General features: G+C 37.9%; 3 protein-coding genes across 7 annotated transcripts; 1 reads left to right on the top strand and 2 right to left on the bottom strand.

Moving 5' to 3' along the window:
• Positions 1 to 3,113: 3,113 nt before the first annotated feature.
• ddx28 (DEAD (Asp-Glu-Ala-Asp) box polypeptide 28) lies at positions 3,114 to 5,423 on the bottom strand. The gene has a single exon (XM_038280968.1). It carries the CDS (start codon positions 5,241 to 5,243, stop codon positions 3,579 to 3,581), a length of 1,665 nt encoding a protein of 554 aa, XP_038136896.1. The 5' UTR covers positions 5,244 to 5,423; the 3' UTR covers positions 3,114 to 3,578.
• A 13,340-nt stretch (positions 5,424 to 18,763) lies between these two features.
• On the top strand, positions 18,764 to 95,057 carry nfatc3a (nuclear factor of activated T cells 3a). 2 transcript variants are annotated; one of them, XM_038280980.1, is made up of 10 exons: positions 18,764 to 19,334; positions 45,454 to 46,633; positions 56,067 to 56,229; positions 68,313 to 68,512; positions 69,039 to 69,211; positions 72,254 to 72,394; positions 76,133 to 76,188; positions 76,672 to 76,798; positions 79,741 to 80,817; positions 92,874 to 95,057. In XM_038280980.1, exons 1-10 carry the CDS (start codon positions 19,244 to 19,246, stop codon positions 92,948 to 92,950), a joined length of 3,285 nt encoding a protein of 1,094 aa, XP_038136908.1. In that variant the 5' UTR covers positions 18,764 to 19,243; the 3' UTR covers positions 92,951 to 95,057. The 2 variants fall into 2 exon arrangements, with proteins under 2 accessions (XP_038136908.1, XP_038136918.1); XM_038280990.1 differs by lacking the exon at positions 18,764 to 19,334 and adding an exon at positions 26,449 to 26,595.
• Positions 95,058 to 98,149: 3,092 nt separating this feature from the next.
• On the bottom strand, positions 98,150 to 121,894 carry esrp2 (epithelial splicing regulatory protein 2). Of its 4 annotated transcripts, none has more exons than XM_038281020.1 (17): positions 121,817 to 121,894; positions 121,411 to 121,563; positions 119,781 to 119,909; positions 111,649 to 111,762; positions 111,162 to 111,276; positions 110,943 to 111,038; positions 110,628 to 110,682; positions 109,712 to 109,822; positions 109,139 to 109,271; positions 108,905 to 108,947; positions 107,101 to 107,402; positions 105,796 to 106,029; positions 105,460 to 105,658; positions 103,453 to 103,654; positions 103,172 to 103,370; positions 102,175 to 102,275; positions 98,150 to 99,453 (listed from the first exon to the last, which is right to left on the bottom strand). In XM_038281020.1, exons 2-16 carry the CDS (start codon positions 121,540 to 121,542, stop codon positions 102,189 to 102,191), a joined length of 2,151 nt encoding a protein of 716 aa, XP_038136948.1. In that variant the 5' UTR covers positions 121,543 to 121,563; positions 121,817 to 121,894; the 3' UTR covers positions 98,150 to 99,453; positions 102,175 to 102,188. The 4 variants fall into 4 exon arrangements, with proteins under 4 accessions (XP_038136948.1, XP_038136933.1, XP_038136942.1 ...); XM_038281005.1 differs by having other exon boundaries at positions 121,742 to 121,888; XM_038281014.1 differs by lacking the exon at positions 121,817 to 121,894 and adding an exon at positions 121,700 to 121,720.
• Positions 121,895 to 126,315: the final 4,421 nt, after the last annotated feature.

A 126,315-nucleotide genomic window follows, 5' to 3' on the forward strand; every position in this document is an offset into this window, starting at 1 on the left:
CTGGATGTGCTCTCTTCACCCTCTGATATGGGAGCTGGCCACGAGCTCGTCTGCCTGGCTGTTTGTTTCCTGGACAGGGTGGCATTTTACAGCTGATTTTTGTATCTCTGCTTCTCTCTCGTTAAACCCCAGTCGGCCTCGGCAGATGGCCGCTCACACTGAGCCTGGTTCTGCTGGAGGTTTCTTCCTGTTAAAAGGGAGGTTTTCCTCTCCATTGTCGCTACAAGCATTCTTAGTGTGAGGGATTGCATCCGAGTCAATGAGTCGATGCAATCAACTGGTTTTCCTTAGATAGAAAACTTTGAATCAATTTTACTGCATGATCTGGTGAACTGTAAAGTGCCTTGAGTTGACGTGTTGTGAAATGGTGCTATATAAATAAACTGAATTGAATCGACCGATTGCTAAAAGAATCAACAGATTAGTCAATTAGCAAAAAGTCTTTAGTGGCACTCCTATATAAGAATATTATATAAAACAAAATTTAAAAAATGATCTTCGCAGGAAATGTTATGGTGGAAGCAGATGACAGCCTCTGAGTCGTATTTTTAAATGAAAGTAGATCACAGTTGGTTATTTCTAAAGAGGCTGGCTGCTCACAGTGGGCTTTCTCCAAATGGAAAGTTAGGTGGAAAGTAAAAGGTAATACAACAGTGGACCATCCACATAGGTTATGGGAAGTTGGGGAGGCCTTTAAATCTAAAGACTATTGAAGGGTAAGGAGCATTAATTAGGCGTGGACTGTCCCTACCCGCTATCCCTTTTACTTTCGGTTGTCAGGAGTAAGAACTCTATCCAAGGTAGAGAAAGGACTCTGCTTTGCCCCATGCCACACTGTACTGATACAGCAATAATAAAAGTGCACACACTGCATGCTGTATGGATGTACTTTACACTAAGCTGATTTCTGTTTCAATTTTTTTTTAGCTGTTTTCATGAACCTTCTTGGCTTTAAGAGCTGAATAGTGGATTGATATTAGCTATAAGCCATAATTAAAATCACAATTGTGTTTGCAATAATTTAATATATGATTTCTACTATTTGCAGCCAGTAACAGTTATTTTTTTTTAATCATAATCATCTAATTTTGAAGGTTTAACACCCTAATGCAATAATTTCTGTTTATTCTCTTTTAAAATGGAAATACTTATTTATTCCTTTTAAGGCTGTCATTTTCTGATTTTTCTTTTTGTGTTTTTTATGTGATGGATGCACTCATTTTGGTTCAGCTTGCAAATATTAAAATAAGCATTCTAAATAAAAATTATTGACAATTGTGGGTGTATTCAAACATCAAAGAGGTGAAAAGAAACTAAATCCGAAGCAGCGCTGAAAAGTTATATTTTACATTGTTTTGTATTTTAGATCTAATATGGTCTAAAACTTTCCTGGTCTGCAGATTATAATACCACAATATAGGCTGTTATTTTAAAATGGCACATGCAATAAAGTATGCAATTACTCTAAATTAGTTTTTCTTTTATTCCAAGGTTCCAAGGGGGATCAATGAAGGTCCAATAAAAGCGCTTCGTGAGTTTAACTTATTTTTGAGAGTTAACAATTCTTTTCTGGTGAGCCCTAATAATCAATTTAAAATAAAGTCCAAAAATCCTGGTTTATACTCCTTTACTGGCTGATCAGCTTCTCAGCCATGTTTTTTTCTTTATAATAGATGTTTTAAACACTTATTATATATTATGTGACGTTATTTTTAATGTATCTAATCTCCCATAGCCATAAAGTGGGCTTTACTTAATTTGATAATGTCTTTTTCAGCTGCCTCTATTCAGTAATCAATGCTCAGAGGGTGACTGTAAGTGTGCATTATGTTTCCCAATACTTTGCTGGGCTCAGTTAAAAATATAAGTTGATGGATTGGTAGCAGTTGCTCCACATGCTATAATTGGAGACTAGGTCTGTGTTGTCAGGGTACAGATGAATAAAAACATGATTCTAAATGGGGAGGGGTCAAAGCCAGAGGATGTTGACCCCGAGCTGGAGGAGGAGAACCAAAGCTAAATACCAGACATTCTGATACCAGCCTGTTACTAAAAAAATAAAACACCATTTCTAACACTGTGGTGTATTTTTTTCTACTGTTATAATCTCTAAAAATGACTGGCATGGAGGAACTCGACTGTCATTTGTTTTTTCTAATACCCACTCAATTATACTAAGAGGGTCACAATTTTGATTGTTTAATCTTATAATGATCTGCCTAAAAATGTGAGATCAATTATAAATTTTATACAGAATGTGTAATAAATCAATAAAATCAGTGAGCACCCTTAACACTGAAATGCGTGGAAAATTTCCCTAAAACTGGATTTTGGTTCAATTCAGAACCAGAATAAAATGCACCACTACTGCTCTGATAACAGGGTAAGAAAAGCAGACCAGTGTCGCCCCCATGTGGGTAAAGTCACACGCTACAAGCTACATGCAGCTACTTGGTGCTAATAAGGAAAGCTAAAACATGGTCATGCCAGGTGCATAAAATTGTATCTTTATATTTTATTAAGGCAGGCATTGTCTTGTTTCATTCCCATTTATTTTTTAAAAATTTAACAAAATAAAAAAATGTAGGGCACCAAATGTAAAAATAGTTTCTAACATTCATAAAATACATATTTAAATAGTTCTTACACATTTTTTGCTGCAAATGTCATTAATCCTCCAGAGCCAAACCTCCACAATTCTCAATAGTTCTTAACTTAAAGAAAGAAAAGAGGTCACAGTTCCCCTTAAATCACATTTTCTACCGCTGGCAGGTCAGCACGTGAAGAAAAAAGGAACAGACCAATAAATGGAGGCTCTACAGATTAATGGATAGAAGATTGCGATAGGAAACCTGGGAGGTGAAATGAAAGCATTTTATATACTTTAAAAACTAAAATTACTTTTAATTAATGTAAGGATCGTTAGAATATGTATGTGAATTTTATTTTAAAGGTGAATACTTTAAACCCCACAAAATATCTGATCACTTCATCAATTGCTTTTATTAAAAAAGTAAAGTTTTTATTGTTTTATTAATGTTCACTCAGCACCTCTTCTTTGCAGAAACTTCTGCAAATTTATCCAAAATAGACACTGAAGCAACCACATGGTCATAAGTGTCCAGACTCTTTATTGTAACACTCACATGCTTCATGACCCTCCTTATAGATGGTTCTACAAAAAATAAATAAATAAAAATAAATAAAGGAGCCCAGACTATGAGAAATAATTTTCTGTTCTAATGAGGAAACATGAAAATGGCCTATTACCAACATTCAGTCACTGTGCTCAATACTGAGCAAAGGGTCTGAATACTTGTGACCATGTGAGATTTCAGATTTTTTTGTATTAACAAATTTGATGAATTTTCTATATTCCTGGAATTATTTTCTCTCAGGATGTGCTGCTGACTGAATATCAAAGCAAAACAAAATGGGCTTCCTTCATTTTTAGCAAATGGATGCAATGAAACAAAGAATGCAAAAGGGGGTCTCAATACCTTCGGAACCCACTTTAATCTTTCTTATTTCGACCCACTTTACATTACAATCATTAAATAACTACTAACAGAAGTTATTTATTCCACGTTTAATACTTTAGCTTTTGGTTCTTGGATTTCAGACTTCATCCCTGGCAAACTGGTCCTCCTGCGAGCTGCTGTCTCAATGTTCTGCACCAGCTCCACATCCCAAGGGTGAGTGACAAAGCTGAGCACCTCCCCGTCCTCCACCCCCCCAGCTCTCCCCACCCTCCCTGCTCGGTGGATGTAGTCAGTGTGGGATTCTGGGCAGTCATAGTTGACGACCAAGCGCACCTTGGAGGTGTCCAGGCCACGTGAAGCTATGTCCGTGCATATTAGCACATTCGCGGTGCCCTTCTGGAAGGACCGGAAGATACCCGCCCTCACCTCAGCGGGCATCTCCCCCTGCAGACGAGCGTGCTGGACCCCCATCTCTTCCAGAGAATAGCCCAGCCAGTTGACGGTGGAAGACTTGTTGCAGAACACTACAGCAGCTCCTCCTCCTCTTTCATGCTGGAGCTTTTTCAGAGCTTGGTAGAGCTCCAGGACTTTATCAGCACCCTTTACCTTCAGGAACGTCTGCTTGACATGTGGCATGAGACAGTGCAGCATCTTGCTCTTAATTGTAACAATTCTGCCCAGGTCTGTCACCTTGCTAAGAACTTCTCCAACGCCATCAGGGAAGGTCGCCCCAATCAGGAGCAGCTGGGCTTTATGACCCAGGCCCCGTGTCTCCCTGGGATCGCTCGCAATGTTTGCCTGAGTTAAAATCTCCTCCAGTAATTCACAGAAGCTGGGGTCAAACATGGTGTCGGCCTCGTCTACCACAAAGAAGGTCAGCTCGCTTAAATCCAAGCAGTTTCTACGCAAGGCTTTGACAAGGGCGCCTGGCGTGGCCACTAAGATATCTGGAGGATTATTTTTAAAGACCATCTTAATGTGACCCACGCCTCTCCCACCACCCACAGTCCGTGTACATAAACCAAACGGAGCGCACAGAGTCCTGGACACAGCCGCCACCTGCTCGGCCAGCTCCCTGGAGGGAACCAGGACCAAAGCTCGGGTGATGTTGCTCTCTGATTGGACATCGGCCTGCAGCCTGTGGATGACAGGCAGCAGGTAGCTGAAGGTCTTCCCACTGCCCGTCTCTGCAGCACACAGAATGTTGTGACCTCTCATGACCTTTGGGATGGTCTGCAGCTGAACTACAGTGGGGTGCGTAATCCCGTTTCTCTCCAAAGTTTCCACCAGCTCCTTGGAGATGTGAAGGTCCTTAAATGTTGGGGATGGAGCGTGTTCAGTGTCCTTCTGAGCGCCTGCAATAAAAGGAGCCACTTCCTTGGTGCTGTTGATGGTGAAGTAGTCACCAAAGGACTTGTTGTGTTTCCATCCCTTTGAGCAGAGGACGGGCTGCTCGAACTTCCCCACGGCGTACCCCGCAGACTGGTTTAGGGAAGGATTCCTGCTCTGGATCAGCAGTTTGCCCGCTTTCACGGTGCTGATCTTCGGTTTTCCTCGAGCTTGTTTCACGTTTTCCACGCGCTTCAGCAAGTAGCGAGGGACGCGGATAACCGGAGTGTCCTCTGGGTTCGGCCCGGGCTGACCGAAGAGAGTCTGTCTCACAGAGAAATGACGGCTTAAAGGCGGCAGGACGAATAGCCTGCCCGATCCGAGAGCTTGGAATGATGCCGAAGCTAACCTGCCGACCTTTAAGGTCTGCATTCTGATGTTGAAATATCTCCGAACTTCCAGATGAAACTTCCAGGAAAATAAAAACACGAACCCGAAAAAAGCTAACAGAAATGACCTAAGCGCTGAGGATCGATGAAAGTCTCCAGAAACTCTTTAAAACACACAGCAGCTCTGTTAGCTTGCCATCCAACCAGTGAGGGCCGCCATGTTTTCTGCGCGAATATGATGACGTTATTGTCGCAGAGAGATGACCGTTCAGAAAACGTTTATAAAAAAAGCAGATGAAATAATAGGATTAACTTGATATATATATATATATATATATATATATATATATATATATATATATATATATATATATATATATATATATATATATATATCTCTTTAGGGTGGCCAGATGTCCGGCTTTAGGGCGGACAGTCCGGATTTTCATTGCACTGTCCGGCGTCCGGCGCCGCATCCAGCCGGACGTGTATTTGCCCTCCTTTACCCACAGATTCCACATACTCCGTCAGTGCTCCGCTCCGCTCAAGTACGTCGTGCGGAGTACTTGTCTGTCATGTAAATCAATTAGAGCTGTTCCACATCCTCCACTACTCATCCGCACGTCTCTGCCCACGTACGTCTTCTCCGTCCTTCACCGTCAAAATACGGAACTGAGCTCTTTTTGGCTCCGCTCCCGTCAGTCCAGATCAAGACCCGCAATTGCAATCGCACCAAACAGGATAAAGAATGTAGAGAGGACCCGGTTTGTCAAATTAAATTATAGTAAAAACAGGTCGGTTACTAGAAATTAGAGCATAGTTCGTATATATTCCCAAAATCAAGAGCAATTAATTAAATAACTGGATGCAGACTATTGGTGCTTCAACAGACCAAAAAATTCTTATTGCAGGAATGGATGAAGAGATGATGAGTTTGGAAGCGGAGAACAAACATAGTTCATACAAACTATGGATAATTCTGTTTATTCCTGTTACAAAAATCCACAACAGAAAGAAAATATTTGGGCAGAAACTGAACATCTGCTGGATGATGATGGGGATTTTTTTTAATTTTTCATATTAAATTAAACGTTCACAGGGTTTATACCGGAATGAGGAACTCTAATTTAATGCTATTTTAATGCTATTAGAAACATGATGTACATGATACTTGTTGATGAAATTAAAATTATTTCAATTTCATCAACAAGTATCATGTACACAAGTTATTAGTATACATGAAATAAGGAGCTATAAGCACAGTTCCATGACTCAAGTTTGTGTATATAAAGAGATATATATATAGATAGATAGATAACATGGTGAAATCATCTTTACTCTCGACAGGCTGCAGCCATGTCACGAATTCCTCTTTTCCAGCCATTCCAGTATTTTCCTATTCTCTAGCTCTCTCTCCGCCTCAAGCTTATTTTCCAAACAACTGCTTTATGATCAATTGCAGCAGTTCTGCTCAAGTTAATCGTGTCAAAAAATAGTCACTTTTTAAACACCACAATGTATTAAATAAATACAATTGCTGGGAACCAATTCTTTTTTTACATCTCTTTAATATTTTGTTCTATTCCACTACACCAGCATCATCTTTAAACTACTAAGAATTGTACTATAAATGTGACTTTACCCGATTCTTATGTACACCGTAGTAATTTATTTATATGCCGCACAATGTCCTCCTTTTTGGTGCTATAGAAATGGCCACCCTAATATATATATATATATATATGTGTATATATACCAAGACTGCCAAGGCTAAGTGACAGAGTACCCTTTGAAAGTCTTCTAGAAGATATAAATGCAGCACTACATACTATCCCTACTAAAGATATAACTGAGACCAATGAGCTGACCTACGCCACAGCTACAGTGATCCTAGAGATGCTTGGCTATAAGATAAACACCACAGGCCAAAAAGCAGAGCCCCCATGGAGAAGAAGGCTGGAAGCCAAGATCAAGGCAACACGAAGAGAGGTTAGTCAGCTCTCAGAACTGCAGAAAGGTGTAGGGAAGAGGTTACCTAAGTACAACAAGATGTCGATTCCTGAGGCTCTGGAAACTGCCAAACAAAGACTCGCCGCCCTGGCCACCCACATAAAGAGATACAAGGGAGAAGCAGAAGCCAGGAGAATAAACCAGGTGTTCTCCACCAACCCATCCAAAGTGTACTCACAGTGGCAGGGTAATTCAAGATCAGATCCACCCAGGGCTGAGACTGAACAGTACTGGAGAAACATATGGGAGAAGGAGGCATCCCACAACACCAATGCTCAGTGGCTAGAAGATCTAAGAACAGATCACAGCAATCTCCCAGAACAAGAACCAGTAACCGTTACAACGGCAGATGTCCAAGAAAGAGCGGCAGGTATGAAGAGCACCAGGCCCTGACATGATCCACACCTACTGGCTGAAAAAACTAACCGCACTCCATGCACGCCTCGCAGCACAAATGAACCAACTGCTGATGGATGGGACCCACCCAGAATGGTTAACCCAAGGACGGACAATCCTGATCATGAAGGATCCGCAGAAGGGAACAACCCCATCCAACTACCGGCAAATAACTTGCCTATGTACAACATGGAAGCTCCTGTCAGGCATCATAGCAGCTAAGATGAATAGGCGCATGGCTCAATACATGCACCCTTCCCAGAAGGGAATAGGCAGCAACACCAGAGGAGTTAAACACCAGCTACTAGTGGATAGAGCAGTCACCCGAGACTGTAAGACCAGGCAGACAAATCTGTGCACTGCCTGGATTGACTATAAGAAAGCCTATGACTCAATGCCACATACATGGATACTGGAATGCCTGGAAATGTACAAGATCAACAGGACTCTAATAGCCTTCATCAAGAACTCAATGAAGCTGTGGAAAACAAGTCTGGAAGCCAATGCAAAGCCAATAGCACAAGTCACCATCAAGTGCGGCATATACCAGGGTGATGCACTATCCCCGCTGCTGTTCTGCATAGGCCTGAACCCCCTCAGCCAGATCATCACAAAGACTGGCTACGGATACCAATTCCGAAGCGGAACAATCATCAGTCACCTCCTCTACATGGATGACATCAAGCTGTATGCCAGGAGTGAGCGAGACATCGACTCCCTGATCCACACTACCAGGATCTACAGCAACGACATTGGGATGTCATTCGGACTGGACAAGTGCGGTCGCATGGCCTCAAAGAGAGGGAAGATGATCAGAACCGAGGGGGTTGAACTACCAGAAGGCCTCATAACAGATGTTCAGGACAGCTACAAATACCTTGGGGTACCACAGGCTAACGGAAACCACGAGGAGATGGCAAGAAAGACTGCCACAGCTAAATACCTACAAAGAGTAAGGCAGGTCCTGAAAAGTCAGCTGAATGGGAAAAACAAGATCCAAGCCATCAACACAAATGCCCTACCAGTCATCAGATACCCCGCTGGTATAATAAACTGGCCAAAGGAGGAGATAGAGGCTACTGACATCAAGACGAGAAAGCTCCTCACAATGCATGGAGGGTTCCACCCCAAATCCAGCACTCTGAGACTGTACACCAAGCGTAGTGAGGGAGGTCGAGGGCTAGTGAGTATCAAGACCACTGTCCAGGATGAAACAACTAAGATCCAGGAGTACATCAGAAAGATGGCCCCCAAAGACAAATGGCTCGGTGAGTACCTCAGGCAGGAGAAAACCGAAAGTGAGAACAAGAAAGAGGAAGGAGAACCATCATGGAAGGACAAGCCACTGCACGGCGTATACCACAGACAAATAGAAGAAGTGGCTGATATAAAAAAATCCTACCAGTGGCTGGAAAAGGCTGGACTGAAGGACAGCACAGAGGCACTAATCATGGCAGCACAAGAACAGGCACTCAGTACAAGATCAATAGAGGCCAGGGTCTACCACACCAGGCAGGACCCCCGATGCAGACTGTGTAAAGATGCCTCTGAAACAATACAGCACATAACAGCAGGGTGTAAAATGCAGGCAGGAAGTGCATACATGGAACGCCACAACCAGGTAGCTGTCATAGTGTACAGGAACATCTGCCATGAGTATGGGCTGGAAGTCCCAAGGTCAAAATGGAAGACACCTCCTAAGGTAGTTGAGAATGACCGAGCTAAGATCCTATGGGACTTCAAGATCCAGACTGACAAACAGGTGATGGCTAACCAACCAGACATCGTGTTGATGGACAAGCAGCAGAAGAAGGCAGTAGTGATAGATGTGGTAATCCCAAGCGACAGCAACATCAAGAAGAAAGAACACGAGAAGCTTGAGAAATACCAAGGACTGAAGGAGGAGCTAGAAAAGATGTGGAAAGTGAGAGCAGCAGTGGTGCCAGTGGTAATTGGAGCACTGGGGGCTGTGACCCCCAAACTGGGAGAGTGGCTACAGCAGATTCCAGGTAAAACATCAGAGGTCTCTGTCCAGAAGAGCGCAGTCCTAAGAACAGCTAAGATACTGCGCAGAACCCTCAAACTCCCAGGCCTCTGGTAGAGGACCCGAGCTTGAGGATGACACATACCACCCCACGAGGGGTGAGAAAACAGTTTTTTTTTATATATATATATATATATATATATATATATATATATATATATATATATATATATATATATATATATATATGTGTATATATGTATGTATACTTCCTGAAAGTAATTTATGTGTATGTGCAATATGTTTCTCTTTAGCTGCATGCATAAAAAACATTTAAAAAAAATTTTAATTACTTAATTGACAAAGTTAACCTTGTTTTTTGTATTTATGCTCACAATGTTCATGAACTTTGGTGTGGATGTTCTAGACCAAATTTACCAGGGAGGGGGGCTGGAAAATTGAATTTTATTAATCAATTTATTTAATGGATAACACAGAACATAAGCATAGAAAACAGGCACACAGAAAAACCCCAATGAAAAACAGAGGAAGAGAGCATTGTTTAGTGTATTAAGTGAGCCACAAAGCCAAGGATGCAGAAACCTGATCCAACAGAGGAAAGCTGTAATTCTATTTTAACATTCAGGTGAATCTTAAAGCTCATTCTAATTTCTAAATTCCTGTTTAGGTAAAGTGTAAAGGCATAAATTATAACTGGCCTAAAAGATAATTCGGTTATATATGCACTCTTTTTATACCATTGGAAAAGCCCGATCAAAATATAGGTGAACATCTCTTAAAATCAGTTTATTTCCCCTTGATTTGAGCCAGTGAATATGATGATTCTTCAAAAAGACTGGGTATTTTTGCTAATAAAAAAAACATCATAACAAGTTAAACATTTGAAATAAGACAATGTAGCTGTTTTTGTTTTTAGATGTTAAACTTATTTCATATTATTCAATTTGAAAATTGTCTTTACTACCTGCTCAAATCAAGGTAAAATACCCTTATTACAAAAAATATACTTACTTATGTTTAAAAGTGGGGAGTGGCAGTCTAGTGGTTAGGGCATCGAGCTTGGAATCCAGAGGCCACCAAAGACCCTTAACCCCACACTGCTCCCTGGGTGCCACACGATGGCAGCCCACTGCTCCCCAAGGGGATTGGGTTAAATGCAGAGGTAAATTTCTCCAATGTGAAATCAATAAAGTTCAATTATTATTATTACATTTTTGTAGAGTATGTTTTCAGAGCAGGGGCCAAACATCTTCACACATATAAAGTTAAATGCCAGCCAATTTTAATTTCACAGGGTTTAATATAATCTATCATTGCACCCAAAAACAGCTTCAATATCTTTAACTTTTAGGCAAAATGTTTTTTGGTTTATGGTCTGGTGAAATACTTAAATGTTGTATTTCATCAGCTGTAAAGGAAAAATGCTTATGATTTAATCAAAATAAAGACTAGAAAACAATGACTAATAAATCGAGATCATTTGTTATTAAATATTTCATCCAGATTCAAGCGTCCCATTTAACATGAAGTCTGATAGTTGGTAGGCTACACTAATGATGAATCAATCAGCCGATCATCACCCAAGTGAGTCAGCACTGTAATGTCACTGACTGTGATAGATTAGACATGGGAGAGGGAAAGGACTGTCACTGATTCAACTGTGGTGGTCAATAAAAGTCCACATGACTTTGAGTCATGCTTTATCAAAGCTCGAGCATCAATAAAATAAAGTAGATTCAAATGTTTCTCTCTTGCTGTTTTCACATATATATGTGTATATATATATATATAGATATATATTTCTATTCAAAATTGTGTCAAAAGTGTCATATTTAATCTTCACAGATACATAAGTAGAGGAAAACAAAGTCTAAACTTTTTTTAGCACCACTGTGTTGGAGTCCTTAAGGGGATAATCCTGCTTTTTTTGCTTTGCTTGTGGTGTGTAAGCTAATAAAAGAGAAGACTAATATCCCCAAGCATGTGTCAACAGAGCTTCCAAAGAGAACAACAAATCTCTTCTCTTTTCTTGTTTCAATCTCTCCATACATAAGAGTGTTCATTTTTTTTCTTTTGGGATATCTTCCCATCATGTTGTTTTCTAAAAAATCCATAGAGGGCATGCAACATAACCATTTTAAACCTTTTTGTGCATTTGTGATGCAGCAACATTTGTAGCATTGATTGTGCATTGACAGCAGCTAACATGTGCTGAATGGATTGATTTGATGAAGCTTTAGGGAACATCACTTGTGCTTTTGGCCACAGAGTTGCTCTCACATGTTTTCCAGTACAAATATCTCAAAGACCATAGTTCCTACAAAGGTGTAAGCTTCCTTCTAAGAAACAATGAAAATCCTGAGTCTAGGTCTTGTATGGTAAATGAAGGTTTTAAACATCATACACTACAGTATGTTGTTTTAAAGTCAGGGGGATTCAAACAATACAACTGAGACATAATACATTTTATGTAAACAATATATATATTTTTTTAATTTTCAAAATTAATTTCTATAGCAATAAAGCATGTCACTCATATGCAATATTCTACTCTCTCACTGTGCCAACTAGTGTGTAGCCTGTGCAGAAATCCAAGTCAACCACTGTGTAGTCTTTCCTTATGTCTCTACTGTGCAGATTTTTATATCTAAAATAAACATATTCCAATACATTACAACTTTTCTTTATGCTTTTTTTGTACTATATACACTCTTTTTTTTTTTTTTTTTTTTTTTTTTTTTTTTTTTTACATATTTTTACCTTTAATGGCATCCTGTTTTAACTCTGCCCTTTGTATTCTATATAACCTACTGGAACCAGAATTTCCCTGATGGAGTTTTCCCAAGGGATAAATAAAGTTGAGTCTTAGTCTAAGTCTGAATACTCTGATATAAATATAGTTGTAGATAAATGATTAATGAGTTCAGTGCATGGTCGTATGCAGATAATTTGAGAAACAATTCAACCTACTTACTTCCCACTACTTATTAGTTGAACCTTTTTAAATCATTCATTATCACAAAAAAAAAAAAACAGAAAATCAGCCAATCACACAGCAGCACACAACTTTCCACATGTTACTATAATTACTTGCTGAAGTTCAAATCTAGGGAAATAAACAAGGTGGATTTACATTTAAACAGGGGATGCTTGTTGGTGGTGTGTGGTGAGTGTATAAGAAGAACATTTTCAGATTCCATCAAAAGGATAGTAGGCATGTGCAGTAAATGAATAAACACAAGTTGTATGGCAGGTATGCAGAATACTGTGTACCTTGCTTGGTTAACGCTGCACACATAGAATGTAGAATCTTGAAGCAGAGGGGTTACTGCAGCAGAGAGCCCGGTGTCAGTAGGTATTCATCGCTTCCTTTCACTAAAGAGCAGAAAACTTAGGGAAAAATCTACATGTACTCACCTGGATTGAACAATAACAGATAATAACGTTAGAAAAAAAGAAAAGCTGAACATTTTTGATGCTATTATGTCAGTATAAACTAATGTGTCTGAAGAATATCTACAATAACTTGTAGAATAAAAGAAATTAAGAAATAAGGTTTTTCTGAAATGGGATGGCATCCAAGCCAACACTAGCTATGTGTACCTAATAAAGGGATTAGCGAGATTAATGTGCATCAATTTAAGGCAGTTTAATCATATCTTCTCTTCAATTTAAAGATTTTTTTAAATTATAATATATATTTTTTAATATACGGTAGTCAAACCTAGGTACATCTTATGTCAGTGGAATGCAGTTCTTCACACTGTTGGAATAAACTATTTCATTTTAACACAAAGTGTTTTGATAGTTATGAAAGAATTTGGTTTTCTGTTCTGAAAAAATTTATTTAAAGTGTGAGATGAAATCCGATGTTTTTCTTTTCGTCACTAAGGTGATTTTGTGCTTAATCCATGATGAATTGGTTGACTTGGTGCCTCAGCACACATGCAGTACCCCATACCGACCAAAGGAGGGCAGCATAAATCATAAAAATCCTCATAGTAATGACAGCCGGATTTCCAAACCTAATCCTTTTTTATTTATTTTATTCATTACTGAATAAACAACGAATAAGAGAAAATATGTTTTAAAATTATTCAGTCCAAAAGCAAAACCCTAGGCTGCTTTTGGATGATAGATAAATCAGATTATTAACTATAAACTTTTAAGAACTCTTTTTTCCCCCCCACTAGGAATTGATGGAGACTCTTTTCTATTCTTTGCTAAATGCTTATATTTTTCCTCAGAACCACACAGCCTGATATTCTGACATTTATGTGTAAAGTTGCATCAGACTGCCAGAGCGCAGAGCTGCATTTCTGCACTGGGTGCAAGCAATCCTTGAAAGAGTGACACCTCTGAAACAGGACCTGTGTGGGGGCAGACAGTGTGTGCTTCTTCTGCTTTTTTAACAAGAGAAAAAATATTGAAAACCACATCTACAGCCTCCTACACGATTTGTTTTGTTTATCTCCTCCTTTCAAAGGTCATCAATGGAGATAAGAGATGCGGGTAACTTGAATTAGACTGGGTTGGGTCTGGAGACTTCAGCACAGGAGAGAGTTCATTCCCCTCTCAGACACACAATCACACTTATATACAAACAGTCATTTACTTAGGAGGAAAGTTTAAAATGCAAAATCTTTTTTTTTTGTGTAGGATGATTGTAAAAATAAAAAGTAATTTGGATTATAAACGCATTCAGAATCTTGCAATTTAAATGAAAAACAAGATGAAATTTTCTTAGAATTTTTGTCTTTTGGTGGTATAAAGTAAGTTTGCTATTTAAGATTTACTTTATTTAACATTTTACAAAAAGCTGGGGAAAAAAGGAAAGACAAGGAAAGGAAAAAAAGAAACAAACTCATGATAGACTCAGTCAAATATTCCCCTCTCATTTGTTTAGATCATTGTTTCTTTGCATATGTAAATCAGGCTCAGGATGTATAAGGTGACTTGGATGGGTAGTATAAATGAACAAAAATGAAACAGCACAAAAATTTATTACATATTCCAATAGGTTGCAGCAAACAATACAGATTCGGTAGGGATTCCTCTTGCAGGTCATATTGAGAAGAAGTGGAATCTAGCTGTAACCCGGCTCATGCTTAGAACAAAGAGACAAATCATCTAAGTGGAGATAATTGTTCTACACAAATGCGTGTAACTTGAAAAGGAAAAGTTAAACTTTGTACTTTTGCTTGGAAATAAAGACCACAGGAAATGTGATATTGATGCTTTGAGCTGCAATTGTGAGCTGAGTGCTTGTCTGTACGCCCACATGCATCGAGCATACGTACATGCAGAGTGTCTGTGTAAGAAAAATAAGAGTCTGCAGAACCTTTAAAAACAATGACAGAAAATCTATGCTTGCCAACATAACTTAAAAAAATAAATAAAAACGATCTCTTAAAATTTGAGACTGGCACTGCCCTAAGTTCACTGTGTTAAAAACCTGACAAAGAACTAAACATAAATAGTATATCTTAATGGTTGCTTTTACAACAGGGCGATCATAAAAAAAACAAAAAAGTAATTGATTTGTAGCAAATGAAATGAACAGCAGCATTTATGAGTATATGCATAACAGTTTATAACTGTTTATCAGTGTTGCAAAAACCTTTGGTAAAACATTACACACTTCCTTGACAAAGAGAGCTATTTCTTGTATACCACTATTTATGTGCAATTGTACAGTTGGCATCAGTACATTAGGATTTTTAATAATGTATACAGTAACTACGTGTGTTTCTAAAGGGTCGATGAGTACATAAGTTATTTGTTGGGACTGCAGTCAGGAAATAACTGTTCAATAACACAACTGCTGTCAACAAAGATGACAACCAAAGCAAGCAACCTATTATGACCTTAATGAGGATCACCCCCTGTGCTGTTTACCCAATAAAGATTAGCCTGAGGAGATTGATGGGTTTGAGAGAGACGCAGCATTTAAAGGGAGGGAAACGCCCAACCTACAGACAGGTTTACTGTTGCTTTATTCTTGCTGCACATGTGCTCTTTGTTTCACAGAAGATTAAATCATTAATGACTTACAATAGCTGCCATTCATTATTTACTGCATATTGTACATGTGCAATTTGGGAGCTAAATATAGTCAAACGTTATATTACCCAACTGTATTATGATTACAGTATCCACTGCAACTAAACATAAGCGCACATAGTTCACAGTTTGTGGTAATAAAAAGGTTAATCAATAAACTTTATAGTGATATTAGAGAGGAGACTCAGTTTCAGTAGAACCTTCCTGAGTCTTTCTGATTTTCTATTTTTTATTTATGCTTCTTTGAAAAAAGATGGTGATGGAAAATCTTAAGGACTTTTGGTGCTGACAGAGTGGAGGGCTATAAAGGTAAAAAGTGGAGCTTCTCATTATACCTGCCTGTCCTGGCCTGGATTAGACAGAGAGGTTGGGTTGAGGGTCAAACATAATCAGACATAATCTATTGGTGGATGGCTTCACCCAATAGGAGGAGCAATCCAATTAAATGGAGCAAATAAGCTTGGAGACATAGATGTCAGATTGGAGCAAGTTTTTTTGTTTTTGTTTTTCTAATCAGAGGACTAGCAGTAAAAACAAAATGTTTTGATTTGAATTTTGTTTTAAAATACAGAATTTAAACAGAAAATAGTGATTTTTTTCATGATTAAAAACAGATAAGCAGATATTCAATTTTGGTTGATGTTTTTTTTTATTCTTTGAATGATAAAAAGCTCAAAATCAGTGTCAAAGGGAAAGAAATTAAAAAGGGTTTAGCTTGGGCTAGCAAAATATGCTTCAGTCCATGACATCACTGCCCATACATGGGAGGAGAATGTTCATATTGAAAAGAGATTAAATAAACACATGAAAGCAGATTTCCCCTCTTCTCAATGGAAATAAAATGCATTCTTTGATAATTATGCAGGTCAAAACCTACTTTAATTTGTGTACTCATTTTTATGTTCACGTTACTCTATACTTGTTCTGTGGTTCTTTAAGGCTTATAGAGAAAACATCTCCAATAAGGTCCTTTTTCTTTTTTGGTTGACAAAAATTGATAAAAATGAATTTCTGTTTTAAAGTACCAAAGAAAAACATAAAAAATAACACTTGCAAAGAGACACTAGAATACGAAATCCTGTATGTCTAGAAGGCATTTTTTTCCTGGTGTATCTCTAAGGTGTTGTCCCAATAATTTCTTCACCAAAGAGCAAATCGATTTTTTATTACCCACGGTGTCACACCTAAAGGTGTTGATTATTCAGCCTCTTCACCATACCTTTGTAGTTTTTGATCGTATAGTAAATAACTTTTTTGTGATCGTGTATAACTTTTTCGCTATCCTAAATGCATTTCCATTCCTGCGCTTTGGACATGTAACGAAAAAGATGGACTTCTGCCTACTGAAAAATTCACATATGGTACATTTAGAACTCTAATGAAATAATTTTGTTATTTTGAATATAAATTGGGTTAAAAATTTAAATCACTCTTTCTCTACAGTTGTCTATAATTTCAGTCTCCTCACCTAAAAAAAAAGATAAAAACTGCTAAAGATTAGCCTTTAAAGAAAAATTGCTTTAAATGCACCAAATGTCCAAGCTACAAGATCAAAAGTAATCCATATAGTGTAGCCTAAATGTATGAATTAAACGGCAGAAATGTGGGAATTAATTGGTTTTTGTTTTATTGTATACAAAATGCTGGTATGAAGGATGAAAATGCAGCTTGGACAGAGGGCTACACATTGTCCTGATAAAGACACCTATGTCATGGGATGAAGCAAAGCTGAGGAAAAATCTGGCAATTTTGTATTTCTTTGTGACCTGGTCTTTAATATTTTAAACATAAGAAGAAAATCGGAATAAATGTTAATTTCTGATAGTGACCACATGTGCTTCAAAACAAAACTAAAACAACTCAGTGCTGGTAATTCACCTTTTTGCCATGTTATACAGTACCTGCCCACTTTTGATGCTGAACTGTTCACCAACTAATGGTGTCATCCTCTGTGGTAAAATTTGTTCTGCAAAATAGTCAGGTTTGCTGTTTAGGGCACTTTGTATCCAATTTGATAACTGAAGATTGAGAGTATTTCCAATTATCCTCCTAGCTTACAGCATGAATATATTGTGTGTTACTGTAGTAAAAAATCTCTAACAAGAAGTTGCTTAAAGTTAAACTTGGTAAGATGTGATAATCTGTCATGATTAATGAGAGCCAACAGCTCCGATTGGGACACAGAACCAATTTGAATATAAACATAGTTTTACTCCCTATTTATTATAATGATGTGTGATTGATCTAAATCATATATAGGATTTAGTTATTTGTAAGCATTTATCCACATCATTCATGTAAAGCCAAGATTAAAAAATAAAGCTTGCATGTCATGGTTCAAAGCCACTGCAGTACAGTAAGACAACAATGGATAGAGGATTTTCATCGGAAAAAAATGTTAATATGAAATGGGATCTGTTTTCTCTCCTTTTTGTTATCAAAGATGGATAGATAGGACTTTAATTTCAAAATAATTTTCCTTATCATATTCATAATAGTAATAACAAAAAATACAATCACCAAAAAAGAGAGAAGAAATAATTATTGAAATGACTCAGACTGTGGATAAAAGGTTACATTTAATTTATTTAATTGCCTTCAATCCCCTTGTTGATAATTAACTAAAACAATTACATCCTGTGCGAAATCTTTGCGAGGATTTGTTATTTTCAGTACAGATATGAAATGAATAACTGATGAAAATTCTGCTCAACAAAAGGTCTTTGGGTTCTATACAATGTATTCTAAAAAATAAGCAATATTATTATTTTTTTCCCATTTTGCATTATTTCTAGCTAATTAGTTAAAACATGTGCCTAATACAGCTTCAATTAATTTTTGTATTCCAACTTTCTAGCTTAATTATAACTTAATACCAACTTTTTAGGAAACTATTAAAGGTTTGACGTAATTCATGTATATTAAGCATGTATTGCATATGCAAGTTGCTTTATTGCATCATTTAAGCAAAACAACAAATTGAAGTATGTTGAATTTGTATTTTAGCTGTTTATTAAGGCCGCTGAAGCGAGCGCGTGTGCGTGCCCTGTGTTGTGTTGTATCTGCTGACGTCACCGCGGGAACTGCCTTGTCACGCGGGGTTAGTAAAAGTTGGGATCGGAGCCCTTTGGAGAGAGAGAAACAGACAGGAGGAGGCAGAGGGAAGCGGGCATTTCTGCGGCTTTACAGCGAGCGTTAAACAGAAGGGAAACTCAGCTTTATTGTTAGGGTTTTATGCCACAGATAGAAGAAAAGAAAAACAGTCAAGAAGAGACAAGAGGGGGCTGGCGGCGGCTCTCTCTCAAAGTTCAAGCCAGAAATTCGCTTGTTAACTGCAGGAGGAGTAGAGAGATAACTGCGAGCTGCTTGACTTTTGGATTTCCGTTTAAAAAAAAAAAAAAGAGCGCGTGAGGTTTAGAGGAAAACCCGAGTTTTAAATGAACAGTTGTTGAAAGTTTTGGCGCCGCTGCAGTCGGTAAATGTTGTGACATTTTCGGAAGGCTGCAAATTGCTCCCAGCGGTCGACGGTCGAGAGGCGGAGGGGCTGAGAACCCGAGCTGTCAAACCCGATGACTACTGCAAACTGCCACGGGAATGAGGAGCTGGACTTCAGACTGATTTTCGGAGAAGACGGGCAGCAGCAGCCTTTAGGCCCCACAGGTCAGTGCTTTTATCACTTTGCACTCACTAAACTAAGGGCGAAATACATCCTAACATCATATGTTTGTGGCCTTAGATTCATCCTGGTTTTTGATATACATTTTAATTTTTTAAAATAAAAACTGAAGCTACTGTTTCCATTCCAGTTGTATTGAGTTAGGAGGTTAGCGAAAATGCAGAAAATGCTACTCAATGACAAAAGTTTGATGTTAGCTTCACAGAGTGTTGAGGAAAGCGTGGGAGGTATATCCCCTTTAGCAGCCTATAAACACATGCAGACATGTCTTACATTGCACATTAATTAATCCATGCATATTATGCTTTATTAACACAGGGTGGAAACTTTTAAAGTTTATTAAAACTACAAAAAATTGTCTGAAAAATTTGTTACTGTAAGTTTTATATCTTTAAATATTAGTAGGCTATGGAGTGAAGTTTTTTTTAAAGAATATAAAACACGAGAGTTCTGATTTTTGGGATACTTTGGCTTCCTACATGCATGATTTATTTATTTTGTTATTCTGCAAACAAAAGAGTCACAGTTATGCTCCTCTTGTTTGTGTTTATTGACTTTGCAGGTGTGTAAACCAACATGCAGACAGTATAGAATACCAGGCATCTTTGTGGCCTTATGTTCAGTTTTATTCTCATCTGCTGAACATCCTGCTGGTTTCTTTGCATTCTGTTGGATTTGAAGTCAAACGCTGTGTTTTGGTTTGGTTGATGTGGCATATGTGAGGTAGGCCTGAGCGGGAATAGCCTGAATGTCATTGTGGCACATTTCTGCTTGGTAAGAGAGGCTCATGTTGTCAAAACTTTTATTAACCCTATTTACAAAATAAGTCAGGGTGTTTGCAGAAATTGAGTTGCAGTGTTTTAAAAACAATTGTGACTGGAGCGAATAACCGTATGTGTGTTTTTTTTTTTATGTGTTTAAAAACAGGAATTCAGTGTGGCTCTTGTAATAAAGAGTATGAAGTGTTAAAGAAATGGCCTACTGATTCCAAAGGGAACAAAATTGCACATTTTGCAGTGCTGGATTTTTTTTAGGTAGGGTTTTGCAGATTGTTGCCAGACTGGATCTTACCAATCTAAAAACAAATTATTCATGTAGTTTAATTGAATAACCTATTTATTAAAAAAATGATTAAGGACCGCTCTGATAAGTTTATATCTTTTGAAAAGTTTTTAATTTTTATTGTGAATGTCCCATTTGTAAATCTAAACCATGAATTTTGAAGTCCACATCGAACCATATGCAACACAAACTATTTGTACTTATTAAAACCACAAATGCACACTTGTAACATAATGCTGTTAAAAATAACAGTGGTTGTTAGAGTTATAAATGTGTTATTATTGTTATAATCAGGAAGCTGTGGCATTTTGTTTATTAAAGACCTTCTTTTGATCGGCATAAGGGGTTATCTCACGATGGAGTATTTGTTTTTAGAGATATTTCTTTATAGGAAAGTTTTTCTTTTTTGTGAGCAAGAGAAAAAGGTTTGTGCTGGTGCACAGCAACAGGTGGGGGAGAGGAAGCACTAGAGTGCTCTGCAGTCCATGCATCCATAGAAAAATAAAATAAACTTCTGTACTCTCTCTGGCATCTTATAACAGGGACTAAAGCATAGGAATTATTTTGCAGAAATTGATTGTGGTTTTGAACCTATAACCTGCTGTATGCCGCACCCCCTCATCTTAAAACAAATGCTTTACATTAGGTGGAGAGTTAGTGAATTGAGGAAGCCCAAAGTAATATACTGTGATGAATAAAAGTAATCAGTGTTCTTGTAACACTTAACACCTCCTTTTATTTATTACTTGTCAAATTTGGATGACGGAAATTTTATTTTGAAACAATCTGTATGTTATCCATGAGAACATAAAAAAATAAAATTAAATCAACTTGATTCATTTTTTTTTACTATTGCTGAATATCTTTAAAATGTTATTGATTAAGATTCATATTTTCCCTTGCTTTTTATGTCCATTTCTACCTCAGCACCTTAAGATACATGGCAATAATATCACTGGCATCCAGATTTGCATGCAAACCGATCAATTCATGTAATTTTGTAAGTTATATAAACAATAATTTGGAGGGGGAAAAAAAGGATAAACTTAATGTTTCCAAACTAATTCAGTAATTACGATAAGTAATTCTGAATTACAGTTTTGAAAAACAGAAATTTGATTCTTTTTTTCTCTCTAACTAAGCAGCCAAACAGTGAATAAGCAATATCAAAAAACCCTTGATCATAAAGATCAAAGATACACCTTAGGCAACTGCATTATACAAAAAAAATATATATATTTTACATACTCTATGTTTCACATCTATACACAGATAGGATATAATCTGAAATGGTTCCTGTTAATTGTGACCTTTTTACATTTAAAATTTTTCTCTAACTGCCCTTTTTTTGCTCGTTTATTGCCCTACAGTTCACAAAGAATTTGCCCTTGTTACGTTATTGTCAACTTTGACCTTCTCTCTGCATCTATACCTTTTCAAACAGAATGATCAGGGTACAATGAAGGCAAAACATCACTGCTCTTGCTGTACATTGTAGTGAGCTTGTCATACCAAACATGTCTCCGATGTCACAGGTGTTCCATGCTAGAAGATATGCTTTGGAATCAACATCAAGGTAAAACTGCCCTTAAAAGGGGAGCTTATGAACTAGGTTAAAACTCAGCCGATAAGGTTGTTTTGTGGGGCTATGATTGCCGAGGCATGCAGTCACCTCTATACAGTTACCTACAAACGACTTCAGAGAATTAAAACAAGTGTTTTATTGTCTGTGTTATTGTTGACACAACGGTACCACAAAATATTGTAATGACATTTTAAGGCCATATCACAGGGGCTAAGTGTGCGGAGGGGCGGCGGGGGTTTAACGAAGTCCAGTCAGGATTGGGGAAATTAGTATGCTAGAGTAATTTGGCATATTGAAGTAAGAAGAGTGAGGAGGACACTGTTAATTGCGACACTTATTGGTCTTTCAAGGTGGAGAACTTTTCATAATTAGGGAGGCTTTGTGGAGTCAAGTGGGATAGAGCCTTATCAGTTTGGTGCTGCCAAGGAATTGGAGAACAGAATGCCTCACATTTTAAGGTGAGTTACACTTTAAGATTTATGACCTAAGAATTACTAAGTTGCGTGTTTAAAAAAATTTGTTGAAAAATCATTTCTCATTTTATGCCAAATTATTTGTTGTGTAGAAACATTTCTTGTAAGGGTTTTTACCAGGGTTAGTCAAATATAATAAGTAGTTCATAAAATTTTTATTTCAACATCATTTCAATTGCTATCCCAATATAAATGCAAACAAACAACAAAAATGCTGATGTCACAGATTTCATTTCCACTTTTTGCTTGAAGAGTGGAAGTGAAGGAGTAGATTACATACTCAGTCTGCATACATAAAAAATTACGCAGAAGCACATATTTACTGAGAGAAGAGACTGCTCAACTGCAGGTTCTCAGCAAATTATGAAAATGTAAATAAATATGAATCCTGTCAAGTCTAAAAAAAAAAAAAAAAAAGATGTCTATTTAGTCTAATTGATTCAGTGAAGATTTTATAATGCCCTCAAATATTAAATTTGTTGTATGTGGCCACTATTTGGACTCTGTCAGTTTATAAATCCAGTAATAAATTCATGATATCTTTGGTGTTGCAGTCTCTTTTTTCTGTTAATTAATTTTTTTTTTAAATTGGCATGATTTGCATGTTTAAATTAGATGATTGGGAATAAAATCATCATTTGGAATATGCATTGGAGTAGAAACTCTTCTATGTAAATCTTTTTTGTCTGGTTTTGTTTGTAGCCCAGCAGAAAATGGGAGTCCGGGCCATTAGGGGTGTCTGGGTGAATTAATAACAGAATAACCCGTTCAGCTTAAAGGTGAAGTTGCTCATTTCTGATTGAATCCCCTTTTGTGAAGGAAAATTCTCATTTCCATAGAAACCGAGTGGGGAAATCTTATGAGAATAACTGAAGTTTCTATTTCCTTGAGTCACCCCTAATCAGTTGTTGCTCAAGAAAGTCCAGTCCAATTTTAATTCACAATACATCATTTGTTGTATTCTATTTTTTTAAATGAATCTTGTTCTTCTATTCTCGGTCTAAGCTTTTGCCAACTCAGTGTTTCCCTGTACATTTCTAGGAATTTAAAAGAAAAAAATTGTAATGGTAGAATACAGTATACTGCACCTACCTGTTTATCTTTCATGGGTTTTTTTTCACTGTGTGCTTGTATTCGTGTCTCGCTCTTTGTTTCCTTGTTGTTTAGGAAACTGTTTGTTCTTTGAGCTGAAATATTCCACTGCTCTGCTTGCAAGCATCAAATTTACTGTCAAGGATTTCCCCTGATATTGTAAGGCCAACCAAAGGAACCAGCTGTCTATTTATGTCTTTTTTTTCCCTTTGCTTTACTTACTTTAAAACGTTAAGCAGTGCAAAGCTGTGCTGCAAAGACATCGTACAGAAACAGAACTCATCTTCATATTATGGAAGGTCAGCACAAACTGAATCTTCCAAGATTGTCTTTAAGTCTAGAATCTGGTTGAATCATACCACGGCCAATAAAGAGATAAATATCCTACAGTCTTTTTTTTTAGATGCGTCAATCTGGCATTTCCTGACTGATACCAGTTTCTAAAATATTCTCTTTCTTCTTTTGACTGTTTTCATTGAGGACTATAACACATAAAAAGGGGAATACAGGGCTTTCATTCATTTACTTTAGTATTCATTTTAAATGGCATAAATTCACCAACAAATTTTGTCTCAAGACATTTGATTAAAAACTGAATTTTTGACATCAGAAAGTGAAGGAACTACAAGACCGTCATTAGTAAGTCATGAAAACTTGTGTAACTTAATTTGACTTTAGGAAATTCAGAAACTGCTTTTGGTTGATAAGTTCACTAACTGAAAACGGTTGGTTTGTCCTAATTAATTACCAGGTATTAAGAGTTAACTAACCAATAATATTTTTATTACTCTACCAGTGCAGAGCAGAGAAAAATTTATTGATTTTACATCGTCATATATTGGAACTGATACACTGCAGAATTTTCTAAGCCCTACCGAATATCCACATTGAGTCTATTTCAGTTTTGCCAAACTGTTACTAATTGAAAAAATGCACAAATTCTAAAATAGAAATTTGTTTATACCTTGCTGAATAAAGATGCTTTTTGTCAACTTTAAATGAGAGGTTCATTATAATTGGCAATTTAAAGACTATGTCTCTTATTTGAAATATGCAAACACCATAAATTTCTTTATAATATTGTCTCAGCATTAGACTTCAGTAGATTTCACATATGCCTCGTACTGAACAGAAATTCATCATGAATACGCATTATAAACTTAGGAATGGTAATTCCATTAAGTCACGGGGAAATTTGTCTCCCTTGTTATTTTTAAACTCTGACTTAATTTTTCCACACTTTTTAGGTTTTATTCATTTTTTTAAAGAGACATTTACTGCTGAAAGGTATAGCCAATCTGCTTGTGTCCCCTTTGCATAAATAAACACGAACACTTACCAGGAATTTAATCTGCTTCTCTGCGTTTAGGTGACAGGACATGCAACTTTGCTCAGTTATGGAACAGATGAATACATAAATCCACAAACATATGAGTTCAGAACAGAGATTGTGCAATAGAGTTTAATGTTAACAAATTATCATATAGTTTGATCTTAAGGGCCTACGTTTAGAAGTAACATCAGGAGTAGCCAGGCTTTTTTGTTTTATGTGGAAACATTTTTTGGCCGAGAAAAAAACTTCATTGTAGGCCATTGTGCACAGTTGCACAATCATCATGGGCGGTGCTTGTTTTTTTGCAGTTGAACTAGAAGACAATGACAGTAGAACAATCCAAGTAAACATCCTGAAGAATAGTAAAAGTTTAGCTGTTTGATGTTTATGAAAATCTCCTTTTAAACCTAAAATTCCTTAAAACTGAATCAGAACACAGGTAAATTACCCTGTGTCGTCTAGCTTGATGAATTAAAGCACGCGTTATTATTAGATATTTGAGTCATTTTATGATAGATGACTATGTAAAAATCAGTGTCACTTGAGGGCTCTTCACTTTGTAATGTTCTGCCCTCTGTCATTGTGAAACAAATGCGACTGAAAGTGGCGGCTCTGACAACTAATGAGTGACATTTTTACGGCTTCAAAGTTGCTTTCTTTTCCTCAACATTATCTGGCAGGTAATCTAAAGGTGCCCTCTAGGTTACAAAAAATATTTTTGAAGTCTTGTTTTTTAATTCTATTGTTGATGCTTATTTAGACTTCTTGTTCTTCTTTTGTCATGGAAGATAAAATATAAGCATTTCAGGGCTTAAGTAGACAAACGTGGAAAAAGCAGAACAGGTTTTTGTGGTGGCATAATTGGGGGTTAGAAATAAATAAAGGAGGTGCCCAGCAGTGCCGTTTATAGGTGTCAGGGTAGTAGATCCGGTGTAGAGGTGTCTGGCTTTCTGGCTGTTTATACCATGTGGGATTCAGATGGTAGGGTGGAGTGATATTAAAAAGGGGGCACAGCATGTCTAGCTGCTGATAAGTAGACAGACTGCGTTTTTTTGTTCTTCTTGAATAGTTGAATCTGTCTTTCTTCTGATTTTTCGCAATAACATTTGTTGCTTACATACTAGAAGAATTCTTAATGAATTAATTTTTTCGATACCAAGCTGTTACAGACCGGCTACCAGGACGCCTCAGGCTTTTTCCTCATACGGCTCTCTCAGGACATGAAAGAAACCACCAGTGACATCAGAGAGACTGATCTAAGCTAATGAAATATCCAGATGCCAGAAGTCACCACAACCCCTTAGTGTCTAGTCAGGTTTGATTCGCCATGGTTATTGAGCTGTGCGACTTTTTTTTTTTAAACCTCCTCAGTATTTGCAGTATTTGCAATGAATTGCTTAAACTGAGTGCAAGCGGTGGGCAAAGCACTTTTGCCCTTGTGCCTGTTATTGTCATTGCTCTACTCCTGTGAGCCAAGAGCACGATCCCTCTAGTCCTTGTCGTGGGAAAGACTGAAATTACATCGCTCTCATGGTGGACTATTTTGAGCTCCCAAAGAGAGTGGCAGAGGGCAGACGGCAGGTTCTAGTGACTACTTTGTACTTGAAGCAGGAGAATCCTTTTTTTCCCATCAAGTTTTTACTCCTTGCTGTTTTGTTGTGAGGAGAATAGTGGAAGTATGCTTTGTGCTACATCACCAGGTGAGTGTGAAGGCATGACTGTATCGCAGCCCAGTATTAGTTTTGTGAATGGGAGAGAGATTGGAGAGTCTTCTTTCTCTCTACAGCTGTTATTACAGTGTAAGATGTTGAATCATCTGTAATCACATTGGAACTTAACAGCAATAAAAGAGACATTTTTCCTTTTCTCAACTTTAAATTATAAAGGTTTCTATTCTTATTTTTAGTCAGATCTCTTCTGGCTAACTGATGAAGTACAAATGTCTCATGTTTTGCTTGGCTTATAGGTCTAAAACAATTTAGTGTTGTGTTTAGACAAATGTATTGTTTAAGAAGAAAATGCAGTGAAATGTTAAAGTAGGAGATAGGTACATTTTAGTGGAACAGTTCACTTTTATCCTTGAATTTAAAACAATCCTGATATATCCATTAAAATGTAAACTTTTGGGGTCAAAGGTTGGACAGTATATGCTCTACATCTAAGATCATCATGTGGGTGCCCCCTAACCCTGCTGAAATGAGGGGGTCCTGGCACCCAGCGGGATGAATGAGACGTTTGTTTCCTAGGGTGAGGCATGAGTAACTATGCAAGGCATCTGTCTAGTTTAAATTTAGTGTAACTCAAGCTACTGTTGGCTGCGCTGCATCAACATGTCAGAGTTTGTATTACAGCAGAGTGAAATCTGTAAAACGTCTGCATCTAGAGACTTTTTTCATTTTGTCTTCTATCCGTTTTGTAAAGAGAGGAAATAACTGTGACATTTTGGATTTACCAAACCTCTTTTTAGCTCAGTGGTTTACAAAAATTACAGCTCTCATTCTAGTGTCAATTTAAAAAACAATTTTTTTGGGCTGTAGCTTTCTAACCTGTAAACAAATTGGTGAAAATGGTGCAAATGGCCATTTTTTTCCCATATATGCGTTTAGGACAGGACATTTAGCGCACACCTCTACACTCTAAAACCCATTTATTTCAATGACGTGCAATGCGGATGAGCTAGAAAAGGGTAAAAGTAGCATGAGGGAGCTTAGGTACAATCTGCAGGTACAGGTTCAGCTATGCTGCTAATCTGAACTTTAACCAATGTGCAGTAGCTAGTATTTTGTACGTCCAATTTATAATTGTCTGACTCTCGCTAGAAAACTCTCCAACTGTTCCACATTGAGCTGACAATAAACCTGGAAATAGTTGCTCTTTTACAAGCCTGAACTCAACAAGCTGCACCCTGGATCCGAAGATTTCATGCACCCAGACAGGACGGAACAGATGCATATTTGCTACTGATTAAAGAATATGTGACCGCCAACCCAGTAAGCGACATCCCGGCAAGCGCATTGCAGACTGCATCCTGTCTACTGGCTCATTAGATCATTTTAAAACACCCAGTGTTTTACATTAAGGTTCGCTTCCAACCCTGGGAATCACTGTTTAATATATATGTTATTTATATTTCAGTCTTATAAAACTGAATATTTACATCAAAATATTCTGCTAATTGTCCATTTTGCCTTTTTGCAGCAATGTTGGTTCCCTTTTGTCAGCTTTATATATTTTCTGAGCAGAGTTTTATTAAAGCTGAACAAATATGTAACTTCCAAAAGATAGAGGATAACATGATTTATGTTGTAAAACAAAAGTCCAAGCATTGAACATCTCACATTGTATTGTTTAATCTGTCATACAAAATAGACATAAGACCCATTTACACTACCCTCTGAAAACCGATCTGTGCCGAGTCTGTGCCGAGCTTGGATCAGTTAATCGTGGCGAGCTCGGCTCCTTATGACTGTTTACACATCATGCTAGCACGGTTCTTCACCTCTTAGTGACAATCTACGGTATTACTGCTCTCTAGAGTAAACAAGCAAATCAACATGGCGGCGACTGTAACATTCAGGAAGTTTGTTTATAATTGTGATATTGCTTGTGGAGAGTCAGGCGAAGAAGGCAGCCTTTGGTGAATTTACTTGACAGAGTCAGCTTTTGGGAATTGGATACGACAAACAATATTCTAATAAAGGCTTACAGTTGCAGGAAACAATGACAGACACTGAGGTTCATCACACTTCCAAGCAGAATCATCACTGGAAATCATGTGGCATGGTAGGGGAAGCTAGTATTTTTATGAATGTCTGAAGTTTCATGATTATCAAGGCTGACATTGTTATCAGAAAACTAAGCCAGAACTGAACCGCGCCGAGCCTTACTGATGAACTAGTACCATGTTAGCGTGGTTTGGTTGTGTCTGTTATGGTCCGGTTCAGTGTGGCATGCCATTTACACCCAATAGTTATCTCGGTTACCGTGCTCAGACCGATCCCGGCACGGTTTCAAAAGTGTATTGTAAATGGGGCTATAGTGTGCTAGAACACTAAACCTACCAAGAACTGGCCATTGACCTTAACTAGCAGGAGTATAAGGAGTGCATTGATCAGCGAGCAGCATAGAGCACTTTATTAACTCCGGAGAAGCTACAGGGGTTCAAACATTTAGTGGAACAACTGTTAGTGATGCAATTGAGAAATCTGGCCCTTATAGAAGAGTAGCAAGAACATATACCGAACTGAAAACCGTGACCACGAAACCGTGAACCAAACCGAACCTTGGATTTGTTTAACCGTTCCACCCCTAGTAGAAAACAATTATTAATCCTCATTATCCTGAAAGCTTGATCACAAACTTGAAACACCTTGGTGGATCATGCTGAGGGTACAGTTTCCTAATGGGTGCTGCTAAATACAAAGAAAGTCTGGAAAATACCTACATCCTGTTGAGAATGTGTTGCTTGAAAGTATATGTATAATAAGCAATGTTTATAGATGCTGTCCAATCTGACAAAGAGGATACAAGCAAAAAGTGTTTTCTTCAGATTCAAGGCAACAGAGACATAGGTGGAAGCTGCATTCCGATTTGACACTAAGTGTCATTATTATAACATATTGCTCCTTTAGCATTTTTCGCATTTTAAGCAGTGCTTGTGCCTTTTTAAATAGTTTTCATGCTGTGTGATACTCTTAAACTATGTGCAGACAAATGCATCTCAAATACAATCCTCTCCCCCCATATACAACTCCTATCCCTCTTTTTATGGGCAGTCCTAACGGCCCAAATCCGATATTTTCACTCCGCTAGAAAAAATCTGATTTGAGCCACTTCCATATGCTGAAATAAAACAAAAGTATTGACAGGCAGAATTGTCATGCTGCATTTTATCCGCTTTTTACATCATTGCCAGAGCTCCCCCTACATGTCCGCTGAGACTTCTCAGCAGCAGCACTGACTGATCGCTTTGCAAATGGCCGTTGTTAATAGTAGTAGTGACAGTCACATTCATCATTGCTTCTGTAAACAGTATGTGACTTCTACATTCTTCTTCTGTGCTTACAGGCTGCTTTGATGTACTGAATAGTCTGATAGCGGCCACATTAAACTAGTATACAAGACAATGCCGAAAAGATTGAATTTCAGTAAAAAAAATTGGAATTGACCATCAATACCTGCTTGAAAGTATAGTGGGAAAACCCACTTTAAACCTATTAATTATCTGTTGCTTGATTTTACAGGTGCATTAGTTAGCATGTCAGTTAGCATGACCTATGAAAATTGTGTTTGCAAGTGATAAGAGAAAACCTGATGTGGAACACCTTATTCAAAAAAGAGATAATACAGGGTTCTTGCAGGGATTTTTTTTAATGAGCATAGCGGGGAATTTATTTTGCAGTTTTGGTTCATAAGGAAAAAGAAGGCAGAAAACACAGAAAGAAACATAATGGCAAAGCAGAAGACAAAACTTCAAGAGAAAAATTACTTTGGGAGATGCTACTAACTGTGATGTAGCGCTGGAAGGATATATCCACACAAAAGAAAATGCAGTATTGGAAAGCAAGTGTTTTCCTCCAAAATATCATAATTTGATAGATGATGTGTCTCTGCTATTTTAATCCTTAAGTCCAAAGATGTTGACACGTGCATGGAGGATTCCAATTCTGTCCTCTGTTATTGTACCTATACCTCTTCGCCATAATGACTTTTTTGCACGCCTATTTACACCCAACTTTCATATGTGCTGAATACAGATGAAGAAACTGCAGCTGAATCAGGCTTAATAAGTCCCATTTTGGGTGGTAAGCAACTTATATTTGCATATCCTTCTCCCAGTATTTTGTATATTCGGATGATTGATATATGTTCTGCATATTCTTAAAGAAAACAAGCTAAATGAACAGTACCTACTATATTGTACATTCCATCTCTGAATCGTCCATGTACTCCTGGTTAGGTGATCAGCTTTTCATGTTTTGTCAAGTTTACATGTGTTTCTATATTTGCCAACTTGAGTAGATTAGGTCCATAAACATTAGAGGTTGACCAATCTAGGTTTTCTATGGCTGTTGCCATACAGATGCATTTTGTACATATTTTGATTTGTTTTTGAGCTGGAATTTCAATGTCTCTAGTTTCTATAACTGTTAGCATTTAAACATTCAACATGGTCCCACTTGGACATATATATGTATATATATAATCTACATTTAAATGTAGATTTTTTATAGGTTATTGTTGGTTAATGGTGGCCAAATGATTGCCAAGATATTGCTGATGATTAAAAAAAAAAGAAAACGACCCAGAATCCTCAGACCACCTTTGACAGACAAAATGAAGTTTAAATGAGTGTCCCCAGTTCTTTGTAGGCTCATGATACACTATATTGCCAAAAGTATTTGCTCACCCATCCAAATGATTGGAATCAGGTGTTCCAATCACTTCCATGGCCACAGGTGTATAAATTCAAGCACCTAGGCATGCAGACTGTTTTTACAAACATTTGTGAAAGAATGGGTCGCTCTCAGGAGCTCAGTGAATTCCAGCGTGGAACTGTGATAGGATGCCACCTGTGCAACAAATCCAGTCGTGAAATTTCCTCGCTCCTAAATATTCCACAGTCAACTGTCAGCTGTATTATAAGAAAATGGAAGTGTTTGGGAACGACAGCAACTCAGCCACGAAGTGGTAGGCCACGTAAACTGACGGAGCGGGGTCAGCGGATGCTGACGCGCATAGTGCGAAGAGGTCGCCAACTTTCTGCAGAGTCAATCACTACAGACCTCCAAACTTCATGTGGCCTTCAGATTAGCTCAAGAACAGTGCGCAGAGAGCTTCACGGAATGGGTTTCCATGGTCGAGCAGCTGCATCCAAGCCATACATCACCAAGTGCAATGCAAAGCGTCGGATGCGGTGGTGTAAAGCACGCCGCCACTGGACTCTAGAGCAGTGGAGACGCGTTCTCTGGAGTGACGAATCGCGCTTCTCCATCTGGCAATCTGATGGACGGGTCTGGGTTTGGCGGTTGCCAGGAGAACGGTACTTGTCTGACTGCATTGTGCCAAGTGTAAAGTTTGTTGGAGGGGGGATTATGGTGTGGGGTTGTTTTTCAGGAGCTGGGCTTGGCCCCTTAGTTCCAGTGAAAGGAACTCTGAATGCTTCAGCATCCCAAGACATTTTGGACAATTCCATGCTCCCAACTTTGTGGGAACAGTTTGGAGCTGGCCCCTTCCTCTTCCAACATGACTGTGCACCAGTGCACAAAGCAAGGTCCATAAAGACATGGATGACAGAGTCTGGTGTGGATGAACTTGACTGGCCTGCACAGAGTCCTGACCTCAACCCGATAGAACACCTTTGGGATGAATTAGAGCGGAGACTGAGAGCCAGGCCTTCTCGTCCAACATCAGTGTGCAACCTCACAAATGCGCTTCTGGAAGAATGGTCAAAAATTCCCATAAACACACTCCTAAACCTTGTGAACAGCCTTCCCAGAAGAGTTGAAGCTGTTCTAGCTGCAAAGGGTGGACCGACGTCATATTGAACCCTATGGATTAGGAACGGGATGTCACTTAAGCTCATATGTGAGTCAAGGCAGGTGAGCAAATACTTTTGGCAATATAGTGTATCTTTTTTTTAGAAGTCTTGCTCTGACTCTTCTCTACATGTCAACAGACCGTCACATAGCTTTCTACTCACTCTGAAGTAAACATGGACAAGTGCAGCTCCTGAAGGAGTTATAACTGTCCTACTGATAGATACCGTGAGCCTTTGTGTTGCTGCTGCTCACTCTTCCTCCTCATCAGTTATGGTGATCCCAGGCCTTTCTTTTGACAATCTAATGGATACACACCACATTTAAGTCGCAGCCTGAGAAGCAAGGTACTTCCCTTGGTCTCCCAGCAACCAGTGCCAAACTTAGGCACAGTGCATACGTGAGTGCCCTTTTCCCCTGCTCTGCACTCAGCCTCCCACATTGAGCACCATATATCCCTTCCAAGGGATGTTAAACTCCTGAAATTAAGTTTTACAAATGATTAAATGGCAATAATTAGTTTTTTTCATTGATATTGTTTTATATCCTGGACCTCATTTTTTGACAAAGCCTGATAAAATGAAATCATAAATGAAGCCGAAACGTATTGTAGAGGGATAAAAATGTTGAGCGGTTATAAATGATCTTAGAGGCCCTGTGTGTCTGTTATACAGCTTCCAGCTGTATTTTCTTTGTCAAGTTCTGGAAACTACAGCCTTCCTGTTTGCGCCATAATTATTTCCTGCTTGTTTTTCTTGTCTTTTCATGGTCTGACTACCAACTGAATGGGAAGTGCTTCTGTTACTTAAATGTTAATAATCTTTTGAAATTGGTGTTCTTGGCCAACATGATATAACGGATACAGGGGTTGACCTAAAAAAATTGAGCTGTAATGTAAAATGTAACCATGCTAAAGCATTTATCGGTGGCCCGTTGTGTAACCTGAAATTTCCCTCCTTTCTCCAAGTCTTGTCATGTTTAACTACTCTGTCTCACTTTCTCTGTATTCTACATTTCTCCTGACACCTGTGCACTCTTGCATTCTCTCTCACACACAAACACTAGCTCTGTTTCTTTGTATGGCCCTCTTCCTTGCTCTCTGTGTCACCTTCTTCCTCTTCCAGACTGACTTCTTCAGACACGTGCACCAGAATGTTTAAATGTCAGTCCTGTTGGCAGTGACCTCTGATGTTATGCTTACCTCGCCTCACTTGCTTTCTTCCAAAGTGCAGTTGCTTTTTTTTTCTACTTTTCAACAAACTGATGGACACATTTAGTAAGTCTTTTGTCTAAAGTCTTTGGACCATTGGAAGTTGGGCTATTTGAATAGTTTCTCAAGTGTAAATGTCTTAACAGCAGAAGATAAGTTTGCTAAGAGTTTTTTTTAGCTTTTTACCAGAAGCACTAGTGCTCCCAAAAGAAAAATCAATAAATAATGGGAACAAAAAAATATTTTAGGGGCACTCAAAATTTTCTTAAATATTGGCATTTGATCATCAAATTAGAAAAAAATTAACATTAATTAATAATTCATGTTTTGTAACGCTGTATTTTTTTCCAGTCAGAAACTTTGCTATATGTACAGAACAAAAGGTAGTCCTCAAACTCAAGCCAAGGAAAGAGTGAAAATATGTAAACTAGGGCTGCAACTAACGATTATTTTAAAAATCAATCAATCTGTTGATTATTTTTTGATTAATAATCGGATAGCCAAAGGTTCCTTAAAGAAGATTTCTTTTTCACAAAAGGAAACCAGGTGACACTAAAACTATTTTTTTCTTATTAAATGCAAAATATTTATACATATATTTTTTTTTTTTACAATTTTGGATATTTCATTGATTACTAAATTAATTGATGATTATTTTAATAATTCATTAATGACGATTAATCCGGTTAATTGTTTCAGCCCTTATATAAACCTCGTTAGCAGTGCTGCTTAAAATAATCATCAAAACACTAAATGCTGAAGGCGCTGTCACCAAAGTATCCAACGTCACAGGAACGTTTTTAGGAAAGAAAAGTCGGTAAATATAGCAACAAAGTTGCTGAGTTGGCAACACGGCAGTCCAACATAGGGTTCCCATTTTCACAGAGTTTCCCTCACGTTTATGTGCCAGTGAGGACATAAATAGTTTCTGCTGCCATTACGTTTATTGATATAGGATATATGGAAATATGTCAGGAAATTGACATATTTCCATAGAGGTTTTAAAAGCAGTTTGATCATCATAACCAACATCAAGAGGGGAGCTTTTTTTTTGTTGAAGCTTGCTCCTGCTGTTGGAGCTGCATCGTGTGCACCGCCTGTCTTTGTCAGGTGATTGGAGTCTGAACGGCTCGGTGTTCACGTTCTCACAAGGCTTTCCATGGCCGTTATGCTGATTAAAAGCAAGGGTACCCACATATTTCAGGTTTGTTTCTCTCTGCTTCCTGTCATGACAAATGTGGACAGTGAGAGAGAGCGGAAGGCTCAGGAGGACAGAGTTCGGTGCTTTTATGAATTGTTGCAGAAGTCTCCATTAACACAGAAAAAAGGGCGCTAGGAAAAATGACCTTCGAGAGGTCTGAAAATTTGCTAACTACAGCAACAGGAGCACTATGTTGGAAACTGTGCTGCATTCGGTGTCACTGCTGGTAATCTATAAGGTAACAGTGACATCTTGAAGTATTTTGCCCATACAAATATACCATTTTACTTTTTAGAAATTTAAAATGATAACATTTCATAACTTCTTCCGGGATTCCACACCATGAAGAAAAACCCTGTGCTATCCCCTTTAACTTTAATTATGCATTATTTATTATATCTTTAGAATTGAGCTGGCATTCCAAACACTTCTGTTACTTTTATGTTCTACCAAGGAGTAAAGGCTCTTTGGTTTATTTGTTTCTTTTCTTCTCTGGGTGTCACTTGTTGCGTGGGTGCTCTTAACTTGAGACATGATGCGGTTCACCTTTGAAAGCAGACTTACAAAGGTCAGGCACTTTATTTCTTTTTCTCTCAGATAAAGGTTTTTGACATATTTTCCTGTTTGCCCCTGCATTTTAAACATAGTTACACAGATATAAGAATGCACAACAAGAATTGTCCAGATTGTTAATGATAGCACAACTTGCTATAGCAATAACAAATGAGTTTGCTACTGTAACCATTTTGCAATTGTTAAAGATTTCAAGAATCAACCACTTTTTTAGGATAGGATATCAAATGAATGTTTATTAAATGACTTATTCTGTATTCTTGAAGAATCTTAATCTGTTAGTAAGTATCTGTTTTAGGTAGGCGCTTGGCACTCTGTTTATCCCATAATGTTATCTCGGCATGAGATTGTTAATTAGGAGCCTAATTTAGCTGCTGGCATATGTTGACATTGGCTTTGCCTGCCATTATTACGCCTCTATTCGCTACTGAATGTTCTTAAATGGCATTAAAAGATGTTTTAATAGAACCATAACATTACATGACAGATTAAAACTCCTTCTCCTCGTTTTGTCAGATTAACTGACAATGCATATTTGACAAATCTGTGATATTTCATGAGTGTGGATATTTCCTTCTTCATCTTTCAAAGAAAATGTACAGTATTCTGCCCAATTTTACAAATTTTCTTATTTTTATTCCAGTTCCAGCTACTTTTACTTCTGGGGATCAGCAGTGAGTTTGGCCCAGACCCAATCAGCAAGGATTAGAGACACAGGTGTAGGCCAAGCCTTACAATACGTGTGTGCAAGTGCGTCACTAGGTCTGTGTTTAGAAATGCAGGGCACCGGCCAGACGCAGAGTTCTTGGAAAACTCTGGGTGAGGGAATTAAATTTACCTCTGTGAGCTCTGCTGGTAATCGCCGTATCTGTGGAAATTCATAGTGTAGATTTGAAATGTTCTTATTTCCCCAACAAAAAAATAAAAAATATTGGCAATTTATTGTTCATCATTTTTTTATATAAGTAAAAAGACTGTGTTTCGCTGTGTTTCGCTTGTATTAGTTAACACTGATGGGTTAGTCAGTTTTAGCAGATATTTATCTACTGTGCCATTTTGTTCAGAGAAATACAATTCAGATGAAGATGATTTCAGTGAAGTTCAGACAGAGAGATACATAGAGTTGCTAAGAGGTTAAATTTTTGTTCGACCCAGAGTTTGTCATGATCCCCTTAAAGGGTAATTGTGCTAGTCTAAAGATTCCTTTGTTTTACCCATGCATGTCCTTACATTTGCCCCAAGTGTAAAATTAGTTTTCCTCTGTTTATATGCCTCTATAGGCTCCATTAGTCAGTTCATAACAGACAGATCTGGGTCATGCTCTCTGAGCTTGGGTGCGTTCTTTCACCTGGCTACTTTGAGGAGACTGCCGCCATTGACACATTAGCGAAAGAACCAGGTTACTGTCTTTGATAATGTATTTAAAAAACAGCCACAACTGCACCTCAAACCCCATCAAAGAGTCTACAGACAAGTAAGAAAATAAAATGTTTGCGAAAAGTAATAAAAAGGGTCATAACTGGAGTCTGATCAGCAACAGAAAAAGGCGAGAGTAACTAGCACAGATAATGGCGAATATGTACTCTAGACTGGACTGGGGAAATAAAAGGTTACCTTGGACTTTCTTACAGACTGGCCCACCTTCAACTGCTGGATAGAAATCTTAATGAAAAATAAAGGTATATAAATTGTGCTAATATGATTATTTTTAATATTATATGGCCAGCATAACAATCCCAAACAGCATACACTATATAGCCTATAAGGTGAACTACAGGGTCACACTGTTTCTGCCTTGCAGCAAAAATAACTCCCAACCTAACAACTTGAACCTGTCAAAATAAAGAGCAACTGGAATGCTACTGTAATTGTAAATCTACTTTGCTTACTGTATGAGTAAACGCAGCAGAAATGGGCTCTTTTCTCCTACACCATTTATCATTTTATCACTCTCCAGGATCGTTATTTCTCCTTATTTGAGTCAGAGTCAGAAATGTGTTCAAGGGGTTGCTGCATTGTAATCAAGGGATTTCTGTTTTGAAAACATGGACGTAAATTATTTATTGTTGCTCATAGCGTCAGTGATTGACGGGTAACGTTTCATGGAGGAATACCATGACCGACAGTAGCCACAGTGCTTTGCAACTACAAGCACTACTGAAGCTTTTTGTTTTCCTTGGCCTGGCTTTTTGGTAAATGTTTTTCAGATCTCTGCAGCTCACAGTCTACTGACAGACCTGTAGCATGAACAGGTTCACTTCTGCAGCTGTAGTGTAGTACAGTCATTTACTTTTACTTTTGTGTCATCCACCTTTCTTTAGTAGTACTTCTACTTGGTTGTGTGGGTCTGCCCGCTTTCTGCAATTCTGCAACTCAGCAAACCTGGTTTTAGTGTTTTACTATCCCCTAAAAGGCTGAAATGAAGAACTCAGTGTCTTACTTGTGTCAAATGAAACCTTGGTTTTGTTAAACTGTGATTGTTTACCTAGTAATTGAATGATCATCCTAAATCTGTCAAACAGGCAACATTTCACAGTGGAGTGAAAGATTTAGTGGCTCTCCAGATTCGATTCTTGGGTTTTAGCTTACCACATTTATTATAACAAACCCACAAGACCTAATGTTTGTTTTGATGACTTAAATTAGCAGATTGATTGTCATTGAAGCATTGAAGTCTGTTGATTCAAGTCTGCTTTGGTATTTTTATTTTTTTTTTTAAGAGTCTGTGTTTTTTATTATTGCAACATGATGTAAATCATGTATCATAGGTTTGCTTTTTTTATTGGTTTTTTTTATTTGTCATATTATTTAATGGTTTCCTTTTTATTAGCATATTAATGATGAAAATTTTTATGTATTTCTTACTTCTAATATAAGTTCTAGAGACATATACATTTGCAGAAAGATTAAAAATCCTTGTGAAATTTCAAAAAATAATATTCCGTCATTTGCCAGACACATAACTGCTGTTTCTGTTTGTTGTTTTTTTTTTACCACGATGCTGTTGGTGCATTTATTACTGGTACATTTTTTTCTGCTCTCTGTTGACCAGCAGTTCTTGATGAGCGCTGAAAGAGGAGACTGACCAAAACAACAAAGCCTTCTGTACAGAGGATGTAATCAGAGCCTTTGCTAATCAACCTGCCTGCCCACAAGAAAGGGAACCCTGGCTTAGATTACCATTCTGCTCCACCACCACATGGCGTTTGGGCATGTTGGTAACCTTAGACAGTCATATGTTAAGAGCAGATGCACATACGCATAAGCACACCGAAACAATTCATTGCAAACTGACACATAAAAAGATGTAAGGGTGGAAGTGTAGTAGGAGATCACTGTAAAAACAATAGGTAAAGATAGCTCTATCCATTCCAAAACCCAATATTAAAATCTGTCTGGTATCTGAATGGATACGCTGAAACTGCGTAGTTCTGCATTTGTAGATGAAGAATTTGTAGATGAAAAAATTTACTCTGTAGTGACCCCTTATGTATAGAAGTGCAGCGACTGATTTATATTTCAAACGTCTATTGAAAAGGTTTCCATCCTCTGTAGCCTAAAGTCTATAACCTAAATGTTGAAGGACTTTGGTTAAGTATGGTATACAGATCTTTTGAAACAAGAGCAATGTATTATCTACACATATAAATCTTTCACAATAGGGCAGCAGGAATGAAAACTGAGGTTAAAGAATAGAAAAATGAAAGTAGATGCAAAAGCATAAAGCAGTAACGTTAGTTGAGCAAACAGTGCAGTGAACCAGTGAACTAAAAAAATCATGATAGTCTTTCCTAAATGAAATCTAACAACTGCTCTTCCTGTGTGTGGGCTGCAGTCAAACAACTGGATTGGATCTGATATGCCTTGGGAGAAAACTAATGGAAAGCACCTGAGGGATGCCGTGTCGATTCTGTTTTTTGCCTGATCTTTTTCCTACTTATCCTTTTCATGCATCAACTCATCCATTGGTCCTCTATACCTTCCTAATCCTTCTGGGTTGTGGGGCAGGATACTCGACAGGTTTCTAGTAGATCATGGGGTAACAAGACACACAAGACAAACAGATGTTAGGGCACTGAAGAAAACAGGGTTGGTGAACTTGAAATAACCCAAGCATACATGGGAAGAACATGAAAATATTGGCGAAAGGCCCTGGCCAAGATTTAATCTGAATTTATTTTTAAATGTAATTTGGTGACATTAGCTGTAAAAACAAATTTTTTGTGTGTGTGTGTGTGCGGTGTGTAGACTTTTCTATATAAAGAATAGGCCTCCTTAATGAAGTGCACATTATCTTCTTTTGAGAGAAATCCCTCTTTCTGTTTGTAGTAATGCAGGTTTTGTCAGTATGTGGGCCTGTATGTCATTGCCGGTCACAACTTCCTGACACACTTGGTGTGCAGAGAGAATAAAAGGAGGGAGAAAGAGATTATCCCCCAAATGAGAATCATCTGGCAGTGCGGCGTTCAGCCAGGGACCTGTTGAGCTTTATGTCAAGGAGCTACAGTAAATGCCTTCATCAGCAGCGGATCAGGCTGTTCCCTGTGGTTACGGTGAGAACACAATGGTCTTGGTGGTGTGTCACAAACATCCACCAATCCTTCCTTCACTGAAACATCTCCCAGTGAGGCGGAACTATTATTAGCTTAGGTACAGCAAAGCCTCTTAGAGATCTTTATTTAACCAGATTGGCTGTCTGATGTATGGACACTTGAGGAGTGTGTGACGCACAGGGCTTTCCGGAGCATAGGGTTTGCATCCACGGCCATTGATAAGGAAACGGCATTACATGGTCCTGTCTGACCTCCTCTCCTAAGGTGACTTTGGCTCTTACAGGGGGATTTCCCATCACCCGCCCCTTTCCTTACTGTGTGCAGTTTTAGGTAGCAAACTAAATTTAACTCCAAGCACTATGAGGGCTTTCAGCCAGGCAGCATGGTCACCCTTAGCATGACTCCCATTTGTTTACTTATTTCTAAATCTTTGCTATGAAATGGATGAAAAGTATAAACCAAAGGCTTTTTTATTTCCCCTTACCTATCTAATGTATTTTAATTCCTATTCTTTATCTAAGATAACTAAAAATGAAATTGCAATTTTAAGACTATCACAGGCTTCACTCACTAGTAAGAATTTCCCTGGCTGGCTAATTTATTAGGTCATTTTTGCTAGTATTAGCTTTGATCCCCCTTTTTGTCAGGACTGTTTAAACTCCCAATAGTTGCAGCAACACACATCTGCTGTGGAGAACTTTAGCATCTAGAACCTCTGTTCTACTACGTTTCAAAGACGCCCCACTAGATTGAGATCTGCTTGATGTTGAGGTCACTGGACTTTAGTGAACTAATTGGTTTTTTCAACAAACTAGTTTGAGATGGCTTTAGGCAAATTTATGCTTCTGATGCATAGCCTCTGCACCCGTCAAATCTGTCTCTGTTCACGACCACGCCCCCTGCACAGAGGTTCTGCAACTGTCCTTGCACACCTAAAAAAATCCTGACTACATGTCAGACGGTCGCAAACCCGCGCAGACCTCAAGCGGAAGTGTGAAGACAAAAAGCAGCTGTGATTGGTCCTTGGTATGTCTTTCCGTCTGTCTGTGTGGTCGTCCTTCTAGATTTGGTGCCGGGTTGCGCCATTTTCAAAAACTAAGGAATAACAACAATAGATAATCTAGATCTGTCTCTGTGACCATGATATCTTCCAGATGCACCATTGTTGTTTTGGAAAATAAACACTCCCACTGGCGCTGCCGAAGAAGTTCTCATGACCATCCGCCGAAGTTCTCGCGAGTTCTTGAATAGGCTTTCCCTAGCGCTTTGGCGGGAAACTGCTGTGCGTCCCTAGAAATTCCAGACCGACGGTGCAGAAGCATAACAGCAAAACTGGTTCCCGACCAGACGCAAGCGACATTTGATGTGTGTGGTTGCAGAAGTCTAATCCGCCCTTTAAACTCAAGTGCATTTTTCTGCTGGAACTTCCTTCAGAAGTTTGGCACACTACTGTGAAGAAGGTTAAGACATACTCAGCAACAATTATCAGGTAGGTTGTGGCATAAAAATTAAACTCAAGTGGTACTAAGGGGTAGGAAATGTTTCAGGAAAATATCCTACACACTATTACCCTCGTCTTGTATCAATGGAGCTGCAGCCTAACCAATATCACTAGACCGGATGAGTCTGCTGTTTTTACGTTTTTGACCTTACCATCTAAATCTTGGTGCTGAAATGGAGACTTGTAGGATTTTTAAATGTTTTTCCAATTAAATATGGTATAGTTTTAGGTCGCATGGGTTTTCTGTTTTTCCATAGGGTCACCTGTGGTTGTTGTCCATCTTCTTTATGGTTCCACTTTTTGTGCATTAGCATCCCAGACAGCATCCCACGTACCTTGGTTGTCGTTAATGGAATTTAAGCTGCCTTTGCTATTTTATCATCACAGACCTGTCAACTGGTTCTCTTCTGACATGTAGAGAGCATTTTTGCATAGTTGATGGTAAAACCATTCGGAACCAAACAAGCCAGTTGCAACATACCAGTGTCAAAGTATCCTAAAGTAGTATTGTTTATATATGGTTTGGACTTTAGCAACTTCACCTATATATATATATATATATATATATATATATATATATATATATATATATATAAAAAAAAATATATACATATATATATATATATATATAATCTTAACTACTGAGTTAAGATTATATAGTACTACTGAGTAGTAGTTTTATAGGTGTGGTTGGTTTTCTCAGTGTGTTTTTTATTTTTCCTCCAGAAATGTAAAACTGAATAATAATAATGATAAATCTGGTTGCCCTTAAGAAGGAGTCAATCCCTCGGCACAGAAGGTATTACTCAGGAATTGCATGAAATACCCTTTTTATGGCCCAATTTTATCACCCAGAGAGATGCTTCACAAGAAGTTTCACAATCAATGAATAAGGAATTCCTCCTTGAGGAAAGCAGATGACAACAGGCAGCTTTTTACAGAAGGGAATCTTGCTCAGAATCAAAATATTCATGTTTTCAATCATTCAGCTAATCTGTAATTACTTTCTTCAGATTTTGGAGATATTGGTCCAAAAGACAATTTTGGTGGACTATAAAGTCTTCTACTCTGAATTATTGTTTGTGCATCAAAACAGCAGTCAGCCATGGTGGATTTCTTCATCTTTAACTTGCCTTTTTTGGCTGGTTGTTTACAACAAACTATTTGTTTCCCTTTTCTGTCTGTTGTGTCTATTTTGCTCCCTGTCAGTTAGCCTAGATGCCATCAGAGGCTCCATTACTGTGCCTGGGGACCAACAAACAGGGCCAGTCAAAAATTGAGTAGCTATTAATATGCGTAACTTGCCCCTGCTGTTGCTACTGGACTGGATGGAGATGTTGGAAGGTACCAACGTCCTTTTCATAATTTCTGACATTTGCTTGCCTTTTTCTAAGCCAAGATATTATAGCCAGCCTTTGTCCAGTCTTATTAGTCATAGCTTACTTTCTGAAGTGAAAGGTTAAAATAGGTGGTTAAGTTGAAGGAATATATTGTGGAATACAAGTGTTGTGTAAGGATTTCATAACTGTATCCTGTCATGCTGGGTTGCGGTTTTAGCAAAACCAGATTTTTGTACACTAACTTAACCATTTTTATTCGGTCTCCAGGGCTTACTAGACACTAGAGTTTTAGTTCATGCCTTACACAAAGCTACTTTTTTTAATAGCTTGGTATTGCTCATTTTAATGCATGCACCTGATAACTTTTTGTAGCTTTTGGTTAATGCAAAGCATTTTTCATTATAAGATACTTTGTCCAATTAACATTTTGCATATGAAAAATGGAGAGCATGAGGAAGTGCATTCCAGTGGGAGCAGTGGAGCATAACTAGTGAAAGCATATCAATAAACTCACTGAATAGTGCCAATGAACACAAGTGACTCTTGTCTGTTTGAGTGCGCGTGTCTGTTTATACACATATATGCTGCCTGTGCTGGGTGACCTTTGGTATAAATAGCCTGCTAGCCCTAGCTGTGATGACAGCCGACGGCTCGCATTGTTGTGCGAATTTGTTTCCCAAGTAGTGTTGTTCTTTACTCATCCCTTCTGGAACAACACACAAATACCTTGGCCCCTTGGTTTTAGGAAACCCAAGGCATGATTTTTGATTTTTTAGGAAACCCAAGGCATGATTTTTGCCACAACTTTTACGTGAAATGCAATTCATCCTCTTTTACGTAAAAGTTTTGGTTGTAATAAAAAAGCAAACATAGCAACAGGAAATGATCATGGAAAAACATATCTTAGCTGAAATGCTTGTACTATTAGAACAGCACTTCTTAAAAGTACATAATTAGATAAAAAGAAAAGCTTTTGTTGTGGTTTGTTTGTGTTTCTGTGTCTCAAAGTCATAGTCCCAATTTTTTTACCATCAAGTTGCCATTTTATCCGTTATCACCTCCATTTTATATGTGTAAACAACCTATTTTTCATTCGAGGACGAAGTACTCAACAGTAGTTCTTGAGTAAAAGTATTGATACTCAGAGTCATTTCCCTCTCAACTACAAGTAAAAGTTAGTGAATTTCTCCAATGTGAAATCAATAAAGTCTATGTTATCTCTTATCGTATCTTACTCGGTCAAACATCTACTCAAGTTAAGGTACTGAAATACTCACTTTGTAAAATATGTAAGTTTTTAAAAGTACATGCATTGAAAAGTACTTGAGTATTCAAAACTACAAATAAAATGTTCTAATAACATTACATTTCTGTGTAATTTTCAGAGTAATTTTTAAGGACATTTCAGAAACCACTTGATGTATTGATGCGTAGAACCCTGCTACAAATTCTACACCACTTGTAAAGAACGTTGGCACAAAAAAATAGGGCAGCTGTTTGGATTATTATTTTTATTTAAAAAAACAAAACAAAAGACACTTTCACCATGGAATACAGGTTTAAGGTTGAATCGATTACCAAAAAGACACTAGAACTCTGATTTCAGAACTCATCCTTCTGAACAACTTGGCCACATGGTAACAACCAATGCCTTTATAAAAGGTATTACCTACAAATAATATCTACCCCGAGTTTCCATGCCATGTTGAAATTGTATTTCAAGAAAGAAAAACAGCACAGTGGATTTAAAAGATATGCTGAGCCAAAACAAACAAGTGACTAGCAGCTTCCTCGAAATGTAGTGGAGTAGAAAGTACAATATTTGGCTTTGAAATGAAGGGGAGTGAAAGTTATAAGTATCCCCTGAAAATTGCTCAAGTAAAGATACTCAAAAAAAGTACTTAAGTACAGTAATCAACTAAATGTACACAGTTACTTTCCCCCACTGCCATTGTTTTAAAAATGTGTTAAACCATTGAATATATAGCTTTTTTTGTTTGATCATGATTTTAGTTGCAATGTCAGGTATTTTCCGAAAGCTATGTAAACTATCATCAAATTGTATATTATTATTTTTCTTTTTTAAATGTGTAATTTTCCATAATTTAGCTTTAGATACCAGTTTGAACAGTTGAAATTTGAAATTTTATTAACAAAGGCCTCCTTATCCAAGGTATAAAATCTCTGAACAATCACTTGTTAATAGATATTATTTATTGGAGACACTCAGAAGGAGAGTGTCTCAGAAGGAGAATGTTCAGGAACCACTGAATCATATCTTTCTTTCTACATTTACAAGACAAACTTGATTAGTTAAGTCCCACGGGGCAAATGTGCAGAATTAGCACAATAGCTTTTAAAAAATAAGGGTACAAGAAGCTTTGTTGAGTTGGTCAGTGGAATAGTTTAATAAAGCTAAAGATACTTATGGTTATTTTATTTATCATTTAACCCTGGAAGATTGATTATTTATTTTCCTAGTTTGACTTCTTCTCAAAAATTGATTGTTCAGTTTTCCATGTGAATTCAGTATCAGACTAGCTACTTTGAATGAAGCTTGAGAAGCAATGACATGTAGTAAAACATTGTTTCTTCCAGTTTCCTCTATGGTTATAACTCCTTCTTCTATCTGCCTCTCTTAGATCTGGAGCCTGATGACAACACATCATTCTACATCCTAAATGTGGGCCAGCCCCAGTCTATGGTTACCAACCACCAGTCTATTGGCCTGCCTCGTCATGGCATGCACTCCCACCATCAGGTCATCAGCACTTCTCCACGCCTTCAATCGCACAAAACAGGATCTGAGCCTCTAAGCTATGAAGCACAAGGCTCCAAGTATGGCACCTCGCCGTTGCTGCCCTCTGCTCCTGTGGAGGCACCAAAAGCCTTTGAATGCCCCAGTATCCAGATCACCTCCATCTCCCCTAGTTGCCAGCAGGAGATAGATGCCAGTGAGGGGGATCTGACGGCTAATGGCCCTGATAGAGATTATCATGGCGACAGGCCCTTGTCCAGAGACCACCTGTACTTACCACTGGACCACTCATACAGGGACTCTTCCCTTAGTCCTAGCCCTTGCAGCAGCCTCTCCTCTAGGAGCTGGTTTTCTGATGCCTCGTCTTGCGAATCATTTTCACATGTCTACGATGATGTTGACTCAGAGCTGAATGAAGCAGCTGCAAGGTTCAGTTTGGGCTCCCCTCTGACCTCTCCAGTGTGTGCGTCCCCGCAGGCTGTTGGTGGGATTCTGGAGGAGCAGTCGGCATGGCAGCACCATCACCCACCCTTTGTGCATCATTCTCACTCCACCCTTTCTCCCCGACAGTCTCCCTGCCATTCACCACGCAACAGTGTCACTGATGAAAATTGGCTTAGCCCCCGGTCTCCTTCCAGGCCTTCATCAAGACCAACCTCACCCTGTGGCAAAAGGCGACACTCAAGTGCCGACATTTGCTATCCCGGTTCTCTTTCTCCTCATCACTCACCTACACCGACCCCAGGTCCTTCCCCAAGGGGGAGCGTGACAGAAGATACGTGGGCCGGGAGTCCCACTGTAGTCATGTCACCTTTTCAGTGCTGCTCATCTGAGACGGACATCCCATCAAAGACGAGGAAGACCTCACAGGATAGAACACCTCTGCAGACAGGGAAAGGAGAGCTGGCATTGGACGAGCAGGAAAATCTTTCTGCTAACCTGGATTCTCCTTCAGATGAGAACATGCACAGTCTGAAAAAAGATGGGCCTGTAGAACAGTTCCTCTCTGTACCCTCACACTTCTCATGGAATAAACCCAAACCTGGACATACGCCTATATTCAGGTAAGATATCAGATTTTTTGAAAGGTATAACAGAATGCAACCATGTCTTACAAACCATTAAACAAATTAAAGATTAAGACATTTCTGCACACATTATAAGACATTATCATTGAAGAAAGAATTGTAGTGGCCAGTTAACTTGGACATTTATAAAAGTGAGTTTGCAATTATAGCTTTAATTTTATTTTTTCATTTTTTTAATTAATTAAATCTTTTTTTATTTCTATTAGTGACATAATTAGACTTATGGCTCATTCATAAGGGATAATTAAAGCCTGATATTTTGCCGAAATTTACAGACATTCCCCCAATATGATGTTTAGGCTTTTCCTAACATCTGCTCCATGTTCACCGTGCACAGTGCATTACATGATGTGATCCACCATTTGCAACTGATATTGATCAGTCTTTTTCTTTTTGATGCTATACCTTTTGAGTCGATGAGATTTTGCTGGTGGAGACAAAAGCTTTTCTAAACACTCCAGTACAGCCTCAATTCTTCGCAAAAAGCAAATTAAAATAAGTACAGGAAATAAAAACAACAAAATCAAATATCGGATCCTTATCATTTTTTTTCAAATCTTGTAGATACTCATTTGCATCTTGTTGGTATTATCACAGGACCTCGGAGTTCAGCGAATTTTAACTTCACAAATTACTGACATGGCTAAACTATTTCCAAAAGTATTAAAAATCTCATGTGATTCCTCTGTAAAACTAATGCAGACAGAAAAGGACTTTAGACCACACCTCAGAAAATAAAGATAAGGGGAAGTTTTAGGCAGCATTTGATCAAAAAAGACTCAGAGATTCAGTTAATCATTCAATATCGGAGGAGTATAACATAGCAGACTCTGATGACATATTCTTCCACCTAACAACTCAGACTTATGAAGCCTGCACTCCACAAAGTCAACTTTTAGAAACACTCTAAATAGAAAATGCTGCTCCAACTTCAATGAATTGCTTCAACTGGTAACAAGTAATTGAATAAAGTTAATTTACTAATTTTCCATTAAGCTATAAACCTAAACAAATTAGGTTGGACGAACTTTATTTGATTAGTTGATTTGTTAGAATTGGTCCACAAGTTAGCATTTTGGCACAGATTTAAAATGCTAAAAAACGAACACTTAACATCATAGTAAGCACACCCTCCCAGCAGTAACACACATTAGTGTGTCAGCTAGGGGAGCTGGTGATCTGAAGATCTACACAGCTAAGTGTCACTGTAGGGTTTTTGTTTAAAGCATGTTCACATGTTAGAAAGTCATAGTCCAGACACAAATTTAATTGAGAATCTGAGGTCCAGTCTGACTGCACCCCAGCTAATTTAACAAAGAACAATATTTTCTATCTGTAAATGTGCAGAACAATGTGCTACTTTGTGTTTTTTCACATGAAATTCCCTCAAAATGTAATGAAATTATACTTTAATCTTACTGGAAGTCGAGGTGAAGCGTCATAGATTACATCATAGATTACAATTTAGTGGGTCTTTGAAAAGGATTACTAGGTCAAGGTTAAGAAATATTAGTAGTGTTGGATGTTTTTATGAGAATTTATGAAAATTGTGAGTTGCCATAAAGATAAAAATAGTCTTTTTAGAGAGTTAAAATTGTCTTCTAGTTAATGTTTATCAATTACATTGTTGGGTAACATGTCTGCTGGTTCTGTTTATTGTTCAGTTATGAGGGAACTTTGAGCTGTGTGTTATTATACAGGTTTATTAGCATGTGGAGAAAAATACACAGGCACACACATGCCAAATGTACTCACACACACCAACAGGAGCGGAGGAGGAGGAGTTGGCTCACTTCTCCAATGTGTCTGGCAGATGAAGATGAGGCCTTGTCTGAGTTCACTGGCCCCTAGCGCTATAAATCAGCACAGGGCACATATGGCACAGGGGCAACCGCATACACACAGACAGACAGACATGTCCATAGACATAACACAAATGCTTATTCACATAGACCTATCATCGTACAGACAAAAACAGGCTCCAATCTATGATGATTCACAATTTACACTCAATATTTTAACAATTGTAGGTAAGTGTATGTTTCAGAGGCAGATGTTACATACACAGAAGAAAGTCAGGTTGTCTAGAGCTCTGTTTGTGTTGAAATGGGATGTTGAGCTCTCTATGCCTGCATGTGAGTCTGTTGTGAGTAGAACAGATGGCTCAGGTTGAATGGGTGGGATCGGTTGTGATAGAGGGAACTAGGGAACAAGGTGGCCGGGATTGTTAGCTTCTTCCTTGGACACAAAAAGCTGTACTGAGAAAGAAAAAGAAATCTAAATTAAATCTAAGTCAGCTTTTCATAAAATAAGTTTATTTTTCAGCTGGTATATAAGGCGGTTTGTCAATGGAATAAGATGATTTATGTTAAAATAAGAAAAAAAAAATTGATTTATCTTATTTAAGGGCATAACTACTCATTCCATCAGGAGTTCATCTAATATACTCAAATTAAGGACAAATACACTTTTTTAAAGAAATCTTAATTTATTTTAGATCAGTTTTCTCACATCACTCCTCAATGTTTTGGCTCAGCAAATCAAATTATTAGAATAAACACAAAAAGTGGTTTAACTAAAGAAACCAGCCTGCCCTTATATGAAATTGTAATTGTTATTTAATTATAGATTAAATGTAATTGTCATGTAACAAACTATTATTTTTTAATCCATTATTCTGATGATTCATCAAGTAAATAGTCACATTTAAATTGTTCAATTAGTTACTGAAGGTTATTTTATGAGAAACAACAATGTATTAAAAAATGCAAACACTTATTTTGCTTTATTTAATAAGAAAATAAGAATGATGCATCTACAGAAAAAAAATCTCTATATTAATATATTAAACACTTGCCCCCTCCTGGTTGATTTAACATGAATGCAATGCATAATACCTCTACCTCTCTTTATTTACATTAAAAAAACATATTTATATTTAAACAAAATAGAATATTTTTAAATTGATTAAGGGCCAAATTACACTTTTTATCCATCCATTCATCAATTTTCACCAGTCTATCGCAGTGCAAAAGAGAAACAAACAGGAGAAAAAACCATTCATGCACACACTCATATCTCACACAAATTTAGAGAAGCCAATTAAAGCTACAGTGTGTAATAATTACAGGGATATACAGTCAGAAATGTAATATATTATACATAACTATGTCATTTTATCATCATCTACGAGCTCAGCCTCTTAACCTTAATATTTGTGTTGCCTTAGAATTCGTTATTTATAATTACATAGGAGCGGGTCTCGCAGCCATGGAGGCAGACATCTTTGCGCTACGGCAGCGCAGAGCCATTGCGAGATCGCCCATTACGCTCGAAAGTAACTACGGCAAGTTGAGAGAGATGAACTGAGACGGTACTGAACAATAGATGGCAGTATTAAAATTATCTATGTAGACATACCTCATCACTTGAGAAGGTAGGTGATGCGGACGTCGTGGAAGACATTTTGTCCCGTAACGCTCGCCGTACTGTTGGGGGGGAGAAGCGGTGGGGGGGAGATGTTCATGTTGCTGCGGTCTGCAGTCTGGACGTTAGATGTCGCTGAAAATTACACACTGTAGCTTTAATCTAACAGTTCTGCTTTTGGACTGTGGGAGGAAGCCAGAGTACCCAGAGAGAACCCATGCATGCTCAGGGAGAACATGCAAACTCCATGCAGAAAGACAGGCACAATAAAAATCTTTCCTCACAGCTTTACCAAAAAAACCATCCCTCTCTGCTAGGGATGGGACGATTTATGAAAACCGTCAGAATTGTTCGGTTCGACTGTCTCGGTTCGGTTCGCGTGTGTTTCGTTCGGTTCATGCGCTGCTCCTTTTTCTCATAGAGGAAGCGATTACACTCCAGAGCAGAAGGTGGCAGTGCTGCGACCAAAGCCAACCGCCAGTAGTAAACAAGAAGAAGAAGAAGAAGCGAAGCAGCTTAGCCGGGTGTAGCAGGGGAAAAAAAATCAGTTGTTGTGGAGAATTGTGTCGGACTGGCGACTGGGAAAGAACAGGAGTTGGAAGACGCGCCAGCAGCACTTTATAGGTCTGCTGTATGGGAGCGCTTTGCATTTAGAGTGACCTACGATGACAGCGGAAAGAAAGTTGTGGATAAAAGTGCAACAGTGTGCAAGCATTGTGCAACACGTTTTGTTTATGCTAACAGCAACATGTCTTGCTAACCCTGAAATCCCTCATACTCCGTCAGCAACCCCCGCTCCGCCCCGCTGCGCTCCAGACTGGCTGCTCAAAGCAAAGCCTACAGCCTCCACTGTGGCTTCGTCTGCTCCCCTCTGAGTCCCTTGGAGATGGTAGAGAGCATGCGCCAGATGATTAAATTCAAAGAAGCAAAACATACGGAAATGATCCAGGGTTTCGGCGGATCATTTAAAATAATTACAATCCATTATTTTTGGGGGGATTTTTTCATTCATTTCATAAATTTTTATGGGATTTCGGTGTAACAATCAACATGTATCGAACCGAACCGAAAACCGTGACCAGAAACCGTGAATCGAACCGAACCGTGGATTTTGTGAACCGTTCCACCCCTACTCTCTGCACATAATAGTATCATCCTTTATCCCCATGTGGGTTCTCCCATGCTAACAAATCAAAACAAAGTCCTACCGAATGCAAAGGTGGGGGCCGAGCATTGACGAGCTATGCTGCTGAGATCCATGCTAAGCTGATGCCAGAAGACTCACTGTGTAGTTTTTTTTTATTTTTTTATGTTTTAAAGTAAACTTACACCTTTAAAACTTAATCCTTTTCTCTTTTTTGCCCCCTCCTTTTCTCCATTGGTGAAAACTGTGTTTGGCATTCATGTATCAGCAGGACAGGCTATCATTAGCTGTAGTCACTGGTCCTGAGCACAGTACGTGTGATACGTGCCTTGAGGAAGATGATTTATCTTGATGATTTCATAATTATTACACTCCGAAGGGGGAAGCTCTCATTGTAAAAAGAAATGCCAAAGGACTTCTTTGATAATCCTGAACATCTTTGATATAAATCTTATCTAGATAACTGATGGAAAAGGTGAAACCTTTTGGAAGGTAAACATCCACTTACATCTGCTATCAAATGACCACAGTATTCCCAAAGAGAACGTCATTCCGATAGTTAAACCTGGCGAAGTAGTGCGATGCTGTTTTGCTTCCAAGAAACCGACTACTCTCCTTATCTCATAGAACTATTAGGTTCTTATTTCTAACCTAAAATCCAGTTGGATTTTGTCCAGCTATTAGTTCATGAGTAAAAGCTAAATCTCACTGGGGTTTTGAGGCGGAGATCTGATGCACACTATGGGTTCTCCGAAGTGCATTTCAGCATAATGGACCGTTAAGCTGAAAGTGGTCAACTCATGCTGAAATAGGCTGTTATGCTCAATTTGTACAAGTACAACAGCCAAAACTGTTTATACTTGTTTGCATATATATGTCAGAGACCTCTCTGTTTGAGGATCTCAAGTCACAGATTTTGACAGTTACAGCTGGGCTTGCCACTCCTTGCCACTCCTTCAATCAACTCGATCCTAATAATTCTAATTTTGGCTCATACATCCTCTACCTAGCTGCTATCTGTTCACCTTTTGGAGGGTCAACAATAGGAACACTGCTGTGCTGAATCCAGACAGCATTCAGCCTTATTTTCTCTGATTAAATTGGGACTCAACCTTCTGGAAAAGAACTACAAAAACAAAGGTTAAACAATTAGTAAACAGCTGAAGCTCTCTATTATAGGACCAAAAACATATAAAGTTGAGGACATTTACATGTGTCACGCACAGTATGTCATGAAGTCATATATTTTTATGATACTCTGTGAGGTGGGCTGTGCCTATATGGTCTGTCCCGCCACAGATTGCTGGCAACGGTAAACCTCATAGCAATGTTAGAGATTGCAGTAGGTCCCTATGCTAACTGCATTGGCGCTAGGAAGCATTCTTATTCCTGGTCCTTCCTAACTGCCAGCACTATCCAGATAGCACTCCTGGCAACCATGGATATACTTCCACCATGGCTAAAGTGTCCTTACCATTTTGCAAGTATTGGGATTAAGCCTTAGTTTGTCTTTTTTGATATACAGTACACACTAGCTTCAAATCCCTATTCCTTCTCCAGCCGAAGAGCTAAAGTGCTAAATTAATATCTTACTCAACATTAAATGGATGGATTTTAAAATTTGTATAACGCATGTGTAATAAAAAGGAAAAACTAAAAGGAATTGTTGAGTGGAATTATACTTTAATACAGTACTTTATGTCTAACCTTTATAGCTCTCAATGATGTTAGATTGCTTATATTCACTGTGCACCAAAAATGTTATTAAAACAATTGTAAATGTACGGATATACTGTAGGACTTGTGCTAGATTTTGGCAAAAAAGGGAATAACAGGAAGAAAAATGGAAACCGTGAATAAATCAGCCATTAGATTGAAAAATATGTCTCGATTTGAAAACAAGAGAAGTCAGTCATATCGCTTTGGTCCAAAGTTGTGCTCTAAAAGCCTAAGATTATAGTATGAGTTGAATCAAAATGATGTGTTGATTACTAGGGAACCGTTAATGTAGAACTACAACATAACAGAAATAATCTGCAGGCCTTTAACCTTGTTTTTTTTTATTTCACTAATTTATCAGTCTTGCATAATATATTGGATAACTACTTTTCAACATTCTGTGGAACAAAATGTGAACTATTTATACAACAGAGGACAGGATTTGATCACTTAGATGCAACTCAGGCCACAGAAAAACAAAGCTTTGTAAATTCAGTAGGATAGGGGGCATCATACATGTATTACAGACATTTGAGAAAGGTTACGCTTTCCCTCACAAGCTCATGTTTCCCCTGTCTTCTGTTTTTGTTGCCATGGAAGCCATTCAATCACATGCCTAATTGGTGGTTATGTCATGGTTTATGCCAAGAGTGGATGATTTTTATACCTTGTTAGTGTATTAGTTCTGATTTGTTACCTGCATTCAGAAAAAAAAATAACTGCCAGCAACATAGAAAATGTGACATTTACAAAAAATGTTGGGCCTTTTACATCATGTATACATTTGGCAATAGCTATAGGATGCTAGGATCTCCAGTGGCTTGTATACATTATTCTGACAACCAGTTTCAAAAATTAAATCAAATTCACGTTCTCTTAATATTGAGAGACTTCTGTCATCATTTTTTAAAGCTTTTTCTTTCAGTTATTTATTCAGGCCTGTAAGTTTGGATATTTATCATAATTTGCATTTTTTTCTGAGATAAAAAATATGTAAAATAGAGCAAATGCAAAAAGTTAGCACACGCAGCAGAGAACACACCTACTTTTTAAGAATTTCAGAAGAGTCTGGACTGCTATTCTTCTATAACACAATGGCAGCCCAAGACAAAAGTAGTCCTCAGCTGAAATGAACTTAACTGTTAAATGTGATAATATATGTCCTTTGCAGTGAAAGCTTGTGCTGTTAAATAGACTGGAATAGAAATAGCTATTAATGTCGCTGATAATTAGGGGTTACTAGCAATAAAGGGACAGGCAAATTGAACCATGGAGATTAACGTGCAAGTAAAAATGTAAGTTATAAGAGTAAGAATGAAGGACGGTAGGGTAAGGAATATTTACAGTATAAAAAAAGAAACGCTGAGCAGAAAGAACATAATCAGATATTAAGAAATGTGATATAACAAGGTTAATAAAGATAATGCACTTGTTGAGTTTGTTGGCAGCTGGGCTGGTTATAAAGCAGGGATAGGCAACGTCTGTCCTCGAGTGCCATTGAACTGCAAGTTTAGCATGCACCCCTGCTCCAACACACCCGAAACAACAGGTCAAATGACCACCTTAAGATGTTGGGAAGTTTCAGGTGTGTTGAAAAGGGATGCATGCAAAAGCTGCAGGAGAGAAGCACTTGCGGACTAACTTTATAAAGTCTAGCAACTGCCAGGAAGAGGGATTTGTGATAATGCACACTTGTGCTCCAAGGGTTTAGCAGTCTTTCACTGACAAAGCACTCTAGTTCTGCAACAACTTCATGGGTGCATTGGGCAACATCATTCAGCTGTTTTGTTATTTCTCCCACGGCCTGCACTGGGTTGAGGGGGCATTCAAGGATAGGAGCTGGTCTTTGTGATGAGCTGGTCTAAATGCTAACTCACAGCTATACATAAGCCACTGCTTCAACAAATTAAACCATAGAAGAAGGCCTATCCTAGCACAGAATTGAAAAGGTCTTAAGAGTTACCCTCTGCACTCCAACAGACCTAACTCTCTTCAGCAGTTAGAGTACAGTATGCTCTGACCTTTCATGGACATGGCATCAGTGTTGTGACTTTAGAGCAATTTATTGTTGAGTTATTCACCCTGGTTCTTATAAGACTTCATTACCTTACTGTCCGTTCCCTGAATGACGACAGTGTGGTGGGGGTACATGACAGTAAAAGTAAACCTATCACCAACAATTAAGGTTAATCAAGAGGTAAGCCATGAAAGTGAAGTTAATTAAAAGGTTAAGGATGTGTTCTTAGTTTGTTGATAAACTGATCCAATGCACTTAGATAGATGGACCCGGTTTCTGTGCGGAGACGGCTATTCAGCGTTTTATGTTTACATGCAGCTGTTCAAATATGATTGTGGCCTACTCAGATAACAAAAAGAGGCAGTGAGGAAAAACACACAATGCCACCCGCTGTGGTACGCTGGACATAAATTAGGCTCTAGTACAGTATGCACACAGACCCGGACAGTCATTTATGTACTGTCTAATGCACACCCTTGTCCTTACGCCTTTTCTTTGACCCACACATTAAAATGATAAAGACTCATAAAAAAAAGTCCCCCTTGGGAAAAGATTCACACTCAGAGTCTTTGCATGACATATTACAAGTTTTATGCTTAAGAGCAACGCGAGCACATGTGGGCATTCCAGTGATTCACTGTCTGATGGGAGAAAGAACAATGCATTTTAAAACGCAGTTTGTCACCTATTGCACCATATCAGTCCTGACAGGGGAATACCCATTTTCTTTTAGACATTTATGGTTCAGATAAGCTTAAAAGAGGCGGCCACTAGCAAGGGAAAGGTCTTCATTTGTATTTTTTTCCTATCCAGTAATGGTTCAAAGAGGATTTTTTTGTATATTATTTAATTCAAAAGAACTGCATTTATGTTTTTCTATGTGCAGCAATGTTTTTTGCTGCAGCATTGACAAGATTTTCTGCTCTCTTATTGTTTGAAGTTGTATAAACTCATGACAGTCCTGACCTTTTTTCAAGGTATGCGTTAGATACCCTTTTGACCACATCTTTGACACACTTGCAGCTTGTAGAGTTTGTTTCCAGAACTCTAATTTCCTCTCTGTGTGGGTGTTAATGTGCATGCTTATGATTGTGCCTCTTCAGGACAACCTCGCTCCCTCCTTTAGACTGGCCATTGCCAAGCCAATTTGGCCAGTATGAGCTGAAGATAGAGGTGCAACCCAAAGCTCACCACCGTGCACACTATGAGACTGAAGGCAGCAGAGGAGCTGTCAAAGCAGCATCTGGTGGCCATCCAATCGTCAAGGTAACATTTTTTCTCTCATGTCTGGGACTTTTACATGTACTGTTCATACTTGACATTGTTTTCCTCTTTGTGGGTTTAATCTTAAAATTTTTCTCTATGGTACTAGAACCCAAAATGATTTAAGATTATTTCTATAAAACAAAATCATGTTTGTGTTTAGGATTTTTTAAAGTTAAGTTGTTGGGTTTCGCAGAACTGGTTGTCAACTGGTTGTGTATTGATTTATATCCTTAGTTTCATCCTAATGCTAAAACTTGTATATTGAATTAGAATTCTCGGAGCAGTGTTCTTGTCAGTGTATTTTAAGTGTACAGTGCTGCTAAATTCAAATGTGGCCCAGATACGCTAAAATCCAGGCCGCTACTCTTCTTTTTTTATTAGCTGGGCTCTGTCCAAAACATTTCACCCCAAACACTGCTGAAATTTTAGAAATGACACTGAAATTAGGCCGATACACTGATTTTAAATGAGCATACACAGCAGTCATACTGGGTTTTTGAATAGATTTTTTTCCACATTTCCAAAGGAACAGGTTTCAATATACAGGTTTAAACCATTGCTCAAGGGTTTTGGAAATGAAATCTATAGTTTTGTGAAGTTATCTTTAACATACTAAACTGTTGTGATCTGTGTTGCTGTCCTGGCCAGGACTCCCTTTGAAAAGTGATTAGTAAACTCAATGGGGCTTTCCTTGTAAAAAAAAAAAAAGAGAAAACAAAGAAAAATAGTTGTGAAAACGTGAACCCTGCACCCTTCAGACACTGTCATCGCCTCGCTCTGAGGGCTTTCGGGCAGGTGAACATATGCACTACCACCCTGCCACCAGACAGAGAGCCAGCAGGGGTGAGGTGACCCAATTCGGAAGGCTTCCCAAACGCCCGGTCTGCTTTTTTGAGCCAGTTTGGCTGCAGCGTTGCGAAACTGCTTATCTGCAGGCGGATCAGAGTAGCGTCTCTTGGTGAATCACCTCCATGATTGACTCCAACCAGACTTCATGCCTTGTCAATCTCTAAATGGGCCTTGCTTCACAATCCTCTCAAGCTACAGTTGTATATAATCTAATTTATATCGGAAATAACATTTTGCTTTATCTGTAGTCGTAAGGAACAATTTTTAAAATTAATAGAAAGCGGCAGAATAACTGAATGTCATACTATATGTTTAGACCCTGTGATTTCCGTGGTGCAGGAACGCAGATGGAATTTTAACAAATAACAAATAAAATGGAATCTAGTGAAAAACCCGGAATCTCACAGGATTCTCCCATTTGGATGAGAGGTTACAGCAGATGATATGTCTAGTTCATTTGTAATGTTTTTTATTAAAACGCATGTAACTTTCTGCTGAACCACAGCTATGTGTTTTATTTCTAAAAGTGAAGCATCGTTCATTTTTAAGTTGACATTAAATAAGAATTTTTTGGCTTTTAAAAGAAATATTTTTTAGTTACTTTATAATTATGGTACATCCTTTTCAGGTTAGAATGAAAATGTGGAATTTAGGGGAAACAAATAAAACAGAAATTTAAGGGCCCTATATGTTATATAAGTGTGCATTTTTGCTGAGGTAAATAAAATTTTGAATTTATTCTGGTTTATTCTGGAGCACCATTTGAGTTTTGTAATACAGAAAAATGTGCGGCCTTATCTGACTGAAAACAGGTGAGTGTGCAAACCTGTTCAAACATCCTGACACAGATCTAGTCTAGAGCAGGTCTCGCAGTGAGCCTGCTGATGTGTCCTTCAGCAGCCTTAGAAGACAAGCAGGGACAATGGCAGGACGGGTGCCACAATACGCCAGTCCGCTGCTCTGTCATTTGATAGCATACGTGACAGCGTAGATAAGAGATGGAGAAAGAGAGGGAGAAAAAGTAACAGAGGAGGATTTCAGTCTGATTAATATTTTAAGTTTAGTGTGATTTAGGAAAGGTTTAATGCTTGTTCCTCACTATAGATGCAGACCTTGACAATGGCTGAGTTCAGATTTTGTTTCTGTCATAATTTCCTTGTGCAGCAACAAATCTTTAGTATTTTTTCTCCACTTTCCTGTTAACACTGCATTAGAAAATCTATTGTTTTCATTTCTGTATTTTGGACTCTACATAAGACTTTTTTGCCTTTTAGTTAACATGTACATTTTTGATTTTCTCTTAAATGTGTTCACCTCTTTGTCTTCAAAAAAGTATCATTGGATGTTGGTAAGATGTTTCAGCTGCTGGTTTCTACAGATTGGAAGCCGATAAACCATAGGGTGAGCTTTGCCACCGCTGATTATCCACATTATGCAAGATTTAACAAGTGAGATAAAATACAACACTTGAACAGCTGTGGACACAGAATTTCCTAAAACAACAAAAGCGTCCAGACTTCTGCCATTTGTTGCTTTAGAAACAGCCTATGTCCTCATACATTCAGTCATGCAGTCTCCCTTCAGGCCAATCATTAACCGTTTCCACCTCAGCTAGACCAAGATTCAACCCTGCCATATGTGACAATGCATAATTTAACATTTCGATTTTTTTTTTTTCACCCAAGCGTTTGTCACTGTTGCCCTCTTTTCTCATCCTGCGGAGAAAATATTTGGTGATTCTGCTTTACTTGATGTCTTAGATAAGTCGATGTGATTTAGAAGCTGATTTTAAACAAAGATAAAATTAAGTCAATCTGGTCTACAAGTTAATTATTAAAATTAATTGAAAATTAGACTCAAACCTGTTGGGTCTATATGTTAATTTATATCACAATACCTGATATTCCCTGTTTTATAAAAAGGCCAACATAACGCTATAATGATCGACAACCCACAAGAGAAGATGGTTAATATCTTTCTTTAGATTAACTGTTCAAACATATTCACTCTGATGTTGGATGCTTTTTCCCCAGTCACCACTACAAATTGAACAGTTTTAAAGTCCAACCAAGGATAAAAGACACATTCAACCGAACTCTTTCTTTATCTGAACTCACAAACTACTGTGTCTTGTCACAAACGGAGTTAGGAAAGCGGTTGAGAGAAGGGCACAGATAGCATTTGCTTCTCATCAGCAGCGGTTTGCATGGCTCTGTGCAGAGAAAATGTGTGGGTGAATGAGGTATTATAGAGGAGCCAAAGTAGGTTGAGTGCTAAGGTTGACAAGCATATTTTTTCTTTCTGTTTAAACATTTATACTTTATTATACCTTTAAATTAGATATTTATGCAACTATTTATTCAGACATAAAACAAATTTACATGTATTTCTTTGTTAAACAATCTTTTTTAATATCCCAGCAATGTTTTTGTCTAAAATGTTACCTAATATAAGTAAACCAATTATATTATTAATCTATTTAGGTTTATAGTTTATAGTAAGAAACATAACTGTTAAACATAAAAAAATGAAAGAAATAAGCTGAAATAAAATAATGGAATGATTAATATTAATAATTGAGGAAACCATATAGAAGTTCAAGCATATCACACCACCCAGGTGTGCTGTTGTAATGAATAAGCTGCTCCCAGGCGGCAGAAGGTGCCAGTGTGCGTGATTACAGCCTCCATGCTGCATGTTGTCATTTCCACACTGGATATTTTTAACTGATTTTAAAGTTATTCCTACAACAAAAAAAAAGCAAAGTTGCAAGAGATTCATTTTAGTTGAACGCTTTTATTGTAAATAATAAATAACATCTACTTTTTGGGGTTTTTTAATTTTTTAAATTATTATTTTGTATGCTGTTTGCTTTTGTTTTAATTTTAAATTCAAGGATACATTGCACATTGCGAACCCCACCCCCCCCTCTTGAGTCTTGACTACCGGTGATGTGATGTCACCAGATAACGTCAAAGCTGCCATCTGGACCTGGTGATGACTTCCATTTTCTTTTTACCAGGCCGTCACCCAAATCAGTGCACCACTGAGCCGCTTTGTCAGCAGAGCAGGTTTAATGTACAAGAATTAAAAAAAATTCTCTTTGGTCCTTGCAGAAGAATAATTTATTATATTAGTATGCAGTAATTTTTACTGACTCATGCAGGTATTCACATTGTATTGACAATCCCAGTTTCTTTACAATTCAAGACCATACAGTGTTGTAGGGCTTTTATAAAAATATTATTTATCAATTTTTTTTCTCACTTAGTTTCAAACAAATATGCTTTTGGTCAAGGAGAAGATTCAGCAGTGTTTATTCAAGAGGAACGTTTTAATCTTCAGAATAATTAGTTTGTTTAACTTGTTAAAAGCTTGTACAACTAACACAGAATCCTAAAGGTGTGCTTATACTGGACAGAGCAAACAGGAAAACAACACAAGTCTGAAAGTAGGTTGTTGAGCAGTATCTCTGTTTAGCAGCCGGTTAGGGTATTAATTTGAACAGCTTCCTTTGGACTTTAACAATAAGAGCCATAGACCTACATTTCTGTCATAAATTAAAACACCACATTTTAAACCTTTCCACTTGTAAAAAAAAAAAAAAAAAAAAAAAAAAAAAAAAAAAGCAGTTTGAATTTTGGTTGCATTGTTTTCTTTCTAGATGTAATTTAACCCTCTATATTTGCTAAAAGCGTGATAAAGTGATGAAAAATACCATTTTGCAAATTTTTCCATGATGAAGAAACATTTTATATCATTACATCCTTTATGTGTTGTAGGAATGCATTGACAGAGTTTTGTTTTCTTTCACCTTAATAGAAGTTTTTTTTAAATAAAAAATAGTTTTAAGCAAAGAGAGCTTCAGCCATTATGCATGCACCTCATGAATGTGCCTCGTATAAAAGAAAAGTTGGCTAAACTGACTACATTTTCTTTTCTTCTAAAGTTTAAAACACAAAAAAGTCAACGGTCTTTGATGAAACCCCCCCTTCACTTTTTTAACCAATGCTTTCATAATAAATTAACTATTTGATAAGTAGTTTAAATAAATTTGTTGGAGAACATTTTTCTTTTTCAATAATTTAAATCAGGTATAAAATTTACGTTAATTAGATGTCTAAGAAACATTGATATAATAGTTGTCAATTTTACAAGCATTTGTAAAATTATGGTAAAGAGGTAATTCAAACCATCTCTTTACAATTATTGTTACTGCAAAGAGAAATTTGGCTGCATGTGTGTCTGGCTGTTTTAGCCATTACTCTGGGGCTAGCTGCAGACCTTAATCTGTACACCTGTTGCTAGGAGACATATAAGTCCAAAGCCTCTCTGGCTGAAGGCTGAGGTATCCTTGGGCATATTTAACCAGCTTATTTGTGTGCTGCTGCTCCCACACAAATATAAGTAACCCCTCTGGTATTACCAATTTGGCTGGAGATAGGGACAGGCTGATTGGATTGAAACAGGTTGATAGTCAGTGAAAATGTTATCCCACTTGCTCATACATACAGCATGGAAGCAAAGCCAATGCATACAAATACAATGTAAAGCTGTGGATTGTGGAAAGGTAACAGAGGGAAAATGTATGCATTTAATAGCACTATAAACATAATGAGCTGTGGTATCAGGTGACGAGGCTTTCAGAGGTTGAATTAACAGCATCTCCCCAACTCATTTCCTCCAGCTTGAGTGCAGTGAAAGATTTTCATCCCACAATGTGACCCCATTAGTATTACAAGCTACAGCTTTCTGTTCTGGTGTAACTCAAAAAAAGATGAGCAATTAAAAGCAACAGTATTCTACACTAAGCTACTTGAAATAGTCAATTTTATGGTTGTTCATACTTATTTGCTTAAGTCTATCCAACTATAGAGATACACTTATTAGAAAGAAAGTTATAGGGGCATTGTCAAAACCTGGTTAATCAATTTCTTATATAATTTTTATAGCATAAGACATTCTTCAATTAGACCTGCACGGTTAATTTATCACATATAAATGCCTTTCTTTCTTTTTTTCTCTCTATGACCATTTACTAGGCATGACTTGGTTTATGATTTAATTGGTGTAATGACCTTGACCAAATATCCCACAATGCCAAGTAAACCAACAGTTCTCTGTTGCTGAAAACAAGATCTTATTGATTATTGCAGCTCTAATGATGTTATTCATTACAGATTTCAATGTTTTCATGATTTTGGTACATAGTCCAGCTATTAATTAGGGAAGCCTGTCTGGAGCTGGCTGCTTTACAGAATGTTCACAGTGACAGAGGACATGTCATGTTTGGGCTTAGTAAAGGACACAAGTACAGAGAATAACTGTCAAAAAAACAGATTTATTTCATAATAAAGCAACACAGAGAATTTACTTGAGATGGAGCACATGAATGGGAGGAAGAAGCAAAAAACCCAGTGAGCTCATATACGGAGGTGAGAGTAGAGAATGACACTGAATTAAGGCAGGTTAGTTAATCTGGGGATAAGAGGCAGCTGTGAAAGAGAGTGAACTGGCATACTGAGGTAATATGAACAATTCACTCGAAGGCAGTTGAACTAGACAAAAAACAACAACAACCAACTACAAACTAAGGGGGGGGGGGAACTAGCATAAAATACATTGTGCTTTTGCACTAATTTCTAGGAGAAATTAGTGCAAATACACAATGATCAAAATGAAAGAATACAAATTAAATCCCAAAGAATAAATTGATAGGACAATTTGTAATTTTTTTTATAATAAGAAAATTTCTTTTCTTATTTTCATAATAGTATTCTCACAATAAACATAAAAACATATCTTCATTATGTTTCTAACATAATGTTAATATGGCAAGATCTTTAGAACATAAACAATAAGGATATTATCCTTACACAAACAAAATAAAAACCAAAAACCTGGACATCAAAGGGTCCTGATTTGATACTCTTCTTTAAAATAATTAAATGTTTCTGGTCTAAAGAGACTTAAAAATTCCTTATTATAAAAAAACAAAGCACCTTGTTTCAAAAAGGTATGCCATGCCTAGTTAACAGTTGAACACAAGTACATTCCAGTTGATTTATTCCCTTGAAATAAATCAATTAGACTGAGGATCTCATATAAGCCCATGCCTAACACATAGCTATAGAGCGAAGTCTGTGGAGCGGTCATGGCGAGTGTTGCCTTGCCCCAGGGTTGCATTTGATGTCAACACATTGGAGGCTAGTCACTCGCTAGTTTAAGTCTGGTTAAGTACACTGCAAAATATTCAAAAGTTGCTGAGAAGGGTGGACGAAGAAAGAGCGGTGTGCCCAAGACTGAGTGAAAGTGAGGGAGGACAAAATGGGAATAAACAGAATTGAGCCTGGAAGTCGAACAGGGCCATATACAGGCCTCATGGTGTATACAGTAAACGTGTCTGCTGCGTGTGTTGGTCTGTGCATTTGCGTGAGCGTGCACATGTATTGACCTTGTTTAAACAAACAGTCAACCAGCCCCCTGGCTCTCACTGCCCTCCCTGGTGTGCTGGGCAAACAGCAGGGCTGTGCAGCTTGTTCTCTTCTATGTGTGTCTGTGTGTGTGTGCACGCCAATAGATCCCATGGTGCCTCAGTGCCACACCAGGGTAACCACTGCCAGATAAAATGGGACCTTGCGTGACCTTGACCTCTGTTTCTGCTCTTTTTACTTCTCTGACACAAACATAGTCACTAAACAGCTACTGTTACCCTCTCTCCATCTGCTAAACGTTGCAGATCTTCTCATAAAAGGCAGTTTCTGTGTTTAAATCCACACTTGCATCCATTTTATCTACACAAGCTTCAGGACTGTAGTTTATACCAGCGTGGGTCTATGTAGCTGCTCACACACACACACACACACACACACACACCCCTGCATACACATGGGGAGTCTTACCATGGCAACAGTGGAGCAACACAGGGAAACAACTTAGTAGAGTCAGGCGGTCGCTGTGAGAAAGTGTCATGTTACGACAGAGGGCTGAGGCTGAGGAAGGTGAGAGGGTAGGACAGGGGCAGAGAGGAGAGAGTGACAAAGGGATAAGAAGAGGGAAGAGGACCGATGACAAAAACAGACTGGGCCCGGCATACGGTGAAGAGAAACATTGCTATTCATGTGAAAATTGCAAAGAGAACAGGTGTTTTTTACATTTTTTTTATTTAAGCCTCAAACTATGAATATATGCAATTATAAATCAAACATTCTGGAGAAATTAAGAAATACAGGATAATTTTTGTCATTTTTAACAAAAGCCAACATGTCTGGTATGCATATGCCAGTAAGCCTGCGTAATAACGTATGCAATGTTGGGACATGTTTTTCCACCTCAGCTTGCTCGCTTCATTACTGCCTCAGTGGAACAGATGAAGGCCAAAAATAAGTGGGTTCTTTATTTAGTGGAAGGTGAGTCTGTAACCGTATCCAGCAGTTTTATTTTAAGGGAAAGCGTTTATCCTAAACTCAATCCACAATCAGATGTTGGAAGTTAGAAGTTAGCTACGTGCCTCAGTGAGCATGGGTCTGGGGTCTTGTGACTGCCATTTATGTCACTGCAGTTTCATATAGGAGCAGATTTTGGACAGAGAGAAGGTAGGAAGTTAAAAGTGCAGATGTTTTACACTCAACTTAGATTAAGTGTTTGAGGGTTGAGTAAGGAATATGGCATAACTGGAGGGTGTATTTTATGCAGATTCATGTAGAACAGACTAATTCCTGGAGCATTCTAGAGATTAGTGCACACTTGTAGTTTTTTTTAAAACCCTGTATATATTATTTGAAATTAATCCACAAAGTCGGAAGTCACTAAAAATATCCTGAATTAATCACTGCTACAGGCAGTGATATGTTTTTCCTCTTGTATGGGCTTTATGGTCTATAGTTTGTCAATCAGTTAGAATGTTATGGTGTCAAGGCCTCTAGTAGAAAGCATAGTTTTACAGTCTCATGATCCAAATACTTCATTTAAAAATAGAACAGTATCACATGATGTTGGTTTTATTAAAACAGAAAATCTACAGCTATCCCCTGCCTACAGCTTTAGTGCAATAAGACTGATGGTAGCTACTCTTTTGGTTTCCATGCAATGCACTTTGTTTTGGAATTGTTGGTCAACAGTACACAGAAACAGCCTCCATAAAGCAGAAGACAACTGTAAGCATCTCTAGTAAAATGCAATTTAAAATGTTAGGATTTCATGGTGAGAAACGTTACAGAATTTTTTAAAATTAGAACTATTTTTAGAGAATTGATCAGTTTTAATTCATGGCCTCCTTAGATTTCAAAGCCTTAGTTACTTTAAAAAAATTAATTTGAGAAAGGAAAAAAAAAAGGAACATTTACTTTATTAAAGCTTTTTCTTTTCCTATTTTCTCAACACAATTTTTAGAAGCTGTTGACATCATAATGGTGGTATTTGTATTTTTTTATATTACATTATATTACACATTACTTTAAAGAACTATAACTACTTGGAAATATGTAAATTCACAAAATACAAAAACAGACTAAGTCTTTCCAATTTATTGCAAAATATGTTTTATGTAGAATTGACCTGAACTAGCAAGCAAGACAGAAATAAAAAACAAAAACATCATTTTTGGGCATTACCTACGATCACACAACTCCAACTTACGTATATCCTTACATCTGTCTCCTTCTATAGTATCTCCTTGAACAGATCCAACAGTCAAAACAGTTAAATAATGTATTCCGATCTGGAACACAGATGTTTGGATACTCTCTTGATTTAAAGGCTTGCATATACACACCAACACATATAATATAGCATAGACCTGCATACCTGCAATCAGAATTTAGGACTGTGTGTGTTATTAAAAAACAGCCCAAATGTTGATGCAGTTAATTCTTGACATTCTTTGTTTTCTTGAATCCAGATGTTATGTTTATTTGAATTCATGCTTTAATTGCGATCCCCTATGATTTATTACCCAGTCTGACACAGAAGCACACCCTAAATTAAGGTGATATTTTATCCTGCTTAGTCATTCACTCACAAATGATCACTATGCTGTTGTATAGCTCCATCTGAGGATGTTGTAAAGGAGCGTCAACATACCTGAAGCTGCCAAGATTTTGCCACAACAAGTCTAGTTCAGTGTCAAAGAGATTATTTTTCAGTACGGTAGTTTAAATGTTAGATTTAAATGTCTTTATAAGTTAGGTTACGTTTTTCCAAATGAAAATAGAGACTTACCTTTAATTTTGCTTGCTTTTATATTTCTCAGTTCACTTATGAATGGAAGCTGCTTATCCAACGTCAAAGCTCAAATGATAGAGTGCGGGATGCTTTCTCCTCTGAGATATTTCCTAGCATAAATGTCTATGAAGCCTTTGTATTTTTGTGATTTTTCTTTCTTTCTAAAAAGTCAAAAAAAAAAATGTAATATATGTATGTATTCTATTTTCTGATGAAACAACTCTAAAAATCTACAATGTTTTTATTTAGCTGAAATACAGGAATAATTTCAAATATCACTCCTTGGTCTTGTATGTACATTTATCTTTAATTATGCTTGTAAACACAGCGTATACTTAGGTTGTTTTCATGGTGGAGCATAGGCCTCCTCATACTCCCTGTTTTAACCACAACGGAGGCAGTTGAGAAAATATGGTGGGAGTTGCAAAAAATGAACACAGGCTTGTAAATCTTAAAATATGTTTGTGGTTTGGACCAGCAAATGACTTATTCCTAGCTCCCCTTCTTTCTGTCCTTTCATGCATCGATCATTTTCTGCCTAGCACTGACACCGGGGTGTGTGACGCAAACCGGCAGGGGTAAAGAGCCAGCTGTGGTGGGATTGAAGCTTGGCAGTTAAAAGTGGTGAAATAGCAATGAAAGGCCTTCTTCTTCTGCTCTGTTAGCCTCTGCAAGCTACCATCCGTCTGCCTGGCGGTGTGTGGTTGTTTCAGAGCAGTCCGCTGTAGGCGTGAATGTGGGGGGATGCCATCCTGCCGTCACGGAGTCTGCCAAGTACAACATTACAACAGTGGTGGGATTGTGCGGCCTGCGTGTTTGTTCTATCCCGGTGTAGAGGGAAGGTCCTGCTCTTCTCTATTTTCCTCTCGTTATTACCCAACATGCAACAGTTTCCTCCATCAAAGTTTGTCCTCTCTGCAAAGTGGCTTAGGTGGCAGAACTCAGAGACAACTTCAAAGAGTGACTGCTGCTTGTTGGGCTTTTTCCCACCGTTTTGGCAAAAATGAACCACTGGAAATGCTGCTGACCTTTTTCCATGGCATCTTCTGTGCCATACAAAACAGTAGAAAAATAAATCTTAATGTCAGGACTCAGATTTAATTAGGGGCTGGGCTTTTAAGAGGTCGTGTTTTTTATTTATTTATTATTATTCAAACAAGTTTTATTTCTTTTCATCTGTTTTCTGTTAAAAAAGCTCTGAAGGAAAAGTTTTTTCTGGATATTGCAGACATTTTTACTCACCTAAAAGGAGTCCTACATCCAGCTGTCAGTTTTGTTCTGCTTTTTTGTAATTGAGTTGCAGGGGTATCGGGTTCATGAGTGAAGCACAGACCTTTTCCGCTCCGATTAGACCTATGATCCTTTCAGTGAGCTCATGGTCTCTCCTCCAGGTACAAAATAGAAATCCCTCCAAACTGAAAATTCTTTAGCCTCAACTATTATCCTACTATGATGCTTCCATTTTTTAAAGGCCCAGATAAAACATTACAGTACACTTACCCTTAACAAAAGGGTATAAAAAAAAAAAAAGTTGGTTTCTATGACGGACAAAATAGATTTGAACCATTTTGCTATAAGGCAAAGCTAATAAACCACAACACTCAACAGGACAGAAGATCAGGCACATTCATTTTTATACATAATATTCTAAAGTCAAGTGTAGTAGAGAATAGGTCGAGGTGTGAGCAATTGGAAAGGTTAGATATCTTCTAATGCTGTGTTTCATGTACCTTTGATGTCACAAGTTGGATCTAGAAACAACATATTATTAAACTTAAACTTTCGGTAGGTGGGAGTTAGAAAGGAGTTGTATTTACTTTTATTTCTTTTGACAATGTACATTTACCTGCACATCAGGGTTCTTATTGACAGGATACTTTTCATGATGCCTTAGCCGCTTTAAGTGATTGCTCTGAAACTGAAGAGATTTTTTCTTTTCACACCTTTCATCATCTAAGACCCAAGGACTCACATCTGTCTATTTATTCTTCTCTTTGACTGTTGTCTTGCAGCTCACCGGCTACAGCGAGAAGCCTGTGAACCTGCAGATGTTCATAGGAACAGCGGACGACCGCTACCTGAGGCCACATGCCTTTTACCAGGTGCACCGGATCACGGGGAAAACTGTAGCAACGGCCAGCCAAGAGATTGTGGTCTCCAGCACCAAAGTTCTTGAAATCCCCTTACTTCCTGAAAACAACATGTCAGCCAGGTAGATGTCAAAAACGCTTTAAAGGATGCATTATTCATAAAGGCATTATGAGCTTACCACCATGGAGGAAAGGCTAACCAAGGAAAGATAAACACGCTTTTGCTGGTAAACGGATGCGATGTCTTCCAAAGTAGATTTTATAGATTTTCTTAATTTATACCAACAAAAAGGTTGGTTACCCAAGGAAATTTACAGGGTTTCCTGTGGAGACACAAATTTTTATTGATATAACCATGACCTGTTGCAGCTGAATACTTATATTTTTATAGGATCTGGTTTCATTTATGGTGGAACTCATAGGAACTGGCCTTGGTTGAGATTTCCTTATTTATAACTGTAATAAACTGCCCTCACTGGCAGTTTTAGTTGCCAATCTCCCACTGGGTTTGTGGGTTATTTTATCACCCAAAGGCATTTACAAGTACTAACAGAATATGCCTGAGATATTTAACATCATGACTGTTCTGCACAGAGCCAACCGTTTGTTGTCCCCCCCCCCCTGCATGCCACCCTTTTTTATTTGCAGCATTGACTGTGCTGGCATACTGAAGCTGCGGAACTCAGACATCGAGCTGCGGAAGGGAGAGACGGATATAGGACGGAAGAACACACGGGTCCGCGTGGTGTTCCGAGTGCACATCCCTCAGCCCAATGGGAAGGTCCTCTCCCTGCAGGCTTCCTCTATTCCTGTGGAGTGCTGTGAGTGTTCAATTTTTGTTATATCACGCTAAAATATTTCATTTAGAAAATGCTCTATAACACTTAGATTTTATGTACACAGAATCTATATTTACCTTAATCCTCTAAAGTGGAATCCATATTAACATAAATTGTGTTTACAAAAACAAAGTTTTCTCCAAATTCTCAATTGTTAGAATAAAGTTTTCCTGTTTATGGTCAAATTAAAACTCATCATATCATTTTTTTATTATCTTGCATTAACCACGGTAATATTTCTAAGACAATCTGGGTACTCTCAGATGATGAAATCACTGAAGAGTTTTAAAAATAAGCCAATATATCAGTAAGAGAGTTATTGACCTCCACCAGTCTGGTTCTCCCTTGGGTGCAAATTTCAGACGCCTCAAGATACCACATTCATCTGTTAAAACAATTATATACAAGTATAAACAGTGGGGGGATGTCCACCTATCATACCGTTCAGGAATCCCAGAACATAAAAAGAAAAAAAAACACGTTCTAAACATACTGGCTGAAACCACAAGTCCTGTAGAGACAAACGCACACATTAGTCTAGAGAATCATTAAAAGCCAGATTATAATTTATTCACTTAGTCTGGAACACAGACTTTTTTGGGGGGCTGCTTTGTGGTGTGATCAAACTAATAGCAATGTGTTTGAGTACACTAGTTTAATGTAAAATTACAATCCCAAATGAGAAGGGTGGGGGTGGAAACATCATATTGTTTGAGCATTTTACTGCAAGATTGTGGTGGACTTCACTAAACAGATTGTTTCAGTAGGAAGGAACATGATATGGAAACACTGAGGCAACATCTGAGCATATCTGCTCAGATAAGAGCTGGGTCAAAAAAAGGGGTCTTCGAAATGGACAGTGACCAGAAAGCAGAATGTTAAATTAGTTACAGAGGGACCAGAGAGCAGCAAAAGCCAGTGTGTTGGAGTGTCCACCATTGAGCACGTGGGCCGAACTGCAAAGGTGCTCATAAGCATGGTAACTCAGGTAACTAGTTAATGATACTCCTTATAGAAATAATATTTGATCCATACCCTTATCCACACCTTATATTTAAATTAACAAAAGGGTAAAAAATAAAAATAAAAAAAATATTCAGCATTGACAGGTTAATTTTTTAAAAAGCAACAAAACAAACAAATTAAAGGTACAATGAATAAAAAAATTCATTGTTTTTTTTTTTTTAAACAAAAAAAACAAAACCGTTATAGATAACTATATACATAAACAAAAGGTTAAAGCACAATCTTAAAATAAAAGTGAAAAAAAAACATTATAGGCTACGAAAAGATAGCAGAGGCACAGTGGATGAGGTGAACAAGTGAATGACAGAGGCAGTGTGAATTATTTACAGGGAGGGATCTATTTAAAATACAACTACTTCAGAGAAAAAAACCAAAAAAACATTAAGTTAAACATTAAATTAAATTATATTTAGATCCCACTTCGTAATCTAGGGTATGGAGGCTTTGTCTTTGCAGGAAGCATGACTGCATCATTTCTGATGAAAGACACTGGAGTTGCTCTCTTTACTGACTACAGGCAGACTTTCCTGCAAAATGAGCCTGTAAATGCTTTAGCCTCTCGGTGATTTAGAAGTAGGAGGGGCTTACAACAGCACTCAATGCTTGCTGAAGACATTAAACTCAGTGTTTGGTCTTTTTATTTGTTTTTTGTTAAGTACCAAACAACGTGTTCTAAAGTGGCAAGATTTGATGCTACTTGCCTGAAAAGAAAATGTCACTAAATAGATGGTAACAATGTTTGATATCAGGAAGCAAGAAGAACTTGTGAGAGGAGAGCATTATCCCCTTTAATCAGTCTCCCTGATGGTTGTGCTTCCTAAGAAGGAGTAGATCACCAGTAAAATATTGGAGTTGAAATCTCTTAAATGTTAAAATTGACCTTAATATTACTATCAAATGGGGCCCTGGGGCCACGTCAGATGATCCTTGCGAAGCCAATGTTGTGCCAGTTCATAATAAAAAGAAAAAGCTCAAAGTTCAGTTCACATGGATGAAAATGAACTAGCTCATGTTCATAGTTCAGTTTTCAAAAATGAACTAAGTTCAAGTTAATTTGATAAATTAATTCACAACCCCACACAATGGAAAACTTCACCCTTTAAATGTTTGATCAGGATTTAAAGAAAGGGAAAATACTAAGTCACTGTTAACTGTATGTGTAGTGAAGCCTTTGTTTAGCCAAATTACACAGAACTTCGGAAACATACAGGTACATTCAAGTTCTGCTGAAAACATCTGTATCAAAGATGATTTCTTATGTTCCTCATTCAGTAGCAGGTATTTCCCAAGATGCTTTAATTCGATGCATCGCTTTAAATTTGAATGTGGCTGATGTACGGACTCATTTGTTAAGTCCTGGTGGCCACAGTTTGCACAAAAACATGTTTTTTTTCTTTCCAAATCTTTCTTTTTTAGTTCATAAAACTCTGCCAAGCACTCTGCAAAACTGGCCTCAGAAATACTAGTAGATTAGTCTGAATTGTGCAGACGAGTACTAGCAGTAAACATGCTGATCCGCTCAGTTTACTTTATGGCAAAAAATATGAACGTATTCAGTAAACGCCGTTCATTGATCGCGTTCATGCACAACGCTGCTTATTGCTACGCGAGAACCATCTGGGTGGCCGGGTTTGAACGGTGCCAGCTTTAGTATTCATCCCTATCTAAGTTATGGTTACAAGCTTGTGTTAGGATATCCTAAAATATTCAACCCAAACATGCAGATTTAAATGAACACTTTATACTGAGGTTATGTCTTCGAACTTTGTTTAAGACAGGGAAAAAAAATACTATTTTATCCTTTTCAGTGCTCTGTTATTTAGACCATAGAAATAATTACAGTAATCCTTTCTGACCTAAAACAAGGAACCTTAAGACTTATTTAATATCCGACATTGAGGGAGACATTTTTTCATGCATTATGTGTAAATATCCAGTTTCAGACATATGAAAATGGCAGTGTGTAATTTCATCAGCAACTTTCTGGATCTCTCCCAGCCCAGCGTTCAGCTCAGGAGCTGCCGCAGGTTGAAAAGTCCAGCCTCACCAGCTGTCTGGTCAGTGGGGGTGAGGAGATGGTGATCACTGGTTCCAACTTCTTCCCAGAGTCCAAGGTTATCTTCCTGGAGAAAGGCCCTGGTAAGAAATGTGCCCGTGCAATATATTTGTCTCAAACTGTGGGGTAGATCCTGATAAATGGCATTTCTGAGTTTTAGATAAATACTTTTTAATAGCTTTACAAAATGCCTTAAATAACATGGACAACAGATAATTATCTGTGTTTAGAATGAAAGTATTTACAGAAGGGATACCCCGGTTTCTGTTTTTGACACTTTATACATGGGGCCGTTTGTGATTTGCCTAATTGACTAATGAGGTTTACTTTTGAAACCACATTTTAATTTGAATAGTGCAATGGTTTGCACCGTGTGCCCTGGGCTCCTCCATGTGGAGTTTCCTTGCTATTCTCATACCTGCATGAGTTTTTTTTGTGAACGCTGAGGTTTCCTCAAGCATCCTAGATGTTCAAGGAAACAGAAAAAAGTTATGCCCTCTCAGTTATTAGCTACTACTTATTACAACATTTTTATATGTATATTAACAATAATATAAAGGAAGATTTATTTATTCGTCAGGTAGCTTAACTGTGATCTGTTTTTTCCTTCTCCTGGAGGAAAGAATACTTAGAAATGTATGTTGACTCTTTATATGAAATGTAGCTTGCTTGAAGCAACTTTAAGACTTAAGTAGGTATTCCTAAAACCTGCTTTTACCTGTTACCAGCTTAAATCCTAGTTGTACTTAAAGTTTTTTCCATAAAGTTATTTTCTATGCCTCATTATCTCCATTTTTGTTTGCTACTCTTCAATGAAGGACATGGAAGAGCTTTGTGGAAATTTTTTATGTATGACATTTTCTTTACCAGTCCCTACCTGCCCAAGGTACTTTTGATGCAGAACTACAGATTCAAGTTTGCACATGGCAAAAAAAAGCTGAGTGGTGTTGCCCCTGTGAGCAAGTGTTTTACTTAAAAGTCTTGTATTTAAATGATCTGCCCTCGGGAATGTGTTCAGGCCCTTTTCAGGAGGAGCAAGTGAAGCATGGCAGGCTAGAGTAGCGGGTGGAAACCTTTAAGAGGCACTCCTTGGGTTGGCTGTGACTTGGGCCCCATGTTGCATGAAATCAATAGACTGTGAAGAAGAAAGGAAAACGTGAAAGTGGATCCAAACATGATGTTGATTAGCTCTGTTCAAATAAATGCTTTCATTGCACTCTCTTTGGAAATAGACATTGATTACCTGCAATAGGAAGGGAAACATTAAAAAGAGACAGATGACAGATTTTTACAGTACAGAATCTCATACCTAAAAGATCAAAGCAGATTAACAAAAAAAAAAAAAAAGTCTGTAGTGATGAAGCAGCATTTATTACTGCACCTCGGTTACACAAAACACATCCAACTAGCTGTTCCAGAGAGGTTCCTCTAACAGCAATTAGCCTGAGGGGCATTCTTATGTCAACAACTATACTTTATTATGAAAACCAGCAAGTTAAAAATAATTATATTGCATTGCGTGATAAAAAAAACAAAACAAAGCTGTGAGTATAGCTTTTTAACTTATACTGACCTAAGTAAACCCCTGTTCTGTGTAGGTCAGATCTATGCAGAAATATGGTGACAATATCATTAGTCAGACAGGAAGAGAGATCCTGTGACTGTAAAAAAAAAAAAAAAACATCTCTACTTTGGGGAAAATATCAAGTAAAATCTCTTAATCAAAGGGTAAACCAGCCAGATTCCCTCTGTTTGGAAACATACAGTATAGAGCAAGCAGGGCAGACTTGGATGTAAAAAACAGTAGTATTAAATTGTGTTATTTGAACTTAAAACAGATCAAATAAAATAGTGATAATCTTTGAGCTTCAAAATAACAAATGTGGAGCTACAAGAATGTTTATGAGGAACGAGCTGGGTTACACTTACAAAAATCAATCCCCTTTAACTGGCCTCACCCAGTTATAAACTCCCAATGTCTGTGTTATGATTGATTTTTTTTCTTTAAATGTAGTTTCCATTATATTTTACTTATTAATATTCATTAAAACCCTTTTCCTGTTCTGTTTAATTTTTAGAGCATTATGCGCAGGTTGGTCATGAACCAAGGCAAAGCATTTGTATTTGAATTGACAGCCGGTGTGGCTCTGCAGCTTTTCTCCTTTTTACATTCAAGAGAAGCGCCTGTTTAATCGTTTCTTTAGACTTTGGAAAATTTGACCCAGTCAAATGAGGGGATAGTGTTTCAATTTGAGGGAAATGACACAAATGAAAAATCCGGCTCCTTCACAAATCTCGTCCTCCTTTTTGTAGCAGAAGCCTCTCTCATCTGTTATGAAAGCTTAAAACTTAGCTTTTTCTACCCATAATCAATACATCAATAACTTATTTTAGCATTAGAAAGAAGAGCAGAGAGATGAATATTTTAGTTTTAGGTTATTTTAAAGGAGCAATGCGAGGGTAAAACAGGATCAAGCACAAAGTAAGGGCAGATGTGTGTCATGAGTTTATGGATTCACTGCTTTAAGAATAAAAATTACTCCAACAATCATCTTCTTCCAAGAAATAGATGCACATTTGGCTTTACTTAAAATGTGAACTATAAAGATTACGATGCGAGTTACTGGACTTTGTGAAAAACTGAAATTGAAGTAAGTCCATAATTGGTATAGGTCTTTGACTTTTACAGCCATGGCTGTTTATATAAAGAGTCTGTCTTTAAAGGCTGTAGCAGTGTGACTACCTCCAACAGCGACTAATGGAACAAGGGCGCTGCTGCTGTCTCATTGTAAAAGCTGTACAATTTACAATTATACGTTTTAAAAATGTTTTCTTTTAACTCTGTTTTTTTTTTTTTTTTTTTTTTTACACAATAGGCAGTAATTTTTTACCCCCAGAGCAATGGTAAGAGCAGTGTGGCTGGGTAAATCCAGCCCTTTGTTTTACTGTGGTATGAGGCTCCTGTCGGTGCTTGTTGTCTGACAGAACATGTGGGGCCCTTGCTGCTGCCTGTTGAATGTCAACAAGCTGTGCAGCAATAATGCACTGCTGTCAACTGTCAAGGTCATTGCTCACTGAAAGAGCTCTAAATTCTCAGAAGAGGTGATATGTTTGGGGTTAGATCTACCTAATTTGCCTAATTTGACGGCCGCATCTAAGTTTCATTTTCAGTTAAGATAAGAGCATCAACTAATAATCAACCAATTATGAGAGAAGTGGGTTCTAACAGCTTTCTTAATGGTTTAAATACAACAAGCAGTTTGTTTGTTTAATCTACATTTGAAGTTGGCGTCTGTGCAGAAATGTTGCAGATGCCTGCTGGTGGCATTTGGGGGAATCCTTTGGGTTTTGTGGAACAGGCCATGCAGGTGTAGAATATACATGCATGGTGAAACATGCGCGCAGCGTAAAAAAAATCGGAGGCATCTGAGTTTCCTTCAGCTTAGAAGCTTTTAGCTTTCTTTTTTTTATTTGTCTCAATGCTGCAATGACTGACTTCTTTCAACCACAAAGAAATTTTGTTTTATCCCGACAGCCCTTAAGATGTCTCTGCACACAATCATAGCCCTCAAAGGAAAATTTGCATGAATATCTAGCCATTGTTAGACACCTTAAAGGCACTATAAATACTTTATAGTGAAAAACATAATTCTAAACAGGCAAAGCTGTTAGACTTTCTTTTCCTAATTTGATTAGAGACAGGAATACTTTATCAGACAGGGAAATCTATTTTAAAATATTCAACCATCTATGAAATAAACATTTTTATACTATATTAATTTGGTTCTCCGTCTTCATCTTTTTTTTTTTGTTTGTTTTAGATGGACGACCACAATGGGAAGTTGAAGCAAAAATTATCCGAGAAAAAACCCAGGGTGTAAGTATTATTTTTTCACTTCTGTAAATTTGCATTAAAGGTTTTTTTATTTTATGTTTTTTTTGTTTTGTTTACTATTTTGCCTCTAATGAAAATAAAGACTGTGTAAAAAAATGTCCACTATATATTAATTATTTTATTTGATTCAAACATAACTTAATAATTTCAGGCATTTAAGCTTTTTTCTTTGTACATTTTTTTATCACATGGATTTTTGATTTATTTGCACTGTTAATGCTAAAGAAAATTGATGTCTTTTGAAAAGAAATTATGACTTTGAACATGTTTGGTGTTTTGTCTTAAAAAGGTCCGTTATATACTGAGAATTGGCATACGAAGGTGTTTCCTTTTAAATGACCTGAATCAGAACCTTGATCTGGGCACCCCTTCTATCTTTAACAGTTTATTTATGTTGACAGGTAATACCAGGTTTCATGTCCAGAAATGTAGGTCAGTAATGTGTTCTTTTTTTGTCTTTTTCAGTCATGCATTGTCGTGGAAATCCCTCCGTACCACAGTAAGACTGTAACTTCAGCTGTGCAGGTGCAATTTTATGTCTGCAATGGAAAACGGAAAAGGAGCCAATCACAGCGCTTCACCTACCTATCAGGTTTGTTTGGAGAAAGCAGGCATTATTAAAGGGAACTAAAATAATGAGCATGTATCCTTTACATCCTGCCATAGCGAATTGTCCAGGTTAATTTCATAAAGCCTGACTCAGAGAAGAGATACCATTTTTGCTGCGTTGCACACTTCTCAACATACGCTCTGTGAGCTGCCACTGCTTTTTTTTTCTCTAACTGCAGTGCAGGTGCAAATTAAATGTCACTGAAAAGTTTATTTATTTGAGTAACAACTAAAGAGAAAAAATCAAAATATTCATCAAAAAGAATATTTATACAGAAATATGGACCTGCTGAAAGCGGCTTTGGCCCTTTTCCCCTTTAGGCTCAATAAAGTATTTTTGTGCCAAACTGAATTTAAAGTCATATGAGTTTGCTGGCAAATCAAGCACTGTGATAATGTGTTTTAATGTGGGTCTGGTTCCAAAATGTAAAATCACAATCATCAGCTTCACAGATGTGGTGTGAGAAGAATGAAGCATGAATTGCTTGGTAGACAGCTCTGCTGACTCTGACTGTTAACTTCACACCCGACCTCAAGAAAATATAGAATTTTATGGTTCTCCAAACCTAAATCCCAAACAACCTTAGTTTGCAAATTAAATGAAAATTCTAATTTCAACTAAAAAAAAAAGTACTTTGGCTATTTTTTTCCAGGTAGCATCCCTATTGTTCAGCAGTGGCTAAAACAAAAGGATTGCAACAGTTGTAGCTCATGTCATGAGTGGGCTCTCTTTGATTCACATCTCTTCCCTGGCTGTCGTGGTTTTTGTTGCTTGTGCAACTTTACCTGCTGCATTTTCTGCTTTCACTTAACTTTCCATCATTATGCTTGGTTCCTAAGAGCAGCCTGCATTTAAGCAAAATCCTCGTGTGGCTTAAGCTCCTATCAGAAGGGATCTGTTGCTGTTAATTGGAAAAGTGTTAATTCAACAGTGTTCACCAGGATTGTGCCTTAAAATTAGATTTCTGTTTTGTTTTGTTTTTTATTGTTGGGAAGTTTTATTCTAAATGTAAAAGACGATATAAGTTCCTTATTAGCTTGTTAGCTCATTATAAAATATTATGAGCAACTAACATGAAGTATATAATGAAAACAATTATAATCTTCATGTTGTGCTTTTTAAATTAATTAGCTGAACTAATCTAATTCTTTGGTGATTTTCTAACTCCCTGAGAAGCACCTGTATTGCTGTGGTTTAGGAGGGAACCCTCCACTAACAATGAGATTAACACCTGCCAACTGTTTATTTTCTGAAAGTGACATCCTTTTTTTTCCACATGCACTGCTGCATTTTTGTTTTTGTTATCCAGTAAAACTCCACTGAACACGAATTATGCTGCGATCATTTTGTAAATTCGATTCCGCTTCGCGTCTTTCACGTGTGATTGAGCGTCTGTGATCATTTCATTGGAGTCAAATCAGCTCAGTATGTTTTTTTTTCTTTAATATTGTTATTGTTTTCTTTTTTTCTGTTAAAACCAGTCAAACTGAAAACAGTGTTGGCGGATTATATTGACATGTGAGCATTTTGTGCAACACATCCAAACCGTGACTTTTACCGCAACAGTGTGTACGTTGTGTGTTGTTATGCGTTTCTGTGTATGCGTACAAGCGGCCTTGCCCATCCACCCACCCAGCTTTTTCTTTTTGCAAGCACGCCCACTCGTCACAAGCAGTTCCTGTTTTCCCCGCTGACAGATCAGTACGACCAATCAGAGCAGTGTAGATTAACGCTGCTCTGTCAGTCAAGCTGGGTCGCTGACACCGCTGATGTCACCACGGACACCGCCTGCTTTATTGTGGCAGGAGAAAAAGAGAAAAAAGAAAGTCAGCCAATAAGTGGTGTTTCATGTTTCATCATGAGTTCTACTATAGAGCCTGTGCCTAATGATAAATATTTTTGGTGAAAGCTGACCAAAAAATGATGTTTTTGTTTCTTTTTGCGACTCCAGCTATTGATAGACGTATTTAAATTCAGAGTAAAATTACTCTCCTACTTAAACACCCCAGGAGCTCGGTTTCCAATCTGAATATATCGCATTTAGCCCCACTGAGCCTCTTGTCTGTGGGGGTGAGAAGAGGGCTCAGTCAGTGAACTCGTTTGTTCGTTTCAGTGTGATCTGGGCTGGGGGGCATTCGGCTCCTCATCCCACACATTTCACATTATGGCATCCAGACTGACAACATATGCTCTCTTCTGATTCAGAGCTGGATAAAAATAAAACTTGTGGTCACAAGGCACCAGATCGGGAAATAGGTTACGGATTGGCATAGCAGAGCTCTAAGCTGTCACAGTAAAAAGGAATGGCCCCATTTACAATGAAAATGTCAGCCTGTTTTTTCCAAGGCTGTTTTAATCTGGAATGAGACCTATTTTGCTGTCACATTTTTCAAGAGACTCTCCTCACCTCATTGATGTCGTTTGGGTGTACTTTTTAATTTATTACTGAGCTTTTCCACAATAAGACAGTCTTCTTTTTAAGCTGACAAATATATTTCCTTATTCTTGCAGCATCTTGGCCTATATGTGCATATATAAGTCTGATACACACAAAATGACTCCCTTATTTACTTGAGAAATAATTCATTTCTACATTTATTAGCTTGTATAATTTAGTAACTGACGTCCATTCACTAATCAATCACATGGATTGAAACCATTTTTTACAGTGATTATGGAATGTTTTGTTTTTGTATTCCCTGGACGAAAAAAGGCTCTGCTGTGAACAATAATTATAGATATTAAAAACCTGATATGTTACATTAAACACTCCACACATTCACGTCAAAATATCTCCCATTGTTCTGCAGCTCACCCAAATTTAATAGAAACTGTCTTCAGTTTAACATCCACTCAGGATAGTGAAAACATGTGATCCAACAGAAAGTAACTGTTTCATCCTCTCTCTTTAACTCCTCTTTTAGTGATGGTGAAACAGGAGCACAGAGACGAGCTGGATCTCACTGCTGTACCTCCCATTTCCATGCCCCTGACACATGCTCCCAGTCTGGTGCACCCTCAGCTTCCTTCTCCTGAACAGGGCCACCCATCGGACAACCTTCTGTCCAGCTCTCTTCACAGCCTGGCCACTGGCTCAGGACCTGGCCTGCTACCTCTGTCGGGCCCCTGTCCCTCCCTGAGCTCCCCGCCTTTCCAGCACCTGCCTCACCTCCAGGGTCACAGTTTGCAGCACCCCCCCACAGACTGCCACATGAAGTTCCACCAGAGCTCTGCTCCCGCTCCCCCACGGCCCACTTACCAGCTTTTGCAACACAGCCACAGTCCGAGTCATAATCTGTCCTTTAACGGACAGCCCAGCCTCCCTTCTCAGACCTATGAGAGGATCCCCTTTCAGCAGAGCCCAACAGCAGCATCACATCCAGTAGGCCTTGGAATAGTTTACTCCTCTAGTTGCTCCTCGCCATCTGCTCTCTCCTCCTCACCCACCAATCCCATTGTTGGATCCCCTCAGAACCATCAGCCTATGCTCTCTCCATCATCCCCACACCTCCACACACTTGGAGGCTTTCACTGCTCTCCAAGTCCTAACCAGGTACCGTCTCAGGCAGGGCACCCCCTCGCAGGGCAGCACTCCTCCCAGCTGCAGAGAGGTCTGGGCTACCATCCTGTAAGCCAGAGGTCAGCCTCCTGTCCCACACCTTCCACTGCACCCCAACAGCGAATGATTCCTTCTCCTCACTCTGGACCTTCTTCTCCTCAAATCCACTCGCTGCCCTACCAGTCTCCCACTTCGTCCTCACCCACTTCAGGTGGCAGTCCTCTGGGGCCCCTGCAGCAGCAACAGCAACATTCAGGGCAGCCTTCTCCACAGGCTATGAGTCCCGTCATGACTAGTCTGTCCCCCTCAGCTGTGGGGCCACTGGGTCATCCTCAGGGGCCGTTTCCCTCAGAAGGGGAGAGGCTAAATATTAAGCAGGAGCCAGAGGACAGGGAGCCCACCTTCCGCTCCATCGGCCTGCAGGATATCACGCTGGATGACGGTAAGATCAAAATGTTCATATAGTATATCTGAAAACAATACACTTATTCTATGAGGACTAAATACATTGAAACACTGATTATGAGCTGAAGTTTATTATACAAAGGAAGTTTAACTTATGCTAATTTGCAGAACTTATTTATTTAGATAAGTTTAGATTTAGATAAGTCATTTAGATTTAATTAATCAGAGTCTCTATATAAACTGGGTTTAACAGATAATGCTTTAAATTTCATCATTTGATATACCGTAAGTTTTGGACTATTAGCCGCACCTGAATATAAGCCGCAGAAGCTAAATTGCATGATTTGTACATATACAAGCCGCACCGGACTATAAACCAAAGGTTTTTTATGTTTAATTACCATATGGTTCGTGCACAGAGAGGATTGTCGGGAAAGAGGCAACTGTTTGGGGAAGCTCCTATTCATTATTTCTACCGGTACGTTTGTTTTCCATAATGAGGATGTCACACAAACTGTCTTGCGCTCGCAATGTCCGTCTTTCTTGCTGTTGTTCTGTCTCGTACCACTCGCGGTAGAAGTTTGCTTCCGGAGGACCTCCGCATTCCCTCGTGCGCGGCTACAGTACTTGTGTGTTGAAACAAATGTGACGTCAACTTGGTGGATGGTAAAATCGATAGATTTAGGTATTAGCCTAGTTAGCTGTAAAAGTCCATAGATAAGCCACATTGTTATATAAGCCGCAAGGTCGAAAAATGGGGAAAAAGTCGAGGCTTATAGTCCGAAAATGATGGTAAGTATATTCCTGTCACTGTTCTAAGCATCACCTTATAAGCTTGTGAATTACATGCTTGTTTTGTATGTGTTAAAATGAATGAATGCAAGGTGTTCAGCTCCTGCAGGGGTAGAGACACCCCAAAAAATAAGTTCACCAACACTAAAAGCCTCTGTCTAGAGGCTCTATAGATTATCTCAGCTTTTTCCCAACTACCCGTGGTCACCCAGTCTTTTACCAGCTGCACTGCCAATGTAACCGACAAACCGATGCCTCTGAAGTCTACCGGTAGCTCTTGAGTGTTGTGCTCCGATGCAGGTTAAGCTTTTTGCTAAAAAGGTCGGAACCAGACCCTCTTCTCTGTCATTGAAAAACACCCCTCTTCCTTAGCTTCCATCCAGTGCTTTAATATAACTTAAAGGAATAGTACAGCCAAAACATGATTAGCCTTCATTTTCTACTCACCCCCATGCTGAACAACACTCTGGAGTACTTTTTTGATATCTCAAATGCATCTGGAGATCTGGGAGGCTCCTTGCTGTCTGCTGACATTCAAATAATGGAGGTCTATGGTGCCCGAGGCAGAAAGGTCCATAAAAGTCCACAAAAAACGTGTCAATATTCCTCCATGCTGCTCGTCCAATGTATTCCAAGTGTCCTGAGTGGGTAGCATCCAGAATTTACTCGAAACGAAGTCATTTAGAATGTTTTTAGAGCATAAACAGTAGTGTATAGGATTTCCTGAAAGCGCGCACATGCGCGTTCACGACGCTACGGAAGCCGGCAGACCAAACCAGTGCATTCAGCTCGGCAAAGAACTCATGCTCTTCCTCAACACTGAAGTCCTCAGACATTTTTCTTTCGTTGTTTCTTTCTTTGCACAGGTAAACAGCACATTTCTTCTTCTACGCTTGCATTATTGGCAGAGCAGACGCTGAATGCGCACTTTCATCTGGCTTGTCTGCCGGCTTCCGTAGCGTCGTGAGCGCGCATGTGCGCGCTTTCAGGAAATCCTATACACTACTGTTTATGCTCTAAAAACATTCTAAATGACTTCGTTTCGAGTAAATTCTGGATGCTACCCACTCAGGACACTTGGAATACATCGGACGAGCAGCATGGAGGAATATTGACACGTTTTTTGTGGACTTTTATGGACCTTTCTGCCTCGGGCACCATAGACCTCCATTATTTGAATGTCAGCAGACAGCAAGAAGCCTCCCAGATCTCCAGATGCATTTGAGATATCAAAAAAGTACTCCAGGGTGTTGTTCAGCATGGGGGTGAGTAGAAAATGAAGGCTAATCATGTTTTGGGTGTACTATTCCTTTAAGCTAAAGCTCAAAATGTTTTTTATCCTGTAAGCTTTAAATAATACTGTTTACTCTAAACGAATATACTGGACATCTTTTTCTTTTTACAAGCATTGGTTTGGAATAAGTTATTTTAGGCCCCACTATTTGTTACAAACGCGCCTGTTGTGATAACAAATTTTGCTTGAGGATAATTTGTCTCAGAAATGATTGCGATAAACAATACATTGTCACTCGGTGTGAATCCAACTGCAGCTGTTGGCTTTGGAGCCAGTTTCATCTCTGTTTTTCCAAATCTTGGCTATTCTTTTTCTGGCTCTCTACTCCTCAGTCACGAGGCTGTCATGCTACGTTCAGTACGCTAAGGAAACGATAAGGGGAGGGGTGAGTGGAAACCGATGCACCGGAGTAAAACCACTTTTCATACAGACAAGAAAGAAAAGGAGACACCAGAGGAACATACAAGCATGCAAATTAATTAATTAATTTAATTGATCGTACATTTATCACAACCATGTGATTATTTGATCTATTGTGACAGGCCAAGTTACAAGCTATAATCTTTGTTTGAAGCAAGCAACAGCTAAGGGATTAAATCCAGCAGTTTATATGCGATACGCTGCACATATATGAATCTGTTGTGAAACAATACAGATGAGCCGTAGTTAGGATTTCACTGGGCTGAAACCTCGATGTCTGATAAATATGATAACATCTAGTCTGCTGTTGCCGAGCAAAGTTGTGTTCCTTGGTTGATAACTGAGGGGCCTGTCACCTGGTATTGAATATCATAGAGACAAAGAGGACTGATAGCTGTAGTATCAGATTAAATGGCTAATTGTCACATGTTCTATCTCTGGCAGAGATTGGAAGATTAATTGCACTTTGGAGCTTTTTTGGGGTTTTCAGAACCACGGAAGTGGGAGAAGATTGAATTAATCTTTGCTGCTTGAAAAGACTTTTGCTGGAATACTGCAGTTATCGGATCTACTGGATATCGGTGCATGCTTATGTTTATGTGTGCATGTGTAGATCCACATTAACGGCTCTAATTAGGATATTTAGTTTAAGCTGTTGTCTTAAGAGTTGACTCTAAAGTCCATTTGTAGATTTAACAGCTTTATAATTATTTTTCTAAAAGAAAATATATATTTAAAAAAGTAGCTTGAAACACTTACACACTGTGGGGTATTTTTTTTAAAAGGGGTCAACCTAATGCACAGAAACCTGCTCACAATAGATGACAGGTTAATCCACTGAATTTCTCCCTAGTTTGCCATGTAACCACCACAAACCTCCATGCATTTTGTTGTTTTTTTTTAATTGACAGACAGCAAAGTAGTGCACAACAGAGAAGAAATAAAATAAATCTTTTTACACATAAAAACCTAAAAATATGTGCATTGATTTGATTTATATTTGATTTCTACAGTTATTGAAGATTTTTTAAAAACCATGTTTAACTTTTTATCCACTTCACCATTTTATGTTGGTTTTATCACATAATAAAGGATAGAAAAGCCAAACAACTTTTAAAAATGAGAAACATTTCCCAAAACATATACTTGATGTGTTTTCTTACCGGATCCTTTTTGTGCACGGATCAAATTCTTTTATCCAAAATTGTCTGTCATTAAGCTCATGATACAAATAGATAGAAACTTACCCACTAAATATGGTCCTTCAAGCCTTGAGGCTAGTGTGAAAAAGTCAGTTTACACCGTCTTTGCCAGAAAAATTATGAGAATAGTTTGCAACGTCCAGGATTTTAAGGTCCCCCTTTGAGTCTAGAGCTTTAAATATCTTTCCATGGCCCCCAGCTCCTTTGTCCAGTTTTTTTTAACGTAGCAACAGGAAGTTTTAAGCAGTGCTAAGCTTTAGAGGTTGTTGCTTTCTCTCTTTATTAGATCACATCCCTCCAGTTCGGGAGATGTCAACATTTGATGCAAACCTGAAAGGAAAATAATCCTAACAGGACTAAAATCATATGAGATTACAGAAATTGTTTCATTTTTTAAACTGATATCAGAAGGAAAAAAAACTTTAAATGCTAAAGAAACCACAATCTGAAACTGCTCATTAAGAAACTTCAGTCAGTCCTTCAGTCTGATTTTCAGAGAGGATGCTCCTTCAGCCTAAATACTTTGGAAATGGCTTCTTTAAAAGTTTTTCTTAAATCAAACTCCAAAAAAATTGCAGATTTATGCCGTGGTATGAGACCAAACACTATAGTTGCTTTTGCTTGTACACATGGAGCAAAAGGCCAAATTAGTTTCATGCATGTTTTGGTAAGTTTTTCAGGTGTGTTGAAAAAGGGATTCATGCTAACGCTGCAGGAGAGTGACTCTCGAGGACCGACGTCGCCTACCCCTGGTGTAGAAGGCGCTCTGGTTAGCAAGCAGATGGCTTGTGTGACGCACACCAAACGCATGCTTGGGATGTGTGTGTGTGTTTCTGTATGAGAACAAAAAGACAACGCGTTGTATTTGTGTCTGTTGATTTGATGTTTTAGAGGTGTGAGTGTGTGTGTGGAGGGTGTGTGTGTGTGTGTGTGGTCTCAGAGCACCCAGGAGGTGAGAAGACAGACCGATAGACAGATGGATAGACAAGTTCCTAATCCAGCTCCGCTGCAGGGTCCACTCCACTGAGAGCATCAGTTGGAAATGCATTTGGCAGCTAAAATTTAAGAACATTTTTACTGTCTGCTGGTTATGAATTAAAGAGGTGAGTCTAGATTACATTAACAAAGTGGAGAACTTTCAGTTTATATCAGCATTGAACGTATGGAGGACAGTGAGTCTGAAACTTCTCAACTCATTTATCTTTATTTTAGTGATGGACTAAAACAAGAACTGTGGCTACATGAATAAAAAGCTTAAAATAAAAGTTTTTAAAGACTATATGGTATATGTTATGGGACTGCTAGCACACATATGCTGTGAACGATAGCTACCGATCTCCAAACTTCATCTACCCTCAGATTATTCAAAGAACAGTGTGTAAAGTATAGGTTACATGGTGGACCAGCTGCATCCTCAAGAGGAATTCAAATCCTCAGATGATGTAAAGTACTGCTGTTGTGGAGACATGTTCTCTGGAGTGAATAATCATGCCTTTCTATCGAGCTATCAAGTTAAAGTGAAAGAATGTGAACGGCCTGCAGAGTTCTGGCTTTAACACCATAAAACCCTTTTAAACTTCATTGGAGCAGAGACTACAGGTATGGCCTTGTCCTACAGTGTCTGACCTCAGCCATGCCCTTCTGGATGAATTATCAAAAATGCCTTTAAATATAGAAGTTTTCTGGAAAGGCTTTCCACAAGTGGTGAAGCTGTTATAAACGCAAAGGGTTGAACCACATCATTCAACCTCTATGGATTAAGAATCGGATTCTGCAGAATGTGTGTAAAGACAGGAGACCCAATACTTACTGCAGTGTTGTTTATAACCATTTGAACTTTCAAGGGTTACGCTTGTGATTTAGCTGCACAAACTCTAGGTATCCAATAGATCTTACAGAGATATTTACTGAAACATATTAGCATAATTTTTCCCAAAGTTGAAACATTTTTAAATATTACAAGTTTGACTCCTGTGAACCGACTAGAATAAAATTACGGCAGTTTTAAAATGGTTCAACATGTGTTGTTGCCAACCAACAGCAAAGGTTGATCATTTGATCGCCCTTTTTTAAACCTCTTTACAATGAAGGGAACCTCCACCAGCTGATGATAAAACAGTTTTGCATCACATGCTTATTACACTGCATGTTCTCCCTACTGCTGCTAACTTCTGTTTTCATCTTTCTGTATAGAAATTGCATACAAGAACGCGGCATAATCTCACTGGAAATATAGATCAAGTAATCCTAAAACTTTAGAAATGGCAAGCTAAAATTTTCAATCTGAAAAGTAATTAATTTTAATATAAAACTTGTGAACTGAATAAAATTAAAGCATTGTTGCTCTGCAGCTTCATGCTGCAGGAATGACAAAATAGTAAATATTACTGCTTTGGGTCGAGATATTCAGCAGTCATGTCTTGCAAAGTTTACTTAGTGATGAAAAGAAATAAGGTTATGATCCAATGTTAAATAGATTTGGACTTTTATAAGTTTTTAAGTATTGAGAGTTCCGCAACATATGGAGATTTTTGTATTTATTTTTTAAATAATCCCCCCATCTGCTTATTTCCCTTAAACAAAAATATGATGTATAATTTCTGTAAAAGGAGTTATTTCCCCAAAGTGTAATAAAAACAAAATTTGAATTCCTCACTTCTTTTACACAATCAAAACTGAAGTTTTGATTGTGTAAAAGAAGAAGATATTAAACTTTTTTTTTTCCACAATCGATAAAATAAAACTAAAACTGTTCATTATAAGAGGAACTGGAAAACAAAACCTAGTTTTACATCAATATAAACAGTTTTATATGTGTGGTGTGTTAGAAACAAAGAAAGAGATTAAAAAAATTTTTTATTAACCTGCTGAAGTAAATATGTCTGTGAAGCCATATGTGAGTCGGAGGCTTTGTGCAGCCATTAATCAGCTAGAACAGAAATAACATCAAGATCCTCAGTCAATGACTGCAACTGTGGAAGGAAAAAATGTTTCCATAAAGTGCCGCTGCTGCTCTTTAAAAACAATGGCAAAAATGGCTTCTATTCTGTTTTTTGTTTTTTTACCAAGTGGAAAATGACTTTTAGTCTCATGTTTCCACACAGTTCTGGTCAGACAGAGCGTATTGCTGAGGTTTTGGCAAAGTCTAAAAGGTTTGTGCAGCCAACAGTTTTTTTTTTTTTTGTCTTTTTAGGCAGGGAAAGCCTGGAGCTCCCTCTTACTGAAAAAGTACTGTATTTTAGATTTGCACACATTGTTTATTATAAAAAAAAAAAGGTCAAAAATAATAATCAGCAACCGTTTGGCTTGTTGGCCTTTTGCAGTTTTTTTTTATTGGATTGATTTCTGCTATTTAGTACCTATGTATGAGTCCCTACTGTTTTAGCGGTGCTTAAGTGAGGACGCAGAGCCGTTAAATGGATTTCCATTTTAGAAATGAAGAGCTGCTGTGCATAAAAGGGAGCTATACTATGAAACCTATGGCTATTTTTTTTTCTGGTTTCCAAAACGAATTAAGTTGCTATCTCACTATCTCCACCTACTGCTTTTGATTTAATGACAAGTAATTGCTTTTCAAACCTCACAAGCTTTTTTATGTGACACTCCCTCTGTATGTATTATTACCATTTGTTTTGCTGATCTCATTAAGTTAATGTTTCGGGCTCCAGGCTTCCTTCTTAACTGTGGCCCCTGTAGTGATCTGCAGGGTGGAACAAGTGCAGTGTCCCAGATCAAAGGCTGGGATTCCTGCGAATCGCTTACCGTCACTTTAAATTGGAACTCCACAAATTATTCAGAGATGAGTGACTGTAAGAAACTGACTCTATGATGAGCCTCTCTGCTGTACTCTGCATCCTCACCCACTCAGAGTCTCAGTGCTCATTGAATTCAAAGGAAATAAAAAAAATGATGACAGAGAAGCAGAATCTGAATTAAAGGATGAAAGGAATCTGTTAGATTACAGAATAAAGTTACATTTACTGGTCAGACTTGTTTTTTTTTTTTTTTTTTATTCGATTTTTGAGAAGTCTGCATGTCATTACAGGAAGCTGCAAGTGTAAATTGTTTGCTTTGATATTCCCTCTTGCAGGCAAATCCGACCTTGCTTCTCTCTTTTTCTTCTGTTAAAAAGTTCTCGATTGTGGCAGACTGTCTTCGTTTTCTGGAGTCAAAATCAGTCAGTCTTCATGTTATTTGCTTAAGGGGCTTTGCCAGAGTGATGTTATTGTGCCTGGGTGAGGGAACTTTTTTCAGTGTGTCATAGAGGTTTATGGTAATTGCTCATTTTCCATTTTAGAAGTAGACGTGCTTATTTTACTGGATGTCCGAATGTCTTTTTTACTTCTGTTTTGCATTAGAGGGATCTCTTCTATGAGCCCCTTGAGATGTGCTCTTTAGAAATAAAGGGGTGAAATTACTCGTTTACGGTGGTCTCCTTCTAGATCCACCTGATCTTTGCAGCTCCTCCAGAGTAACTATGAGCCTCTGGGCTGCTTCTCACATGAATGTCTCATTTCTGTCTCTTTATGTGTGGAAGAACATTTCTTTTCAGGGTTGTAGTTCTGTCATACTATTTTTATTTTCAGACGATGGATTAAACAGTGCTTCATCAGAGCTTAGGATCACATTTTATGACTTTTTTCACAGCTTTCCCGGACTGTCTGCTGTTTTTCCTAGTCTTTATGATGCTCTAACCCCTGAGAGCTTGTTCTTTGATGTTCTGTGAAAATAACATAGCAAGGACCAAAAACAAGGCAGCTGGATTTTATACTGATAATTACTTTGCCTTAGCTTTAAATAAAATTTAAATACAGATCTTTAGTTCTCGCTGGATGGAGGAACCTGCTGAAAGCCGCCTAGCATATGTAGTAGTAGTGATAGTAGTCATCGGCTGACTATAGATGTATATTTTGTCTAGGGAGCCCCCCTTCCAGTCATCTGCAGAGGATCTCCCTCCGGCTGAGACATTCTGAGCCACAGTTACTACGACAGGCAGCGCTGAATCACTGGTTTTCTGTTGCACCGTCATGAACAATACCAGTAAACCTGAGAAATCGCTATCAGCTTATGAAACCATTGTCAAGCTATGCTCGACTCAAAGCTCTCTTTCACTTCTGGATTCCTGATGTGTGGAGCCCCACCTTAAATTGAGGTGCAGAAATATCAGCCATAGTGACCAAGAAAAAAAAATATTGGGTTTTTATTGATTTATTGATTTTGTTTTTGATGACCTGATTCTATTAGTTTATTTTGAGATAAATAGTTTGTGTTTAACGTGATCGACTGGTGACAATCAAGAGGGGAAATTGCGATAGTGCATGAGATAAACATCCAGAAAGGCAGGCAGCTTTCCATTTTCTGTTGTCACACCGAAAGGAAAACTCACCTCCCATCTAACGGCCCTAAATCAGATCATCCAAATTTGCATTTAGAGCAGTAGAAACAATCTCTGTAGTGAAAGGTAAGCAGAAAAAAAAAAAAAAAAAAACGTTTCTGACAAACGATGTGCAGTAACTCTTCCCGGCTCTTCGTTTTATGAGAAAAGCCACTGAATCAAATTGAGAGGAGTTACCCTGAAGTCACAGTTGATCGAGTCAGTGGCTTTCAGTTCATTTAGTGCTGATGGGCCTGAGTTCACCTCCTCTGAGCGATTCGTCAGGCCACGGGTTAATGTTTGCCTCTGCAACAATCTGATCAGTTTGTTTTCAGCGGAAAGTGATATGTATTTGCAGACGCCCACTTAATGTCGGTCTGCCAGACTTCGCTCGATGTCGCTCATATTCCTGTGGTATTTCAGCATTTCTACTTTTATGACCTCTAGACACAAAATTTACCATTTAGCACCTCAAATAGGCAGAATACCTCTAAAGGGTCCTTGATTACAAAGACTCTGATTGGTCCAGTACCTCACTGCATCTATGACATCCCAATATTCAAGTTTTCTGTTTTCTCTGATCTCTGTTTGGTTGAAATTCCCTTTAAATAGGTAATATTGAGCAGCAGCTACGGTGTAAATTGCAGCAAACAGAGAGGAACCTAGTTAAAAGAAGCGCACTTCTCAATTTTTACAGATACAGCCGCCCTTTTGCTCGGCCTCTCTTGTAACAGCTGTAAGATTTAGTTTATTTTGAGCCCAGCTGCACCAGTCGCCTTTTAAAAGGTCACGGCCTTTAAAGGAGATGTTCGCTCCTCCATCACAGTTTTATTCTAACTCAGGGAATGGTGTGACAAATTGGCAAAAGTGGCGTAGATTATACCCAAGTGTTAGGCTGCATATGCAAAGGTAAATGTTTGCTTTGATAGTCGCACGGTAGTCTCATAAGTGCGTGGTGGTTCTGCGAGTGTGACGGTGTGTGTGTGTGTGAACATGGTTGACATGGGAAAGGAAGAGCCTCCCACGCTAACAGGATGATGTGAGTGATGGTGGCCAGACACAAAAGCAAAGCACCAAGAAACATAAATAATGCACACAGAGGTGCTAAATGACAAGAGCTGGATGCTTTAGCAGAGCCTGTAAGAAGCAGAGACAGAGAGACTTTTAGTTTAATCTGTGGAAATATGTTTTAAAAAATGGCGCTTATAGTGGCTCATAGCTATTCCGCTTATTTAAATATGTTTCTCTTTCTGAAACACACTTGGCTGCTTGCTCATCATTAACTGAGTCACTCCCTGCTTACTTTTTGTTCCTTTACTACGCTACAGTTAGAGCTTTGTTTCTAATAAGCAAAGGAATGTCTTATTTTTACATTACAGTGGAGATTTACAGCTGCGTGCTACCTGCCATGTCTAAACAAGTCTGCCTGCAAACTGGGCCAGAGGTCTCTACTGCACCCTCTCCAAACCAGTTCGCCCTCTCATTTTTTTTTTAAGGCTGCTTTAACCCTAACCTTTTATCATCACACTTAAGTTTGTTTGGGAAACCACATGAAGAAGTCAGAGCATGAAAAACCGAACGCTTCCATGCTGTCAGAGTGAAAACGGGACACGTTTGCTATCAATTTCAACCAAATGGGATTCTTATGTCTCTCAATCCTCATGTCTTCCTTCCCACATCAAAGTATTTGATATACTTCAAAGCTATAGGTTGCTTTTTTTTAATTTTATTTTGTGCTTTTTCTCTGTTTAATTGCTCCCTGCTTTTTTTCTTCTTCTTGTGGTTCCACTGTAAGCACCAAATGGAGGCAGCAGATGGAAAACAATCACACATGCCGACTAAAAAGCCAGACAGAGAAGGACTTATTCGTTTTTTAAATCACACACTGCCTGACTTTGGGGGTAATTAACCTCGCTGTGCCTGAGTGCTTCTCTCACATTAACAACATGTTGTTTTACCAATGAGTAGGTTTCACACGGCTCTTCAGCCATGCTTACAAACTCCATGAAGGGGTCTGAGGAAGTTTACCGAACCGCCGTTAATGAAGTAATGAGCAGGCCTGCTGCTCCTGCTGCTCTTTAAAGGAGCCACTGGAACGGCTTATCTGACTGAACTCCTGGACTCAAACAAGTATAATGGCTGGCTGGCAGGGCCAGGGAGTGGAATAGTTTCCCTCATATGTAAGGTCGACCATGATTATATCTCACACCGGGGCAAATGACTTTGCAACCCCTTGGTTTGCCAAAGTGTTGCAGTTTTTTTCCATTTAAAAGTATTAAGAAGCAATAGTAGTGTTCTTTAAAAGATGCCGCTGTGGAACTACGCTGCCCTCTGCTGGAGAGAAACAAATATAACCCAAGGTTAGTTTTATATAGTTGGAAAAGTGCAGGAAATAATGTCAGAATTGAATCGCAATCAATAAAAAACAGTGAAATCCATCAGACTCTGATCTGAGAGTCAGAAAACACCAACCTCTAAAATAACTCATTGCAATCACAAAGAGCGTCCTTAGTGAAGCGTTTGGAAGCATATCGCATATGAAATGCCATGCTTATAGACAAGTGCGTGCATGTAACATGTTTGGCTTGTTTGGTTAACGTTCGCTGCCCTTAAATTCTCAAATTGGATCTATATTTTTAGCAGCTAAGATGCTAAAGCTTTAAAATCTTTGGCGTGGGCGAAAAACAGAAAGAGAGTCAAGAAAAGTTATCAGTCACTGTTATTTTCAACCACAGTATCACATGTTCTCTCTAATCTCCAGACATCATGTTATATACGAAAAGGATGCTTATTGGCATATTTTTGGCAGGTAAACAAAGATAAATGTTATAGCTTAGTTTATTGATTGATTTTGTTTTGTGAGGAATTTGCAGGAGTTTGAGTTTTGCTGTCACACCCCACATCTCCGTCCCAATAATGGATACTGTCACCGCATCTTTAAAGGGTTTTTAGGATGCTTTAGAGCACTTTTAAATTGTCTCTCTCTTTCTGCTCTTGTTTTCTTTCCGCAGTAAACGAGATCATCGGCAGAGACATGTCCCAGTCGCCCAGTGCTCACGGCCCTCCATCGTCACACAACCATTCGTAGCTCAGACCATCACACAGCATCTCTGGGCTTCATTCAGCATCACCTTCAGCTCTTAAACTCCAAGGGATACAGCAAAACTCCCAAGGCTGGCCAAGGTGGCCACCCTGTTGAAAGATGCTTAAAAGCCGTGGTTTGAACGCAGAGCTGACTTCATGTCAACCTTATATCCCTGAGATCTCAGATGGAAAAAAACACCCGAATGCAGAAACATCATCAGGACAGAGCCGCTGCCTGTTTTTGCGCTGCTGCCTGTTAGCTTGTGTCAGTTGCTGTCCTGCCTATCAGCTCTAACTTCAGAGCTTCTAACGTTTTAGACCCTCGACCAGCATCCACCCGAGACTTAAAGATGCAGCTAGCAGCTTTGTTGCCGGTATCCAGGGCTGGTTTTACTACTTCTTTATCTGAGCACTTAACGTCTATTAAAGAGAAAAAAAGTGATTAGCTTTGCCATTCAGTAACTAATGCAAGTCAAATCTTTACTTTTTTTTTTTTTTATTCTTAGTATGAGAATATCTTGTTTTTGCCTAAAAGTTAAAAGTGGTCGGGTGTGGGAGTTCAGCAGCTAGTTTTTATTCTGCAAAATGCAACATTCCACAGACCTGCAGCTGTGTAGTCCTCTGTACATTAACGCAGCCCATATTACTCCATTAGAGCTCTCCGTTTTTCCTTTGAACAAATGCCTTATTAAAGTTTAGCAGCTCTGAACAGTAGCAGAAGCTTTTTGTTTTGTTCTCACAGACTCAAGAGTGCATCGTTTTTTTTTTAACAATGATTTTTGATTTCACCACAAAGTTATTTAGTTTGGGTTTTATTTGAAAACTCCTAGAGGTGTATTTCTTATGTTGGTCCTCGGAGATAGAGCTCTCTGCTACTAACACCTATTATGCCCCCCCCCCAAAAAAAATGTGCCTTTGATTTCCTGACACACACCATGCTTTCATATGACAGCCTGCTCAGGCCTTGATGGAAAAATGTTCTGAGAAATATTGTGAAAGTATTTTATACATAAAGATGTCTGTATATTGTATTTATGTAGCGTCTTCATTTGTAAAGAACAATTTAAAATCCTAGAATCCAGAGAGCAAAATCTGGATGTTTGGGGTCTTCCTTACAATTCTGCTTTGCAACAATCAATGTTTGCTCTTCACAATCAAATGGTTCTTTTACATACAAGCATGGAAGAAAAAAAAAAAATGACTAGACCATCCTTGTTTTCTCCTGTCCTTTTTCCAAAGGTTTGAACATGACAACAAAGAAAGGGTTGTCTAATGATTTCCCCCCCCCCCATTATTGTAGTTTCCAAAATGACTTTTATGCACGAAGATTTGCTCCTATTTTCCCCCCAGCTAGAGCAATTAAGCGGTGCCTGTATGGCAGCAATAAGTCATACTTCAGGAAAAACGTGTTCAGAGATGGACGACGCAGACAGAACCATCTGGATGCTGGTTTGATGATTTCCACTGATTTTTATGTTTGCCTTAAGATGGATGGTGATTTGAAGCCAGTTTTCAGGTGAAAATGATTCTGCTATGCATTTATATTCTGCTTAATGCCTTTTAAAATAATAAAAAAAGACAGAAAAAAATGACCTTGATGCCTCTAGACGTATATTGTAGACTTGTAGATGCTTGAAAGGAGGATACAGTGTAAGCATCTCGACTCAGTGGTGCGTAGAGGATGGAAGGTAGCTGTTTGAACCAAATTTCTTGTACATAGGAGAACTTTCCAACCACAGAAGCACACATTTAGGCTATGCAAGGGATAACATGACGTCAAATATTAGAAAAAGGCACTGTAACAATAGCTTTTATTTTTCAAAGAGAGAAGCATAAACTCCCAAAATAGGAGAATATCATCAAGTCATGTGAACTGTTAGGATGCCTTAACTCCTGTTTTTAAACCAGTTGGTGTGAATGCTGTTCTGAGTTTATCCCTTTCTTCCCCAAATCGACTGAACCTGGTCAATAACAGGTATACATTTCAGGTTCACAGGTTGGACGAGAAAACTGAGGGATGTTTTTTTTTCTTTGAAAGTCAATTCTGCAGCTTAAGAGACTTGAAGCCCCAGCATGAAAAAATAAAGAATAAAACCAGCATTGACAATAAACTCTGAACTCTGGCTACTGTTCCTTTCTGTGGCAACCAAAGATCAAACAACTTGTTCCTATTTTAGATGATAGTGAGGCTGCAAAGACTGTACAACTCTATTTTTGATACGTTCAGATAAAATGGATGTCATTCCTAAGAGGTAAATAGGTGTCTCTTGAAACTAATTATATATATATATATATATATATATATATATATATATATATATATATATATATATATATATATAAACACTTTGTAAGATAAAAGGGAAATACAGGTTTAGCTGATGTTTACCAAGCCTTGTATTGTAATTTCTTGTATATTTTGTATGTTAAATGTTTTGTAATTTTTAAGACTGCAGTGCTTTTTTCTGAAATTATTCAAAGGGAATGGATGATACCTTGCATCATACTGTAGGCTCTAATGTAGTGTATCTCAATAAAACAACAAAAAACTCACTTATGGGTCTGTGTTAACTATTTTTCCCTAAAAGCTGTTTTTTTTCCTTTCATTTCTTCTGGTTTAACTCATAATTTCTCAACCTAAATGGAAAAGGAATCAGGAATCTTAATGACTGCTTGCCTTAATCAGTCGGCACATTTTTCTGTCCATAAAATCCACAACTTTCACTGAAAGAACTTGAAACTTACTAAAGTAATATTCTAATTACTTCAAATCAACTAATGGTGACTGCTTTTTAATTCTTAACCAATAATAACAATAAAGAACAAAGGAAACTGGTCCATACAAACCGTATTCTAGCACAGACTAAAACTGAGAATGTCCCTCTGAACATTTTGATATTATCTAACTAAACAAGGCTGATCTTAATACAGACATCTTATTATTAGTACCTTTATTATCATGGGCACAACTGGCAACTTAAAAAATATCCAGCAAAGGTTCACCTTGTCTTCCCACAAGCAGGATAGGCCACATAATGAATACTAAAGGAGCTGGCTGTTTGCAGAGTACTGTATTCAAACATATGGGAAAGTTTAGTGGAGGAAAAACATTCAGGTAAAGGTGCATAAAGCAACAAAGACTCTACTGCCTTAAAACCATTTAGAATCACAGCGTATTCAAGAGTTTGGGGGGGTTACTTAAGACTTTACCTCAAAGGGCACCACACCATGATGTACCATGAGCTACATCTGCAGCATAGCGTTTGTTTTAAAGAAGACAAAACAAGCACTGATCAGGAGGGAAGGATATTAGAACCCACTTTCATATCCGTGGTGCTTCACAACGGATCTTACCTCAGCAATAGGGCATAGAAAGTCTCAGTTGCTTCTCAATAGTCTAAAATCTTTTCAGATCTCAGACGAAGTCCAATTTTACATCTGATTTTGAATTTATGGTCCTACAGCACAAATCCTACAGTTTGGTGCGGTTCCTTCTCAAATTCAGGTAACAGTGCCTGCTAACAGGAAGGGTTGGATTGCTCTGTGCTTCCTTCTGCTGATAAGCTGTTTAAAAGTGTTAATATGACTTTATTAGCAGGACCTGCTTGCATCAAAAGTACTGATATCTAGTGGCAGTTCCAGACCAAATTCAGAGAGGGGTCCTGGATTATTTTAATAGATCACAACAAACAAAACAGGATAGTCCTACAAGGAATATACTAGGGTGGAGCACGAGTATTTTTTAATGTAGGTACAGAACATGAGAATAACAAACAGATCATGTTTTAAAAATTTATTTAGTATTACACTGCAAAAAAAAGTAAACCTTAAAATAAGTGCATTTGCCATTAAATAAAGCAGGTAAATAAGATGATCTTCCAGAGGCATGGGTATTTCTGCTCTCGAAATTTAATTTAAAATTAAATATTGTGCACTTCAATTAGGATAATGAATGTTTTTTGTTTTTTTTCTCATTTAAGATATAAATCATCTTATTCCATATGCAAATTGTCTCACCTACTTGAATAAAGGGAAATGTATTACAAAGCAAAAACTGTAAATATTTTTAGATTGAGCAAACCATGAGGACACGCAAGTGCAGCCCTTAACACGCCCATATTTAACCATAGGTGAGATATGCAAAGCACTGTATAAATGTAATTTTATATTTAAAAATAAATCTGCTGGTCAAAGTTGTTTTATGGAAGACTTTGGTAGACAATGGAAACCACGGGGGAGAAAGAGGGAAAACAACAGTTTAACCAAGGCGGAAATAGATGTGGAATGTGGAAACTTCTACAACCTAAAGCCCATAGAGCAGGGGTCACCAACATGGGGCCCTCAAGGACAACAGGGGGTGCCTTTAGAGTCTTCTGAAAATAGAACAACTCAGATACGTTTGAAATTTTTTTGTATTCTGTTGCTCTTCTTTTTTTAAATCAGTTATAGAACATTTCATCATTTAATCATATATGACATTTAAGCATTTATAGAGATTTCAAAATGAAAATGTCTAAAATAAAATTAGAAATTTCAAGATACGATAAAGATGTGTATATAATGTATGAAGTTTAGGTGAACATTGACCCTTGCAATTCATCGGTCAGTATTGGTAGCCATTCTTTTGACAGCAGATCAAAAGACAGATGAAGCAGATGAGTTTAAAAACTGGTACAAGCCGATTGCTGCAGTGATGCAGTATTTCAACCAACAAGCACTTCTGATCTAAATGATTAAAAATATAATTCTAAACTCGGGAGATGCACCTAAATAGTTATTTTGACCACACATTTCTTGTCCTTTTGTTTTTGTCCAAGCACACAATGAGCAGAGAAGGCTGTTGTGCTTCAGGGCCTTAACAGCAAGTCAATACTAAAACAGGTCCAAGTTCAAAGGAAAACTTTAAGGACATAAAGAACAACTGATCAAGTGAACTATGCTGTTGCTCAGGGGTCACAGCATGGTTACATTATAAACGGCTGTTTTAAAGAAATGTTTCATAGTAGAAATCTTCAAAAACTTTGGTAAACATCTGTATAAATAAACTTGAGCATATTTAACAAAATAGTCTTCTGTTCAAACTTTCAATTAGCCGAAATGCTTTGAAACCAACCAAATCTGCACAATTCAACAAGAAAATCCATAAAAAGAACTTAGGACTTTAATATATGAAACCTCTTCACTGTTAAGAAAACAACTGATATGTTTCTATTTGTTGACATTTTTATTGTTTACATTCAATACACAGATCTAAATTCATACATCCTGAACTTGCAAGAAAACAAATAACTCATCTGCCACCAGAGCCCAGCTCATGCCTCCTATAGGCCTGTATTGCACTCTGGGTAATGTAGACTTGGTAAGGAGGAAAACTAAGACACCTTCTGCAGGCCTTTGTCTGAGAAAACAAAAAATAAAACAAAAAGCATGGTGCAGCTTTCCATGGCACTGGTTGTTCACAGGATTTAAATCGTGCTGCAGACTGGTTTCTATCATCTTAAATAAGCAGCAGCTGTGAGTCGATCATTACATAAAAAAAATTCAGGAACCTAAGCATATGTTGTTTTACACTTAACAAAATGTCTGCTTTTGTAAATAAGCTGCATCGATAAAATTAGAACAAATTTATTGCAATAATGCTAAAGATGCACAGCTTATAATATCTGCCCTTGTGAGCAAATGGCTGAATCTGTAGTGCTTACAAAATGCTTCAAGGGAAGGGACACGCTGGTCGTCAGAATACAAATGCTTTCAAACAAATAAATTCATACACTGACATAGATGTCATATTAAGTGGTACAAACTAAGTCCCTGAAACTAGCTATATCTGAAATCATAGCATACTAATTCACTTTGCTCTCAGTAGTATAAAGTATTCCTTATATGGCTTTTTTCTCTTATGTCACAACTAAAACACTGGAGGCTGAATGCCAAACCTCCACACAGCTTTTCCTTTTTCACTGAGCTAACAAAAAATATTCATAAACACAAAAGTCTAAATTCTGTGGGTGGTTAAAGAGTGGCATTTCAGATACATCCAGACAAACAGTGTATATTTGTATATTTACAGCCTCAAGCATTTCAGGACACAGGTCTGTACAGTTTGGATGAGAAGACATGCATCTGTAAGTTTGGCTATAGAGAGTGGGTGCATGGTCAGTCCAGGATACGACCCACTTCTTCCCAGAGTCATGTTCCCAACGTTTCGCTGCTTCAGGCTCTGGAGTGTCAGGTCATACAGAGAGGGAAGAGGTTGGTAGATGCTCTGTAAAGAGTTGGAATACACTGGAGTTGGAGCACTTTCTGAAGGATTTGGCGTGGTGGGGAGAGATGGAGGGCCGGCGGTCAGTTACAGAAAGCCAGGTGGATCTGCTGGCCGTAGAAGGGATGGTTTGAACGCTCAGCTACTGCACGCCGTGCAATGTCCTCGTTGGGGAAGGTGATCAAGGCCTCGCCGCTGCACTGACCAATAAAGTTATGCAAAATAAGTACAGCATCTTGTTGGAGCTACAGAAGACAGAAAACAAACAAAAAAAGGAACAGTGAGTGACTGCAGTCTCATGTAATGTGAAGGGAAACCACTAGAGGGAGCCCTCAACCAACTGAGGAGGAATGGTGTTAGATCAGCTCATCAAACCAGTCCAGTTCCAAAAGCAGAGAGATTAGAGAGAAGAGTTAAAGGTGAAAACAGAGGACATGCTGTTCTCATACACCTGAAACCAACAAGACGACAAGCAGCTTTTAGTCCACATGCACTGAAATCCTCTACCGAACTTCACACACAATCCATCAAAATAACACAAGAAAACATAAAAAAGCAGAGCAGCAGAAAAATCCAGAAAACTGTGGAGTAAGGAAAGCATATCAGTGAAGTAGACACAAAATTACTGCTTATGATCAATTGTTTCACTGAATAAGACACAGACACATCCCTTCCAACATTTTCTTGTGTTTTGTGGAACTTCTAAAGATGACAAGTTTTTGTCATTCTTGCTAACTTTTACCAACTTGCCAAATATGGTATAAAAAAAAAAAGAAGTGGTTAAATCTCCTACAATACCAGGAAAATATGACCTGAACTTTAACAAGAATTCAAAAACCACCACAGACTAGAAACACATTAGATATTCTTCCTATTCTTGGGACACAGCTGTGCCTAAAGGGTACAAAAATAAACAACTAACCATCACCGACATTTTAAATTCTCAAATGCGGCAGGCATTTGAGAATTTAAAGGAGGTTCTTCTAATTCAGGGCTTTAAAAAAAGAAAAAAAAGGACATCCTTTGAGACAAAGCAATAGCTCAGTCATTTGATGAAATGTTTATCTGTTTTCTTATTGATGTGTCTGCAAAATAACCCAAACAAAATTACTAAGAAAGTCAGATTGGATTTTGGAAATTAAGTTAGTTGTCATGCAAATCAGATCAAGAAAAGATGTTAAGATGAAAATATAAATACAATGTTTGTTAATGGTAAAGAAAAGCATTAGGCATATATAGAGCATGCAGGACGGCTAATCCCCTCTTCAGTAGCTACCAAACATACATTATAATGAAAATAGTTCATTGCAAAAGTGTTCAAAACCCAGGTTTGATCAGGACAGTCAGAAACGTCAATGTTTTTAGTGCTACTTTACTTCTAGTAGTGTTTAGCTGTAATTAGGGCTAAAACAATTAATCGGATTAATCATGATTTATCGATTATTGAAATAATCATAAACTAAATTGGTAATCGATTAATCGTTAACTGGAGTGTAGAGATTAAAACGTGCCTTTAGCTGACAGAGTGACCCACTTAGAGCTTTGATTATATCAAAATTATAAAAACATTTTGCTTATAAGATAAAAAAATAAAACATTTGTATGTAAATATGCTCTATCCAGAAATTTTAGTTTAACCTGGTTTAATTTCCCCTCCAAAAAAAAAAACTTCTTTAAAGGAACCTTTGGCTATCCGATTACTAATTGATTCATTAAAAAAAGTAAATGACAGATTTATCACTAAATAATCGTTAGTTGCAGCCCTAGTTGAAACTAAAATAGGAAAATACACGAATAAAAATATTATTTTGCTCTTTTTAAGTTTGGGTCAGTCTCTACCAGCTTTACAACTCTAGAAACTGAAATAGTTGCACTTCTGTCGTTGCAAATAGAGCTCAAAATCACTCTGATAGGTCATAAAAGATCTTTTAACAATTTTCCAGTATCCCAAAAATGTTTTACCGGATTAAAGGTCTGGGTTTTCTTCTCTGATAAGATTCCCTGTTCTTGTCCAAGAAAAAAAAAAAAAAAAACATCCCCTCAGCATAATACTGGCACTACCATATCACAGTGAGGCCTTTTCCCCCCTCCCTTAAAAGATTGGGTTAAAAAACCCACACATTTTCTTCTGAGCTGTATATTGGTTATTTATTCTAAAGGTGCAGAGTTTTATATTCTTAAAACACTTTACACTGCAGTATTTTATTGTTTATTTTTCAACTGTTATTCTTAACTGTGTTATTCTTATACAATTTTCTAAGGTGCACATTTGTGACAATTTTTTTTATATAATCTTTTGGCAGCTGTAAACAATAATTTGCCCATTGAGGAAAAGTGATTTTCTATATAGGATTTTATATTCTTTTCCATTTCCTTTTGCTTATTTTTCATAAAGGCCAGATCTGTAGAATGTTTGGAAGAAGGTTTCCCCATCAACCTCTTAGATATCAGCAGCTCCTCTAGAGTTAGCATCACTTAGCTGCTTCTCTGATTGATGCTCTCTTTGACCTACATGTCTGCTGTGTGCTTTTTAAAATGCTGTTTTTAAATTCAAATTTGAGAATTTGAAGATGGGTCTGAAATTCTGTAGGCGTTGCATTTAAATCGCCGTTAAATATGATTTCCGTCTTAACTGTTTGAAGCTGACAGCATCTAAATAGTAATAGGCCATTTAGGAGTTCATCAGTGAAATAGTACTTCATATTTCCCTCAGGAATGTTTTTTTTCCACTTTACATACATGACCTACTTTGTATTAGCTTAGCACATTAGAGATGTCAAAAATACATTAACGTTTGTGGCTGTAATGTGATTAACAAGAAAGTCTTCAAGATGTAAGAACACTTTTGCCAAGTATTATGGTTTAAATAGCATTAGCCAGTTTGTGCTAAGATTTTCTTCCCACATGTTCGAGACTGTAGTGAAGGAAGCACCCCATCTCCACTCTGCCTCCCTGCTCCTTCTTACCTTGGGGTGAGTCCCTAAAGGCAGAGCCATTCTTTGGGCTGAATCAGACTCCTGGCCTGTTCGTTCATCTGAACCACACCGCTGTACTCGTCAGGGGCGTACTATAGATACAGTACAACGATGAACACACGGTCAGGCTGGAGAGGCCTCAACATTATGTAACACATTACAATAAACATTTTCCAACCCAAACAAAAAGATACAGAAGTGTAGAAAGAGGACAAAAAAAAACAAACACACAAAAATACATATCACAGAATACAGGACACAATGAAACCAGATGACAGAATCTCTACTAATAAGAAAGTTTTCCTCCTGAGGACCCGTGTGTGAGATCATAATGGAGACACAAAATGAATGGTTCAACAAACAATGAAAATCAGCTCTCATAAACACACAAAGCATACCTATATCTCTCCAGATGCATCTTTAAATCACTTCCTTATTGGGGTCAGAGTTCTACTTGCTCACACACATACACACTCCTGCTGACAAGGCGTATCCAGCATTCAATGAAAGGAAGACCAGAAGCAGAACCAAAGCATCTGCCCCAATGTCAAACAGCAGAACCAGAACCTGCCCTTATCTCAAACCCACCACTCGCCTCAAATGAACTACGTAAAGCCGCACCTGTCATGTCATACCTGCATCAAGGGACGCCATCTAATTCAGGCTGGCAGCAATAAGTATTGCAGCAAAGAGGAGTGGAAGAGCACAGTGAACAAATGTAACTTAATGAAACAATATGGTTCCGGGGTTTTGCAGGAAAAATAGTGAATCGTTTCTGTTTTGTGGTGCAACAGAAGCGTGACTGCATTTAGCTGCAGTTTTAAAAAAAAAATGCAGAAAAAATAAGATTCACTAAATTCCAGTTTGATTTTGTTCTGAGGACACAAAGCTGAACAATTCTTGAAAAAAAAAAATATTTGGCACAAATACTCATAAGTAATATTTCCAGTTATCTTTTTTTTCTGGTCTTAGTACTGGTTCCTCTCACCTGATATCCCTGGAAGAAGCTGAGGATGTCTTTCACTCCAGTGTTGAATGGTAGACCCTGCATCCTGACCAGCGAACCTGGCTGAGGCAACACAGAGGAGGCAGTGGCTGCAGCAGGGTGAGCCTGGGCTGCTACCGCAGCCGCCATGGCTCCTGGTGGAGCTGCAAAGTATCCGACTGTGGAGGGAGAGACTGGGGGGCTAGAAGACAAACAGAGGTGAAGAGTTAGATTACTGTACCTTCTAAACCTGCCCTGTTTCTAACAGTAGAGGTGAAGCTGACCTGGGGTAGTAAGCAGTGTAGTTCATGTTCATGTTCATATAGAGATGTGGCTGAGGTGGGTAGTAGGCCAGAGCGTGAGCAGGGCTGTGCACAGTGGTCTGAGGTCTAGGAGCAGCCAATAAGGGGGGCTGGTACAGGGCAGCCTCAGAGAGGATGGCTGGAGGAGTGGGGTAGGCAGCGTAGGCTGTGGGAGGAGACAGACCTACAGGAAGATGGTTCAGACAGAATTAGTGCACAGGTACCGCATAATAAACTACTATATTATGGAGAAGGTTCATTCATTTTGAAACAACCCTCTTCATTTTATAAAAGACAGATTTTTAAATAAATGTATAATATTATGAGTTATTGCAGAGAAGACTGTTGACCTGACAGCTGTCCAGCAGTTAACCCCCCCACCCACACCCCTATCATCATCATGGAGGGTGTGCCTCAAGAGGCACATAAAAATGTGCTGTATGCAAGCAGGTGAGTGCAAGGAGAAGAAGAGTTGCCTTCCAACAGAGAGATATATCAACAAGATAAGATAGGTTACAACCATCACATTCCTCAAGTGAAGACAGTCCACAACTAGAGACTACATCGCAATCAAGATTTAACCTTGGATAGGGAGGAACAGAACTGGATTTTTTTCTTAATGGTCCAAAATTTACCTTTACAGATTAAATAAAAAAATTCTAGATGAAATTCTGAGAAGGCAAACTTTTGGTTTTCCCAACAGCAAACCATTTCTTTGAATTTACCGACAATATGTCGTTGTGTTCAATGAATCTCAAAGGAATTTGTGGTATGTATCAGATGTAATGACATGTCAACAAGCCGAGTACCAATGCTCAGACAATAGGGTGAGGTTTACAAACTTTTTACAGATGGGAATAAATCCCTCCAGTTTTTAAGTCTCTCCTACAATCAGTTTTAGTAGCATTAAGGTGCTCTTACAGACATTTCTGTGTTTTCTGGAGATGCTTTGTTTTTTTTTTTTTTTACTCCACTAGAACGCTTGCTCAGCTGGCAGACAGTCATCTTTGCGTTGGGTTAGGCGTCCTCCTCGAACCACACCCTAGTTTCACCCTCTTGCTGATTGTTTCAGATTACAAAGAGAATTCAGCTGCTGCTCTTCATCATCAATGCATCTTTTATAAAGAAGGTTCTGAAACAAGGGAGTCATTAACTATGGTGATCCATGAATAGCAACCAGGGAAGCCATGATGTATTTGAAATTCTCATTTTACTTTTTCAAGCATGTTTTTTTTTTTCTTTTCCATTTAGCCAACTTAAACTTAATCCTATGCTTGATTTGGTCACTGATCACAAGCTAAGAAACAATTATCTTTACTTAAAATCTTAGTAAGGTGAACCATTGTTTAATCTGTGTAAATGCATCCCAGAGAAGTAGGAAATATATAAAGAAGAGCTTCGAATGCAGTCGAAACTAATAGGAAGTTTAAAAGTTTAAGCATGTTTTAAAACCTTTGAAAATTTTAAAACTTCTGCAACAATTTCTACTTTTATATCACTACACGTTTAGTTCATAGATATTTGTTTTGAATGCATTTTAAGTTGAATAAATTGAGGACATTAATGTCATTGTAGAAGCGTATTTACAACACCAACAGTGTGCCCTCATACTAACAATATAAACACACAGACATCTGAACGCATTTACATTAAATACTGCCTCTACTCCAGGCTGTGGCAGGTCAATGACCTCATGAAGGCTGAAGCTTTCCCAGTTAATTAGTATTATACCCATGATTGTGCACATAAAGTTATTTCAAAAGCAGGAATGTTTCCACCAGCAGACTGAGGAGATGCACCAATATTATTCAGCAAAACACTTTATCAAAACAGTCAAACTGGCTGGAACCCGATTCTTAAATACTTCAGACCCATTCATTGTCATTATGACAAAAGCCAGACTGAGTGAAACCTGACTCTTGATTCGGATGTTAATTAATTCAATATTCTAATCCTCAACAAACAACCAGGAAGTCAGTGATAACTCACAGGGAAGCTTGCAGGGAGGTGGAGAAAGGCCGCTGCGGTTCAGGGTCCCTCCCATCAGAACAATACTCATCTCCTCTGTGGAGCATTGGAAGACCTCGACATACCGGTCCTTCATCGTCTTTTTGTGGCACTTTTGGGCCACCAAGAAAGCCTTGTCAGGTGACTTCATTTGGATGAAAGCATCTCCAGAGGGTCGGCCCTACAAAGGTGGAAATCACCGAACCATCACAATTCAGCAGACGGTGAGAGCTCAACCTAAGTACGTGTTTCTAACCACAGATTTTAAAAGCTGAGCTTCTTGTTTCCACTGGTCCTGTGTGTTCACAGCGCTCTGACCTGCTGGTTAAGGACCATGTGGACTCCATGGGGTTTGATGTCAGCGGTATGCTCCCCCATGAACTCCAGGATGTCTTCGATGCCGGCGGTGTACGGCAGACCGCGGAGACGCACGCAGTCGCGGCTGCTGCTGGCTGCTGGCAGGAAGGGGGTCGTTGGGAGGACTGAGACTGGTACGATGGGTGCAGGGGGCAGCGTGGAGATCAGAGGTGTGGACATATAACGGTTGAGAACCTGATAAAACACAATATGATTTGATAAATAACCCTTCAGTAAAAAAGGAAAATATAGCCGTAACCAAACATCTAAGCCGGAGAAATATTTTAAGAAAGCAGACGTAACATGAAATAAAAGCAGCATGTTTAGGGATGTTTTCTGACTTCTCCCTGTTCCCATGACATCAATCTTTCAAAAATTGGGGAAGCTGCTGGTTTCGCTTGTGTTGACGTCTTAGTCAAACATTCTTGTGAAAGAGCTTTATCTCAAAAAGTCATTTTTTGGTTAAATAAAACAATAAAACTGTATCCTATCCATTTAAACGCTCACTTTAAATAGTGATTGACGTGTTAAGTTCAGATAGTGAGACTCTGAATGGCAACCAAGGTTCTTTTTATCGACAATTATTATTTTATCTCTCTGTTTAGTTTAAATAATGTGGTTCAAAAATGATTCAAAACTTCATACAGTGATGGGTTAACACAATTCCAAAATCCTGTTCTTGATGTTTAGCATGTTTTAGTATGAAAACCACTGACATTTCTATAAGGCCCCTGGTGTTCTAAAATTAAAAACCCTTTAAATTACTTTAATTTTCCCCATTTCCGAACAATTTTCCCCTTAAAGTAAACATTAAATATAAGAGCTGTGTGCTAAATATAGGTTTACTAATGTTTTTGTTGTTACTTGTTTTCTTTTCCAGAAGTTTCCATCCCTTCCATCCCAAACCCTTCCATCAGCATGGGCCACATTTAATGTGCCTTTCCAAAGTGAGGTCTAAAACCATGCTGTCCTGGCACCAAATGGCTCCTCTGTCTGCAGATGGCTATATTGACTTATCTTGTTCATGATTCCCCCACTCACTCATTGGGATATAACCTTTCGTGAGAATTTAATACATTATAACAGACTCACTAGAACCAGTAGCTTCAATTCCACTAGAATTTCCCAATCAGCATTTCTTGCATAATTTTTTTAGCCTCACATGTGAGAATTTTCAGAAAGTTCCAGTTTCCATGTATGTTTAAAAAATAAACAAAGCTTTTAAGCATACAAAAAGGAATAAGAAAAAAAACCCCAAAAACATACCTGTTGCACCTCTGCTGCAGTGCTTCGAAACAGCTCGATGTACCGCTTTCCCAGGATCTGTTTGTGCTTCTTAAGTGCGTTCTGAGCGTATTCTTCGCAGGAGAAAAGCACGAATGCATCTCCAGTGGGCCGTCCGTCCGGATACTTGACAAAAAGCAGTCCCTCTGCGCCATCTGTGACGGGACTTTCAGGTCCGAGGAAGGACAGCACCTCCTGCGTGGTGGCTGTGAACGGTAAGCCACGCATTCGTATAATCACCTGGTTCTCTTTAGACAGGAACTGTGCCACCTCATTTGATGTCCCTAAACGATATGTTAAAGGTAGATAGATTAGATTATAGACAATATTTATGTGGAATATACACCATTATTATAATCTTACCAACTTGATTGATTATTTTAGATAAACATCAACAAATAACCTGCACTGTGGGGCAGATTTAAATTTCTTAATGTATAAAAGTATCATTTTATTTTCCTTATGTCAGATATGTTTAGTTCAAAACAATGAATGGAACTTAAATATGCTGTGAACTGCAACCCAAATGCTTGCATCCTGTCTCCTGCAAAGCAGTAAGATGTAAATTGGTGTTTAGTCACAAGGAAACTGGCAGCTATCCATAAAAGTTTGCACGGATGCACCTCAACTGCTTAGGATCCAACACCATGCTTTATTCACAGACCCTCATTAAAATTAATTTGCATTTGGTTTGTTTATTTCCTGTTATGGATCGTGTTCCTAATGCAAAAAAAAATAAAGAAAACTCAACCTAACACTGGATATTTTTAAATTAAGTAACTTGAATAAAATTTTGTATCAAAAGTCTTATGTTGAGAATAGACATCCCACTAACAGGTATACCCATGTTAATCAACCTTTATCCAAAAAATAGAAATAAAATTAAAGATACCAAATTATTTTAGGTCTTTATCATCTAACAGTAAATAGGATGAACATTTATTCATCAATATACATCAGCATGGAACATTAATTTTGTCATTTACATAAAGTAGAAGTCTTGCATACGCAGACATGACTAACATTATTGTTATGACTTCAACTGAAAAGCATTAAAGAAATATTCTAAATGATAACCTCAACTATTTACTGAACAGAAGTTATGAAATATTAGAAACCATGTGATTTTTTTTGCTTACAGCTTTCACTGAGACTAAATAAAAAGTCTCCCTGTTGTCTGATTTATTTGCTTAAAGTCCTGCAAGTTTTCGACCTGTATTGATCCTCACTCATCTGTGTAAAGTCCAGGTCCTGGCTAGCAGCCACTGCAAGCTATGTGCAGAGAGTTAGTGTGTCTCCTATCTCTGTCATGTACGATTACTGGCCGCTGTTCGATGGTCAGGGGGCCACAGGTCCTGCTTTGTCTTTTCACACCCCTTTTGTAACAGCAGCCACTCTGTCCTTTCAGCAGGCACCCACCCTCTCTGCCTCACGGGAGTCCAACAAAAGCGGAACTGAACAGGTGAGCTGCTCAGATCCCAACATTTCTTTGCAACTGGCCTCAGAGGGGCTGGTATTGGTGGGCATAGGGGGAGTGCATTGGCCACAAAGTGCCTTTCATTAGACAGAGATATGCAGCCAGAGATTCACTGGAGTGAAGCAGAAACAGGTAATCGGAGATAGAGCCACTATGCACTAAAGAGCCTCAACTTTACACTCCTCTGGGGATGGGATCAGAAAGTCTGACAAACTAAAAACATATTTTAATCAAGCTAACGAAACATCTTTGATTAACCTTTTATGCCAAAACAGAATGTGAGGAAAAACAGAAAACATGAAATCTGACCTCCAGCAATCTTGAGAAATTCCTCTCCTGTTGCTTTGTAGACCTAAATTACAAAGAAAACATAAATAATTACATAAAAATAAAAATGCCTGTGCATTTTACCTGAAAGTGCTCAGGTATAACACATCAATAGTAAAAAAAAAGCTGCCACCTGATTAGCTGTTAAGCTAGTACTTATGGAAACTAGAGACTAAAAATTAAAGTGCAAGTTGGCATGACAGTGTTCAAACTAACTTCGATGTATCGGCTGCCCATGTGATGTTTGTGGCGCTCTAAAGCCAGGTCTCTGTGCTCAGAGTTGATGAAACGAACCAAAGCTTCTCCGTTCCTCCGGCCCTGAGCATTCAGGCAAAGGGCCACACCGCCCCTGAAAAGAAAAGAGACACATCAATGAAATCTCCAAATAATTAACAAGCCAACTTCAATATCTCTGCATTAGGATGGTCTTCTCTCTCCGCTGACCTCATATTAACCAACAACAATTAACTTTATAAAATGTTTTTCCATCCAGCATTAACAGATTAACTCTTTTATAGGCTTCCTAAGATACACAAATACAAACAAAGCAGAATAAGTAGGAGGAGTTTATTGAAATCTGCAATGGAAATCTGATTTGTTTTAATGATCAGAATACATATTTGATAATGAAAAGCATAAACCACTAGATAAAAGTGAATATGTTGTAGAAGCACTGTAACAATCGATTCTTCTTTATGACCAAAAACCTCAGTGTTCCATTTTTATAATGATCAAATCATGTAATTTTTGTAATAGAGGTGTGAGAAGATACCAGCGAGGTCAACATACTTGGCAATATTGAGTCCCTTAAAGAAGCGAGCAATATCCTGGTCTGAGGACTGCCATGGCAGCCCCCTTGCTCTGATCACCATCTCACTGTCCACCGGCTCAGTTTTACTGCTGCAGAAAAAAAAACACAAAATATATAGATATGAGAAAAATATATATATATATAAAAATTGAGCACTGGTGATAAAAACTAATAAGAGCTGATAGAGCTGTGGATATTCTTACAGTAATGGATATTTTTTGCTGTATATTGATTATCTATTCTGCAGTAGCACAGTATTTATATTGTAAAAACACTGTACATTATCTTATTTGTTTATTTTCTTAATTTTGGCACTTATTCTGTTATATTTATACACTTTTTTAAGGTCCACATTTGCGTGCCTACTTCTGCTATAATCCTTTGCTACTGTAGCACCACAATTTCCCCACTGTGGGACAATAAAGTGATTTTCTATTCTATTCTATCTTCCTGGTGTTTTTACACATGACTAAAGTTTCTCCCCAGTGATGCACAGTTAAACTAATCATCCACAAACTGCAGAAACAGGGCCTCTTCCACTAAGTGCTGAACACAGTAACACTCCTTTGGTTAAATGTCAGAGGGTTAAAGTAATAGGCTCTTGGCTGTCTGAGAAGATCAGGATCTACTGCTTAGCTACTGAATATCCAGGTAAGCACTTGATGGCAAAGTTGGACCGCTCTAATGACACACTCGTGTTTTCCTTGTTGCTGTAATGAATGCTTTCGGCCCAAGGTCTGAGATTTAAAGACAACGGGAGTTGTGTGCATGTCTGTGTGTGTGCGGGGGTGGGGGGGTATTAGTCTTTAAGCAATACTCTTACCCAACAGTTGTGCTAACGGCACAAATATATTTTGAAATACATGCATTCATTTAAAAATGTGGTTTACATACCATGTACCGGAGTCAAACTTGTAGTTCACCGTTTCAACACAGGAGAATTTGTGATCTAAGAAAGAAAATATTTTTTATGTATTTTTGGATTTAACAGGCTAAGAAAATGAGTTAGTAAAGGTAACTAGCAGAGGTAACTATTGAAGATGTCTACCATGGTTACAAACCCTAATGTGACGCCTAGTCTTCATGGTGCAGGTTGGATTATCCGTATAGTAACTTATCGAAGCAACATGTTCCTCCCATTATCAGAGAATGTTACTCCAGACTATTAAAACGGCAGTGGATGACTGTAATATTTCAGCATCTACTTACTATATGGCTCAGCCAGCATGCAGAGCATCAGCTGCACCATGCTGTTAACCTCCTTCACACCGATCGTCTGCTCCGACAAAGCAGGAAGACCAACATCTGTGCTCACCATTAAAGATATCAGCATTTATACAAATTGGATTCTTCCGTTTTACATTTACAACTTCAAACAAACTGTTAACATTTCTTTGCAGTACAATATGTTTGTCATATAAAGGATACAGTCCAACATGGATGCCAGTGTGAGCTTCTGCGTTGCACCGGCATTTGGGCAGCATTTGTGAAACTCTTTTCGCAAGTCCAAAAATGAAAAGAAACAATCTGGTAGCACAAGATTCTAAACAGAAAGGCAAAAAAATATTGTTATGGAAAAGTAAAGGTGTAAATATTTAGGACACAATGAATTTACCTACATTTTCAAAAATTCTGAGCAACTAAGGAGCCTTAAATACACATTTAGACCCTAGATTGCATGCCTTAATAATTGAAGTGGTTTCTAAAACACCCCTATGAAACCAGCTGAGTTGAAATAGCATAAGATAAAAGACAAGCAATGGTTTATAACTGGCTGAACCATGATTTTTTTCAAAAAATATGCTTTTTAAACAAGTAACGCATAATTATTAGAAATAAAATATCTTTCAAATAAACAAAACTATTCAAACATGAAACCTAACCCTGTTGATTTTTTTTTTTAGAAAGGTTTCACCTTTTTGGAGGCTTCTGGGTGAAGGGCCTGTCGGATGACGAGAGGACCGTTCACCAAAAGTGTGTATGAACTTCTGCCGAGGCATTTTACCTCTGATGAGACAGACTGCTGAAACTGCATGAGAAAACACAAAGAAAACAGTTGAGAGAAGTGCAGATTTTTTTAATTTTTTCATCCAACATATGATAGGGCTTAAAATAATCTAGTGTATTTAAATATTAAACATATATTTGCGAAGTATATGTTACAATATTGAAATTGAGCAAGAGTTCAAATGAGTTAAAAGAACAGAAATTTATGTGATTGTGTGATTATGACTTATGTCTCTCGTCAGAAGAGGGGCATGTAAAACAGGTTTCAGTGTTTGTTGAGTGAGAGGAGGGAGGAGACTGAGGAAAGGAATGATCACACCACTAATCATTAGGATCACGGATTCTCTTTACACAACCTTCAGTCGCTGTCAAGAGGGGGGAAAAAAACAAAACCAACCCATACAAGTCTAACCGGCTCTGATGGTGACAGCAACCAGGCCTGAATACCAGCATATAATCATGTTTGTTTATAACACAGAGCTGCATCAGTCTGCTGTAAAGGCTGTTAGAGAGAGAAATCAGATCCTCTATCTACAAAAGTTATTTTTTATACCTTTATTCTAAGTAGTTATTTGGTTTATGAGGGACACAGACTCTGAAAGGCACAAGCTCTAGTGTATCAACCCTGCTCGTATGAATTTAAGATTTCAGAGATTCTCCATCATTGAATCTGATCAAGAGTTTTTATACAAATATACAACAAACCATTACAGCAACATGCTTATTTGCAAACATGTGAAAAGAAAAATAAACCAGGAACAAAGAGAGTCTCCTGACATTCATGACCCAACAACCTTCAGCTCAGCATCAGGGGCTCCTTTGTCAAGATTTGACACTACCTTTAAAAAAAAAATGCTAACAGTAGTATGTAAAAGGGCGTTTAGAACATCTGGACGTAAAAGGACCTTTAAAAGGTGACTGGCTGGTTCACATGACCCCTTGTATCTGTGATGGGTCTTTAGACAGTGGGAGAGTATTCCAGGTCCAAGTTGGGGCATGCTGCTTAACCGTCTGGTTATCTGACAGTTCCAAATAGCGAACAAGAGCAAAAAAAACGCTTCAGGGCTCAACAGGCTGGAAAGAAACCTCAATTGCAAAAACAAAATGGTCAAACAGCTTGCTGACTCACAGCGAAGACATTGAAGCATCAGGCACGGTTAGAGTTAAGGTATGGTAGCATTTTTAACAGTCACAGTTTCAAATGCTCAGATTTCCCTTCTACATTTATACATTTAAAAGAAATTAACTCTACATTTAATCCATCCCCTTGGGGAACAGTGGGCTGTCATCGTTCACCACCCGGGGAGCAGTGTGGGGTTACGGGTCTTTGCTCAGAGACCCAGAGTGGCAGTCTGTGGGAGTGGGGCTTAAACTCAGAACCTCAGGATCCCAAGAGCAACGCCCAAACCACTAGGCTTCCCGCCTTGTTGCTGTATTATGTAGGTATGGTAGGTCCTTCACTGCCTGCATGCTTAGATGGAGGATATATCCAGTTTTGAAAAACTGAGAGTTACATAATCTGTCTTGTCAAAGTTGCAGTTGTTAAGACTTTAAAACTATTCAAATTCACAAATGCTCCTGGACTTCTGCTTTAATTCATGGCTCAAAATAGGTGATTTTATAGTCGGTAAAATACATTTAAATTAAAATTTCAAAACACCAGTCAGAAAACTTTTAAAAAACAGTTTGTCTTCAGTTAAAGATTTCTCCTGATCCAGCAGGCCACCACAGAAGACCCTTCCTGCTAACAGCCATTAACAGCCCAACCCGGTTCCTAAACACTAACCCTAAACTAATACTTTGTCTGTGCAGAGGTTCTGCCACATTAAGGGCTGTCCCAAACCATGTAGTAAGAAGGGGGAGGAGACCCTTCAGTCCTTAAATAGCAAGTCTCCATCAGTGCAGGCTCTCTTGACAGCGAGTGTAACTGGTATCTAAAGAAGGAGGAAAAGCTGGCATTCAAATGTTCACCGTAAATTCGCTGGTTTCCTGCATCTTTGCCACAGGAAAGGAAAAATTAGTGGAAAAAGAAGGAAAAACTGTATCAATTTATTTTTAAGAAATATTTTTAATTGCATGTCAACCTGCGCCACAGAGCTACTGCCATGCACATGGGGCATCACTGTGTTACCATAGCAACAACTACTTTCCTTTTCTACTGGAGGGAAGAGGCCGCCCCATTCTGGTTTATACCCCCCTTACCTTCAATCAAGGGGCCCTCCACAGCTGTGAGTGAGACTTCACTGGGAGTGACACTCGATTTTTAAGAGGTAGTGCATTTGGCCCGGTCTGGGATTGGCCTGATATGTACAAGAACTTCAAAAATCCTATGAGTTACTACATGTTAAGTTTCTATTTGGCATCAATAAAATATTTTTACCTAAACTTAAATAAATTAAGATCATTAACATATTAAGAAAACATTGTCACACAAAGTGGCTCTAAGAACAAACTACATTAGATGCATTTAGGTTCATTTCAAAACCAGAGGCTAGAATTAGTTTAACCACAACATTTAAAATATTGCCTGATGCAGAAGAGTTGCACATAAACACCAGGATCAATGGGTAAAAGATCTGCTGTATACCTTTCATTAGTGTCCCAATAAAACAAGATAAGCAGGTCAAAAAATGAAATGATTTACAGCTCAAGAGGGGAAGATAAAATTGGAGGGGAAAAAAAATGTAGGTCATCTTTTTAAATGCTCTTATTCTGTATTTCGATAACATTTTATACAACTGATGTTTATAGATCAACTAAACAGCACATTTTAAGTTTGGCCAAACTGAACTATTCCTTATTTACAGTGACAACAGGAGGGAGGTTTATTCATAGCTGAGCATGCAGCCCCGCCTCAGACTTACATCGGATTACCGAGAGGAAAGCAAATGTTAAAGAACAGCTAAAGGCACGCCCTTTACTTTTCTCTTCAACTCAACAACAAAACAAAACAAACACAAAAAACACAATCCTACTAAGTAAATATGCTCTATATCATAAAACCCTTCATTGATAACCAGTTTCAGCCAACCCTATAAATAAACACAAATTAAACAACCGAGTTCAGAGAAGTAGAGAAATTAACTGATTAATTCACAAACCAAAACATTCCCTTCTCCAAAAGACATGCACCAGTCTAACTTCTCTCTGAAAGGCGAGGGGGAGGAAAAGGGCCTTTGACATGGTTCTATGAGAGTTTACTCTCCACCGAAGCTTGACTGCTCGTTTGTAAGGGTGAGGTAAGGTGTAGGTGGCTGAAACAAACTCTGATAAGAGTAGCAGGGAGTGTCAGGACAAACCATGTGGGCAACTGTTTAAACACACACATGCACCACAGAGAAGCTACTGACACAAAGGCCACCTGAGACTGGGTCAAAACCATTTCACCAATGTTTTTGAACAACCAAAAACTCTTAAGGGATGAGGGGTTAATGAATCAGTTAATCTGCATAAAATCTGAATGCATTTAAGTGAAACATAATACTGAACCTTACATTAGCTTACACTCTGTTTTGATTTTATGTTAAAGCTAGGCTTTTGGTGACAGAAACCGTTACACGCCCACATTGTAACACAGAATCCCTTCCAGCTGAAAACTAAATGCTGCTACACCACAGCAATAAAACACATATTTAGCGATCAACATCTTTGCCTAAGATCTGAAACATTGGAATCTGAAGAGAGCTCTGTAAACTTTCACAATGTCTGCAGAAGTCGAAGATAATGTGCAGCCTGCAGGCTGCAACATGTTGCCGTTTCATCCGAAAAACCAAGCCTGTCAAGTCAGCAACAGTTCAAATGCAGCATAGCTTATTTTCCTGTTTGTAGCATCTTAAGTTTGAGGAAAAATAAACTTAATTTGAACTAATGCATTTGCCAATTTACCAACTTGAAGAGAAAGGAGGATACATCAAGATCTAATAGCATCTCAACTACAACAAATGACATCTATAGGGAAGTCAGTTAAGAAATAAAATGTTTAAAAAGTGTCCACATACCTCCTATGCAGAATAAGTTCCTGTTATATCTTGGAAGAATATGGTGATGAATACGACAATAAATCTGGATGCTATTTTGTTCTCTTTCAGCAAACAAACTAAAGCGAAAACTGAGAAATGAGGCAATAAATGCAACTCATGGACTCTACAGCATTTTTAATCAAGCTTTGCTTTCAAGCAAAGTTGATGAATTAACATTTCCTGGCTGTTTCCTGTTTGAGATTTGACTTGCTGAATTGATATTTTATTTCAATGACTTCCCGATGTAAACAACAAAGCTGTGCTTCAGGCTTCAATCCTGCAGTATTCAGTATTTCACTTGCTGGCCCTTAATCAGAGCCAATCAAGGGAGAATCTGAGACTCAAATCTCAGATCCACCTTAAATGAATGGAAGCCCTCGCAATTAACACAATATCAAAATACAAACAAAACCATCTTAAAGTCACTAGATCAAAAGCCCTGATAATCACACCTGCCTTTACTACCATAATAAATCTTTCACCTGACAGATGTCCTTGGGCCTGTGGCTAGACAGGTCAATATAAAAAGCCCATCAAATGGGGAAGCTGCTTCTTCCATTAATATATAGAAACCTGTTACCACATCTGAAACATCTGCTCCAGACCTCATGCTTTGGGCCTTTAGAGCATTTAAATTGCTATTTTTTTATTCCAATATAAACTAATTTCAAAGTTGCCATCAGTAAAAGAAAGTGGCAAGTCACACAAAGGTATGAAAAGGACAAACTGAGTGCTTGGGTTAATATTTAAAGGTTCAGCACACAGTCTCAACTAAAGCAGATAAAACCTTACTCAGTCCATAATCATGAGATAATTTTAACCAAACTCTGATTAAACGGCATTGTCTGTAAGACAGTGCTTCAGCAGGAAAAAATAATGCCTGAAAGTGATCTGCCAGAGCATGCAATGTATTTAACTTATAGCACTGCTAATGGTCATAAGAAGCTCTTATCATTGATTACTTGAGCAAAAGGAAAAGTGTATTTAGTGCAGGAAAGGAATCTGGACCTTGGTTAGTATCATTTCCACTTAGATGGATTACCAAAAAAAAGCAAAGGAGTTTCTCACATGATGACTTTGTAAAGTGCTGCAGGAGCTGTCCTTTAGACACCAGTTTGCAAAAACAGAATCAGAACAAGGCAAAGCAACAAGTCATTTCTAAACTTCCACTTAAGATTTTTTTCCACACAGATAATTCTTTCTTTAAGTCACCATTTATAGCTAATAATACAGTCAAATGTCCCGAGATATGAAGACTATACATAAATGATATTACCCTAAGTTTAGGGTCTATTAGGGTGTTCTAGTTTAACTCTAGGGTAGTTGCAGCAACAGCAGTATAAGCAAAGGAAGTCTGACTGCAGGTGAGCAATAGCAGTATATGCCCCTGTCCTGCAGCCTAAAACTGAGGTGCAGTCCCAGATACACCGTTTACCTTCCAGATGTCTGCAGTATGCATCAGACCAAGGCAAGACCAGACCTGCGACTAACTTATCTCCTCACACCCAAGGGTCTGCCCATCCCAGCTTCTGTGCTTCAGGCTGTGAGCACAGTTTAACTGTCATGGCCAATGACATCTCACGCAGGTGGACCATTTTTCTAAGAGGCAATGCAGGAAATCTGACACTCCTTACATTAGCTTACAGCTTAATACCCAAGTCAGGCTTGTTCTGTCACATCTTGCTCTTGGCAAAATTTGTCAGAGGAACGTTTTAGGTTTAATAACCTGCAGAGTTTCTCATGCTCTCATAGACCATTTTAAAAGCAGCTGCTATTTTCCAAATGAAAACAGCAGCTTCGAAAACCCTTCACAAGGTATACTGCTACAGAGGTTGGACTTTCATCAACTGCATGGTGAATAAAGTAAAGCAGTGCTCCTAATGCCCCAAGTTACTGCAAAGACTGCATTTTCTGAAATTTTGTTGTCTGTAAATATTTTCACTTTCAGGAAGTCATAATATGAAAATTGAAGACGACTCTCAACAAAAGTTTGTTTAAAAAGCTTAAACTAAGCTGGTATATCTGGCAATCAGCCAACTGCAGGCACTCACAAATCACTGTGTATATATATAATATATAATATATATATAATATTCTGCACAATATGCTTGTCAACTAATAAAGTTTTAACCTTTTCCTTTAACATTTAAATGTTAAAATCAATCTAATATAGCTAACAATATTACAAATGTAATATTTTTTTAAGCAGGCATGGGAATAATTGTTTATTTTTTCCTAAATACAAAAAAAACAATCGTTTTTTTGTTATAAATACTTGCTTTAAATTATTCTGCAGTACTGAAACATTTGTATTCTTACTAGAGGTTATCATTCCCTAAGAATATCAAAAGGTGTGGTAGCCCACTATCAGTGAGCCTGTTACCGCCATTCAGGTTTTAATCACTTTAATGACAATTACGCAACATTCCCTTCGAAACATTTCTATTGCCTTTATGGATGTCACTGTCAAGAATTTCTGTCAATCACATAAACAAAAACAAAAACACTTTTTTAGCAACATAACTGGGAATTTTACTGAATTCTGCTGATATCATTTTTTTTTTATCTGAGATACAGTATAACCAATCAACTGTATCTAATGCGTTCATGAATCCACTGATCCAACACATCCACAATTGCTTTAATTACTCTTTGCAATGCCAGGTTTTCTTCTAAATTTAGGAGGAACTTTTTCTAAATCTCTGACTTTCCCTTTATTTTTTACTTTGAAATATAAGGCAAATTTATTAATTATTGTTGTTTAAAGGCAAAATGTTATCAATCGTTTTAATAGGATATAATACCCTGAAGAAACATGATGTTTTGGTTCTGATTCTCTCTTGAAAAACAACTGTTTCTTTTATTCTCCTCAGATTAGGTGTAAGGTTAATGAGCTGAGGTTAACATTCCCCAAACATTTACCAAAGGACATAATACATTAGATGCCAAAAACCTGAGAAAAACATGGAAGGGAAACTAATTTTAAAACTGACTAGCAGGGGTTATGACCTGCATTTGAAGCAGGTGCTATTGGTTCTCTGAATTATGACTGTGCTTCAACATGATGTTAAGGAAAATACATTCCCTGATGACAACATGGATCAAGATGTAGAGGTTTGTATGGCAGTCAGTCTTTATATTTAATAAAGAGCTGTACAAGTTCAGACCATTAACCATTTAAAATTAATTTCTCTGGAGTCCAATCCTTTTATAAGCCTCATCTTTTCAATATTAATAACTGTAACGTTGCCCCTCTCAGCAACGGACCAATATTCCGACACTATATAAAACATTTGGGTTTTATCTCCAATTCATATCTATTCAGAAATAGGTGATGTTCCTTCAGTTCCCATATCATGACAATGTGTTTTACATGACCAGATTTCTTTTCAAAACTGGAAGCTAGATGAAAGCATAACAGAGGCCAGATGACTGACAGTGCGCAGCAATAAGGCTACTTTCACACTGCAGGCCTTAATGCTCAATTCCGATTTTTTTGTGAAATCCGTTTTTTTTTTTTTTTTGCGTTGCCGCTCACATTCCCAAATATATGTGACTTGTATGTGATCTCCTGTTTGAACTGCAGACATAACGCAATTGTCCCGCATGCGCAGTAGAGGATGCAATGACGTCACGAGCGAGAGTGCTCTGTGTTTACGAGAGTAAACATGGACGGTAGTGCCAGAGTGCATCTAGTGATTTTTCTCCAACCTTAAAAACTCAATCTTTTCAAGATGGTTAAACATAAATACTGCTCTCCGCATCATCGTCTGCCATGACACAGGTCACATTTGAAAATATCCGATTCGTGTCGGATTCAGGACCACATAGCCATTGGCATGGATCGCATTGGGAAAAATCTGATCTGTGTTGTTTAAACTGCCATGAAAAGATCAGATACAGGTCGCATATGGGCCAAAAAAAATCAGATTTGGGTCACTTCAGGCTGCAGGGTAGACTATTAAGAGTTCATTAAAAAAGATCAAATCCCATTCATACTGAAATGGCCTGTTTGACTCACCTGCTGCAGAACTTTGTCCAGAGGATCGGCATTAAGAATGTCCTCCAATGTCAGCCCGGTTTCTTCTTTACACTGATCTGTCAGCTCCAAAGTGTCTGGCTTGACAAAACATTTATGAAGCTTCCCAACCTGTGAAAGGATTTCAGGATTTTCATAGCGTGGACGGGGACACAAAACAACAAAAAGGCCAAATTTATGGTATAAGCCCCTCACATTAACAAGGAAATTAACTCTTATATGAAAAAGAGGTCAAACAATTGACAATGTAGTTGCAAAAAGCAGGTTAATTGTCAATTAAGTCGAGAAGCTTATATGCTAAACCAAAAAGGTGTGTTTTTTTCTGTAAGGTGGAATTCCACCTTTGATAAGTGGGAAAATAAAGCAAATGTTCACCTGTTAAAAAGGTACAGAGGAGGATTAGGGCCACTGAAAAATTTTTATAAGTTAGCTGATTTTTAAATATCATTTCAGTTTAATATGGGGGAAAAAAGTCAGAATTCGTACTTTTTCTCAGAATTCTGACTTTAATCTCAGAATTCTGACTGAATTCTGACAGCTAACAAACATGTCAGCATCAAGCTGTAGCCATGTCTGTTTTAGAGACTAAACTAGCTCTCGTTTTAATCAATTTCTGGTCTTCCATTAATGAAATAGCATCACCAGGGACCCCTCGAGCACGTAAAAAGTCGCCTTATTCCATAATTTTTCCCCAATGTGTTACTGGCCCTCCCAAACAACTAACACCTTTGTCAGTGAAGCTGAGTGCTCCCACATCTCTTCCTTCATGATGCCCATCTACATTAAGATCCAAAATTCTAAGTATTAAAAAAAAGTCAGAATTCTGAGAAAAAAAAGTCAGAATTCTGAGCTTAAGTCAGAATAAAGTTGGAATTCTGAGATAAAAGTCAAAATTCTGAGAAAAAAAAGTCAAAATTCTGAGAAAAAAAAGTCAGAATTCTGAGAAAAAAAAGTCAGAATTCTGAGATAAAAGTCAGAATTCTGAGATAAAAGTCAGAATTCTGAGATTAATTCAGAATAAAGTTGGAATTCTGATATAAAAGTCAGAATTCTGAGAAAAAAAGTCAGAATTCTGAGATAAAAGTCAGAATTCTGAGAAAAAAAGTCAGAATTCTGAGATAAAAGTCAGAATTCTGAGATAAAAGTCAGAATTCTGAGATAAAAGTCAGAATTCTGAGATAAAAGTCAGAATTCTGAGATTAATTCAGAATAAATTCGGAATTCTGAAATAAAAGTCAGAATTCTGAGATTAAAGTCAGAATTTTTAGATTAAAGTAAGAATTTTTAGATTGAAGTCAGAATTTTTAGATTGAAGTCAGAATTTTTAGATTAAAGTCAGAATTTTAAATTTTTCCCATATTAAACTGAAATAATATTTAAAAAAATCAGTTATTATTTTTTTTCCCAGTGGCCCTAATCCTCTTCCGTAAAAAGGTGAGCTTGTAGCGTTAGATTAATGAGAGCCCCATAGTGCACTGCAGGCAGTAACAGAAAGCACACCGTGTTGATTTAAAATGACAAACTGTTCAACTACAGGGCGGACACTGCGCCACAAACACAAGAAACCAAACAAATGACGAAAGAGGTAAAGAGGGGTCACAAAGGTCCATACCTTTTTCTCATGTAGATCCACAATTTGCCACACCAAGAGAATTATTTCCCTCTCATCCGAACCCAGTTTACCCCCATTTGCACCAGCTGTTGCCCCAAAGAACACCACCAGAGTATCACTGTGCGAAGCCATCAGGGACCACAAGGGTAAAAACTACAATTAGAGCAAAGATTAAAATAAAAAAATAACACGAGGGTTCACCTTTTTCCAAGTGATAAGGAGAGCGAACAAAAGGGCTGGAAAGTCAATTGAGACAAAACGCAGAGGGAAAGAAAAGTGGGGAGATTACTTTCAGAGGAGCCACGGAAGAGTTTGCGGTCAGAGACTCTACCTGTTGCTTTACTTGAGGCTGTTCTATCCAGAGATACTGGTTTGACTGGTGAAGAAGGGTGGAAATCCGTCTTACCTTCACAGTAACTCCATAACAAGCCCCAGAGGTTTTTTTCTTTCTTTTTTTTTTTTTCCTCCACTCCTATTTTTTTCCGAGTTACCTGTGTAGCTCTGCCTCTCAGAGAAGAGACAGGCGTCGCCTATTGGCTGGGTCGGAAAGGTGAGGGCGGGACCTAAGGCTGAATACTGGAATGCCATTGGCTGAATTGATTCTAATTCAGGAAGTGGATGTTCGCACAAAGGCTCATCCGTGGAGCCTGCTGATGTTTTAACGCTGATAAAGAAGGCAAAGTGCAGGTAAATGAGGAACATACTCTAAACTACGCCATAAGGTCCCCTTTGAATGCTGTTAAAGTTTATATGTTGGCAATTTGCATTAAGCAAAAGTATACAAAATACGCCCCCGATTAAAAAAATTATCTGGAAGCGATTTAAGAACTAAGTTTATTTAGGCCTATGTTTAGTTAGAAACATTTAATCGTATATTTTGTTTGTATTTTCTTTCATTAAAGGTATATCATCATTTCACAATAGCCTACAAATATACTAGCCTAGTATAATTATCTCTATGTACTAAACAATAGTACATGCACTCAAAACATGTTTATTATTATTTATTTTTTTTTTTTTTTTTTTTTTTTTACAGTGTCCTGTCTGGCAATGTGGCATTAAGAATAATTTTCTTGATGCCATAAAGAGAGCCCAACAGATTTTGCTTTCACAAGTGGAACAGTACAGCTATCACCATGTTGTTCTGCTTGATTTATGCATATAAATAGCTTTATTATAATTCATGCAGGAAGTATTACAGATTATATGGACACTGCAATGTAAGTAGAACAGGAAAGGAGACACAAAAAGAAAGGAGAAAAGATGAAAGAAAGAGGAGATAAAAGGGAGATAACGATAAAACATCTCGAGTCTGCTGAAGTATAAGTAGTACTATTTAATCTGTATACTGTGGTAGCTGAAGATCAGCTACCATGTTTAAAAAATGCATCAATTATGTGTGTCATGGAGGTCATGATCCAATGCAATTCTGAAAGCACAGGCTGCTTTAATTATGGCTTTGTCCGCATCAGTTGGTCTTGTATTTGTCATCCTACTCTTGACATATTGTCAAACTGACAATATTCCATGAAAACATAGAAGTTTAAGATATATTGTTCTTTGTCTATCCACTTTTTAAAAGATATAAGTTTTCTTTGTATTTCAATTACTGAAATAGTAGAATTTATCAATGATATTGGCATTGAATTAAAATGCACCTGTGCTTTAAGCCGTCGGGACTGTTTAGAGTCTAACACATCAAGTCTAATTAGGGCTGTCCGCATGAAACCTTTCCTTTTTTCAGGTATTGCAGCTTTGAGTATTAACAGATCAGCATAAATCATACATAATTTTATGAATTACTTTGTAGTGTTGGATTATGAAAAAAAGACAGATATTACTCAAACAGAGAGCATAAGTCAATGACAATATGTATGAGAATAACTGACCCATTTCTTATCAACCCACATAAACTTAAAACAGAAGCAAATAGAAATGGTGTATTTCTGTCAGCATCCTCGATATATTATAATATTTGTTTTTTGGCTGATATATCAGACAATTTCAGAAATATAAGCATTAGTTTGAGAAATCCCTAAATCTATTATTAGATCTTATATACATCTGTTGATTTTTTTTATTTTTGCAACATATTTTTTTTTAAGTTAAAGAGCGACAAGTGTGTTTGTTATCAGTCATGCTTAATGTCTTGATTTACAAAGGACCATCTCTGTTAAGTACTCTTTATGGTTAAAACAAGTGAATAAAACAAGGTTCAAAAAGGACCCCCGATAGAACTCAGCAGCAAAGAGTAACATCTTGAAGGTCACATAGTCTCTAAAAGCCAATACAGGTCTTTCTCAAAATATAAGCATATTGTGAAAAAGTTCATTATTTTCCATAATGTTATGATAAAACTTGAACATTCATATATTTTAGATTCATTGCACAGTCTAAAAATCTACTTTTTCTTCTTAAAACATAATAATTTGGGTTCAGGCTTCAGTTAGAACCTGCCACAAGATCCAGAGTATGGAAGTCGCTTTGCTTTTTTTCTGTGCTGCTATGTTGTTGAAACCAGAAAGATCAAAACGGGCTTTGCATGATTTTGGTCCCTCTCTTTGATCAATGGAAGGGTGCTAACATTAGCCCCCCTTGGTTTCATCATACCAGTTTCTCTTTCACCAATTTGCCTTGGTAAAAAAAACCCACAGCAAATGGCTAATGTTGCTAAAGCTACATCCCAATGAACGTGTATACACACAAGTCAAATTCTAAATCGTACCCCGTGAGAAAAAATAAGGAGCGTGAAAAATGGAACTGGCGCTGGGTCTTAAGTGCCCCCTTAATATGGACATGTTTGGTTGGTTGTTTATCTGATCCAAAGTCAGATCAAATCACAGCATTATTGCCAACTCTGTGTGGTGCTGGGCAAACTGGTGCTGGATCTGTACTTCACATTTTGTAGAAAAATGATAACCCTTGAAACTGTTATGTGGAATTTGATTGGTCCTATTACAGGCTGCATATAAGCTGGGCTGGAAAAGAAGCACTATCAACAAGCCGCAGGCAAGTGTAACAAAGTGAACCACTTTGTTTAGCTGCACCACCATAATATGACTATGACTCGTTAGGAAAAGCAGCCTAAAAAATGTACTTTCAATTAGAGCCAGACTTGCAACCCGGGCCGGTAAGCCTACCTCATTCATTACCCCCACAGAGTACCAGGCCATTTTCAGAACTGCACAGGGACTGCTGGAAGCAATATAACCTATGCTAGAATTGAGGTAAAACCTGAATACTGACCCAACCCAGAATTGGGTGATTTTAAGTTACAGCTGTTCACTAATATCACACTGCAGGAAATGTAATAGAGGTTTACTTAAACAAGAATCTGTAGGATCACCATGAAGAACTGAGAGCAGATGGTTATTTATCTGAGCTAAAAAAAAAAACCCAAAGCATTTAAAGCAGCTAAACATAGTAAAATATCCTTTAGATTTAAAAAAGTTTGGTTTCATAAACTGATTTTTGGTTTCATAAACTTCTTAAACATGTAAAACATCTAATGGGGCCAGTAAGTCTTCAGTTCTATATGTTTAAAAGTGCTGTATCAAGAAATTGACCAAAGCAATTGATCACTAATGAACCATTAATAAATTAACTCCTTTGTTTCTAAACAATATGTGTTACATGTAACATTATGTTCAAAATAAAGAACACAGTTTTATAAAAAAAAAAAAAAAAAACATGTGTGCAACATGTCCAATATAATATATTAACAATATTAATAACTGAATTATTAATACTAATCACGGGACATAAGATGAGCCTCTAAGAATGGTTGAGGATGATGTTCTATGTAATTTTTTCCACTCTTGAAAAGAGTAGAAATATAATATAACATCAGGGTTGTTTCAGCTGAGTTTTTTTTTTTTTTTTTGTCGAATCATTAAAAATAATTACATGTTTAAGGTTTAGTAAATACTAATACTACTAGAAAATGCGACTCATATCTATATATTACTGATATTTGCACCAACACATTTAATTGGACCTTCATGACCCCCACCCCTTCATCCACTCACAAACCCAGTTTTCTCTGGTGCTGCCACTGGATCTACATTTTTTTTCTTCTTAAAGTGATTAAACATGAATTTAAAGGCACTATCAGACGATTGCACACAATATCAGGTTGTATCTCCTTTAATAAATCTTTTGTAGTCTGCAATGGCTTTTTTTTAATCATGTCTTTATTTTTAATTACCTTTATTTTGAAATTATGTTTCTTCTGTTTTCATAGTTTAATTCAGGTAAAGGATTTTGAATTGTCTTTGTACCGAAACGTTCCTTGCCTAAATAAAATAGGTGAATAAAAAAAAAAAAAATCTTTCATAAATGGAAAAAAACATTCAGATATCTAAATTTGGAGTTTCTGGAGTATTTGTAAGTTTTATCCCTTTTTTGTAGAAGATTAACATTAAACATAATCCCTAAACAAATAATTGGCTCAAGCTTACAGGTCCTTTCTATCTTTCTGGAGTTTTCTATGGCTCCCCTCTGGCCCTGTGCCCAAAATGTCTTGTTTTGTTTCTGCTGACACTCCCTTCTCTTCTCACATTTTCTCAGGTTTTTTTCCCTTCACTCATTTTAATCCCTGGTCTCAGGAGTGATTTCTTGTGTCTCCTTCCAAGTGTGCTGACTCGCTATTTCTAGCTGAACCAGTCTGATTACCAGACAGAGAAAAAGGGAAGCTTTCCAGCTTGAAGCCCATGTTAGATGACATTTACCTTCATGGAGTCACAAAGTGAGCAAGATTATTTGTCAAAAAAGGGAAAGAAGTATAGACAATTATAGTATTTTCTTTGATCAGTGCATTTAACAGAAATAATAAGTATAAATTCCTTTTTATACATTCTGCCCCAGCTATGAAAGGAACCAAAAAAATTAATGTTATAATGTTTG

The sequence above is a fragment of the Cyprinodon tularosa genome, unplaced genomic scaffold (assembly GCF_016077235.1).
Source record: "Cyprinodon tularosa strain WSP-4 unplaced genomic scaffold, ASM1607723v1 ctg103, whole genome shotgun sequence".
In the NCBI taxonomy this organism is placed as follows: domain Eukaryota; kingdom Metazoa; phylum Chordata; class Actinopteri; order Cyprinodontiformes; family Cyprinodontidae; genus Cyprinodon; species Cyprinodon tularosa.

Coding starts and splice junctions, on each gene's coding strand:
- esrp2 (XM_038281028.1), bottom strand. CDS start 121,542: ATGGCTTCGCACAGTGATACTCTGGTGGTGTTCTTTGGGGCAACAGCT. Junction 109,272..109,711: donor AAGGGACTCAATATTGCCAA/GTATGTTGACCT, acceptor TTTTCTTTTCAG/GGGCGGTGTGGCCCTTTGCC. Junction 99,454..103,171: donor GCTTCTTCCAGGGATATCAG/GTGAGAGGAACC, acceptor TGTCTTCTGTAG/CTCCAACAAGATGCTGTACT.
- nfatc3a (XM_038280980.1), top strand. CDS start 19,244: ATGACTACTGCAAACTGCCACGGGAATGAGGAGCTGGACTTCAGACTG. Junction 46,634..56,066: donor GGACATACGCCTATATTCAG/GTAAGATATCAG, acceptor GTGCCTCTTCAG/GACAACCTCGCTCCCTCCTT. Junction 56,230..68,312: donor GTGGCCATCCAATCGTCAAG/GTAACATTTTTT, acceptor GTTGTCTTGCAG/CTCACCGGCTACAGCGAGAA.
- ddx28 (XM_038280968.1), bottom strand. CDS start 5,243: ATGCAGACCTTAAAGGTCGGCAGGTTAGCTTCGGCATCATTCCAAGCT.